General features: G+C 61.9%; 2 protein-coding genes across 9 annotated transcripts; one reads left to right on the top strand and one right to left on the bottom strand.

Annotated features, from left to right (window-relative positions):
* The first annotated feature begins 25,003 nt into the window (after nt 1-25,003).
* Nucleotides 25,004-43,866, top strand: NKD2 (NKD inhibitor of WNT signaling pathway 2). 6 transcript variants are annotated; one of them, XM_079144553.1, is made up of 10 exons: nt 25,004-25,175; nt 25,265-25,300; nt 25,531-25,634; nt 39,029-39,089; nt 40,022-40,146; nt 40,771-40,869; nt 41,470-41,620; nt 42,044-42,128; nt 42,458-42,609; nt 43,250-43,866. In XM_079144553.1, the coding sequence occupies exons 1-10, from the start codon at nt 25,151-25,153 to the stop codon at nt 43,816-43,818; spliced, it is 1,407 nt and encodes a 468-aa protein (XP_079000679.1). In that variant the 5' UTR covers nt 25,004-25,150; the 3' UTR covers nt 43,819-43,866. The 6 variants fall into 6 exon arrangements, with proteins under 6 accessions (XP_079000679.1, XP_079000682.1, XP_079000680.1 ...); XM_079144556.1 differs by having other exon boundaries at nt 40,019-40,146; nt 40,774-40,869; nt 42,482-42,609; XM_079144554.1 differs by having other exon boundaries at nt 40,019-40,146; nt 40,774-40,869.
* Nucleotides 43,867-46,454: 2,588 nt separating this feature from the next.
* SLC12A7 (solute carrier family 12 member 7) lies at nt 46,455-114,420 on the bottom strand. 3 transcript variants are annotated; one of them, XM_079144522.1, is made up of 24 exons: nt 114,233-114,420; nt 72,312-72,406; nt 71,840-71,962; nt 69,225-69,371; nt 68,118-68,172; nt 66,499-66,629; nt 64,367-64,608; nt 63,499-63,710; nt 62,508-62,675; nt 61,714-61,812; nt 61,055-61,112; nt 60,253-60,427; nt 59,287-59,405; nt 58,739-58,837; nt 58,354-58,473; nt 57,706-57,810; nt 57,099-57,267; nt 54,377-54,572; nt 53,868-54,037; nt 53,663-53,794; nt 52,057-52,164; nt 51,222-51,400; nt 48,051-48,184; nt 46,455-46,881 (listed from the first exon to the last, which is right to left on the bottom strand). In XM_079144522.1, exons 1-24 carry the CDS (start codon nt 114,405-114,407, stop codon nt 46,790-46,792), a joined length of 3,303 nt encoding a protein of 1,100 aa, XP_079000648.1. In that variant the 5' UTR covers nt 114,408-114,420; the 3' UTR covers nt 46,455-46,789. The 3 variants fall into 3 exon arrangements, with proteins under 3 accessions (XP_079000648.1, XP_079000650.1, XP_079000649.1); XM_079144524.1 differs by lacking the exon at nt 114,233-114,420 and adding an exon at nt 96,009-96,053; XM_079144523.1 differs by lacking the exon at nt 114,233-114,420 and adding an exon at nt 89,652-89,832.
* Between the last annotated feature and the right edge of the window lie 3,356 nt (nt 114,421-117,776).

Here is a 117,776-nt window from a genome sequence, read left to right as displayed (position 1 = left end):
GGAGATGGTTATGGGGATGGGGATGGGGAGGGGGATGGGGATGGAGATGGTCATGGGGATGGGGATGGGGATGGGGATGGGGATGGAGATGGGGATGGAGATGGGGATGGGGATGGGGATGGGGATGGAGATGGAGATGAGGATGGGGATGGGGATGGGGATGGAGATGGGGGTGGAGATGGGGATGGAGATGGGGATGCGGATGGAGTTGGGGATATGTATGGGGATGGGGATGGGGATGGAGATGGGGATTGAGATGGGGATGGGGATGGAGATGGGGATGGGGATGCAGATGGGGATGGGGATGGAGATGGGGATGGGATGGGTTTGGAGATGGGGATGGGTATGGGGATTGGGATGGGATGGGGATGGAGATGCTGATGGGGATGGGGATGGGGTTGGTGATGGGTATGGTGATAGGAATTGTCATGGGGATGGAGATCAGGATGGGGATGGAGATGGGGATGGGGATGGAGATGTGGATGGGGATGGGGATGGGGATGGAGATGGTTATGGGGATGGGGATGGCGATGGGGATGGGGATGGGGATGGAGATGGTTATGGGGATGGGGATGGCGATGGGGATGGGGATGGAGATGGTCATGGGGATGGGGATGGGATGGAGATGGGGATGGGGATGGGGTTGGGGATGGGCATGGGGATAGTGATGGAGATGGAGATGGGGATGGGGATGGGATGGGGATGGGGATGGGGATGCGTTGGTAATGGGGATGGGGATGGGGATGGGGATGTGATGAGATGGGGATGGGGAAGGGGATGGGGATTAGGATGGGAATGGGGATGAGAAGGAGATGGGGATGGGGATGGGGATGGGGATGGAGATGGAGATGAGGATGGAGATGGGATGGGGATGGAGTTGGGGATATGTATGGGGATGGGATGGGGATGGAGATGGGGATCGAGATGGGGATGGGGATGGAGATGGGGATGGGGATGGAGATGGGGATGAGATGGGGATGGGGATGGAGATGGGGATGGGGATGGGTTTGGAGATGGGGATGGGTATGGGGAATACGATGGGGATGGGGATGGAGATGCTGATGGGGATGGGGATGTGGTTGGTGATGGGTATGGTGATAGGAATTGTCATGGGGATGGAGATCGGGATGGGGATGGAGATGGGGATGGGGATGGAGGTGGGGATGGGGATCTCGATGGGTATGGGGATGGGGATGGGGTTGGGCGGTAATGGAGATGGGCATGAGAATGGGGATGGGAATGTAGATGTGGATGTGGATGGGGATGGGGATTGGGATGGTGATGGGGATGGGGATGAGGATGGGGATGGGGATGGGTTTGGAGATGGGGATGGGGAAGGGGATGGGAATGGGGATGTGGAGGAGGATGGGGATGCAGTTGGGGATGGGGATGGGCATGGGGATTGAGATGGGGATGGAGATGGGGATGTGGATGAGGATGAGGATGGGGATGGAGATGGGGATGGAGATGGTTATGTGGATGGTGATGGGGATGGGGATGGCGATGGGGTGTGGATGGAGATTGTTATGGGGATGGGGATGGGGATGGGGATGGCGATGGGGATGGGGATGGGAATGGAGTTGGGGATGTAGATCGGGATGGGGTTGGTGATGGGGATGAGGATGGGGATGGGGATGGGAATGGAGATGGGGATGGAGATGGGGATGAGTATGGGGATGGGGATGGGGATGGACATGGGGATGGGGATGGGGATGGACATGGGGATGGGGATGGGGATGGGGATGGAGTTTGGGATGGGGATGGGGATGGAGATGGGGATGGGGATAGGGATGGAGTTGGGGATGGGGAAGGGGAATGAGATGGGGATGTGGATGGAGATGGGGATGAGGATGGGGATGGGGATGGGGATGGAGATGGGGATGGGAATGGGGATGGGGATGAGATGGGGATGGGGATGGGGATGGTCATGGGGATGGGATGAGATGGGGATGGGGATGGGGATGGGAATGAGAATGGGGATGGGGATGGGGATCATTAGGGATGGGGATGGGGATGGGGATGGAAATGGGGATGTGGATGGAGATGGGGATGAGGATGGGGATGGGGATGGGGATGGAGATGCGGATGGGGATGGGGATGGGAATGAGATGGGATGGGGATGGGATGGGTACGGGATGAGATGGGAATGGTGATGGGAATGGGAATGAGAATGGGGATGGGGATGTGGATCATTAGTGATGAGAATGGGGATGGGGATGGAGATGGGTATGGGGATCATTAGGGATGGGGATGGGAATGGGGATGGGGATGGGAATGGGGATGGAGATGGGGATTGGGATGGGGTGGGAATGAGAATGGGGATGGGGATGGGGATGGGATTGGGGATGGTAATGTGGATGGGGATGGGGATGGGAATAGAGATGGGGATGGGAATGGGAATGAGATGGGGCTCGGGATGAGAATGTCGATGGGATGGGGATCGTTGGGGATGTGGGGATGGGGATGGGGATGGGGTTGGGGATGGGGATTGGAATGGCGATGGGGATGGGGATTGGAATGGGAATGTGGGGATGGGGATGGGGATGGGGATGGGTATTGGAATGGGGATGTGAATGTGGATGGGGATGGGGATTGGAATGGGGATCATTAGGGATGGGAATGGGGATGGGGATGAGAATGAGAATTGGGATGGGATGGGGATGGGGTTCATTAGGGATGGGAATGGGGATGAGGATGGGGATGGGAATGAGAATGGTGATGTCGATGGGGATGGGAATGGGAATGGGGATCATTAGGGATGGGAATGGGAATGGCGGTGGTGATGGGAATGAGAATGGGGATGTCGATGGGGATCTTTAGGGATGGGGATGGGATGGAAATGGTGATGGGGATGGGGATGGGAATGAGAATGGGAATTGGGATGGGGATGGGGATGAGAATGGGGATGGGGATGGGGATGGGAATGAGAATGGCAATCATTAGGGATGGGGATGGGAATGGGAATGGGGATCATTAGGGATGGGAATGGGGATGGGGATGGGAATGAGTATTGGGATGGGGATGGGAATCATTAGGAATCTGAATGGGGATGGGGATGGGGATATAAATAAGAATGGGGATATCGATGGGGATCTTTATGGATGGGATTGGGGATGGAAATGGGGATGGGGATGGGAATGGGAATGAGAATGGGGATGGGGGTGGGGATGGGAATGGGGATGGGAATGGGAATGGGAATGAGAATGAGGATTTCGATGGGGATGGGAATGGGGATGGGGATGGGAATGAGAATTGTGATGGGGATGGGGATGGGGATCATTAGGGATGGGGATGGGGATGGGAATGAGAATGGGGATATGGATGGGGATGGGGATGAGAATGGGGATGGGAATTGGGATCATTAGGGTTGGGGATGGGAATGGGAATGTGGATCATTAGGGATGGGAATGGGGATGGGGATGGGGATGGGGATGGGAATGAGAATGGGGATCATTAGGAATGGGGATGGGAATGGGAATGGGGATCATTAGGGATGGGAATGGGAATGGGGATGGGGATGGGAATGAGAATGGGGATCATTAGGGATGAGAATGGGGATGGGGATGGGAATGGGGATAATTAGGGATGGGAATGGGGTTGGGAATGGGGATGGTTTGGTGATGGGGGTGGGAATGTGGATGAGAATGCAGATGGGGATGGGTTCGAATGGTAATGTGGATGGGGATGGGGATGGGGATGAGAATGGGAATGGGGATGGGGATGGTTTGGGGATGGGGATGGGGATGGGGATGGGGATGAGAATGGGGATGGGGATGGGTTCGAATGGCAATGTGGATGTGGATGGGGATGGGGATAGTGATGGGAATGGGAATGTGGATCATTAGGGATGGGAATGGGGATGGGGATGGGAATGGGGATCTTTAGGGATGGGAATGGGAATGGGTTGGCGATGGGGATGGGGATGGGGATGGCGATGGGGATGGGGATGGCGATGGGGATGGGGATGGGGATGAGAATGGGGATCATTAGGGATGGGGATGGGTATTGGGAAATGTTTTCGGAGGAGACATGTGGATGGGGATGGGTAGAGTCATCCAAGCCATTGGTGACCCAGTGTAGGGACGGGAATTTTTCTCTCTCCACACAGATGACTTGAGGTGTTCCTGCAGGAGTCCAGTGAATGAGGGGAAACCAAACTTCTCAGAGCCCTGGGTACCCCTGGCCTCCCCTCTCCTCCCTGTATCAATGCTCTCTGGGGTGTGGCTGGGAGGGACAATGTCTCCGGGCACCACTCATCCAGGGTTCCTGCTCTGGCCCTGACCGGCCATTGCCCCGGCGTGGAGAGGTCCGAGGGGATGGTCTGGCATTCCCAGCGACATCTCAAGGCACAAGCCTGGAAACCTCACTTCTCAAGAGTTTGCTCCTGCGTCTCTGACCCTCTGGCCCAGTGCTAAGGTGGGGACCTCACATGCAAACTCCCAAGGATCTTCCAGGCTAGGGTCAGCCCTGGCTTCCTCTCAGGTGGCCCTGAGATGTGCAGGATGCCCTCCACACTCTGTGATTGGTCCCTGCTTGGCCACCAGCTGCTGGAGAAAGCAGCTCTGAATGCCCCCCCCAGGCCAGCACCTGCACCCCTGCTGTCCTGCGTCCCCAGCACCCATGGGTACCCTGGAGCAAGCCCTCTCTCTGCAGCTCAGCCTGACAAGGCCAGCGGCCTCCAGTGCCAGGGCTCCTCAGACCAGCTGCAGGCCATCTGCCAGTCACCTTGGGGCTCCCAGGCAGACTCTGCAAAGTCTTTCCAGACCCCATCACCCTTGTCCTCCAGGGGTCAAAACCAGGATGTGAGTTTCCTCCAGGAGTGAGAGGGAGCAATGTGCACCCTGTGTCCACCTCTTGACCACCCCTCTGGCGAAGTGTTCTGTCATCAGAACACTCGTCAGCTTAAGGGGAGACCCCCGCCATGAGGCACCTAGCTCTTCAGGAAACAGCCAGCCAGGGTAGCAGCTTGAGAGGGAGGGGGACCCCCTGGAGGAAAATTCTGCCAGCCACTCGGGCCACAGCATCATGGGGTGCAGAGGTCTGCAGAGGGACTGACTGGAGGGCAGGCGTCCTGGCGGCTGCCCCGTGTCCCCTCTGAGGGGCTGGAGGAGGGGCTGTTAGGCAGGGCCTGGCTGTGAGTGAGGGTGGGTGGGGCAGGAAGTCCTCTCATTCTTCAAAATCGGAGACTGTTGGAGGCAGAGGGAAAGTCCACGCTGTCCTCCGGTGATGGAATGGTGGCGATGGTCCTCCTGGTGTCCAGACAGCAGCCCATCCAGGGACAGCGCTTGGGCTATCATGGTCTTCAACAGAGCCCTCAGGTGACTCCCAGCCAGCTGACCTGCCTCACCTCCGAGTAGGGGGTCCTTGTTCTCCTCAGAGCTCAGAGTGACCCCCAGGCAGGGAAGCTGACCAGAGACTCAGAGGAGTCCAGTCCCAGATTCCAGTGGTGAGGCTGGAAAGTTCCTGAGACCTGGAGCCAAAGTCCCCCTCACTCTTCCGAGGGAAGGACCAGCTGGCCCAGGAAGCTCACCCCTTGTGGGGAGAAGACCAGGCCTGGGGCGGGGTGGATGGGAGCCCAATGGGGAGCAGAGGCCTCTGCCCTTCCTTCTCGTTCCTCTCCCCACGTGCAGGCCTGTCCAGGGGGCGCAGAGCTCTGCTTGCGCTGTGCCTCCCAGGCGGCTGTGCGAGAGCCACGCTCCTGCGTCTGGAGCAGGGACATCCCTGGAAGGCCGCGGCGCGCTTCCCTGCCCTTCACTCTCAGGGTCCAGGGACATTTTCTGCTGCCAGGGTCTCCCGCCCTTCCTTGGCCCCTCCCGGCAGCAAGATTTGCTCCTTGCATTCTCTCAAGGATGGCAGGTTGAGTTTGGTGACCACAAGCCAGGAGGGTGAGGTGAGGATGGACAGAAGTCCACACTTTGTGAGGTTGGGAAACCTCAGTGCCCAAGAAGGGAAACCACCGGGGAAAACCACAGCTCCCTCTCTCATGAACCTGTGTGCAAGAACCCTGATCCAGATCCAGAGTCACAGGAGACAGCAGATAGTGTCCACAGCGTATGTTCCAGAGATGTGCTGCCCATCCAGTATGTTACTAGAATAAAAGAGAAAACCCCTACAATTGTTCCAATCTTTTCAAAGTTCACACGGAATGTCTGTTAGGAACGAGTTGCCTGGGTCTGACAGGGTGACTGTGAAGACCACAGCAAGCAGCACCCTTCCTGGGAGTGTGGACGGGGCGGCTCCCGTGCAGCCGTGGGTGGGGCCCTAGGCCACCCTGAGCATCGTACCAACAAGAAGTGAAATAAGTGAAGCTGCCACTCACACAGCCGTCAGCAGGAAATCCAAGCGAATCTGCGGGTCATCAGAACTAAAGCTGAGTTCAGCAAGGTTCGAGTATCGTTTCCAGGTGTAGCGGATATAACATGTGCTTTTATACACGCAGGAGTCCTGACTTGGTGTGAGCTCCAGGGACCAAATGAGGGAGCTGTCCAGGAGCCAGCTCCATGCAAAGGGCCTGGGGACAGGGCCTCCTTGGTTGGTGCATGTTGAACCCAGGTCCGCCCACCCCACTCTGGCCTAACGGAAGTGACCGCCACGGGGTGTGTGCACCTGCAGCAGACGCCCCAACTGCAGGGCACACTGAGGGAGCTGAGCTGTGGAACTCGACTGTCGGCCGCCAGCCCTGGAGGGCTCGCCCTGGGATCATGGGGAATCCATGGCTGTGGGTGCTTCTCTGCAGCGGCAGGAAGGGCAGCTGCCCCGGGGGTGGAGCGTGTGCCTGGCTGGAGCATGGCCGCCTCTGCTAGGACTGCACCAAGGTGTCAGCCGAGCATGGGGGGCTGCAGGACAAGGCCAGGGCAGGGAGAGACCCACCCTTCCCACGTGTCTGTCCTCCCCCGGCTTCCAGACCCTTTGAAGCAGGATTGACAGACTTGTCCTCGAGCCCACCAGGGCCTAGTGCAGGAGAGGCGCGTGCTGGTGGGGTGAGGGGCAGGGGAGCGAGGCACGGGTCGGCCGGCTGCGCCCCAGGCTGGGAGCCGAGGTGACCGTGAGAACCAGTCCTGCGGGGCACCCCCTCTCCTCAGAGGGCGTGAGAAGCTGGCCCTGGCCCGTTGTCACCTCCTGCACTCCAGCAAGGACAGAAAAGATGGGCTGGGCTGGTTCTGTCACAGAAAGCCCCGTGGGCACGACGTCTGGGACAACGCCATGCCCAGCCGCAGCCCAGGCGGCAGCTGGCAGGCCAGACTCAGCCGAGCTCCAGCTTCGCGGGCGCAGTCCAGAAGATGACTTCTCAGAAGTCCTGCACAGCTGACTTCCAGGAAAAAAGCCCATTGTTCTCTCCCAGACTCCAGGAGGCGGTCTGGTCAAGAGCAGGCCGTCCCGCCTGTGGCCGGAAAGGAAGCTGGGAAGGCAACCCCAGGGCCTGAGGAGACACCAGAGGAAGCCGGTTGGAGCCCTGGTTTCTCCGTGCACAAAGTCCCTTGTGCCTCCACACAGCCCAGCTGCAGGGCAAGGTGCCCAGTCCCCGGGCGAGCACCGCCAGCACCTGCGGAGTCTGTCCTTCCTGCATTTTAACAGTGCCTCAGGAAGTAAGGCTCCTCCGCACGCCAGCTCCCCTGTCTTCGGTTTCTGGAGGTGTGCAGGTGAGGCGTGTCTGCCCAGTAAAGCCTTGGGCCGAAGTGGACTAGAAGGTTCTGGAGGTCGAGCTGATTTCTTTTAAAAGCCCCTAAAACGGAGTAGAAACACCAGCCAGGGGTTGGGGTGTCTCTGCGCAGACTGCTCAGCTGCCCACCTTCTCTTCAGACAACCAGAGCCGTGTGCTTGCTGGGACGCTGCAGGTGCCACGCCCTGCTGTGGAGGGGAGAGAGCCCCTGCCCTCCTCTGAAGTCACTCTCAACCCTCCCCGGGATGCCCAGCCCAGGAGGGCCCCCCGCCCCCGCTGGAAACACTCGCCAGCTCTGCCTGGACGAAGCCTCGCTGTCTCTGCGGGCGCTGACGTTCCCTCCTGTCACTGGATCACATTTATTTCTGAAGCCTATGCTTTCCAAAGGGCGTGCCATCCGCCTGAATTCCAGCAGTGCCGGAAACGGATCCAAGAGTCGCTGTTAATTGGCAGCAGAACTCGGCTGCGATTTATTACACCCTCGCACGCCACAGTCTAGGGCTGAGTTCAACTTCCCTTGAAGTTGGAATTCAAAACCTCGCCTTGGCTCAAAGTGGCGCTACCCGAGAATGTTTGTCCACAACCTGGGAGGGAAGCTGGTCTCCAGGAGGTCCAGGATTGTTTCCAGATGAGGGAGTGCAATGCAGGGAGCCACTCGGACCCCAGATCTTTTGTCCTCATCCAGCAGGGGCCAGCAGGGCCTTGCAGCACGGCCTTTCTCCTGCAGTGGAGAGAGCCTGAGCAGTAAAGCCCCTCCAGGGTGGCGTCCACTGGCCAGCAAGTCCCCGCCCAGGAGCGCTGTATGTGCTGCAGTCAGAGGAGCTGCGCCCACAACCCGAGTCCACCCTGAGCACCGGAGTCTCCTCCTTTCTTTCTCTTTTGCTTCTTCCCCTCTCAACATCTTCCAGCCTCCTGCTTCGGGAGCGTCCAGCCTGAGCAAGCCAAGGTCCCTGCCCAGAGAGCTCGAGGGGAGAGGCGGCTGGGAGCCGCCACACTGCAGGGACACCTGATGTGGGGCCAGGGGCTGTCCCCAGGACAAGGACTCAGATGCAGGAATGGACTTGGACGAGGCCCTGGAGCAGAAGGGAAGGGCAGGGACCGAGGTGGGGAGGGGGAGACACCCTCAGAATCAGCTCAGCTGAGGGAGGTGGGTGATTTTGTAGCCCCTCTGGCACTGGGAGGCTGCCTGCTGGGTGGACACCCTCACATGGCACCAGTGAGATGAAAGCAGAGCTCTGAGGGTAAGGGCCGGTCAGAAACTCTGCAGAGGGGACCCCTGAGCACTCTCTGAGCCGGGACCCAGCTGAGGCCCCTAGGCGGAGGCAAGGACCTCTCAGGGGGCCCTGCACCTTCACAGCAGCATCCTACAGGGCCTGGGCCTGTGACCAAGGTTGTTCGCAGCTGCGTCCTCTTCTGGATGGCAGCCTTGCTCAGCCTGGTGGCAAAGCCTCCCCTGGCCAAGTGAGGCCGGCTGCCTCCCTCCACCCAGCCTCCTCTGAGTCTTGCTTCCGTCTAGGCCTGTGTGTCTCCTCTGGGCGTGGTTTTCTAAAGTCAACAGCAGGGTATAGGTATCATTTGATCTTTCTTCTCTGTCTCTTGCCGCTTTTCCTGGATTTGTTTCTCTTCTCATTTTGAGGTTTGCCTTGTGGGTTCAGCTGGCAGATCTTCTAACGCTTTGCGTGGTTGTTTTCTTTTCTCCTGGTCCTGGGATTGAACCCAGGGCGCTCTACCATGGAACTATGCCCCAGCCCTTTTTAATTTTATTTTGAGACAAGGCCTTGCTACATTGCAGAGGCTGGCCTGGGACTTGTAGCCTCCTGCCTCAGCCTCTAGATTGCTGGGATAACGGACATGGCCACGGCTCCCAGCAGGGGTATTTTCGTTAAGCCCTGAGACAGTCCTTTCTTTCAGCTGTTGGACTTTTCACTCCTGCGTTCTCTTTTTTGGTGTTTTTCTTGCTCATGCTGCTGATTGCTCCCTCTGTCTCCAGGGAGATGTGTCAGGTACCTTGGGTGGCACCAGCATCCCCAGTTATCACCAGTCCTTTTCCTTTGTGATTTTTGAACTTCCTGGGTTTGGTTCCCTGACGGCAGAGCTCACCTTGCACTACACGCGGTCTGATGGCCTGTTTTCCTGCACAGCATCCAAAATGCAGACTCCCCTGCTTCCCAGATGGCCAAACCCTGAGGACAGCAAGACGCCACAGCAGAGCTGAGATGAACAGACATGGCACCACAGTAGAGTCTCAATGAACTGTGGTCAATTTGTGCACAAGAGCATAGGATAAGATTTTACAGAAGAACTCAGATTGTTTTTTGTTTGCTTTGGTTTTAAGAATTGGCTCTTTTTTTTTTTAAGTTGTTGGTGAACCTTTATTTTATTTGTTTATATGCAACCCTGAGGATCGAACCCAGGGTCTTACATGTGCCAGGCGGAGCCACAGCCCAGCTGCTTTTTTGTTTTTTAATTAAAGAGCAGGTGAAAATACCAGAACTACATTCACTGCAATCGACTACCTGGAAAGGGCTCAGCAGAGTCTTCACAACCGAATGAAGGTCCGTGGAGGAGGACCCGTTGGCAGAAGAAATCACGCAGAAGGCAGTGAAACCAAAGGGTGAAGTAGGAAAGGGGGCACAGACACACGAGGCCGGTGCCAGGCTGGGGCAGGCAGGGATGGAGGAGGAGGGAGAAGCAGAAGACGCCCGTGAAGAGACCCTGCCAACGAAGTGCCTCGTAGCTCCCAGAGCCAGCCGGTCACAGGCTGTGGCGCCCCTGAGCACCAGGCTGGAGAGATGAGGAGGAGCCAAGAGGCAGCACCGGGCACCCCGCAGATCCGGCAGTGCTATGGCCATCCCTGGCCTTCCACCCAGCTCAGAAGGACAGTCCCCATACTGAGAAACCAAGCCAGCGGCTAAGTGGTGGAGCGCCTGCCTAGACCTGTGAAGCTCTGGGCTTGAGGAGCACCTGCCTAGCACCTGCGAGGTCTGGGCTTGAGGAGCACCTGCCTAGCACCTGCGAGGTCTGGGCTTGAGGAGCACCTGCCTAGCACCTGCGAGGTCTGGGCTTGAGGAGCACCTGTCTAGCACCTGGGAGGTCTGGGCTCGAGGAGCACCTGCCTAGCACCTGTGAGGCCTGGGCTTGAGGAGCACCTGCCTAGCACCTGCGAGGTCTGGGCTGGAGGAGCTCCTGTCTTGCACCTGCAAGGTCTGGGCTTGAGGAGCACCTGCCTAGCACCTGTGAGGTCTGGGCTTGAGGAGCACATGCCTAGCACCTGTGAGGCTCTGGCTTGAGGAGCACCTGCCTAGCACCTGCGAGGTCCGGCTTGAGGAGCATCTGCCTAGCACCTGCGAGGCTCTGGCTGGAGGAGCACCTGCCTAGCACCTGCGAGGCTCTGGCTTGAGGAGGACCTGCCTAGCACCTGCGAGGCTCTGGCTTGAGGAGCACCTGTCTAGCACCTGGGAGGTCTGGGCTCGAGGAGCACCTGTCTAGCACCTGTGAGGTCTGGGCTTGAGGAGCATCTGCCTAGCACCTGCGAGGCTCTGAATGAGGAGCGCCTGCCTAGTACTGCGAGGTCTGGGCTTGAGGAGCCCCTGTCTAGCACCGGCAAGGTCTGGCTTGAGGAGAACCTGCCTAGCACCTGCGAGGCTCTGGCTGGAGGAGCACCTGCCTAGCTCCTGCGAGGTCTGGCTTGAGGAGCACCTGCCTAGCACCTGCGAGGCTCTGGCTGGAGGAGCACCTGCCTAGCACCTGCGAGGTCTGGGCTTGACAAACACCTGCCTAGCACCTGCGAGGTCTGGGCTTGAGGAGCACCTGCCTAGCACCTGCGAGGTCTGGGCTTGAGGAGCACCTGCCTAGCACCTGCGAGGCTCTGAATGAGGAGCGCCTGCCTAGTACCTGCGAGGTCTGGGCTTGAGGAGCCCCTGTCTAGCACCGGCAAGGTCTGGCTTGAGGAGAACCTGCCTAGCACCTGCGAGGCTCTGGCTAGAGGAGCACCTACGTAGCACCTGCCAGGTCTGGGCTTGAGGAGCACCTGCCTAGCACCTGAGAGGCTCTGGATGAGGAACACCTGCCTAGCACCTGCGAGGTCTGGCTTGAGGAGCACCTGCCTAGCCCCTCGAGGTCTGGGCTTGATGCTCAGCGCCACACGTAACTGAATAAATAAAAGGAACATCCATCCGAGGCCCAGAGGTCCTGCTGGCTCCCCGGGGCTGTGGGTGACAGCACTGGCCTTACTAAGGCCCCCGGGAGGAGAAAGACCGGAATGACCTGGCTGTCCTCAGCACGCCATGGCTACTGGCGAGCCCAGCCCGGCGTGCTCACGCTGGCCAGGACAACCCCCCAACTGTCAGGGGGCAGCACAGACGTGCAGATGACGCGTTCAGAGTCAGAGAAGGAGATGCGCATCTCAACGGTGCAAGGGAACTCTAGTCAGCTCCCATGTGGCATGAGAACAGCCGGCCGTGAAAGTGCAGCTCGCGAGCCCCGTCATGGGGAGTCCCAGGGAGGGAGCCTGAGCGTCTGCCCCATGGTGGGACCATGGGGACAGCTCCCCTCAGCGAGCTTCCCCCACAGCCGGCAGGGGAGGGATCGTCTCGTCCAACGACGTAGAACACGAAGGATCTTCTGAAGGAAAGAGTGGCCTAAAGATGGCTTCGGCAAGGTCCCTGCACACAGCGGGACCGCGAAGGCATCACTGCTTTCGGCAGAAGGTGGGAAATGAGCCTGTAACTGATGGAAGGACAGTGGTCGGGGAAGCAACACCTGGGAAAACTCTTCTTAAGAGATGCACGGGATCCGAACACTGAGAGCCTCACATCTTACTGAGAGAAGTTACCTGCGGCCAGAGAATCCAAGAGACCCTGCCCGCTGACTCTCAGGAGGTCCAGTGGAGAGGGGTCCGCGCCCCACCAGCAGCCCCATCAGAATCCCACGGACTTTCCGTTTGATTAGCTTCCCTGCTGAAGGAATGGCTACTGGTGGTGCAGTTGCTTCCTCTATGTGACACTGAGCAGAGGACAGGGATGCGAAGGGACACGGGGACAGGGTGTCACCAGCTGAGAACCGGGCCCCGCTGCGTGTGGGGAAGTTCGGGTGGCCTCCCTGGGAAGCAGAGGAGCGAGGTGCGTTCAGGACACGGTGGTGGGGACAGGCCACAGTGTCACGACCAAGCCAAATGCCAGCGTCTCTCTGCCACTCAAGGACGAGGCCACCAGCACTAGCAAGGCCTGGGTGCTGGGCCCCGAAGGGCTCCAGGGGGTCCACCCCGGGCCGCCCACCTGCCATCAAGCTGGACGTGTGCGTGGACTCATGGCCCACCAGCCAGTGCAGGGCTCCCACGGGGCAGCCAGACCTCTGCCCACGGAGGCCCTCCCCACCGCTGGCCAGGAGCCCCAGGGGGGCGGGAACCGGCGCCTTCCCTGGGCGTGCTGCAGGGCACCAGCGAGACCCACGTTGGCAGCAGAGGACTCCAGGGGAGCCGCACTGTCCCCCAGAGCCCGGACTGCGCCCGAGGGCTCTCGGGAGCCGCCTGCCGTCTGTTTTGTGTTCCGTACTTAGAATCCTCTGGAGACAGAGATGAGCAGCCAAGCTACAGCAAAACCCCTGTTCACTTTCCAAACAGGAGCAGACAGGCAGGAGAGGAGGGCCCTCCCCAGGAGCCTGTGGTGCTGGGGCAGGAAGCCAGCCCCTCGCAGCCTGCACGCAGGTGAACGCCGCCTCGCACCGGTGCGGGAGGGAAGTGGGAGAGGACCCCACGTGGGGCGTGGCCCTCAGAGCCCCTGGGGGAGCGAGGCTGGCCCACAACCTGGGACTCAGAGGAGGTGGCAGCCACTGTGAGACCCGGGGACCTCAGCTAGATGCTTCAGCAAAGGCAAAGAGCCCCTGAAAACCAGCGAGAGAGAGTGGGCATGTGCCACTGGGTAGAGGGTCTGAATGGATGATGCCAGGTCCGACCAGTGAGGCCCAGCACACCTGGGCGGACAAGCAGTCCGCATGCCTCGCCGCACCTCCTGAGAACTCCAGGAGCCTTCAGAGGCCACCTGGGTGGAGCTCCCTGCCTGCTCTGCCAGGGAGGGTCTCCAGCAAGGCCTGCCTCCTGGCCCACACCTCTGAGGAGGAGCATCAGGGAGCCACCCAGCCCCAGCAAACTGTGGCCCTCCTCCCGGCGTCCAGGGACCTGACTTTGTGCTGGAGACTCCGGCCAAGGGTAGGGGGCCTGGGTGCTCCTGTGTCACTGTGCCAGCTCAACTGCTGCAGTGAGAACCAAATGCAGAAAAGAGGAGCCTGCAGCCACCTCGGGATACAGCCCTCGGGGACATGAGGTCCCAGCTGCGGAGAGTAGTGGGGACAGATGGAGACACAGGGGGCCACCAGGACAGAGGCTCCTTCATGTGCATGTGGTCTCTCAGTCCAATGTGCATCTGCCACCTGTCACTCCTGGCCATTCTGGTGGACCTGGGTCAGCAAGATGCAGGGTCCAGGCAGCCGTGGCCCTGCCAGGCCTTGGTGGGGTGGTCGGGCTATGGGGAGGTGACCCTTGCCATGTCCCAAGGCTACTCCTGGGACCCAACTTCCTTAGGCATTAGCTTGTGTTTTCTTACTTCCCTGAACTTATGACATATGTAACAAACCAGCCCCCAGAGCCACCCCTGGGCACATTGGGCACGCCAGGCCCTGCTCCACTGCTGCAGAGCTGATGTGGAACAGGAAGTCAAGGTGTCGCAGTACTTGGTACCTCCTGGGTCTGGGCGGGAACCGCGTCACGTTCTGTATTTGACGCGTACATAAAAGACACTGCAGCCAAAGGGAACGCTGCCTGGCCGAGTGGGAGCCTGGCCTGCGACAGTCTGGGTCGGCACTCGGATCTGGCTGGGCGGTGCTGCCCTGCCCAGTGCATCTCATCGCTCTCCCGGAAACAACGTGTTCCTCTTTAGACCCAGGGCTGGAGTCCCGTGGGTCCTAAGGGCTTGGGTGCCCTGGGTGGGCAGCCGGAGGCCAGGGAGGGGCCCGCTACAGCTCTGGGGGCTCTCCTCTGGGCTCCACCTGGACCCAGGGAAGGATCGAGGTGCGCCGCGGGACCCTCCCTGAGCCTGCGGTGGTCCCCAGGCGGAACCTGGAGGTCCTTGGGAGGCCTGGCGCCTGGGCCCAAGTTGAGGACCTGCTCCTCCTGGGTGCTCCTCTCGGAGGGGCCAGGATCACAGAACCCCCTCTGGAAGGCGTGACCACCCATGTGCAGGCTTCGGCGTGAGCCAGTGCCCGCCTCTCCTGGCACCAGGGCCTCTCCCTGGACTGACGTGACCCTGTTGCTGAGGGCCACCTCCTGATGGCGCCACTCTGCTGTCCAGACAGCCGGGTGGGTCCCCTTCCCCACTTGGGTCCCCTGAGGCCAGGCCACTGGCCAGCGACTCGCCCATGTGTGCGTCCCCTGGTCTTCTGCTCTCACTGCTGCCCCAGGGTCCTCCACAGACCCTAGAGTGTGGGCCTAAAACCAAGTCTCAGGGCAGTGACCCTCCCCTGTCCCCCTGAGACTCTGCACATGGCCCTTTGGCCCCAAAACCTGCGGACCCCAGACCCCTTGGTGCAAGGAGGAAGTCGGGCGTAGGGGGCCACAGGCAGCTCTGTGAGCACGAGGGGAAACTGAGCGAAGGGCAGGAGGGGCCTGGGGAGGGCTGGAAGGGAGCCAGGGAAGGGGTCTGAGGAGGGACATAGGAGGGTCAGAGAGAGGTAGGGAGGAGCCAGGGAGGAGTGGGACGGGGCCTGGGAGGAGTGGGGCAGGGCCTGGGAGGGACAGGGAGAGGCCTGGGAGGAGTGGGGCAGGGCCTGGGAGGGACAGGGAGGGGCAGGGAGAGGCCAGGGAGGAGTGGGGCGGGACCTGGGAGGAGGGGGGCGGGGCCTGGGAGGAGTGGGGCAGGGCCTGGGAGGGGCAGGGAGAGGCCTGGGAGGAGTGGGCGGGACCAGGGAGGAGGGGCAGGGCCTGGGGGCTCCGAGGGGCAGGGAGGTGTGGGCAGGGAGCTGAGCTTCCTGAGGGCTGCAGCTGTGGGTCTTGCTTTGGGAGAGGCTGCATGGACTGAGAGCTTCTGCGGGAGGTTCACAGGTTGGAGGCAGAGCCCCCTGTGGTGTTTGTGGTGGGGCCTTTGGGAGGTGGTAGGTCATGAGAGGGAGCCTCCTGTGGGGGGTCCAGCCTTATAAAGCAGCTCATGGACCCACACGTTTGCACCGAGTGTAACCTACAAAGTCTGCAGTCACAAGCCATGCCGGCTGCAGCAGGTGTGCCGGCCAGAAAGATGGAGGCGGTGAGCCTGCTGCCCTTGGAGGCGGCAGACATGTCTGGGTGTGGCTGTGCACACGGAGAGCTGGAGGGCTCCACAGCCCTGGCTCAGGTTTATGCCCATAAGTCCAAAGAGACTGGGAAATGAAAACAGAAAGTGAACTTTCTCAGGGGACACACAGGCAACTGACAGTTCCCAAATATGGCGGCAGGCCATGCCTGGGCCTCCAAGGCCCCTGGAGGCTGTGACGGACCCACCATTCTGAGGCCTCCATGCACAGCGTCTGGGTTGGGGGATGCCTGTGGGAGAGAGTGTCGCCAGGTGAGGGTGGCCCACCCTTGAGGCTGGTGCTCGGCCACTGCCGGTCTCTGCACCTCTTTGGTCTCTGTCTCTCTGTCTCTGTCTCTGCCCAGACCCTCTGGTCCACAGTCTGAGCAGGTGTCTACATTTCCCTTTCTGGAGAGTCCGGGAGCTGCCGAGGTAGGAGAGGGAGCGGGGAAGTGGTGGAGTGTGGCTGGAAGGGACCTGAACCCAGGAGGAGGCCCTCAGGGCTTCTGGCTGCTTTGTTCCTCCGGAAATAAAGTGGACGTCTGATGGGGTATGTAGTGAAACCAGGGTTTCTCTGCTCCCGTTGGCAGGTGGGCTGCAGGCCGGTGCAGCTGAGAAGGCCCTTAGCGAGGCAGGGGATGCCCGCCAGGGTCAGCTCAGGGTTGAGCCAGCAAAGCCAGGTTCTTCTGCACCACAGCAGAGCCCAGCAGCACCCACCAGGTCCTGGACAGGGTCTTGTTTTGTGAACTCAAAGGATGAAATACACAGACAAGAAAATTGGGTATAAAAGAGTAGAATTTATTCAAGTAGGAAAGAGACAGCACTCTCACAGGGTGAGAAGGGACCCCATAGCAGGTTGCCACTTGAGTGAACTAGGCTAGGGGTTTATGTAGCTCTTGGGCAATGTTATTGGTCATTTACGCTAAATAGGCTTTGAAACAGTGTCAATGCCACGGTCCAGACCCTGCGACCGGGCCTCGGGAGCGTTGGTGCTGGCCGCAGCCCTGGTCGCTCCTGCAGCGTCCACTCAGTTAGCTCCACTTAGGCTTTCTCTTTGCTCCTCAGGCCCCTGCCAGCACGGCAGACGCCCCGTGGCCTCGGCTCCTGCCCCCGTGCACACTCCGGCCTGCCTGGGCTGGTGCTCTCAGACAAAGGCTTGGATTCAGCAGGATGATGGTTCCCAAAGACCTCTATGTCCTGCAGGACCCCAGTTGCTGCCTGACTGACCTCAGGTGGGGTGACCCTGGGTTGAGGGTGGGCCTGGCGCAGTGCCAGGGTCCTTCTGGGTGGGAAGGTGGTAGGAAGGTCAGCACTCCACTGGCCACGTCAGGCTCTGGAGAGGGAGGAGTGGACAATGATGAGCCAGGAGTGTGGTGCTCTGGAGGCTGCAGGGGGGGATGGTGCTCCTGGCACCTCCAGAGGGATGAGCCCCACCAGGCCCCCGTCCTGGCCCACAGGGGGAACGCATGTGGTGTTCCGAGACTGCAGTCTGAGGCCACTTGTGCTGGAGACCTGTCTGTGGAGGGCGCTAAGGGACCACAGGAGCCCTTACAGGACAGAAGGCTTGCAGCAGCCGGGCAGAGGTCATGGGGACAGATCTGGTGCTCCTGTGCCCTTGGGACCAGGGATGCAGGCAGTGGGACTGGCCCCTTGTCCTGAAGGCCTTGTTCTGAAGGGGCCAGTGGCTTAGCAGGGCCCTGGGGAAGGCCCAGTTCTGTCTGCAGAGCGGCCTGCTCCCCTGACAGACTCGCCTGCCCCATGGGTACTAGCCAGACCCCACTGTGGTGCTGTCTCCCTGGGGCCTGCTGGGTCTGCCTGTGGGCTGCGGTGACCGGGGCCCAGCAGTGCACCTGGGAGTGGCCAGAATTCCAAGGCTGGCTGGGGGTAGTGGAAGGGGCCCCTGGGGCAGCAGGGAGGGTCCTCGCTGGGGCAGGGCCGTCAAGGCCTGGAATACTGCACTGTTGCGGCAGCACTATCCATGGTAGTAGACAGACGGAAACGACCCACACATCTGTTAACAGAGGGGCCAGGCCAGGCACACTACACAACTGGACATCCAGCACGTGGCCTGCCCACAGAGCGGTCCACAGCAGGAAACCCCCAGACGGGAAGTGGGCCTTGCTGCCAGGCCGGGAGGCTGGGACAGGTGCTGGGGGGGTCTTCTCTGGACGATGCTGGTTCTGGACCGAGACCATGAGCACGGTGGTGCATGGCGAAGGCCCTGCGCCTCTGACCCGATACTTCACTTGTAACAGCTGTGCATCGGACTCAGGAGGCTGCTGGATCAAAAATCAGGTATTTCTTTTAAAAAATGCCAAAATAACATTTATGAATAAATTTAAAAATCACTGCAGCTCATTGTGGAAACTTAGAAAACACAGGGAACACAAAAGAGGAAATGCATCGTCTCACCAGCGACGGCGGCCAGTCTAACACTGCGCGCGTTTCTTCTGCTCTTGACTCCTTGCTCCTGCCGCACCTGCTCCCTCGCTGTGGAAGTCCCTGGGTGTTGCCCTGGTCCCTGCTTGTCCCAGCACAGTGAGCCAGGCCCCACGGCCCCAGGCCCCGGACCTTCCGCTGTCCATATACCACAAGGGGCAGCTGGCTGCATGCCTCTGTGGATGTCTGCCCTGCACCTGCTCCCACCTGGGCTCTCTGCTGGGACATCTGGCTCAGCCAGCATCACCCAGTAACGGTAGCTGTTCTATGACCCAGCGCGCCACGGGGCTGGCTCTTTTCTGGGGGTGACCTTACTAGGTTTTCAGGGGTATCAGTTTGCTTTCCTCTGGAGGAGGGAAAGTCCACGTTTTGTGGGCTGTTTTTAAGCTTCTGTAAAAGGCATTTCTGTGGAGTCACAGCTGGTTCTCAGCCACAGGGGGCCCCAGTGCAGACCCAGAGCTGGCTCTCCCATGTCCCACTACTGGGTCCCAATAGTGGCCTTGCCCCCATGTCCTCTGCTGCATGGGTGCTGTGACCTCCAGGGGCCCCGCATCCACACCTGTGGGTGAGACCGTAGTGACCCGTGCCCAGGGCTCCCTTCAGTCAATCCTGGCTGCTTTGCTGCTGGGACCTCTGACAGCTTCCAGGTGACCCTGGGGGTTGAGTCAGGGCTTTGTGAGTACCAGGGATGCCCCAGGCCCACATCCCAGTGCAGGGTCTGAGGCCAGGCCTCCCTCCCAGCTCTGCCTCCAGCCCAACTGCAAGACTCAGTCCCTCCTGGGCTGGTGGGAGAAGTCAGAGCCGGGCCAGGACAAGCCCCCTGTCCCTGTGAGTACCCTCTCAAAGGCCAGGCTGAAGGGAACGTTCCAGAAACTGGTGCCTGTGGAGGGGCAGGCTCTCCACCATAGCCCACCGCCGCCCCGGGGCCTCTGCCACACAGGCTGTGGCAGTGGGTTCTGGCCAAGGGTGCTGCTGCCTCCTCCTTCCTGCATCAGCCCAGCTGCCCAGAAACATCCACAGGGCTCTGGGCCCGAGGCTGGCCCAGCTTCACCACCAGGGGAGGGTGAGAAATGGCATGCTCCGATCCAAGATGACAGACTAGAGGGAGGCTGCATTCCTTGTCGCTCCGTAACTCCGGTTTCAAGCAGAGGATATCTATTTCTTGGATCCCTCAGCCCCACCAATTACTCCCTGCCTCTGGAGCCCTCACATCAACTGACTGCTCCCTGCTGCCAGGACCCCCAGACCAACCGACTGCACCCTATCACCGGAACCCCAGACCGACTGATTGCAACCAGCCTCCAGGATCCCACAACCACACCAAACACACCCGACCTCCAGGACCTCCTGCTGACCATGGCCACACCCCGAGCTGCAGCTCCCCATTTGCCAACACATTTCGAAGCCAGAGCGGCCATCTTGGATAATCCTGGAAGCTGTAGCTCCGATCTTTAGGTGGGGCAAATCCCATCCTGAGACGCCTGCTGGAGGCTTTAAGCTCATTGTCAGGTACCTCTCATGCACCAGGATACTGAACTCTGGGAGGTTCCATTACTATATGACTGTTATACTGTAGATTTTCTTTTTTCTCCTTAGTGAAAAACATTAAGTTTTTATTTCTTTACTTTTCTTGCTCTCTTTTCCTTTTGTTTACCTCTTCCCTCAGAGTCTCTTTCTCCCTTTTTGGCATGCTAACGTCCAATTTCTTTTGATTACACTCTCACCCTTTCTATTATCTAGAACTTCTGTATATTCTTTTCTTATCCCATTAACAGCCACATTCTACATCCCTCTGCATCCTCTTTGTCCTCCATTTGAAACTCCAGACCTTACTGCAAATCTGTTTGTTTAACTGAAGATAATATTTGAACTCATTCTGTTTATTATGACAATTTTGTTATTGTCCTCATAGGGGCTATTTGGTCTAGGATTGCATAGTGTCTGAATTGGGCACTGCTAATATTGATCTCCCCTTAAAGAAAGGGTTTTGGAAACCATTAGGGCCACTATAAGCCTATAGGGGGAAATCTGCAATACCCCAGATCTGCACTGCTAGAGGGGAAGATCCATGAACAACATGAAAAAACAAGGGAAGAAAATGATCCTCACAGAACAGAGCACTTGTTGCTGGGGGCCCCGCCGCCTGTCTCAGGTCTCAGCACAGGGGAAACAGGCACAAGTGGCAGGGTGGCTGCAGCCAGGATGCAGAGGTGGACACAGAGCACCTCCTCATCTTAGAGATGAGGGCAACACCCAGAGCACTGTGGACAGATGGACAGATGGACAGGAACGTGCCCGTGCTGTGATGAGCTGCTGGAAGACACGGCCCACAGCCCTCCCTGAGCACTGAGTGCCCATCTATCTGGGGACAGAGCTCTCTGCTGCATCCCAGGGCTAGCAGCACACAGCTCACGTGCAGGACGCAGGCCCCACCTGCCCCGGCCAGCTGCACTTGGCCTTCCACACCTGCAGCCTGAGGCATGAGGACACTCACCCCACGAGACTGCTGCTCTGGCCTGGGAGCTGAACTCAGGCCTTCTGAGTGACCATGGTGAGAGGGGTTGGTAGGAATGGGCCTGAGAAGAACCTGAGTCCAGAGCAGGGGCCCCGACAGGCCCGCAGACGGGCAGAGGCTATGCTGCGAGCAGGCTGTGGTAGGACACGCCAGGTGGCATCATGTGCAGAGGGCGCCAGGGCTCAGGGCGAGGAGTCCACTGACACTCCTGCCTGTGTGCCTGGGAAGCACAGCCTGTGGCCCTGCCCACTGGCTACCTCCAGGTCTGTGACGAGGCTTCTCCAAGAAGCTTCTGGAGTCCCAGGACCAGGCTCAATATGGCCCCATGCCACTGGCATGGCACTCTCTTGTCTCCTTGGGTCAACAATCTGTCTGGCTGGCTGAGGGTGGCCTGGGAGTGGAGGGGGCAGTGGTCACCCTGGAAACGTCCATCTGTCCCTGGCTTCACCAGGCTGGAAGCCCCTGGCCACCTGGCTCTGCATGGCAGGTGCCTCACATGCACCAGTTGGCTCTGTCTGGTTGGCCTGAGGTGAGCCAGGAGGGCAGGAGGCAGGTGGGCTCAGGGGTGCCTGTGCCGCCAGAGCCCTTCCTCCTGTGGGTTCTGCCAACACCCGGGGTGCAGCCAGGCCCTGACGGGTGACCAGGGCTTCCCCTCCCCACTCTGCCATGGGCTTCCCTGGAGCCCTTCCCCGACCCCTGTAGCTTCTTCCCCTGTTGCCGGGTGCAGAGGCAGCTGCCAGGAGCTGCCTATGGCCCGCCTGGCCACAGGAGGATGAGGCCAGGTAGGTTGGGGGCTGCAGGGTCCAGGTGGGTGAGACCCCAGCCCCGCAGGCCCATCCTGCCCCCCACGCCTCTGTGGCTGTTCATTGCCCTGTTCGGGCAGGTCAGTTCAAGTTTCTCACAGTTGAGAACCCTCAGGACCAACAACCCAAGGGGCTTCCCTGCATGACCTCTGTGCCCATCGGCCAGGTGGTGGAGGAGAAAGTCAGACCCGAAGACTCCAGAGGCGAGCCCCCGAGCACACACAGCCAAGCAGAAAGGAGAGGCAGGGGCTCGGATGCTCCATAAGACCCCATGGAGGCTGGGTGTGCATGCAAGGTGAGCAGAGTGAGCAGCCCAGAGGTGTGGCCTTGCACCAGAGCAGATGAGGGATTCCTGCAGCCCAACAAGGGGACGGACACCGGAGCTGAACACACGTCTCCAAGAAGACAGGGAGGGACACCACATGGCCTGGCAGCAGGGACCAGGGACACATGGAGCAGAGTTGCTAGGTATACCTCACACCCAGGAGGTGCTAGAGTCTCACGCTGTGGACATGCGTGAAATAGTGCAGGGCCCCGGAAAGCTGCCCGGTTCTGAGTGGAAGCAGCTAAGTACGCAGCAATTCCGTGTGCACCAGAGACACGAGGGCAAGTCCACAGCATGCTGGGCACAGGCATGCACGGCACCTCGGCCACTCCAGTCAAGGCACAGAAACAACCCTGCGCCCATCAGTGGGCATGTAAGCAAGCCCCACACAGAGGAAGCACTGCCAGCAGGCCCTGTCCGGGGCATCCCTGAATACATGCTGCACGAGAGGAGCCAGACACGACGGACTGCTCTGCACGGGTGCCCTGAGGGGCGGGCCTGGAACAGGGAAGCCCACAGAGACAGAAAGCGGTTGGTGGCTGCCTGGGGCTGGGTGGCGTGGGGGTGCTGGCCCAGGGCAGGAGTTACTCTCTGGGGCAATTACGACTTCTAGGACTGACCAGGGGGATGGCCACACACACTGGGACTGAGCTGAAGCCATGGGATCACACAGCTGGCATGGGTGAGGGGTGGATATGTGAATTATCTCAACAAAGCTGTGAAAGAAACCGTGAATGGCACCCTGCTAACACAGGTCAACCGGACACGGGGAGGGTCTGCTCCAGGGTCTGCTCCAGGGTCTGCTCCAGGGTCTGCATTTGCCCAGCTCAGCACCACAGGAGGGACAAGCCAGACCATAACACCTGCCTCCAGGACACTTGCCCAGTGCCCCAGGTCCTGGACAACTGCACTTAAAGACCAGAGCCTCAGTCCCAAGAAGGAATAAGGCAATGGCCCCTACCCCAGTACACCTGGCCAGGTGTCTCAGCTGCACCCCGCAGGACCACTCCCCACCATGCCAGCGCCCAGGGAGGCAAGTGTGTGTGTATGCATGCACTGTGAGCACGCAGCAGCACACAGAGGCTCCAGATCATGTAGGAGGGCAGACGGCCTTCGGGCATGTCTTTATGGGGTCCCTCATCTGTTTCCTGGGGGCACTGGGCAGTGGATAAGACACAGCACACCTGGGACTGGGTCTCTCCACTCCTACTCCACATAACACACAATATTATTATTGTCACAGCAAGTTAGCAGGACACCTGGAACCACAGATGACCGGCTACCACCTTCTTGCTTGGGAGTCAAGTCCACGTGGGTTGGTTGGATGGGAAGGAGGGGGCAGGAGGAGCCTGGAGTCCTGACCCTGGCCTTGGGACTGGGTCTGTGTGGAGGGTGCTCTGGGCCGGAGCAGGGGTAGGATCAGCAGGGTTGTGACTGGGTACAGCCTTCTGCCCTGAGGTGTGGGGCACTGGGGTGCAAGGGGCTGGGTCTTCCAGGATGCCACACCCCTGGGGTCTTGGAGCGGGTGGTGGGAACAGTTTGTAGTCTGGGCTGGGCAAGGTGTAGTCCACAAACCACCTGGCATGCAGCTCAGGTCCCAGCAGATCCCTGGCCAGTGCCAGTGTTTGCTGGGATTGGGGACAGGTCTCTGTCCCAACTTCTGCCTGTGTTGTGCACCAGCTGTGCGTCCAGGGGATTCCGAGGTGTTCCAGGACTCTATAATAGGGAAATGGCAGCACCTGTCCCAAGCTGGCCTAACTGGGCAAGATGGTGGAGCTGAAACATCCTGTGGACATTAGCTCCTTCCGTGCAAGTTGTCCCAGGCAGGAGGCAGGGAGAAGCTGTGGAGGCTCTGTTGAAAGTCAGGGGACAGGGGGCTGCTCAGCCGGGAACCAGGTAGACCAGAGGAGGCCTGGCAGGACCAGAGCTGAGCAGGGGCGTGGCCTCAGTCACCAGCCACAGCAGCCGCACCTCCAAGGTTAGAAGCCAGCTGTGGTGGGTGGTGCCCTCAGCAGCAGAGGCTGGATGGGGGGGGGGGGGGGGGGCGCAGGAACCGTTTGTGGGGAAATGCTGCTTTTGCTTTTATTCTGGAAATCCCTGTGAGAGACAGGGTGTACGCCAAACAGAGCGCCAGGGGTGGCGGGGCGGGTCTGGAGCCCTCCAGGGGAGGAGTGCTGGAAGAAGCAAGTGGGTCCCAGGGCAGTGCGAGGCGGTTTCTCTGAAGGTGGCACCCGGCAAATGAGGGTGGCAGGGAAGGAGGCAGAGAGGGGCAGTAGGACTGGCCACTGGGGACAGGGCCACCAGGGGCAGCACCAGGGACACACTAATTGTCCCTATGGCATGAGGTCTAAGAGAGGGGTGCAGGGCTTATCCACGCTGGAGACCAGGCTGGTCTCTCATCAAGGTGGGGCAGAAAGAGGCTAGAGCCAGACCCTGGGAAGGAAGGGAGACACATTCACACCAGCCAGTCCAGGGTGGACTTTGGCCTCCTCACCCTCTCCCCCTCAGATGCCCTACCAGCCATGGGCGCCAAGTAGGGTCCCCAGGATCCTCCCTCCCTTCCAACGGAGGGGGTCAGGCTCCCCTAGAACTGGCGGCACCAGACCGGAGATGGCCTGGTGGAGGGCGGAGGACATCCCCCAGAGTCCTCTGGCAGCCAGAACCGCGGGGTCCGCAGCAGCCCCTGAGCGCACTCACAATCTGCCCGGACAGGTCCTTGTCGCTCGGGCGCAGGGTCCCGCTTCCGGCGTTGGCGGCGCCGCAGCGGGGCAGCCCCCGGGCTGGTGCACTGGGGTTGCAGGATCCGGGGGTCGTGGGGCTGGGGCGGGCCGGGGGTCGTGGGCCGGTGCGCTGCAGGCCGCGGCCGCGGGGGGCGCTGCGGGGGCCGCAGTTAAAGCTCCGGCGCGGCGGGCGCGCGCGCTCAGAGGAAGCCGGGCCGCCGCTGGCGCCGCTGTCGTCTGTCGCCGCGCCGCCCTGGCTACCGGAGCCCAGCACGCAGCCCGGCCCTGCGGCCCCGCGGACGCCCGCCCCGACTCGGGCCGGACCTGCACCTGAGCGCGCCCGGCGGGCGGGGTCCGGGAGCGCGGCTGCGGCATGGGGAAATTTCAGTCCAAGCACGGTGAGGTGCGGGCCGGAGGGTGGGCGAGGCGCGGACGGGCGGCGCCACTCACTGTCCTTCCCTCTCCCTGCGCCCGGGCCGCGCCGCAGCCGCCACAGCCTGCAAGCGGAGAGAGAGCCCCGAAGGTGAGCGCGGGGACCGCCCGGGCCGGATCCCCGGACCCCGAGCCTGGCGCGCGCCTGCCTCGCGCTCTCGTCGGGGGAGGTGGCCCGCCGTCCCGCCCTGCGCGGCCCTCGGGGCTTGGGGTGGGCGCGCTGGCGGCTGGCGGCGCGAAAGCGCATCCCGCGGGGCTCACGGCCTCTCCTTCCTCCTCGGCGGGTGCTGCGTTTCCCGCGCGTTCGTTTGCCGCCCGCAGGGGACAGCTTCGTGGTGTCCGCGTCCGCGAGCGTCCGCAAAGGCGCGGAGGAGGTGGAGCGGCGCGCTGGCGGCGTCGTGGAGCGCCGCGCACGGGACAAGCAGGTAGGCTGTGGCTGGCGAGCTGGGCCAGCGCCACTCACCCACTTCGCAGGGCCAGAGGAAGTGGTGCCAGAGTTGTGCCCTCTCGCCCAGACCCAGACTCAGAGGCGACTCGGACGGCTGGCCAGAGTAATGTCCACAGGCCCAAAAGAACCAGTTGCTCCCAACCTCCAGGCTGGGGTCCTGGGGGACTGCACCATTGGTATCCGCGGGGGGGCGGGGGGGGGGCCTGAGCTGGGGTTGGACTGGGTCCCACCCCTCAGGCTGGAGAGCTGGGAAGGGCTGTGGGAAGGACCCAGGTCTGGATGGCCCTCGCTGGTGTTCTGAGAAGTTGGGTGTCCTGGGGCATCCACTGGTTATGGGGTCAGCTGGCATAGAAAAGAGGGTCCCACTTAGAGGGCAGCTTTGCCTCCCATATTCCAGACGGGTGACCACAGGCCAGGCAGAGAGGGTCACCAAGAGAATGGACAGCTGGTGAGCTATGGCCACCTAGACCACATGTGCAACTAAGGGGCTCAGGGGTCTTGCTCAGGATCCAGGTGCTCCTGAGGGCAGATAGTGAAGTGTTATGTCCGGGAGCAGAGGGCCCCGGAGGGGTCTTGGAAAATCAGACGTGTGTATTTGCAGAGCTGCAGGGAGCGGGCATGACTATCATCATCGTTAAGGGGAGCTGGGCCCTGCCAAGTGGCTGAGGACACCCTGGCCCACTGCTGGATGCCCGGCACACAGGGAGAGTCAAAATACCCTTTTAGGAAGGGTGTTTTTCTGCTGGTTGATCAAAGAAAAGCTCTGGGTATTAATTTGTGAACACTTCTGCTCAGAAACTAACACACAGTCGAGCTTGAGTTCCTAGGAGGGTCTTGTGCCATGTCTGTGAGGGTAGGAAGTACATCCTGAGGTATTTGCTGGGTCTGGCAGAGGAACGTAGATGTTCTGAGCCTCTCCGTCCTGGGCGGGGACCTGGGCAAGGCTCTCTGGGCTGCTCAGCCCTGATCTTGTCCTCACAGCCAGTTGGGTTTTCCTGAGGGGAATACTCGTGGCCAGATGGTGCCTGTTGACATCCTGGTTCTCAGCTGTGTTATTGGTTAGAGATGCAAAACTGGGGCTGGCTGGAACCTGGGACTGGCATTTGCCCGTGGCTGAGAGCTTGGTCTGGCCCCCGTCCCTTGGCTGTCCAGCCTGGGGACCTTCTCCCTGGCAGGCACTGTGGGCTCAGCCCTTCGGGTCTTGAAGCGAGAGAATGATGTGTCCAGGATAAGACTGGGGTAGGATCTCCACCACAGAAACGTGCCTCCAGGGAGTGGGCCCAGAGGCATGTGCTCTGGAAGATGGCAGTTCGTGTGGCCATGGAATTGCCTGGGCAAGGACTGTGCTGGTCTTCAGGACCAGGGTCCTCACTTTGGGACATTTTAAAGAGCAGCGTGGGGTCTGGCTTACACTGTTGCTGCGTGCCCGCATTTCCTGAGCAAAGGGTCTGCCTGTGGCAGGAAGACAGCCTCTCAGAGTCCAGCACTGTCAAGCTAGGTAGGCCGTGGCCGCCCGCCAGCAGCACCGCTTACCCATGTCTGCAAGCCCCTGGCGGGCTCCAGCCTGCAGTCAAGACCCCTGCCAGGTGCAGCCCCTTGCAGCTACCTGCAGTGGGCGGCTCTTGGCCCAGGTCCAACGGGGCTGGTCCTCTGTTGGCCTCTGCTGCCTGGCCCGAGCTCAGCTGGGAGTGGCAGGCGTTGAATCCACGTCCTTCTGCCTCCCACCTCTGCCCTGCCTTTCCCATGGCACACCACGCTCCATCCATCACCAGGGGCCTCCCGGGTAGTGTCCCCGAGGAAGGCCAGTCCTGGTTCTCACTGTACCCTGTGACGTCTGGCAGGGACCAGCATGGGGGACCAGCATGGGGACCATGCTTCCCGGTCTCTCTGTTGCCTTGTGAGCACTGTTCTGCCCTAGGAGTTGTGATAAATAATCTCGTGGGCAGTAAGTGGGCATTCGCAACCCCACTCTCACCTGCCCTGTCCCACCTCAGGGTAGGGACAACTAACCAGGAGGAGTTGCTTCCACCAGGACCGTCCACAGGCCTGCAGTGTCCAGCATCCATGCGTCCAAGACGCTTGTGAGTGTTAGCACACCCCCGGTGGGTGGCCCACCCCTCCAGTGGTTCCCCGCCCCGTTCCGGGAAGCCATTGCAGGCTGGTCCTGGCAGGGCCAGCAGGACTTTCTGAGTGTCTCTGAAGGGCCAGGCTGTAGGTTTGCTGGTGATGGTCACTGAGGCATCTAGAGTGGTGTATGACATCAGGAGCAACTGAGGTGGTGGTGCCTTAAGGTTCCCAGCAGTGACGAGGAGGGTGGTGGCTTTGCCAAGGCAAGCTGGTGTGGAGCAGTGGCCCCAGGTTCTGTGCAGGAGTGTCCCCTCACAGGGGTCCCCAGTTTGTCCAGTGCTACCTGAGGCTGGTGGGAAACAGCTTGGAAGACAAAAATCACTGTCAACAACTGGATTTTTCTTATGAATTATTTAACACAGATTCCCATTAAGTGCTCAACCTGAGAAAGGAGTGTGTGCTAACTCCAGGGGAGGCAGCTCGCCCCGGGCTTCATGTGTGTGTTGAGGAGGCTGTGGGGCCTGCGGCCTGGGGGACTCTGGAGCCAACCCCATCTGCAGGAGGGCAAGATGCAGCTGCTGGGCCTGTTGTGGGCAGCCCGGCTCCAGGGCCCTCAGCCTGTTGTGTGCAACAGGCTGGTGTGCTGCCGGGAGTGTGTCTCCTGTGGAGGTGGCCCTGTGGGACGCAGGCCAGCGTGAGTGTGCGTGAACACCTCCAAGGCTGAGCTCTGCGTTGGGCCCAGGATCCACCTGCTCTGGCTCTGGCTTCCACAGATGCCCACAGGTAGCTTCTGGAATCTGAGGCTCAGCCCCTGTGGCTTGGCATCTTAGAGCAGTGAGAGTTCCCTGGAGCTGTCCTGGGGCCTCAGTGCCCATCTCCACAGCACTGAGGCCCTGTCCTGCTGTGCTGAGGGCCAGGCTGCGCTCCCCTATACCCGTTCTGTTCAGCAGGAGCCCCGCGCCTGTGGGATTCATAAGCCTTAGCCTTCTGCTCACCTGCAGACCAGGGTGCGGCCTTGGGCCTCAGCACACAGGGAAGCAGCCCAGCCACAGGTGCCCAGCAGGTTCCAGTGTGCCCCTTCCCCCCTTGTCCACTTTTGCAGCTGTGACTGGAGGCCTGGTCTCCCCTGGAGGACTTGCCTTTCTGCACATGGGGAGGGGTCCTGCACCAACACCCACCCTAAGCAGTTCTGGGGGTCAGGAGTTTTCTGTCCCTGCTACAGTGTATGGTGGTCAGCTTCCAGACTTGCTGAGTCCTGGAGTGACCAGTGTGGGGAGCTCACCTGCCCCTGGGTCTGACCTGTGTGGGGTGAGAAGCTAAAATCCCCCAGAGTGAGAGGAAGGAACACATGCCCCGCACAGCAGCCAGGCGAGACCCCTGCCGTGTCCGGGTCCCTGTCCTCTCCTCGATGTGTGTTTGATGCCCTTGAACTCTGCTGGATTCCTCCCTGGGCTGCTGCGGCCATGGGCAGCAATGTAAGCCCTGACCTGCATGGAGGCTTCTAGAGCATTCCGAGTGGCTGCTGGGAGAGAGGCCCTGATTCTCCTGGCCACTGCCCCCAGCCTTCCTCGCAGGGCAGGGGTACTGCTGCCCAGAGCCTGCTCGGCCCCTCCCCGGGCCCTGTTCACCCTGTGGGCAACTGCGTGGGCAGCCCAGGTGGACGGAGCCGGTGCCAGCAGGAACCTGCCCGCCTTCACACCGAGTCAGGGCTCCCCAGCAGGGTTTGACTGTGACCTCAGTGTCGGAAGGGGGTGGGTTCATCCCTCACTGCCGACGGGCGGCTGTCAGACCCCGGAGGCTCTCTCGGTCAAGGAGGAAGTTCACAAAAGCTCAGCGTGCTTCCTGCACTCCGTGGCCCGTGGCTGTCAGTCTGCATGCTGGTAGAAAACAGCTGGAAAGTTCGGGTGGCCTGCTGCGCTGACCTAGGGACAGGCTGAGAGCAGGAGAAGCAACCCAGCCCAAACAGCAGAGCACCATCCAGAATTCCCAGCACAGACCAGAAGGGCAGCCGGGGGAATGGACCAGCAGGCCCAGGGAGGGGTCTGCAAGCGAGGCTGCTGAAGGAGGGACTGACCGTGCCCAGTCAGCAGGTCCAGGAGACTCGACGTGGTGAGGCGCGAGGTAGAACGAGACCCCAGAGGCCCCAGTGGGCTGACAGACAGTCACAGTGCCGAGACCAGCAACGGGATGGGCTTGACTGCAGCTCAGGCAGCAGAGCTCACCCAAGGTCGTGCCTGAGACAAAAGGCTGGGAAATAACAGGAGCAGGGTACACCACAACGGGGCTGTGCCCAGGGCCCAGCCCACGTGACAGGATCCAGGGAGTGTGGCAGGCCTTCCAGGTCAGACCACACCTGAGCCGCAGGCCCCAGTGCTCCGTGCAGCCCGAGCAGAGTGCAGAAGCCCTGGAGCAGAGTCCAGGGCTGTCCTGGTTGGCCCGCTGGGAACCTGTGGAGCAAAACCTCAGCCAGGGAGGAAAAGCTCATTCACACCAGGGTGGGTGGTAGGAGGGAGGCCAGCAGGAAGAGAGGCCAGGCACCTCACACAGCGATGCCCTAGGAGGTGCTCGGGGCCCCCCAGGTCCTGTGGGAGATGCTGTCCTTTTCCCATTTTGAAAGGAGACTAAGGTGTGATGGGTTAGGAGACTCTCCGAGTCACCCTGGGACAAGTGCTGGAGCCAGGTCCCCATGCAGGGCCAAGCCATCAGAGCCTGTGTCCTGGCCCACGACTGCTGCCTTCTCCATGAACTCCTGAGCCTATGCCACAGGTCCCCATGGGGCGAGGCGGTGTGGGAGAGGATGGGAGGGCAACTGCATTGAAGTGGCCAACAGATGGTGTTGGAGGTAGTGCTGATGAGTGCCTCCAGCTGGGGGCTATGGGTGCAAAGGCCCTGAGGCTGGAGCGAGCAACACATGGCAGAGTCGGGGAGCAGCAAAGGATTGGCCACCAACGCATGCACATTCCTCCTCCAGGAGCCACTCCAGGGTGCCTCCTCCTCCACCCCGGGAGGCCCTTTTCTGACAGGCATCTCAGCTGGACTGGGGGAGGGGCAGCAAGGGAGCCTTTGGCCTACATGTGGGATGGAGGACTCACCCCATGGCATTCTGGGGGTGCTGAGTGGGGAGGGGTGCCCTTTCTTTCCTCCCACTGACTTGTTTAAAATGTGGTTTCCTAGGAACCCAGGAGACTGGCTCTGTCCTTGGGGATGGGGTGTCTGTCAGCTTCTCCTGAGATCCCTGTGAGGCGGAGCCGTGTTGATGGTCAGGACTTGTCAGGAGTGGCTAGACCTGGCCGAGGAGACAGCCACGTGTGGGCATCCTCAGGGCTGGTGGTGCCCAGCGGCCTCATAGGCTGTGCTGGACAGCGGGGCCCATCCCTGCAGTGGACAGGTGAGGTGGCAGGGGGCTGACCACTGCCCTTCCATGGACTGAGCCCTGTCTGGCAGAAAGGCCCAAGGCCAGTGTGGCCAGGGGACCCTGTGCTGGCCCTGCTCAGCGTACCCACGTCATGTCATCATGGACACTGCCCTCCTGGCAGTAGGGTGGTGCCCCCTGGGGCTCTTTGGGCCTGACCTGGGGCTCCCTTCACGAAAGAGCGTGGCACAACTGTGGGCCAGAGCGGGGGGCAGGCTGGGTGCCATGCTTGCTCCAGGGTTTCTTGGGGAGCAGCAGGTGGGCACTGAGCAGCTCAGGGTCCTGGAAGGCAAGCTCTGGATGGAAGGGCAAAGTGGCCAGGCTGGAGTGCCTGCCTCCTGGGCCACTGTTCTCCGGCTGTCCCCAGCCCAGTAGCAGGAACAGTGGGTGCTCAGCCATCCAGCCATGGCCCGGGATCCCAGCCTGGTCTCTGCTGCTCTTCTGCGGTTGGAACCACCTGTGGGGGCAGCTCAGGCTCCGCCTCAGCCACACGGCCGACCCAGCCATGCTGCGGCTGGGGCTGCTGTGTTCCCAGACGGGCTGGTTCGTTTGTGCCAGGCTCCAGGGACACTTCTTGTCTTCACATGTGGGCCTTGGCTGCGTTCCTTCGTGGGTGGGTTTTGGCTTTCATTTGGCGAAGGAGGTTGGGTTTGGTCTCTGCTCCTTTAAGGCCCCTCTGGATGCGGCCAGATGTCAGGGCCCTGGCACGGCCTCCCCTTTGATCTCCCACGGCCACTGCCAAGAACAGCAGGGTGCAGGGAGCGACTCTTGTGTACAGGGTATGTTTCCACACCGCTACGGAGCGGCACGGAAGAAAAGTGGATGCTCGCTGCCCTTCTCAGCAGCACTGTCCCCAAGGCTGGTGCTGTGACCAAGAGCGGGCCTGTTGGGTTCAGGCTACACCTGGCGGGGACGCTGGTGTGCTGGCAAGCTGCACCTTCTGAATCCAGAAGACAAAACGGAAGAGAGTGGCCTCCGGGCAGCTCCGCTGGAACAGGAAGCAGAAGGCTCTCCAAAACGAGACCATCTGTCCAGTGAGCTTCCCCTGCAAGTCCCACAGAGAGACCCTCCAGTCTGCACTTGAGGTGCAGTGCAGCCTGGCGGGACCGCATTTGGTGGTTCTGCGGCTCTGTGTGGGTGAGCTCAGTGATTGGCCACCAGAGAGGGGCTGCCCACCCGTGGTCCCCTTTCCCCGTGGAATCATGCGTCGGTGCACCGGGCAGAGGGGAGAAGGCAGGCCCACGTCTGGCTAGGCTGGCACCCAGCAGCAGACTGAGGACAAACCGCAGTGCTGGGGTCACAACCCGGCAGGCACATCACAGCCTTGACCTGGACAGCAGTCGCACATGCCTGTGTGTGCCTGCCGTGCGCGCAGTGTCCGACGTGTGCGGCTGCATGCGGGCACGTGCACAGCATGTGTGCCGAGCACACTGCGTCCCAAGCCAGGACCCTGCTCGTGACACCGGCAGCCCCAGCCACACCTGGCAGAGGACGGCCTGGGCTCCTTCCTGCTCATGCTGGCAGCCGGGCATGTCACCTGAGCCCCTCCAAGCCCAGACTCAGCACCTGGTCCTTGCCCAGCTCTCGCTGATGCTTGTTGCCCCCTGCGTCCTTCCCGTCTCACAGGTGGTCACTGGGCAGCCCCTCGCTCACTCAGCAGCTCACTGCACTGGGGCCTGCCTGCTGGTGGGCGTGGCCTGAGGGCACTGGGTACCTTGGGATAGTGCGTGGCTGGTTACCCCTACACCTGGGGGACTCCCATCTTCCTCACGGAAGCCTCCGCATGCTGAGACGTGGTGGGGACGGCAGAGGAAGGGAGGACCCATGCCTCTGCCTGGCGCGGGAGCTGCTTTCCGCACGTGCCGCTCTGGGCTGAGACCTCAGTGTCACAAAAGTCTGTGATTCGGACGACCCAGAAGTACAGCAGCAAGACCAGGAAGAGCCCTCTGACCTCTGCGCCTGGTGCGTCCTGGAAAAAGGCAGGACGCGCCCTCCCAGGCTCGGGTTTCACAGCCTCAGCAGGCCTCCAGGCTGGACCTGGGACCACATGCGCAGCGCCAGAGGGGCCCTCTCGCGGCCCCTGCTGCACACGTGTTGGAGTCATTTAGCCCGTAAAACGATGGGGTTCATCGGAAACTGTTCAGCTCTGGACGGAGACGGCGACTTCAAAGCCAGCTGTGGCATTTCCATACAGACGCAGAGGAGCACCTGGAAGTCGGATCCAGCCCGCGCGCAGGCCTCGCCTCCATGCCTGGGAAGCTCGCTGCGCCTCGACCCGCGGACATGCGCCCGCCCACCAGAGGCGCCATCTGGGTACAAGCTGAGGACGCATCTTGTGTCTGGAGTCCCTGCAGAGAGCAGCGAGGGCTCCTTTGCCTTTGAGGGCCTGGGAAGCAGAGGCCCAGGCCCGCGCATCCCCTGCCTCCAGGGCCCCCTCCCGCCCCCTCCCGTGTCCCTCCTACATTCCTGCCAGCTAAGGCTGTCACCCTCGACCGGTTGACCCACCCCTGAGAGCACCAGGGGTGCTGGCCTGGCTCCTGCCCTTCCCCTGAGTGCACCCCAGTCCTCGGGTTCCTCAGCAATCCCTCTGCCTTTCCCCAAGTGTCCCCTTCTGTCCCTTGGGTGATGCCTCAAATCTGAGCTGGCCACGCGCCCACAACAATCCCACCTCCTGGCTCCCCGCACAGGACCAGAGTCACTGCTGGCCTGTAATGACATTGTCCCTGACCCTTGCCAGCTACGGTGCCTCCCAACTGCCCTCAAGTGGCCCTGGCCAGCTGCAGCACACACCTGATGGGTACCACCTAGTTCGGTCTGGGGGGCTCCTCCTTCTGTGGGCCTCAGGCGGGGGACTGCGTCTGGTGAGGACAGAAAGCTCCTGGGCCTGGTGCACCTGATGTGACATGGGCCATCCGTGTGTCCAGGTGCCCTTGGTGCAGTTTGATAAGTCGGCACGTGTAAGTTAGTGCTCCTGATGTAGTTTGATAAGTTGGCGTGACATGGGACATCCACGAGTTCGGGTGCTCCTGATCTAGTTTAATAAGTTGGCACGTGTAAGTTATTTACCTCTCTGCATAATGGTGGTGCTGGGCAGGTGGTGGGTGTCCACTTGTACAGACAAGGAGTGGAGTCATCTACCTTGGCACCTGTACTCAAATCGGAGCTGCTCGTGGCAAGCTACTGCTCTACAAGACGCAGTGATCCAGGGTCAGGCACAGCCTGAGAACCGCTCTTCTGTATGCCATGGAGTGACTCGGCAGCCTGCTCTCGACATCTGCTGTGCCCAGCCTCATCTGAGGGTCAGGGATTTGGCTGCTCAGGAAGTAGCTCAAGAAGGGGACCTACATCTGGCCAGTGGCCCTGGACAGGTTTTATATCGATTGAAGCTTTTGACCCTTCTATTTAACCAAAGTGGCACAGATTGAAGGGCATTTTCATGTAAGCAGGACAGATTTAACTTAAATCACTAGTCATGGAGAGCACAGCGACTGTGCCCACAGGGCACGTCTTCCCTTTGATCCCCTCTGCTGTTCTGAGGCTGTCTGCATCCAGCTCTAGAATGTTGGGTGTTTTGAACTGGGTGTGGTACTGTCAGGGTGGGGCGCTGGCTGCTGTGCCCAGATTGCTTCTTGTAGCCTTTTTGGTAATTGTAGCTTTGGTCGTTCATGGTAGCCTGGGTTGTTCCTGGTAGCCTGGGTTGTTCCTGGTAGCCTGGGTTGTTCCTGGTAGCCTGTATTGTTCATAGTAGCCTGGGTTGTTCATGGCAGCCTGGGTTGTTCCTGGTAGCCTGGGTTGTTCCTGGTAGCCTGGGTTGTTCATGGCAGCCTGGGTTGTTCATGGTAGCCTGGGGTGTTCATGGCAGCCTTGGTTGTTCCTGGTAGCCTGGGTTGTTCCTGGTAGCCTTGGTTTTTCCTGGTAGCCTGGGTTGTTCCTGGTAGCCTGGGTTGTTCCTGGTAGCCTGAGTTTTTCATGGCAGCCTGGGTTGTTCATGGTAGCCTGGGGTGTTCATGGCAGCCTTGGTTGTTCCTGGTAGCCTGGGTTGTTCCTGGTAGCCTGGGTTGTTCCTGGTAGCCTGTATTGTTCATAGTAGCCTGGGTTGTTCATGGCAGCCTGGGTTGTTCCTGGTAGCCTGGGTTGTTCCTGGTAGCCTGGGTTGTTCCTGGTAGCCTGGGTTGTTCCTGGTAGCCTGGGTTGTTCCTGGTAGCCTTGGTTTTTCCTGGTAGCCTGGGTTGTTCCTGGTAGCCTGGGTTGTTCCTGGTAGCCTGAGTTTTTCATGGCAGCCTGGGTTGTTCATGGTAGCCTGGGTTGTTCATGGCAGCCTTGGTTGTTCCTGGTAGCCTGGGTTGTTCTGGTAGCCTGGGTTGTTCTGGTAGCCTGGGTTGTTCATGGCAGCCTTGGTTGTTCCTGGTAGCCTGGGTTGTTCCTGGTAGCCTGGGTTGTTCATGGCAGCCTGGGGTGGTCATGGAAGCCTGGGGTGGTCGTGGTATCCTGGGTTGGTTGTAGTGGGGAATGTCTCTGGAAGACCAACCCAGAGCCTGTGTAGACTGTTCTTGGTATGTGGTCTGTGTACACTTGTGTGTGGAGCTGGGGACAGGGCCTCGGGTTTGCTCTGCTTGTCCTTTCCCACTGAGCTCCATCCAGCCCTTCTGTCTTTCATGTCCACGTTGCCCATCCCCCCTGGGTTTATATTCTGGTCCATGATGCAAAAGCAGATGCTCAGATTGTTTGTAAGACAGAGTGGAACGTACCCCTGAACGTCAGCTATTTTAACTTCACGCTCGACACCCACGCCGGGGGCTCAGTGCCAGCCCGTCCCCTCACCCCTCGTTCTTACACCCTCCAGCTTCCTTGGCTTCCCACCCTTTCCTGGGAGCTGCTGTGTCCAGCTGGCGGTAGAGTCACAGGGCGATGGAGAGCTAGCTTTCAGTGAGGGCTGCTGGTGCGTGGTGGTTCTCAGGCCCACGCATCATCTCTCTGGTCCCTGTCCTTCTGTTCGAAGCCGTGGTACATCTGGAGACCTGCAGGATGCCAGCCCTCCAGCCACTCTGGGAGGGGCTGAGACCAGAGGCGGTGGGGAGGGGTTTACAGGTCCCTGAGGGCGGGTGCCAGCACCAGGCCTGCCCAGCACCTGCCCTCCCAGCACACCAATCTTGGAGGTGGCAACTGTGGGTGCTGCAGTCAGCGTGTTAGTACCAAGAAGCAGCTTAAAAAGACACCAGGGTCATTTGGGCTCAGCTCTGGAGGTTTTGACCCATGATCCAGGGGCGCTGTTGCTCTGGGCCTGTGGCAGCAGGTCATGATGGGGACACAGCAGAACTGCTCACCTCGCCGGGAAGCAGAAGAGGGAAGGGAGAGGCCAGGGGTCCTCTGCCCTCCAAGGACATGTTCCTAGCGTCCTCAGACCCCCACTGGGCCCCGCCTCTTAAAGGTGTACCACCTCTCCAGGGCTCTGAGCTGGGGCCCCAGCCTTCACAGGTGGCCTTGGGGACATCCCAGGTTGGACCTTAGCATTTGGCCTGGTATCAGCCAGCCTTGTTTCCTTGGTAACTGTGCTTCGACAGCAGGGGACCCACAGTGCCCACCATATGCCCGGGGGGGGGGGGGGTGCGTGTCCTGCACCTGGTCCTCCAGGAAGAAGCTGAGCCCACAGAGGCCACACCTGGAGGTCCAGGCAGCACCCACAGCCTGTGGCTGCATCTCCACAGGCTGTTTTGTTTTGCAGAAAAAATTAACCAAAACTCAGATTTTTAGAAGTTTCTGGGTTTCATCTTAACATCCACCTGGGACAGAGCCAGTCCCTGTCCCTTGGGTCGGAACTCAGCTCAAGTGGACGCCATGTGGTTAGTGTGTAGATGTGAGCAGGCTTTGCGGGGCTGGAGCCAGCTCAGCACCAAGCAGGAGCAGGTCCGGGCATGTCAGGCTGCTCAGGCTGCTGACTAGTGCGGAAGGTGTACCTCTGACCATCAGGTGTGCTTTCTACTGACACGAGCTCTTGCATGGTACCCGAACACACCCTCCATAGTAGCCTATTCCTGACAGCCTGAGGTGTGGGGAGATGGGGAGATAGGGAGGTGCTAGGCACTCGGGGCTCGGCAGGTGATGGGTGTTATGGGGCGCAACTTAAGAACAGACCGATCAGCACTGAGGAGTCCAAATTTGAGAGTCTTTATTAAGCCGGCCGGCTGACTGTCTCACACAATGCCCCAAAAATGGCTATTGGGAGAACAGCCCCGACCACAGGGTAGGGGTTCTTATACCAAAAATCACATTAATCATAAGTGTCTGTTGCTATGATTCAGAATTACACATTAACATCGTGAGATCATCGACAGAGGGGGAAGTGGGTCAGAATGACCCTCACCTAAGTACAAACTAAAGAATGGTACTAACACCCACAAAATCACCGCTCACATGGTACATTGTTTAGGAGCAATAGGGATCAAAAGAGAGCAATGTTTCTTTACATAGGAGTTATCATTCTGTATTGTTAAACATGTCACACCAAGTAGCTTATGATGGGCACAGAGGCGGGTGTTCCCATGGGAGAAGCTTATCTCCTACATAACATGGAGTCTCAGAGCAACATGGAGTCTGTTCAGTCATTTCCCCCAGAGCCTGGCCTAGAACATTCTCATGGAGCCAGCTCTGTCAGCCCATCACAATGGGCAGCTCGCCCTCTCCCCTGGAGGGCTCTTCCTGCCTGGGCCCTGCAGCCTCAGCCACTTCAGCCTCCACGAAGCCTTTTCTGCGGCAGGGGCCACGTGCCTGGTGCTTTCCCAGGACGGTGCTCAGGGCCTCCCTGAGCGTCCAGCAGGACAGGCCGTCTGTGCACTGGGTAGAACCGTCAGGGCTTCTCTCAGCTGTCCTTGCTCTCTCCTGCTGAGCCTCAGAAGGACAGGCAAGAGCCAGGTGTCCTCCCTGGCCGTCCCCCTGTGTGGGGCTTTAACTGCACCCTGTGCTCTGGGACGGAGGGAGGCCCACCACCACACAGAGGAGCATGGGCCCCGGAGGTGGTGCTGGGTGGCCTGGCAGGAGGGTGGCAGGTCGGGCTGGTGTCCCCGCGTCCTTTGAGATGAGGAGGGCCTGGCTCCCGTGGTCACTGTGGGCAGGGTGAAAGTGCTCCAGGACATACCCGTGGGCCTCAAAGGCTTTGGATGGACAACACCATGGTGCCCTTCTCTCTGTCTCCAGGGACAGGCTCCAGCTGACCAGGTGCCTGGGCCCTTGCTTAGCACCGTGTCTGCTCAGGGCCCCCCAAGGCTTTGCAGCCGCCTAGAATAAGAAGCAGAAATGTCCAGAAGCCCCCGGGACTTCTGGGTGCCCAGGGCTGGGGGCCGCGGCGGGGGACTGAGCTTGCGGCCCACGACTCTGCCCATTTCTTTCCCTCCTGCGCCTCGTCTGCAGTTCCTGCTGAGCCAGCTCCATGTCTGAAGCGGCCCCTTTTCCCGAGAGGGTTGGAGAGGTCTGAGTGGCTCTCCTGCCTGGGCCCTGCCCTGTGCCTTGCTGGTCTCAGCCCTGCAGAAACACTGCCCCTCTGTGCTTCCGCAGGCTGTCAGGCACCTCGGGGACAGCTCTGGCAGGGGAGTGCTCTTGTACCTCTGGCCTCTTGCATTCAGGGGTCAGCATGGTGGGCTGGGCTCCAGGGCCATCTGGAGTCTTGCTTTGCGCAGCAGCTGAGTCCTGGTCCTAGAAATGTCAAGGCAGAACTCCAGGCAGCAGGGGTGGAGCTTTGTGCGGGGAGCGTAGAGGGCTGGTGCTTCCAGACAAGACCGAGACACCCAGGAAGCCTGAAGCCAGTGTCCATTCTGGTCCTGGCTGTGCAGAGCTTGTGCCCACGTTCTTCTGTCCGTCCAGCTGAGCCTCATGGTCACTGGCTCCTCTGCTTCCTGCAGGAGCTGCCCAGTGGGGGCCCCAGGGATGGACCTTTCCGGGAGGACCAGGGTCTCCTAGAAGGTGAGGACAGCCCTGTGACGTCCCCTCCCTGGAACTCACAGCACGGAAGGCCAGCAAAAGCTGTGGCAGCAGCCATGTGGCCACACGGCCACCAGGATCCTTGCTGGACAGAAATCAGAGTGGGGCTGTGTGTCCCCAGTGCTGTTGCTTTGAGCCTGGGGCTCCCGGGCCTGTGTGCGGGGACCAGGCTCCGTGGACCGTGACCGGACTGAGCCCCAGGCAGCGTGCAGGGCCTGTGGGGTAGGCACGCAGCAGCAGGGTCGCCGCCAGCGTGCGTCTGTCAGGGGCAGTTCTGCAGAGAGTCCACCTGCCCATCAGGTGTGGGGTGCAGGTCTCGGGGCTCCAGGACCCCCTGGTTGGGAGCTCAGGTTCTGAGCACATTTGCAACTTCCCAGCTCGAAGCTGGGTGAGCACTGCCCGACAGGCCCAGGGCCCTGTCCTGGGGACAGGGCTTGTGAGAGCCAGAAAGTAAAGGCACTGTAGCCGCAGGGCCCGTCTGTCCACTCCCAGAGGCTAGAGGGTCTGCTCGGGCAGCCTTGTCTGCAGGTTCTGGGATCGAGGGCTGTCAGGAAGCCTGACACGACAGAACTGTGCTGGAGGCCCCACGAGAAGGACCCTTGTGGGCAGAAAGGCCCAGAGCCTCTACAATGTCAGTGGACCCTGAGCCAAGAGCACGTTTGCTCCCTGGGAGCCACCGTGGGTGGCGGGGCAGGGGCAGGACACACCTGGCTGTGGCTGACCCTGAGAGGTCCTCCCTGCCTTCCCTGCTCATCTCTTGGTGTCCTTGTTCCAAGGGTGGGCTCTCAGCACAGACCCACCTGGGAGGGGTCAGTGGCTCTCCCTGGCCAGTCCCCGTCCTCCTGTCCCCTCTGTCTCCGAGTCACCTACCTGGGCTGGGCCCCTTCCTCATGCCTTCTTGTTCCCCCCAGTAGTGCTCCCCTCCGAGAAGGCCGAGGGCCGTGGGTGCCCAGGACAGCTCTTCAGCGTGGACGTAGGGGAGAGAGTGGCGGATCGCGAGGGCTTTCGAGGACTGGGCAGGAAGCACCTGAATATTGATGTAGGCCTTTGCTCCACTCCGCAGGGAGCACCTCTGGGGCCTGGGTGGGCAGCGGAGGCCCCGGTGGGTGGCCGTGGGCCTTCCAGCCTGGCTCTCCTGTAGTCCAGCCAGCACAGGCCCCTAGGCCGGCTCCTGTGTGCTGGCTCTGGGCCCCTCAGCGAGGCCATCCCCGTGAACTCGGCCGGGCCTGGCTGAGGAGGCAGGAAGTAGAGAAGCCTCCCCAGGCTGGTGCCCAGCCTGCAGGGAAGGTCAGTGGGGGCTGGGGATGTGGCCCCATCGTCTCCTTGTGGCTCTCTGGAGGGGACCTGGCCACCCTGGTTTCAGGTCAATTTCTGGCACTGGCAGACTTGGCCATGGGCGTGGCCTCCTCATCTTAGGGGACGCTGGGCTCATGAGCAGGCACAGGCCACAAGGGGACCGAGCGTGGCACCAGGTCCACCTGAGGGCTGGAGCAGGCAAGGACGAGCTCCTGGCTGCCCACCAGGAACAGAAGACCCCTGGAAATGTCCCCGGGAGTCACGAGCCCCCTGCTGTGATGTGCCTGCAGAAGGCCCAGGCTGTGGGGCGTGACGCAGGTCCCCAGTCCCAGCAGTATTTCCTGTCCCCGTCCCTGCATGCCACCAGCAGGTCCTTCAGTGTGATGTCTCAGTGGAGGAGGACAACCGCCAGGAGTGGACATTCACGCTCTATGACTTTGACAACAGCGGGAAGGTCACCAGGGAGGTAACGTGCCTGTGCCTGTCGGCCGGCCACCAGAGGGCGCTCAGGCGTAGCCTGTGGGATCTGGAATCAGGCTGGTCCAGTAGGCAGATGGACAGATGGACACGCCAGTCCCAGAGATGGAGAGGCAGCTCCAATGGAAGCGGAGAGGAGAGGCTGGGACTTTCCCTCTGGGGGGTGGAGGCAGACCCGAGGGGACCCGCTGCCCGTCCTCAGCTGGCTAGAGTGGGCGCCTTGGAACCCAGAGCTCTCAACTGATCCTTCCTGGCCGAGCCTGGCACAATCTGGGTGCAGCTGTGATGCCCTCGCAGAGCCTGGGCCTGCAGCCTCTCAGGGCGGCTAGCTGCCAGGAGTGGCCCCACCTGCTGCGCTGTGAGTCGGGTCCAGAGGCCTCCTGCAGTGGTGCAGGGGACAGGGACGTGAGCTTGCTGAGATGAGCGTGCCTGAGAGAAGGTGGCGCTGACTCCAGGGCGGCAGGGTGAACTCCGCCTCTGAGGCCCCTGGGCTGGCGGAGACCCGGCCTGGGATCCGGATTGCATGGGGCTTGGGTGCCCGGGCAGCGGGGTGGCAGTGCCCCTCTGAGGTCGGCCTCGCCCATCCCAGGACATGTCCAGTCTGATGCACACCATCTACGAGGCCGTCGATGCCTCCGTCAACCACTCTTCAGGCAGTAGCAAAAAGGCCCTCCGTGTGCAGCTGACCGTCAGCCCTGAGCCTGCTAGCAAGAGGAAGGAGGGTCCTCCCGCCAGCCAGGGTGAGGCCCTGGGCCAAGGGGTGCCCACAGCACTGGCCTAGGCCAGCCTCGGGGACAGGCCACCAGGCCCCACTGTGCCCACCGGGCCCCACACCCACGCCCTGCCCACTCCCCAGTGGCCCTTGCCCCCTCGTCCTGCCCGGCACAGTGCGTGACCCTGGCCCCCGTGCACGCCCACTACCCAGCCCCCGAGCAGCATCTGTCCCCAGCTTCCTCAGGGTCCTGAGCAGGGCCTGGCCCCCCAGACTCAAGACTGTTAGGTCAGTGAGCAGAGGATGGCCAGCGGGGGGATGTGTGGAGTGAGGGGCACCTTAGTGGACGGTGAGTGCGTGGGGCAGGGTGCACAGTGGAGAGAATGGGCAGGTGCAGGGGCAGGCAGCCTGCGGTGCTGGGCCAAGTGGGAGAGCTCCCACCCCCTTTCAGACTGGGAGCCCAGCCGCAGCCGGACAGAGATCGAGCTTGCTGAGGACGCCCGGGTGGCGGACAAGCGGCTGTCTGCCCACCTCAGGTGAGGGGCCGCTTCCTGCTGGCCTCCCCGGGGAAGGCCCTGGGTGGAGGCTGGGCTGAGCACCCCAGCCTGAGGGCAGGCGAGGCTCTGGCAGTGGGCGCTGGGGTGCCATGCCCCCGCCTGGTCACTGCACACCTCACTGGTTCCACTGGCCAATCCTGGAGGTGGCAGTGGCCACAGGGGAGCGGAAATGCCCAGCATGCCTGCCTGAGGCTGTGGCAGGTGACATCCTGGACACTGGCAGGGCCACGGGTGAGGGGCTGTGGGCCTGGCTCCTCGGGATGGTGCCCAGACTGCTCGTGCTGCCCCTGGCCGTGGGCGCTGGTCAGGCCCCTCCTCTCTGCCCCACGCAGGAGGCCCGGCACGGAGCCCCAGCCCTGCCCCGTGCGGGGGCCCTACTGCGTGGACGAGAACACCGAGCGCAGAAACCACTACCTGGACCTCGCTGGGATCGAGAACTACACATCCAAGTCGGGACCAGGTCGGTACTGGAGGACCCCGCCCGCCGGACCCCTGGATGTGGTGCCTCTGTGAAGGGCAGGCCTAGAAGAGGGCTCTGGAGCCCCCCGTGGCTGGGTCAAGGGTGTCCCACCACCCAGAGGACCTGGGCTCACTCTTCCCACCAGCCAGAGCCTGCAGAGCAAGGCAGTACATGTCCAGGTGTTCATGGTGTGCATAGGGCCAGGGGAAAGGCCAGCCTCTGGGGTGGATCCAGGAAGCCCTGTCCAATGCGGGAGGGGTGTTCATGGCAGAATCAGAGCTCCCTCAGAAGCTGGTGCAGCACAGAGTGGACAGCAGCAGGCCTGCCCACTGCTGGTTCCTTCTGCCAGTAGCACCTCCTGTGGCCTTCATCAGGTTAGCGTGGTGCCTGGGCCCTGTCCTAGAGGTGCCCTGGGTCCCCTGACTCCCCGGAGTCCTGGAGCTGACTCCCCAAGGAGTCCAGGGCTGGGCTTCAGGACCTGCGCCAGTCTGACCACCGGTCTGGCCACCAAGCCAGCCTTGGGTGGGAGCTGACACAGAGCTCCCACTGTGGACCTCGGGCACACGCCACTTTTAGGAAGAGGAGACGGGACCGACCGCTGTCCTGGGCCTCTCGTGGGCCCACCCTGTCCCTGCTGCAGGGCTGCCGGAGCAGGCGAGGCAGGCGCAGCAGGGCAGGGCCGCACACCTCCAGAGCAGCTCCCGCTCCCAGGAGCCGGACACCCACGCCGCGCATCACCGCAGGTCCCAGGTGCTGACCGACCACGCCGTGCCAGTGGCCGAGCCTATGGTACGGGTTCTGGACATGCAGCCCCGGCTGAAGGGGCAGGAGAAGCAGTTCCTCACGTCCCCCAAGGGTCCAGGGAAGCCGCTGGGGCTGGCGGTCAGCAGCAAGCCGGGGAAGGTCCTCAGCTACTACCTGCCGGCCCCTCAGGCCACGCAGGACGGCCCCCACCTCCCACAGTCCCCTCCACAGCCCCCACCACAGCCCTTCGGCCACAAGCGGCACCGACAGAAGGGCAGGGAAGGCCCCTCGCCGCTCAAGGCCCCGCACAGCCAGCCTCTGGTGGAGCAGGAGGCTGCACGGGACCTGCCGCCTGTGCCGGGGGCCACGGCCTGCGTGGCTCCCATGGTCCAGCGGCATGAGCACCACCACCACCACCACCACCAGCACCACCACCACCACCACCACCACTTCCTGCCATCCTAGCGCCCACCCCGCCCTGGGCCCTGCTGCTCAAGGCCCCACCACCCCTGGGCCTCCGTGGGTGCGGCCCGGGTGCCAGCAGCTGCCCCACGTCTCGACCCTGCACCCGGCTCCGGATGTCAGGTGGATGCTACGGGGGTGGCACCAGGACGGGCCCTGGCTCAGTGCCGCGTGGACGGGGTGTTCGATGCACTGTGTCCTGCCATGCGCTGTTCTGTGACCATAAAGCCACACTGCATGCAGGGAACTCCCTCGCTTGCTCTCCTCCCTGCGTCCGAGGTGGGGCCTGGACAGCGCGGGATCTGCTCAGTGGCTCCTGGTAGGCCCTCCGCTGGGCTTTGCCTGGGCACATCAGGCTGTCCCTGGCATGAGGCCAGGTGGAGGGGTGTGACAAAGCCCCCCGGGACACTTGTTCTCTGTGAAGTCGGGCACTGGACCCTGGGCATGCCAAGTGACCTCCCTGCACACAGGTCGCAGGGAGAAGGGTGGCTGCCAGCCTCAGCCAGACGCCAGTGCTGTGGCCAGGGAGGCGCTGTGGCAGTGCAGCCCGGGGTCCCCAGCACCCTGGGTGGGCCCGGGCAGGGAGTCGCAGGGTCAGGAGGTGTAGCACCCTAGCAAGCAGGAATGGACGCAGGGGTCAGCTGCATGGTACTCCCAGGTGCCTGCCCACCAGAGCAGGTGCAGGAGGATGGGAGCCCGCTGCAGGGGAGCTGGAGTCTGCAGGGTCCGGGGCTTCCTCTCCTTGGGTTGTTTTTAAGAGCAAGCCCGTTGATGCTCAGCTGGCCACTGGGCATTTCCTCCAGGCATGAGAAGCATGTGCTTTGTAATGCCTCATGCCCCATACCAGCAGCTTTCCAGAGCACTGCGGTCAGTGCATCTGCACTGAGTGGCCACAGGTGCACCCAGCGGACAGGGCGTCCACCTGGGCTTGTGCAAGGATGGGGACTTGCTGCTCAGGCAGGCGCACGCGCCACGTCAAGGTTGGGCTCTCCCACCATACTGCTGGGAAAACCCTAACCAAATGAATGCAAACCCATATTCAACTCAGGGTACAGGGAACACGGAGGCCAGGGGCTGCTGCATGGACCTTGGCTTGTGCAGGGAGCTGGGCTCCTGGCCAGCAGGGCCTGTTGGAGTGTTGGAGGGGCTGTGTCCTCCTCAGATGTTGGGATTTCAAGAAACCCCTGGGGATTTCTGGGGCTGGGGTCCCCCCGAGCTGCACCACAGGCACCTGCCTCTGGTTCCTTGTGTGGGGAACCCATGGCTGCGGTTGGCCACATCCTGAGGTTCTCTGCAGTAGCTGTTCCAGAACATCCCACTTTTCACAACCAAGCAGGTCTATTGCATGGACATCTGGGCTGTGGACGGTGCTGCTGTGAATGCTAGGGACTGTGTCTTCCGGGAGAGAGCTGGTGACCCACAGGGTAATCTGACAGTGTCAGAGGGCAACACCCAGGAAGTCCATGCCAGGGTCTCCACTCCTCCGCACCCCACACCTTGCCATAAGCCCATCTGCTGCCCTCTGGCCGGGGCTTTCTCTGGTGCTCCAACCCACATGCAAACCATGGACCGAGTGTGGGCTCCTGGCAGTGCTGCCTGTGTAGCTGGACGCTAGCTGCCTCCTCCTGCCCAGGCAGGAGACCCGAGCTCCCAAGGCTGGCCTGGCTGACCAGTCCTGCAACAGCCCCTCCAAGAGACGGGAGGACGAGCACATTCTCCAGCTGCTTGATTTTATGCTCAATGAGACATGTGAAATTCTCCAACTCAGATTTCATAGGACTTTATTCTACAAACAGAATCATACGAAGACAAGGAATCTACAAAAGGAAATTGTGAGATCGACTTTGATGGCTGCAGTGACAAGGCAGAGTTCACGAAGGAAAAGCAGGTGGGGCGCAGCTCCAGCCCCGGGCTCCCCAGCGCTTCCTGTGAAGGGTGCCGCAGCCTTGGCCTTCCCACGCAGGCCAGCCCCTGCGGCTCTGCTCCAGGCTGCCCTGGGAGGCCGGTGAGCTGACCCTCCCTGCCCTACAGTGCCTCTGTCCTGACCTGGACTCGGTGGAGGGGCTTTGTTCACTAGGGAGCCCTGGAAACCAGTGATGGCCCAGGGCCTGGGTGTGGGACCTCAGAGGAAGCAAGGTCTTACCGACAGTGGGGTCACCCCAAGGCCCCAGGGTGTTTAAATAAATAAATAACCCATGCAGCGGCCAGCGAGGCGGAGTGCTGGACAACCGCAGCCTGCAAACACGACTGACCTAGGAAGCAGAAAGCTCCAAGGTGAAGTGCAAACACCCGTAGGGTTCGTGAGGGCGCCAGGCCCGCTGCTGCCTCACCTGCAAGAGGCACATGCCCCGGCCAAGGGCGAGAGTGGGGACAGCACTCCACAGGCAGGGCCAGCCACCGCGGCCACGCCCTCACACCCCGCTGCTGGACACGACCTGCAGCAGACTCCCATGGCACAGCACCCGTGGCGGCTGGTTCCAGGCACAGCCCTGCTCAGCAAGGCGCCCCTGGTGCGGCCCCCACGCCCCACCAGCACCACGTGGCCCCAGCGTGGCGCCTGCCGCACTGCTCGGTGCTCAACAGGGGCTGGGAGGAGCGGGAGTCCCGCAGCCGTGTGCCGTTCTGCCCTCGGCCCAGGGGCGTGTCCTGGGTGGGGTGTCAGCGACATGTGAAGCCACAGCCCCTGAGCAGTCCAGCTGAGGGAAGGCAGTCCTGGAGGCGGAGGCTGGGCAGCGGGCAGTGGCCCGCCCAGGATGCGGGGCACACAGCACTCTCCACCCTGGATGGACATGGGGGTCTTTCCAGTCACCTGCTCTGCCTCTCAGGACTTCCTAGAACGTTCTCTGCTTGGAGGAAGCCCAGGTGGTAGCTCTAGAGACTTCTGTAGGAAGCCAGCTGCAGCAGGGCAGGCGGCCTGAGTGACATCCTGGTCAGTCAGTCCTCGCCCCACCCGGCATGCCCACGCTCCTGGGTGTTAGGAGTAGATGGTGATGACCTCCCGACCGCCGCCCCTGACCAGGAGCACCCTGTTCAGCCCCTCGGTCAAGACCTCGAGAAACTCCATGTCTGGGCGCAGAGTTAAGGCCAGGTGGGTCTCACTGGGCTGCTTGTGGGGGACCCACTTTATTACAGCACATCATACCCAGGAAGGGGCCAGGACCAGTCAGAGAAAGACCAGGTGCAAGGGCTGGGGTTGAGGGCCCCAGGGAGCAGGAAGGACAGGGAGGGGCTGCTGCTCAGCAAAGGGAAGGAAGCAGAAGTAGCCAGAAATCCCACAGACCTCAAACCTCCACCAGTGCCCAGATCAGGGCCAGCACCCAGAACCCAGGGTCTCCACACACAGCAGCCAGGCAATCCCTGGCCCAGAAACCTCGATGTCCACCCCACAGAGCTGGCTGCAATCTCGAGGAGTCCAGCAGGACCCCTGCACCAGGACCTGCATTACCAGTAGCTGAACCAGAGTCGTGGTCAATGGACTTGAGCCTCCAGCCTCGGGAGCAGGCCTCTCATTGTCTACCCTCCTGACCAGGAGCAAGCTGGACCTCAGAGGGTGGTCCGGGTGCCCGCAAGCAAGATGCCCCACCCCAGTTAGGGGATGCAGGGCTGGCGCCACAGGCAGTGAGCACATACTGGGGCCAAGGGCCTGCTCAGGGTGGGTCGTCCTACAAGCACAAGGCCAGGCTAGGCAGCCCCTTCACTGACTGGCAGGATGGAACAGGCCTCACTGCTGTGTGGGCAGGCGGGGGGGACGCCATCCCTGCTGGGCCTCAGGGCATAGTCTCTGCTCCTGCTCACTCCTCACCCTAACTCCTTCAAGGGCCAGAGTACTGCGAGGATCTGCCCCTGGCCCAGGCCCAGTGTCTACACTGCCTCCTGCAGCCCAGCACTGACCCTAATGTGAATCAAGAGCACACCACCAGGCAGCACTGGCCTGCCCTGCTGGCTCGAGGGCAGTGCTTCCTCCAAACTCGAGGGAACCACCCCACCTACCAAGCCTGTTCTCAGGTCCCTGCCAACTGCAGAGACCAGCCCACTCCCCATGTCCATCCCAGGCTTCCGCCAACCCCAGGGACAGTGCACAGTGTGTGCAGTGGGACTGCGGTCTGGCATGGCCCTGCCCACTTGCTTCGAGGCCTCTGTTTGGACAAGAGGTGGACAAGGCCCAGCCAGTCCCTCACCCAGAAACCACCCCACTGTGCCCACCTCCCTGCAGGCAGCACCTCAGGAAAGGATACAGTTCTCATCCCCCTGCCGGTTTTTGGGGGGCCCCGGCATGTTCAGCAGGACCAGCTGGGCATCCTGGGACTTGCTGAGGACCACGCCATTCAGCTTCACAGCTGTGTGCATCCTCCTGACATTGGACTGGTCCCTGCAAGGTGTGGGGGCAACAGTGGGCAGCCAGCCTTCAGCCCGGCTGGCCCACCCCCTGGCTCTGGTGCTGGGCAGGGCCGGGAGGATTCTGGCCCCTCAGGAGCCCAGGGGCCAGCCCCACAGGAGAAGCACGTGGTGGTGGGCCAGGGTGGGCTGCAGCGTCCCAGAGCGGGCATCCCTGCTGCCCCAGGTCTCCAGGAGCCATGCACGAGGCTGGGGCTACAGATGCACCCACATGGCGTCTGCAAAGCAGAGCTTGCAGGAGGAAGCTGGGAAGGGGGCAAGGGCAGCGGCCATCCGGGAGGGCATGGAGCGGGCCACGGGCCCACGCCTCCTACGGCTTTGACACCACCCTGTGAAATCCCGGCATCCCTCCCAACACGGCGCAGGTGCTGCTGGGGGCGGCTCCACCAGACTGAGTAGAGGCCCTGGGTCTCAGGGAGGGCCAGCGCTCAGGATGGAGGCCGCCTCCGCCCTGCAGCCCCCACAGGACTGCCGCTTGCAGGCTCCCCACAGTGCGTCTGGGACTCGGCAGAGAATTTGCAGCCACCACCTGGACCCCTCCAGCCCCAGGCGATGCTGTGCAGAGGGCTTGGGGGGAGGTTTCCGGAGCTGGCAGAGCTGGCTTGTGCCTACTGCACAGTCCTCTGCCACTGAGGGCCAACGCTTCCGGGGCCATGCTGCATCCCTCAGTGTCTCTGATGGCCAGGCCCAGGGTGCCACGTAAGTCTGGGACACGGCGGACTGTTGCACACTGGCACATGCAGGAGCCCACATAACAGAGGCCTCAACTGCTTACCCACAAGCCTCTAACCAGGGGCAACAGTCCCTTCTCCAGGTCGCCGGGGTCAGCCACAGGCAGAACTGGCACTCCCAGAAGCCACCCGGGGAAACCCTGCTGCAGAGCTTCCTGCCTTGGAGTCTGTGTTCCTGACTTCTGTCTGGCTGGCCACCTGCTGACACTGTCACGGGGTGAATCTGTGGCCAGCCCCAGTTAGCTGCAAGCAGTGTCCTGCCCTCTGTAGCCTTGTGCGGAGATCATTTGTGCCCCAGACACAGAGGGACAGGCAGGCAGAGGCCACACGCAGGGTCAGGGAAAGGCCCACGATGTCATGTGCTGGCACCTCTGATCAGCTCCACCCTCAAGCCTAACAGACCCGCGTATGACCAACTGCCAGGAGGACACAGGGCTGCAGTCCTCCCTTCTCCCTCCTATTAACTTGACAGGATCATAGATGGTCTTCCTGAGGCTCTGTGGAGAGCCTCCAGGATGAGAACCCGAGTCTAAGGCCCCAGGAGGGCAAGGTGTGCCAAGGGGCCTGTGGGGTGAGGACCTGGAGTCACACGACCTCAGCCTCAGCGGCCAGGCTGGGTTCTTGGGGACGTGTCCCATGAAGGTCGGAGGGCTGGAGTGGCCCTGTTGCCCTGGTATTGGAGGACACCTGCCTCTGCGCCCAGCCTGACTGCGAGCCCACAGCAGAGAACCCTGCAGGGACGCTGCATCTGACGGGAAGAGCTCTCCAGACCGGGGCCCACAGCTGGCACCCAGAGGGGCCAGACAGGGCACCCGGGGGCAGAGGAGGCGGAGGCAAGGGCCACGCTGGCACTGTGAGCACCACCAGGACCCACACAGGACACGGACGTGCACACACACGCACACCAACACGTGAGCACACACACACCGGATGCGCACACAAAGGTGCTGGTGGACACAGCGAATGTCTGACCACCTCATACCCAGGCTGACCCAAAGGGACCTGACCGTGACCTTCCAGAGCATCGTGACCCTGCCCAGCAGAGGCGAGCCAGGACTGGAAGGAGTCCTCCTGCGTGTGTGCGTATGCATGCAGAGGGCGGGCCCATGTGTTCCACACCTGCTCTGATCACACCGCCTGCGCGCCTTCTGCACAGAGGGCAGGAGACACGGCGCTCCCGCACATCTGCAGGCCTGGGTTCCCCACCACTCGGCCCCTAACCTGTCCGGGCGCCCCGTCCAGAGCTCAGCTTTGACACTGCCCTGGGCACCACCTGCCTTAAATACAACAGCCCAGGAGGCCACTGCAGAGGGGGACGGGCATGGACAGATGGGCAGAGGGATAGGCAGCAGCAGCCCCAGGCAGGTCCTGCCAGGATGGCCCTCCCAGGCTGGCAGCCTAGACCCCAGCTGGGGGGGCTCTCCACCTAAGTCGCCCTGGCCCCAACCCCGGCCCCGCTCCAGCTCTGGACCTGGCCCTGGTGCTCCTTGAGGGCCCGACCTCAAGGGCACTCCATCCACACCCTCCTCCCTGAAGGTGAAGGACGCTCCCTGCTGGGCCACCTGGCCTGGAGGGCGTGGGTGGGTTCACCCTGTGGGCAAGCACACGCCCGCCCTGTGCTCAGCGCAGTCCACCCTCGGGCTGCCCATGGCAGCCCTCAGGGAATGGTATTCGGTGTGCCTGGGGCCACTGTGAGGAGTGGGCTGCGCAGGACACGTGGGGGCTGAGCATAGACATGCAAGCGACAGGACCTCGGCGGTCCAGCAAAGCGGGTGGACTTACAGGTTTCCCCATTCTCTAGAGGAGGAGAAAACACGAAGAGCACGTTAGTGCACAGAACCCACGCTGGCCGCGCCCAGGCCGCACCCCCTCTGGCAGACGCTGACCCTGCCCTTCTCTGGGGCATCCCCACAGGGCCTGGAAAACCCCTCTGCCTCCCCCAGGGACCCAGGCCTGAGGGTCAGCTCCACCATGCAGACAGCCAGGCCACGGCTGGACGTGGGACTGAGCCACTCCTGCACCCCGGGACCCACTGCAGCCGTAAGGACGATGGCCGTCCCCCAGGGGGAGGGGGCGCCCAGAGACCAGCCAGAGCACGTGAGGTGCCACAGTGGTGCAAGGCCGTCACCAGCAGAACAGGGTGGCCCAGGCCCAGACCTGCCTCATGCCCAGCTCGCTGGCGCTGAGAGGAGAGGGCAGCTGGAGGATTCTATGGGCGGTGGGTCCGGAGGGCAAGCCGCAAGCGCAGGGCCTGTCCCGCCCGAGCCTCAAGACACTCACGGCTTCAGGCTGAAGAGGTCTTTGAACCCAGGGCCGCTGGCCTCCTTGTTCCTGTGCTTCTCCGCGACCAGCTTCTCCTTCGTCCAGGTCATCTGCACCTTGTCGGGCGTGGACGGGGCCTGGGGCCTGGTGGCCGCCGCAGCGTGGGATGCAGTGTTCCTGTCGTGGATCAGCTGGGCCTGGCGGGGAATTGCAGGGGTTGGCACAGTCAGTGGCTTGCCAAAGCCACCAGCAGACAGTGGCCAGTGAGCCAGGCCGGCCACAGAACAAAGAGGACCTCAGCCTGGGACACCGCTGGCCACCACGCAGGGGCTCCGGCCACCCCAGTCCTGGAAAGCCGTCTCCCGGGCCTTCGGATGGGTCTGCTCCCTTCTGAGCCCCTCTGGCATCACCGTCCTGTCCTGCCCCAAAGGCCACATGGAGCCACGTGCCAACCCACAGGGCCAGTGCTCACAAGGTCCCAGGGTGGGGCAGGATGTGGCTGTGACCACGGGGAGGTGACCGACCCCCAGAGCATCATGCCACTGAGGCAGGGCTGTGTGTGTGAGGCCTGGCGGGTGACCAGAGGCCCAGCGAGGTCACCTCAGGCATAAGTCTCGCTGTCAGCCAGTCCAAGTACGAATGGCCAAAAAATGCCAGTGCTCAGGTCACGCCAGCCCGCAGGGCACAGGAGGCCACACGGCACCTCGCCAGCTCCCAAGTGCCATGCTGTGTGCCACACGCAGTCACCCGTGGGGCAGCGCACCTCCCGGCCGCTGCCTTCCTCCCTTGCCTCCCTTGTGCGCGCTCTGGGGCAGGCGCCACGTGGGGAGGCTCTGGGTGAGCCCACACGCACCTCTCTCTCCCGCTCATTCCTGGACAGCTGCATCTGCTTCAGCATCTGTGACCGCTGCTCCATCATCAAGGTCTTCTCGTAGGTGAATGCGGAAATGTCGTTCTCGACCTGCGTTGCACAGCCCTGACTGAACAGGGCGCCCAGCAGCCCAGGCCCAGAGCAGCAGCTGCCCTGCGCCCTCCCGGACCCTCCGACACCACCCGTGGGGGTGAGAGGAGAGGCGGCTCCCACACGCTGACTGAGCCTGCAGGCCCTGGGGGGTCCAGCAGCTGCTGTGGCTTTCTGCGTGCAGGCTTCGCCACACGGAGGTGAGGCCACAGCACACACCGCAGGACCCACAGGGGACAGCGTTCAGTGCCCCTGTCCAGGGACCCTGGCCTCCGCCCGCCACACCCAGAGCAGGCTTGCCCATCACACTCAGACACGGGAGATTGCCAGTCAGTCCCAACCATGGCTGACAATGTCACCCTGGGCGGTGGGGGATGGCCCTCAGCGGCCCTCTGAGTGGGCCAGCATTGTGGGCTGAGGGGCTGGGAGGTTACACCCACAGAAGCTGCAAGGTCCGGGACACGGCAGCTCTGCCTGCCTCCCTGTACAGCCTCTGCGTCCCAAGGCCTCATCTGCATGGCAGCTCTCGGACACAGGTGTGCCACCATGCAGAGCAGCCGGACCCCGAGAGCAAGCCCACAGCAAGGGCTGCGCGGGCTAAGGCCACTGGGCAGGTCACCAGCTCACAGTGGCCAAGGCTCGTTCAGATGCAGATACACAGTGCAGGACAGCGAGCCCCTCAGGAAAACTGGGGGACACTCAAGCTGCTCCTGACCCTGCGCGGCACCTACAGAGCAGGAGGAAGCCCACCATGGACAGCACGGCTCCACAGACAGACAGCAGACCAAGGGTCCGTGAGGCCTGGAGAGGGCCTCACTCCAGATCAGAGGGGCATGGATCCAGGAAGGACGCTGGGCTGTCAGCCAGCCCTGGGACGCTGCGTCCCCGAGCCGGGTCCCACCTCACTGCGGGGCAGCTCCCCCCGTCCCCCCAGCAGCTCTACTCCGGGGACAGGGCTGCAGATGTGCCTGAGCTGGACAGGGTCCATGCTCACTGGGGGTCATCCAGAACCAGGAGTCGCCTGTGTGGACTGGAAAGCCGTGACACGGCCAGGAGCAAGCCAGAGGCTCGGGCGCAGGGCGCCATGCAGCTGGTGCGCAGACACCCAGTAGCACGAGCACCTGGGGCCCGGGGGCCATGGTGGGGTGGGCGCCTGTCCTGCCCAGGCCTCCTTCACACCAGCCTCACTCTGGAGGTGCCTGGCACTCCGCGGACACTGTCCACAAAGTGCCCCGTCAGCAGCCTCGTCCTACGCCTTGTCCCAGGCTGACCCCGCTGACTGACTACCCTGTCCAGCCAAAGGCGGCTGGTCATGCCCAGCTGTGGGACTTGAGTCCAGCTCCTGTGGGCAACCACACCCAGGGGGCCTGAGCGGGCTGGTGAGGCAGGAAGCACCACGGGCGGCCTGCGGTGGCAGCTATCGAGGCCACACGGACCTCAGCCGGGGCACTGGGACATGGCACGCCCGCGACCCAGCCCCGCAGGGCTGCACACGCACCATCTCCACCACCTCCACCTCGGCGCTGATCCTCAGGTGGTACAGGAACACCTGCAGGTCCTTCTTCATCTGGATGCTGTTGTCGTCCACCTGGGCCACCGTGAAGATGCGCGTCCGGCACCTGCGCCACACCTGGGGACAGAGGGCGTCCCAGGCTGAGTGAGCTGCCCGTGCCACCGCCCGCGGGCTCCGGAGCCCGGCCCACCTTGTGCTGGCGCAGCAGGAAGGGCAGCAGCATGAGCATGCCCCCGTCGTGCACCACCCACCACACGTCGATGCTGCCTTCCCCGAGGCGCTCCTGGTTCTGCGGGAAGGAGTCGACGTTCTTGGCGACCAGCAGGGCCTGCTGGGCCGCCGTGGTGTCACGGACGGTGTCTGCGGAAAGAGGGGGCCGCAGCAGGTCACCGAGGACAGGCTGGCCGTGACCTCACAGGGCGGCCACAGGGAGTCAGGGTCCCCATGAGCCCCCCGCCCAGGCCGGGCATTGAGGGGCCCTAACATCACCAGGTCCGCAGGGCCCAGCCACAGGGCCTGAGTCACAGCTCAGGGACCCCCAGTGGGGGGACAGGGCTCTGGGAAGGGGTGGAGCTCAAGACTGCCCAGTGGCTGTTTGCTTGTCCAGTGACCGTGTGGCTCAGCCCTTCCACGGCCCCAAAGAACATGCGTGGCCTGGTGACCTCGAGACCAAAAAGGGCCGCTAGTGGCTACACCCACCGACGAAGTTCTTCCAGGAGAAAGGGTTGTCCTCCTGCTTCCAGGACTCAGGCCAGGCCATGAGCACCGTGTTGTGCTTCATGCCCCCAAGGCCCGCCGACTGGATCAGGTGCGACGTGCCGTCCCGCAGGTTGGAGGACACTACCAGCTGGCAGAAGCCTTTGGTCTTCTCCAGGCCCATCAGGAGCCGGATGTTCTGCAGGAGAGGGCAAGGAGCATTCACGCAGGGGCCCCACAGGAACCCGGCCCACAGCGGCCAGCCGTGCGGGCACACGTGAGGACAGACAGCACGCGGTGTGCTGGACGCGGTGAGACCCGCGGCACCCCACCAGGAGGGCCTTCAGAGCTGTCGTCCCCAGATCACCACTGCTAGTGGACCCCAGGTCACACGCCACCTGCCCAGCATGCTGGACATCATCTGAATGGGTCAGTGGACTTAATGGCTTCTGCAGAAGAATATGGGGGGGGGGTCCAGGAACAAGTCAGACACTGCTACTGTCACTGCCGTTCTGCCAGGGCCACGGCTGCCTGGCAGTGACCCCAGCAGCCAGATGTCAAGGGGGCTGGACATGCACGATCCGTGATGTGCTGCCACTGAGCTGTGGCTTCTGCCCTAGCAGCTGGGCTCCGGGGTCCCCACGGGGCATTGGGGTCTCAGCCACTGGGAGCGTGCTGGGCTCTGGCACCAGGAGGCACTGCCATGCAGCTTCAGACTCCTGCCTCCCCAGCCTCACCCTTTTGGAAAATGAATGCCTGCAGTGTGGACAGCCTGCTGCCCCGTCTCCAAGCGTGGAGACCCTGCCCGAGCCTCGTGACCACCAAGGTGGCACATTGTGCGGCACTGGACGAGGTCTGCAACTGAGCCGATGCGCGATGTTGCGATGCCACGAACATTTCACACTCAGGGGAAGTGAACTTGGGGGCCAGAAAGTAGACTGCAGAGGGTCCAGGGAAGTTCACGTCCCCATCCCAGAACCCGGGACATGACCAGATTTGGAAGGTGTCCTTGTGGAGGCAGCTGAGGCTCTCAGGGCAAGAGCGCTCTCCACCTGCCTGGACCCTGAATCCGCAACAAGTGTCCAGTCAGGCAGAGGCTGGACGAAGAGCAGAAGAGGAGGCGGGGAAGAGGGAGGCCGAGAGGGCCCAGCCCGGAGCCTCCAGAGCCAGACGTGGCAGGAAGGCGCCTTGGGAGCACAGCCTGCCCCGCTCACCTCAGATGCATCTGCAGACCCTCGACAAGTGGCTGCTGCCAACCTCAGGCCAGCAAGGCTCCGGCCCCACACGAGGCTCACGGCCACCCCCTGCCCCCCTCTGCAAATTCAGCTGCCGCCTGCATCAGCCCTGCAGTGACATCGGCTCACCACAGCTGCCCCGGGGCCCACCAGCCACTGACCCGGCAAAACCCTCCGCCTCCCTCCTGGCCTCACTCCCTGGACGCCTCCCACACGGACCCCCCAGGTGGGGCCGAGGCGAGGGGAGGGTTCCACGTTTAGAATCAGCTCGAGCCAGGAACTGCCTGATGGTGCTGCCCAAAGGGGAAGCCACCTGTGAGCACCCCAGAAGAGGGAGCATCCCGGCACAGGCCCAGGCCTTCCCACGACAGGGCCACTGCTGGGCCAGACGCAGGGGACCACCAGGCTAAGCCACCAAGGAGCCCCCTGCACCTCAGCAGGACGCCAATCTCTGGGACAACAGCCTCGGGTTAACTCTGGGTTCACATCAAGGGCAACCATGTCCAGACCCACGGTGTGCCATGAGCTGAGAGCCACCAGCCTCTCCTGCCCTCCCGCGGGCTCTGAGCTGTGCTCAGCTGCTTTCCAGGGACGACCACCACTGCCTTCAGCAGGCCTCAGCCCTCCCCAGCAACCTTCCCTGACAGGCCACCAGCCTGGACTGAGTGAGCAGCGGGTGAGGTGCGGGCACCCTGCAGGACACACCAGCACGACCAGGCACTCCTGGCCCGCAGTGGGGGGGACACTTGCAGACCCACCAACCCAAGAGGAAAGCGCAGGGTCTGAGCCGATCTGGCACTGACGCTGCCAGGGAGCAGACTGGGTTCCAATCGCAAAATGTCATAGGGAGGAGCAGGCAGTGCCAGGCCCCGGGCAGCAGCGGCCCTCACACCGCCAAGCCGACAACCGGCGCTCCAAACACTGGAGGGGCTGGGCCCTGGCGAGGGGCTCAGGTGCGAGGGTCAAGGCTGGACACCGGCCCCCGCTGCTGCAGTCACAGCCTCCCGCGGGGCAGCACGGGAGCAGGTTCCTCAGGTTCCACTCCTGCTGGTGTCAGACCCCAGCCTCTCTTCCTGACAGGGACAGCTGTGCGGCACACAGGACTGCTTCCACCCATGGAGGCTGACTGTGCGCTGGGAGACCCTCCGTGTGCTGCTGGGCAGGAAGCAGCCTGCCCACCCACCCTCTGCCCACCACCTCCTAGCCTGCTGCCCTCCCTCCACCTGCTGGTCCAGGACGTGCCCTCCAGCACCCCCTCTGTGCCCACCACCTCCTAGCCCGCTGCCCTCCCTCCACCTGCTGGTCCAGGACGTGCCCTCCAGCACCCCCTCTGTGCCCACCACCTTCTAGCCTGCTGCCCTCCCTCCACCTGCTGGCCCAGGACGTGCCCTCCAGCACCCCCTCTGTGCCCACCACCTCCTAGCCTGCTGCCCTCCCTCCACCTGCTAGTCCAGGAGGTGCCCTCCAGCACCCCCTTTGTGCCCACCCACCTCCTCGGCCTGCTGGGCCTCCATGTGCTGGTCCAGGTAGGTGCCCTCCAGCACCGAGCCCACGATGGTGAGGCCCTTGCCCGCCTTCAGCTGCGAGGCAAAGGACAGCAGGCGGGGGTGCTTCACACACTGCTGCGCATCCAGGTTCAGCATCACCAGCACCTGGGGCCTAGGGTACAGCAGGCACCATGGCGACACACAGTCAGGGCTGCCTCCAACGGGAAGGGCAGGGGCGGGAGGGACAGAAGGCAGGTAAGGCAGGCAGGAGGGGAGGTGCCAGGCTGCGTCTGAGGTCCCTGGAGCATGAGAATGGGCCTCCCCTGCTGGGCACACAGGCCAGGGCCTTCGGGGCAGGTGGAAGCCCTGGCACTGGAGGTGGCCTCTGCCCAACTCAGAAGTGTGAGCACAGCCAGCGGCCACACTCGCCGCAGGGACGCTCACCCCTTCTCCAGCCACTCTGCCTAGTGGCCTGTTGGGGCCCAGGACCCACCCTGGTGACCCATCATCTGTGGTGGCCCCACCAAGACCCCACGCAACAGGCTGAACAGTGCTCCCCAGGCGGGCACCCTGGCTCCCTTCGCCACCTGGGGCCGCGGGGCACACTCACCTCCAGTTCTTGGTGTGGGGGGGCCCATGCTCCAGGCGTAGCAGGGCGTAGCGGGCGGCGTTCAGAGACAGACCCCTAATGCCGTCCCCCCACTCCTTCTCGGCCCTGTGGGGACAGAGAGGTGCTGGTCCCAGCAGCACCCCTGGCCGGGCACCTGAGGATATCTGCAGCTTTATGGCAGGAGCACCCTCCAAAGGCAGGAGGGGCGCAGGGGGACTGTGGCACCAGGAGGTGAAGGTGGCAGGGACCACTCCCTGCACGGGACTGAGCAGAGCCACTGGGGCAGAAAGCAATTCAGGTACAAGACCCGGAGCTTGGGAGAGCCTCTGGCAGAGCTGGCCAGGGACCAGAGTTCCCTGTCCAGCTACCAGAAAAGGGAGGACACTTCTGCCCTGGGAGCCACCTCCATCAGGCCAGGTGGGTCTCCTGGGAAAGCCCAGAGGGCATGGAGCCCATGACAGAGAGGACTTGGACCAGACCACGAGGGCAGAGTTCAAGAGGAAGAAGGACATCACAGGCCGGAGGGATGAGCTGAGGGTGGTGGTCACTTCCCGCTTTCCCACGCTGCCCACTCTGGGCCAGGCTGGTCTCAGAGCCCTGGGGCAGGGGAGCCACGAAGCCAGGGTAGAGCGGGAGGGGCGCCCTCACCCGCGGTACTCGATGTACTTGTAGATGCAGCCAGCGATGAGCATGGCGAACAGGGCGTAGTACCAGGAGCAGATGAACATCAGGGCCAGGCACAGGCTCATGCCCAGGAAGGACAGGGTCCTGGGAGGCGCGCAGCTCAGGCACTGCCCGCCCACCCCCAGGTCCAGCACCCACTCGGCCACCCCCAGACACCGCCTTTCCCTTTCCCAGAGCCCTTCCCAAACGCCAGGGAAACATCCTGGCCCCCCGCTGACTGCAGGGCAGGGGCCCACGAGGCCCACGTGAGTCCTGGGGTGGACAAAGGGCACGAAGGCAGACAGACCGCAGGCTCCAGGCCTGAGGGCGAGTTCTGCAGGGCGGCAGCCAGCCTTGAGGACGTCCTCACCAGTGGTAGTACTTGAAGCGGGGACGCCAGTTGGGTGTGCGCAGCAGGGTCTGCACCGCGCAGGCCAGGTTCACAAACATGTAGCACATGAGGAAGAACCTGCAGCGGGGCACCAGGGACACCACTCAGCCAGGTGGTGGCCGCCTCTGCCCTCCATGGGGTTCCCAGTCTGCACCACGGTCCCCACCATGGGTCCCCAGTCTATACCACTGTCACCACCATGGCCCACCATGGGTCCCCAGTGTACACAACAGTCCCCCCATCATGGCCCCTGTCCATACCACAGTCCCCACCAGACAGTCCCTGCACGCCCTAGCCCAGGTGCAGTAGCAGATGGGTCTCATGGACCACCTGCCCTGCCATCTATGGCCACAACCAACAGGCAGCCCCACCACAGCAGCCTCAGCCAGCCACACAGGCCTTGATTCACTGCCAGCCCACAGCCACGTGACCCTGGGCCTGCTGCTCTGGCTTCTACTGCACCCTCCTGAATGCACAGCGGCCATGTCCCCATGCCCTCAACCCTGTGCCCTCACACGGCCACTCACATGGACAGGATGGGGGCCACGCTGTCCAGGGAGGCAATGAGGATGCCCGTCTCACAGATGAAGGTGGTGAGCAGCAGGGCCCAGGTGGGCTCCCCGTTGGCCTTCCCATGGCCAAACACCTACAGAGAGGGGGCAGGTGGGCTAGGGCAGGACAAGGGCTACCCGGTGCCACCAGATGACACAGAACAAGAGGAGCTGACCTCATAACCCAGGGCCAGGCCGGAGTCAGCTGGCCAGGAAGAAACCCTACCAGGGAGAGGCCCTGGGCCACCCTGCGCACCTGGAGCTCAGACCTGCCCCCAGGGTCAGAGGGAACTCGCCCCTCCTATGTGCTGGGGCTGGGGGCCTGAGGGTGGACCCAGGGCCTCCCTCGTGCTGAACAAGAGCTCCACTGCTGAGCTGTGCCGCCAGCCTCTTTATTTTGAGGCAGGTCTGCCAAGCTGCCCGGCCCCAGGTGTGGTGCGGCCCTGTGGCCTGTCATTGGTCTGCATGAACAACTTCCCATTCACCCCGCAGCTGCCCAGCCGCACCCAATCCCTTGCTGACACGGCAGTGGGCAACAGGGTGTCCTCCTCAGGCCGGGAGGACTGACAGAGGGCCACACACCTACTCCCAGGGCAGATCCCAGAGGCACCTGCAGGCCTGGATGCAAGGGCTGCTCTGCCCACCACAGTACATGCTTGCCCAGCATCCAGAGGGACAGTGACCCCAACAGAGTCAGGGCGGAACACGTGTCCACTCTCTATACCCAAAGGTCACAGCATAGGGAGCAGCCCCCCAGGGACCCTCGTGCACACGACCCCGGCCCCCCAGGGACCCTCGTGCACACGACCCCGGCCCCCCAGGGACCCTCGTGCACACGACCCTGGCCCTTCAGGGACCCTCGTGCACACGACCCCGGCCTTCCAGAGGTCTCTCAGCAGGGTAGCCAGAGATCACCTGCTCCGGCCTGGGCCGAGGGCTCACCTGCAGGAAGGGGACAATGCCATCGCGGGCGATGGCCTGCAGCAGACGGGGCGCTCCGGTCAGGCTCTGCAGGCCAGCACCACAGGTGGAGAAGAAGGAGCCAATGACAATGACCCAGGGGGACGGCCAGGCCAGCATGCCGATGACCAGGTTCCCTTGGAGGGCCTCTCCGAACCTGCAGGCAGAAGGTGGTCAGCACAGCTTCCCAAAGGTGAACTGAAGGCAGCACGCCCCTGACCCCACAAGACGGGTTCCTGGCCGAGGGGCAAGGGGGGTCCACAGAGGACAGCGAGCAGCCTGGACCTGAGACCCCCACCCGGCTGGACCGTGGGGCCCGCACCGCGTGGCTGGCACCCTGGGTGTTCTGGGGCCAAGGTCGCTGCTCCCTGCCAGGTCTCGCCTGGCAGCAGGGAAGCCCTGGCGAGCGGGAGCCAGGGCCCCTCCGCAGAGGCAGCCGTGCAGGGGCCTGTAGCACCACGCAGCCGGCAGCGAGCCTGTGAGCCTGAGGTCTGCAGTTCACTGCTCCACCCGCAGCTGGCCTCGCCCATCCTGGACCTGCGCCCCCGCACCTGCCTGCCGGGCATGGTGTTGCACCCAGTGGCCCCCCCAGGCTCAGGGCCCATGCTGGTGACTTATTAATGCTTGGTCAGGCAAGGGACAGTCGCCCCCAGCACGAGGGCTCCCAGCTCAGATGTGCAGCTGTGAGGCTCTAGGGTGGTTTCAATTTCAAAGCTGAAGCTGCCCTCAGGAAACAGGGTGCTGACCACACAGCTTGCCCAAGCCGCTGTGAAAACCAACGCACTTATCTCGTAAGACCACGCCTTCAATGCAGGCCCCAAAAAGCACTATGCAGGAGAGATCTGCAGCCAGGTCAAGGTCGTCAGTCCAGACACAGTACAGCGGGCCACAGGGGCAGGGTGACGCATCGGTCAGCAGGGTCTGACCAGGCTCCAGGTGGGCCTCCCAGGCCAGGGCCCCTGGAGTCCCCATCCCCACACCCTGACCTGCGGCCATGCCTGGTCCCATGGTCCTCAGGTCCTCCCCACTCTCTGCCTGGGGCTCCAGGTGGTCAGGATGTGCCTGGCCTGCAGCGTGTGCACTGGGGACCACAGGAGATGCTGACCGTGAGGACAGACCTTGGCTGGAAGGAAAGAGCCCTGAGTCCTGAGCCCATGGCCCTGCTTCTCAGAGCCCACCCTGGTCAGTGTGCACACCGAATGCTCAGCTGTGCCACACGCATCCAGCCAGACGCGAAGTGCGGACGCTGCCAGACTGCAGGTCAACGCCATGTCACGGGGCCAAACATGAGGGAGTCCAGCTGTCACGTCTGGCTTGGGCCATCGCGCCATGGCAGCCCCAGCTCCAGGGAGGGGGCAGACACAGCCAGACCCATGCAGACCCAGGAAGCCCACCGCAGGCTGCTGCCATGCGAGGGGGAGGCCAGGACCCTCCCAAGGATACAGATAAAAGATGTGGTCACGATGGCCAAGATGGTCCCCGTGGGGATGGACTTCTGGGCGTCCTTGAGGTCCCCAGAGCGGTTGGATCCTGCCATGATGCCTGTGGAAGCAGAGACGGGAGGAGCTGACGTGACAGACAGCCCTGGAGAGACTCGCTAGAGGCCGCGTAAGGACAGGCCACTGTACCACAGGCAGCTGCAGGCACTGTCCCTGTGGACGAGCTGGCCCAGGGATCACGGCCCAGGCCTCGCTTCTCCACTCGGCAGGACGCCTGCTGCAGGGGCCCAGGGCAAGGACCCCAAATGCCCAAGTCGTGCGTGAGACGGAGGTCCCAGTAACCAAGCTCAAAGCAAGGCCAGCGGGGGGTCCCCAACATGCCCAGGACCCCGCGATCTTGGTTCGCCCTCTGGGTCCCAGGTCAGAGGCTCCAGGAGGACAGAGCCCAGTGCTGACCAAATTGCAGCCTGATGGTCCCCAAGGGTGGCAGGAACAAGCCCTGAGACAGCTCTGGCCCTGCCAGGTCAGCCCTGGGTCAGCCTCTCCCTCCAGACCCACAGGACCAGCCACCACAGCGCCCAGCACTGCTCGGGCAGCACCAGCTGCTCCCTGTCTGTGAAGCCCAGCTGCAGCGGATCCACCCCGGGGCTGACTAGAAGGCGGATGGACGGCCGCGGGACCTGAGCGGGGCGCCACCAGCAGCCACGCTGGGCCACTCCACACGTGCCCAGGGGATCTGCGCTGGCGGGGGAGGGGAGTGGGGCACAGGGAGGGCCAGAGGGAGCACAGGAGCCTCACCCGTCACGGAGGGGAAGTAGATGCCCAAGAGCATGGTGAAGTGGGTCATGATGTCCGTGAGGACGTAGGGCAGCCCGCCAGCCCGGCTCTCCTCGGACACCGGCACAGACGGCACGCCCTCCTTCTCCACAAAGGCCCCCTTGTCCGAGTACGTGCTCCACAGGTTGTCTGCAGGAGGGCAGGCGGGCAAGGAGACATCCTCCTGAGGCTGCGGAACTTTCTGTCGGAGCTCCCTGGGGGCCCCCAGGCCACTGTGGAGGCCTGCGACCGCTCACTGACCCGAGGCTCCACCCGCGATGGAGGACGCCCACTGGGAACCACGTCGGGGAACCCCCTTCCCAAACCTGAGCAGAGACTCCAGCACTGGGAACCTCGCGCCCGTGCTCTGAATGGCATCTGCGTCCTGGGGCACTAAGTGCAAGCCCCTCGCCAACCGGGAGGGCCCAGAGACTGCGGGCACTTGACCAGGTGCATCAGGTACCCCACCATCCACAGACCCACCAGGCAGACCCCTGTTGGGCCCGCACAGCCTGATGCTGCCGACACACCACGGGCCCTCCCCACAGGCCACCTCCTGGCCACTCGCCCCTCCATGCCCCACGAAGCTGCCGCCATGGCCCACTCAGAGGGCCCCCTCCTTGGGCCTCAGCACAGCCTCCAGCACAGACACACACACTCTCAGCCAAACAAGAGAAGCAGCCGCAGCCCAGCCGGCTTGTGCCCTCCTAGAACTGCCCCGTCCCCGAACACCAAGCCCGTCTCCCAGGGCCAGGGTGCAGCCAGCAGCTCTTCATCATGTGGCACCATAAAGACATCAGTCAGCCTAGAGGTGGACTTGCTGGCCTACACACATTTGGCTTCTTTAGCCCGGGGAGGGCCAGGGCCACATGGGGGCCCACAGCTGGTCGGCAGCAGCTGGGGAGTGCTGGCCTCGGACAGACGTGCCCACAAGACAGCACCCGGCGCCCTGCTGAGACGTGCCCCGGCTTACCCAGGAGGACGCCGCTGGCCACACCAGGGATGCCCTGGATCTCGGTGACATTGTTCTGCACAAAGTACTCGTCACAGGAGGCGCCGGGGCTGGAGCTGTTGCAGAAGAGGCTCCAGAGCGCGGTGGTCACGGTGCCGTTGCTGGCGACGTGCGTCTTGGCACAGGCAGCGAAGCTGCGCTTGGCGAGGGTCCGGTTCCCGAGGAGGCAGACCCTGCATGGGACAGCAGACCCCTGCCATCACCACGCTCCGGGCTGGTCCTGCGGGTGACGTGCCACACCTGCCATGACTGCAAGGGCCACACACCAGGGACCAGCACCTCCTCCAGGTCGCGGCAGCTCAGGACTGTTCAGGGCTGCCTGGCAGCCTGCCCCCCCTGGGTGCCCTCCATGCAGCGAGAGGGTGCAGCCCAGGCCCCAGGCCCCGCCCACACATCACAAGGGCCAGGCCCCTCCTGTCCTGCTCTGGGCTGGCGGCCCTCCCTGAAGGCCCACTTACTAGGTGATGCCGGCCACCCCAACAACCTTCTCATCCCAAAGGGAGACGAGGAACAAACCCACAGGAGGGCCTTCCGTGAGGTGCGGGGGGCAGGGCACTGCAGGGGCAGGAGGGCACACCGGGCAGCCCCACTGCCCAATGTCCCCAGGCTGCCGGCCACCAGGGCTGAGCAGGGCCTGCACCAGCCTCCGGTCCCTACGGTGCACGCAGACCCACAACCCACGACCCACAGGACCACCTGGCACTGGCTTCTCCTCCAGGGAGGGCGGGACCACCCCAGGACGCAGGCCCGTGCCGGGAGAGGAGCCAGGGCAATGGAGGCAGGACCTGAGGCCCCCCAGCGAGGGCCACCAGGGGACGCCCACACTCACGGGATGTCCGGCGGGTCGAAGGCAGTCTTGATGACACCGGCGTAGATGGCCAGGATGGAGAGCACCACGCAGGCCAAGAAGACCAGGGCCAGTTTGTTGACGTACTTCACGCCCACGAAGACCACCACGGCCATGAGCGCCAGGGTGCAGCTGCCGTAGACACGCATGTTGTGCAGCAGCGCGGCAGCCTCGCCACCCGCCTCCGTGGCCTGGAAGATGGCCGCGCTGGGGGAGATGTAAGTCTGTGGGGAGCGAGGCAGCTGAGCACGGCCTCCCGCCCGGGGCCCTCCTCTGTCCTGGGACCCCAGAGACCGGGGCTTCCCCAGGCCCCTCCGAGCCTCAGGATATACACTAGAAGCCCTGGTGCAGACCCTCTGCACAAACCTCAGGCAGCGGGTACAGCTTGCGACCGGCAGTGCTTCCGGACCAGGAGGGAAGGCCGTCCCTCACCTTCAGAGTGGCTGTCCTGGCCCAGACACCCCTTGGCAGAGAGGCCACGTGGGAAGGGCAGGGTTCCAGCCACAGCCCTAGGAAGGCAGGCAGCACCACCGCCCTCCACCAGTGGCAGCCCAGCTGGCTGCAGCCAGAGAGCACCGGTGACCAGCCTGCCATCGGCAGCCCTGCCTGGGTGCCGCCCTGCAACCAGCAGACACTGGCCGGGCAGAGGGCAATAATCCAGAGTCTAGCTGCTTGGGTGCGGCCAGCACCCACAGGTGCATGAGGAACTTGCTAGAAATGTAACTGGGGTCCACCTGATGCTTCGGATGCAGCCCTGGCTGCTCTGCCCCTGCAACTGATTCGTAAAATGGACGCGTTGCCTTCTCTGCCTCTCTCCCAGCTCCTCCTAACCTCTCCCTGCTCCTCCTAACCTCTCCCTGCTCCTCCTAACCTCTCCCTGCTCCTCCTAACCTCTCCCTGCTCCTCCTAACCTCTCCCTGCTCCTCCTAACCTCTCCCTGCTCCTCCTAATCTCTCCCTGCTCCTCCCTAATCTCAGGGGAAGCAGGAGTCCTTTCTTCCCCATCCTAGGCAGTTATCTGTCCCTGAGCACACACCCACCACAGGAGCCAAGCCATCCAGACTTGGAGATGACACCAGATCTCAGCAATGACGTCTCCCTGATCAACACATGAATCACGGCTCCAAAGAGAACACGTGGAGTGTAGCCTTGGAGCCTCCTCTTCAACAGCCCCCATTCCTGCTGGGGGAACACAGCCTCGCAGCCTCTGGGACAGGGGTCCCCTGTGCTTCTCCTTGGCAGGCAAAGCATTAAACCTTCTTTTTCCTTTCTCTCAAAAGTGTGTCCTCATTTGGGATTGGCATCAGGGACAAGGACCAAGCTTTTGGTAACAGAAAGTCTCAGGCCTTGGTCCAGACCCTGACTCAGAACTTGCGTGGTCCAAGCTAGGTGTTCCACGTGTGAGGGAGCAGGGAGGCCTCCTCCACAGGTGGGCGCCATGGGAGCAGTGGCCAACCCCATAGCTGAGCTCCCTCTGCCTCCCCAGGCTGGGCCCAGGACCAGCCACTGCCCCAGCTCCAGCTTGGGGTCCCTGTCTTCTGGAAGCATCTTCTCTGGGATCAAGCAAGGGTGGGGAAGGGCAAGGTCCCCTGGACTCAAGGCCAACAGGCCGTCTCTGGCCTCTGAGAGCCAGCAGGACACTCCTGCTCCAGAGTCCACTAAACACCCAGTGTGAGCACTTCAGCTTTTGGGGGAAAGCCTTCTGCTAACCATGCAGAACGTCTGCCAGCAGCAACAGCAGCCGAGCAGAAACACGTCACCCAACAGGCTGCATCGAAAAGCAGGGACCTCGGGAGAGGCCGGGACCCTGTCACGGGGCCACACTGACACCAAGGCTCAGACGGCCCTGATGGGTTCTCTCGGCAAGCATGGGGCTCCTAGCGGAGAGGTAGTAAGCGTGTTCCAAGGGACGCCTGCCACAGCTGACAGCCGGCACCCGGAGCTCCATCTGCAGCCTAAGCCAAGGAGGCAGGGGTTCGGCTCTGGAGCCCAACAGGCAGCAGGGTGCAGGGCAGGGTGCAGAGGGGCACGTACGCCAAGGGGGGGCGTGGGTGGGGCCCTTCCAGCACCATGCAAACAGGCCTCAGCGAGGGACCCCAACCACAGCACACTCACCAAAAAGATCTCGATGGTGCCCAGGATGTACATGGCGCCTGCAAACGTGGTGCCCAGGTAGAAGCAGAGGCCCACGGCCCCTCCAAACTCGGGCCCCAGCGACCGGGATATCATGTAGTATGAACCTCCAGCTACAAGCAGCAGAACGAGAGAAGCCCATGAGGGGCGTCTCCCAGTGGACTGGGACAGCAGAGCAGCATGCTCATGGGCAAAGCAGGGGCCCCGAGAAGGGACATGGCCCAGCCCACCCTCAAGGCTGCAGGCAGTGCTGGAGAGGCCCTCGCCCTGTGAGCCCAAGCGTTGCTTCCTGTGGAAAGAGGCTGGCGCAGGCAGCAGTCGGGGCCATTGCACCCCAGAGCCCAGTGGCTCCCACCGAGAGGGCCACGTGACTCTAGTTTAAAAAAAAGAGCAGAAGCAAGGTCCTTGAGGAGCTGCTTGGTGTGTTCCATGTCACCTTAAAGAGTCCCCAGTGCACAGGGTGGCCACGGCCTGACATCCCTCCCTGGTCCATCCACTGGCGACATGGCCTGAACTCATACCATCCAGCCTCAGCAGGACACCAGGAAGGTCCAGAGCACTCCTGGGGTGCACCCTTCCCCTACCCGTCCCCCTGCCTGGACAGCCTCGCCAGACCAGCACCATGTCCTCCAGCTGGCTGAGCTGAGGAGGGGGCTGGGGCGGGGAGGCCAGCAGCCCAAGAGTACCAGGAGGAGCGGGTGCAAAGCAAGCTTGGCCGCTCATACGAGGCTCCCCAAGGGCAGGGCGGCCGCGTGCTCAGTTCACCACCCAGCCGTGAACCAACGGGCTTGCTAACTACCACATGTTGACTAGCATGGCACTGCTCCTCGTTCACCCCAACGGGAGACTGCTGCTCTCCCGGAGGACCCCATGGCAGGGCCAGCGGGTTGCGGCCCCACACAACCCCGTTCTGCTCACTCCCCGCAGGGGACAGACACACAGGCGGGATCCCAGGCTCAAGCGGCAGAGAAGCAAGAGGAACAGGACCGAGGCCAGCCCAGCACACAGCTGCACCCACGCCCTGCACCTGGCCACCCACCTTCTCAGTATCACTGCACACTGGGCACTTGGGCCTAGTCTTAAAAATGGCTCAATTTAAAAGAGCCAATGGTCTACGGCAAATCAAAACTCAGAATCCAAAGGAGGCCTTGAGCTCACCATAAACACCAGCCCCTCTGTCCCAGGAACAAAGGCCACTCACCAGGTGGCCTCCCCAGCAAGTGTCCCAGGGTGACAGCCAGCGCAGACATGGGACACACCTGCCCTGCACTGAGCCAAGCACACAGAGGCTGGCCACTGCCCACACACAGCGCACCGACACCCAGAAAGGCCCAGACCCTGTTGAGAAGCAGGTCCGCCTCCTGGACAGGGAAGTCCATCCTCAGTCACAGGGGATAGCAGGCAGGTGAGGATGTGTCTGCACCAGGGCCTGAGAATGGCCCATGTTTTGCAAGCCCTGGGCAGCACATGCCCATGCCGCCCTCGAAGGGTCAAGGTCCACATCACGGTCACCATGACGGCGGAGAGCACTCAGCACCACATGCACGTAGCTCAGGTACCGCAATGGGCAAGGCTCACCCAGACCCACGGCAGGACCTCACCTGGAACCACACCGTTGGTGGCGATGGCGCTCATGGAGATGGCAGTCAGCATTGTCTGCAGAGAAAGGCTGCCTTTCAGAACAGGTGCTCTCTGAGCTACTCTGACAAGCACGGGACCTGAGCTGCCTGGGGCCCAGCCACGCACTCCAGGGCTCCTGATCTCAAAGGAACCACTGAGTGACTAGGATCAAGAGCTCAGGCCCCCAGGACATCAAAGTGCAGGTCCCCTGGACACCTGGCTCAGACTCCCTGGCTCTGCCCCTCCCTGCCCACCACAAAGCCTCACCTTGCACCCACAGGGAAACCCTGGATTGGGATACTGCCCAGCCCTAAAGGTGGGCTCCATCTAAGTGCCCATCTACCCTAGGGACCCAAACTAGGAGTCCATCTATGCCTACCCATGGGGCACAGGAGAACCCTGTCTAGTACCCACAGGATACAGGCAGCCCCATCTAGTGCCCACCTCCCCCGGGGGCACCATGGTGTTCAGGTGAGCCACGGAGGGCCCACCTCCAGCTACCTGCCCCTGCTCAGGAGAGCCCATCTGTGGGCACCAGGAGTGACCACACAGCCAGGGACAGGCAGCGAGGCCCGGGGTGGTGCTGAAGAGAACTCCTGCTCAGCTGTGTGGCCCTGTTATCCCAGAGCGGGCACGTCCGGCCACTCCAGGACCGAACAGCTGCTCCTAAGCAGAGGCGGCTCTGGCACTGCAGAGGACAAACAGCCGAGGCAGCCGGGGAGGCAGAGACTCGCAGGCCACCGGGGAGGCCCTGGCGCGCCCAGTCTGGGCCTGAAGGAGTGGCTGGCTGGGCCCGTTCTCTACGACAGGGACCTGGGGTTCCGGGGGCCCTGCTGGCAGCGTCACATCCCCTGGCGGCCCAGCGGCACTGGCATGTGACACCCGGGGACTGTAAAGGCCCCACGGTGCGCCGGGCAAGGCCCCGGGGGACAGAAACAGCAGCTTCTCCAGGCGCGGGAGGCCCCCGCCTGCTCCCCAGACAGGCCATGCTGAGGACGGAGCCCCAGCCAGTTGCCCAGAGACTCGGGCCCACTGCAGCTCCCCACGGGAAGGACCCGCCCTCGGGCCCCCGGGAGGTGGCCACTCACGCAGGTGCAGCACAGCGAGACGATGAGGAAGGACTCCAGCACGCCGGCCGCCCCCACAATCCAGGTCAGGCGCAGGAAGAGGATGACCCCCAGGATGTTCTGCAGGCAGGGCAGGTAGACGCCGATGAAGGTGCCCATGCCCGGGGCCTGCAAGAGAGCACCACTGTTCAGGCAGCCGCGCCCGCGGCGGCCAGGCGGGAAGGTGGACGCTCCCGCCGAGCCCCAGGCGCCCCACTCCCGGGCCCTGGGGGTCCTGGGAGCACAGGACACTCTGGGCCTGAAAGTCTGGAACCTAGTTCTGAGCCCCAGGAGACCCGGCAGCGAGGTCCACGCTGGGCCTGGGCAGCCACACACAGGAAGCTGACCCAGGGCAGCACCCTCCCAGGGCCTGGGCACCAGCACTTGCGGTGCAGATGAGAGGAGGGTATGCTCTGACCCCTGCAAGCCAAGTGGGCACAGGAAGGTCTGACCTACGGTATGAAATGGCCCATAGACAGCAGGATACCAGCTCGATACCTCCAGGCAGAGAAAAGGCTAGGCAGCCTCCAGGGCGGGTGGCGGCCTGCTCGTGGGGCTCAGCCTCTGACCCCGGCGGCCTGAGGCAGCAAGTCCTGCAGCTGGTCCTCTGGCCGGAGCCTGGGGACCCCATGTCCTTCTGAAGAGCACTTCACTCCTGAAAGGCCGCTTGTAGGGATCGACAGACCCACTCACAGCTCAGGAGGCTGGAGATGCCGAGAAGTTGCCCAGACCAATGGTCCTGGCTGGAAACTAGTGCCCGCCTTGGGACACACTGTGTGTTCAGCAGGAGGACGTGGGGCAGCCCTGGCCTCTTCCACCCCCAGGACCTGACTGGTCCCCAGTGGGGTGGCTGATTCACCCTCACTGAAACCTGCCCACCTCCGGACACAGAGGCCCTCGTCCTGCCATCGACTGAAACCCAGCCCAGGGACCAGCACCACAAGCCCAAGGGACCACAGAGAACTGGGTGCCTGGGGTAGGGTGGAACGTCCTAGTACTTGACCTGGGCCTTCTGTACACAAGTCCACCAACTGGACACTGGCTGAAGAGCTCGGTGGGAGGAGCTGGGCCCTTTCCACAGTGCCTGGAGGAAGGCTAAGCAGGCCAGACAGCCCTGGGGGCATCAGGCACAGCACTGGGGTTGAGGGCTGCAGGCAGAAGCATTTGGACCAGGCCCCCTCCCCCAGCAAGGGTCAAGGTCCAGACCCCACACCCTGGCACGGGACAAGGTCTCCCCAACACAGGCTCCAGCAGATGGGGGGCACATACCTGGGCTGCCTGCACCTGAGCTCCTGGGGCCTGGGGCCGCTTGCAGGACAGCCATAACCCCAGGACAAGCCCAGGCACCAAATACCACTACAATTCATTCCCCCACGCAGGGTCCATGCACGGCTGTGGGGCAGGCCCTGGTGGGGGACCCCAGAAGGTGTGGTCCAGTAGGCTTCCGAGGACACCGTCCTGTGCCTGGAAGGGGCCCTCCTCAGCAGGCCCTGCCCGGGTGGCCCCTGTGGCCCTGGCACCCCATGGTCTTTGACTCAAGTCTCTCAGAAGTGCAGTGTTGGTTCTGCTGTGTCTACGTAAGAGGAAGGAAAGGGGGAGACATCTGGCACTTTGTCAGGCCTGACTTCCCAGGGCTGTGGAGGGCCAGGTCAGGCTGGATACTGGCACACGGGAGGCGCTCCGGATGTGAATGGGGAGGGCAGCCAGCTGCTGCCAACCCTGGGACTTGGCTGTCACCCCCACCAGCAGGACCACCTGGGACAGAAGCCACCCAGCTCCTTCCCACTCAGACCTCTCCCGGTACCACAAACCCCACCCTTCAGAGGAAACAAGGCCTCTGGTGGTTTTTTCAAAAGAACAACAGAGTTAGGGAAAGTACCACAGGGACAGACACGGCAGGTCTCCTCACCTGGCCCCACCGAGGGAGCCTGGGAAGACTTGGACGCTGACTTTCTGGAAATGGGGCTCGTAACGCCACCAACCCCTCGTGCCCTGGGGAGGCGGGCCTGCACCAAAGGTTCCCCATGTTGGCTCTTTGCAAGAAGGCAAGAAGCCAAGCGAAGGAGGAGGGAGGACTCCTGTGTGAATCTGGGGCCCCGTGGCCTCCGGGGCTCTTCCCAAAGCTGGCCTGTTGCTCCCCACGTTGCTGCTGAGGTTGGCAGGTTTCCCTCTCACTCTGGCATCCCACAGTCCTGTCCTGGAGCCCCAGGGACACTTCTTCCCGTGGTCCCCACAATCTGAAGCGAAACCCTCCTGGAGCCCTCTTCCCACCAGAACGGCCCCTGCGGACCCCCTTTCGTAGGAAGGACTCCTGGGGAAAAAATCCCCAAGCAAAGCAACTCCCAGGAAACCATCACCAGGCTGGCCGTGAGGGCGCAGGCAGCCCTGCAGCACCCGCGGCCCAGGGAGGGGCCGCACTTCCAGACAGCCGCAGGGCACAGTCCCCGCCCTGACCAACCCGAGGCCTGGGCCACACTCGAGGTGCCCGCAAGGCGCCGGGGCAGTGAAGGCGCAGGCGCCTCGGGAGGGCAAGGCTGGCTGGCCCTGACAGCTGAGCCAGAGGTGACCACGGTGGGCAGGTGGGGACGCGGCAGTACCTTGGCCTCCCTGCGCCGGCTGTCCTCGTCCTCCTCGTGCTCCACCACGCCCTGGCTCAGGTTGGTGTAGTTCGCCAGCTTGTTCAGCAGCGAGGACACCATGGGGTTGCTGTCCATTTCCTCCTGTGAGGTGGGAAGCCCCAGTCACATCCACCTACACCCCGGGGCCAGCGGGTCATGCCCAGTGGGCCCCTCTGTGCCCACTGCTGATGCTGAGCCTTGGGCTGCAAGGAGCCAGAGAGGCCCTGCACTCAGAGGCCACGGTACAAGGACCCCACCCAGGGAGGGGCTGGGCCCTCCAGGTGGTCCGGTTCAGGGATCCCAAGGGCTCCCAGGGCCCCCGAGGGCAGCGGTGGAGGGCTGCGCCCTGCGGCTGCTCTGGCGTCTGGACATGTGAAGGGCCCAAGTGATCCAGGCGGGGCTGCCCTGGCTCCTGCCCACCAGTGGGCAGCCTGTGAAAGCCACTGCTCACCTCAAACAGTGCCATGTTCTTCCCTTCAAAGCAACTCTCTCTCTCCAGCTCCACGCTGCTGATGAACGGGCTGTTCTCTCTGGGGTTGCCATCGCCTGCAGGGAAGGACAGGGTCGTCTCAGACCAAGGGAGCAGGAAGGACCCTCTGGAGGCCAGGGAAGCCAGCCCTGGGCCGCAGCTGGCCCTGGTCCCCTGCAGGGCAGCCAACGTGGCCATGCCGAGGGCAACGCCAGTCTGTGGCCGACGGCCCTCCCACCACACGTCCACATCCCGAGGCTCCCCAGGGGCTCCCCTGGCACCGCGGCTTTCGGAATCAGGCCTTGGGCCCCCATAAAGTGTGGCTGTGATGGCCAATTCCCAGCCTCGAGGTCTCCCACTGGACCGAGGTCAGGCTGAGCTTCCTCCTCCACATGTCAGAGCTACCCTCCTGGCCTCACTGCTGGGCCAGCTTTCCCGGGGACTGGGGTCTCCTGGTCAGTTCCACGCCTGTTTGGCCTCCGTCCCAAGGGCTGAGAGTGGCCAAGGGGCACCACATCCTACAGACACAGGACCGGTCAGGACCCTGGTCAAGGGGCACCACATCCTACAGACACAGGACTGGTCAGGACCCTGGTCAAGGGGCACCACATCCTACAGACACAGAGGTGCCAGGAGCCTGGCTGGGGGTCATAGGCACGCTTAGGGTCGGGACACGGCCCCTCTCTGCCCCTGGCCTCTGACCCCAGAGCAGCGTCCACGCTGCCCACCCCCCGGGGCCTGCCTGAACAGCACACCCGTGCCTCAGGAGGGGACACAGCCTGGATGGCAACACTCCAGCCCAACACACCAGCACAGCTGCCCATGTGGGCTGCTGCACAGCTAGGACAAACCCTGCAGCCCCGTTGTGAGGGACCTGGGTGCCAACTCCCTCCGTGGCAGGGTCCAGAGACACGGAGCTCCAGATCCCCATCCCGGGAAGCACGTGTGCCAGGCTCAGTCCAGCGGAGGACTGCCTCGGTTCCCACGAGGGAGACGGACTCACGCCACAGTGACCTCAGCGACCCCCTGCCAGGCACTCCACGACCACTCGGGCACTGTGGCCAGGCTGGCCCATGGGGGAGGCGGGGCAGCACCCCCTCCAGAGTCCCTGGGCCTGAGAGGAAGTGCAGGAGCCCCACCGTCACTGCGACCCTGGCGGGAACGGCAGGGACGCAGGGGCCCTGGGAGCTGGGGGTGGGATGGACGAGACCAGGACCGGGCTCAGCAGCAGGAAGGGGCCAGGAAGGGCCACGCCAGAGCTCGGGGCCCCTGGAGCGTCCACAGGGCAACCCAGAGGGCAAGTGGGAGAGCCCTGCGACTCACCCTGGCAGGCAGGTCCCTCCACCTGCCCAACTCAGCAGGTGGCTGTCTCCTTCCCTACTGAGCCCAGAGCTGATGCCTGCAGGGACCCAGACCCAAAGTGAGACCCTCCAGGGACAGTCCAGCAGCAGCCCATGACAGCGGCCCAGCCTCAGGAGACTGGGTCCTGGAGGAGAGGGGCCACACATTGGGGCCCAGCTCCAGCGGCTACAGCAACCCACACAAAGGCCCTGGGCACTGCAGGAGGCCTCCACGTCCCCCATTTGGGGACAGGGGCACGCAGCTGGGCACGTGGAACACACGGTCTCCAGGGGTGTCCTGCTGCAAGATGAGTACCAGGCATGGCGGTCAGAGGGAGCAGAGGCAGCAGGTCTCAAAGGAGAGATGGACCAGAGCTGGCTCCTCCCTGAGCCCACATCACCCCTCAGTCCTGCGAACACTCAGCCTCAGATAACAAGACAAAGGGCCCAGGAGGACACTTGGTAGACGGACCACAATGTGGAGGCCGGGTCAGCACCTTGTGCCCGTGCACGGGGCCACCCAGCTCCTGCAGCACGAGCACAAGGCCAGGCTGGACAAGGTAGTGACCCTGCCAGGCTGCTTGTGGGGCATCAGGTGACAAGGGCCCCAGCACAGTCTTCAGCTGGGGAACTCGAGCTGTGATGTGCCTCCATGCCTTCCTGACACTCTGGGGACAGACATTTTAAAAACCAGTGACCCAATCTGCAGGTCAGTGACCAGCACTCACAGCCCAAGGGCACACTCAGTTTGTTTTGCTGTTTTGACAGCAGCTTTGAGTTTCAGATCCCCTGGATCCTGGTGGATTACGATGAGCAGCTTTGACCTTCAGATCTCCTGGATCCTGGTGGATTACACTGGCTTTACAGTAATCCCGTTTGTACAGAGCACAGCTTGCTACCAGGAACCCCACGGGACCAACCCCGAGGCACTGACACGTCCTGATGCGTCCAGGCCCACCTCGGCCCTGGTGGCTCAGAAGAGGCCTGACCCAGGCCCTGGATCACAGACTGGAATGGTCAAGGCCAGCAAGCCATTAAAGAAGACAAAGCACCCAGCCCTAAATTCAACACCAGGCCACTCCTAGGCCCAGAAATGTGGTGCCTGGTCACATGTTCCAACACAGGTGGCCCAGGGCAAAGCCTTGGCAGGGCCAGCTTGCCTCTGACCAGAGGCCCACCTGGGACCCACCTGGCATCCCACTGCACAGGCTCCCTGGGCTCCCCTCAGCCCTGCCCAGGAGCCACAGGACGGCAGACGCAGGAAGGACAGGTCCTCCGTCCAGAGCTCTGGGGCGGGGGTAGGGGGCGCGGCCATGCTGTGCCTGCCCTGCAGTCTGACTGGGCATGGCTCTGAGGACCCCGAGGGGCCTGTGGAGGTGCCTTCCCACTGAGTTCAGCCCACATCCCCCAGGAACATGCTGCCCGCTCTCCCTAGACACAAGCGCCAGCACCTCAGGCCACGAGTAGAACTGAAAATGCAGCTGGTCCTTCAGGGTCTGGGAAGCGGGGAGAGCGGGGTCTGCAGACCCACACGTGCACAGATGCTCACACGCACACACGTGCACAAAGATGCACACACACGTGCACACACGTGCCACCCATGCATGCAAGAGCCACGTCCAGTGTCCAGGGCTCTGCAGCGCTCCCCTGGAGGTGCTTCTCTACAGGGACTGTCACAGAATGGACACCAAGTCCGGCCTTGTCTACGTGGCCAAAGGTCGGAAACGGGACACATAAGGTGGGCACGCTTGAGCTGGGACACACAGCAGCAGGGCCTGGCCCAAGGGGAGCTGGGCCAAGGGGAGCCAGGCTGGTGGAGCCAGGGTCAGGGGGACTGGAGGGGAGGACAGGGCAGACTGACCATGCTCTGGAGGGACACTGGCCTGCCTGCCAGGCCACCTGCTCCCCCTGTGTGCCCCACCTCCACAGAGGCCCACAGCGCCAGCAGAGGTACCCACTGCAGGGTCCCTGACCACAACAGCTCTTGGGAAGTCCCCAGCTGCGGCTGCCATGTGCACGATCCCCATGTGGGACCAGGACATCCACGGAGGACAGTGACCGCGCCAGGGAAACACGCACACACACACACGCTCTGAAACAGAGACACTCTGGAGAAAGATGTGGGGCGCACAGGCCTGGGTGGCAGCATCCTCGCTGCAGAGGTGGCCCTCCACCTGAATCACCCCGAAGGTCCCCTGGGGCCAGCTGCAAGGATGAGGCCTGCAATCCTGCAGAGCTGCTGGACCCTGCCTTCCTCTGCGGGAGCTTGAGAGCCCACCCAGCCCGCTCACCGGTGCTCAGCCAGGCCACCCGTGCCGTGCACCCACAGGGAGCTGCAGAACCAGGGCCTCAGCGGCCTGCACAGCAACCCGGCCCTTGCTCGTTCACAGGGAGGGGCTCTGGGAACTGCACTTACGTCTCATATGCTCAAAAGAAGGAAAAGCGGGAGGAGGAGAAGCCAAGAGGCCAAGACCCAGAGCTGGGATGGGAGGCTGTGCTGGACGTGGGCAAACCCAGGCTGGCAACCAAACAAAGCCTCAAGCAGCCCAAGTTCCTCTGCACGGAGCAGTGGGTGAGCAGCACCAAGATGCCCTTCGTGTGCCAGCAAGGGCAGCACAGGTCTGAGCAAGTCCCCAGCACACTGGGTCCTGGGCCACTTCCCTTCCAGGGAGCGCGGAACAGAGTAAGCTGAGCCACCATGCCCCACTCCGTCACAGGGAGGGAGGCCTTCCACCTCCCCTCATGTGCACGGTGCATGTGACCACACGTGTGTGTGCAGCTTCCCAGCCCATCCGCTGGAGCTGGCATGAGGAGCTACTCGGCCTAGCTCCCAGCCCCTGCTCAGGCCAGGGCTCCACGGAGGAGAGGCGATTCCAGGGCGGGCGCAGGGACACGTGCCCCAAGCCTGAGGGTGTACATGGAGCAGGGCAGGGATGGTCCAAAGGCTGGAGCAGCCCACCAGTCTCCCACCTCCACCTCTGAGCCAGCCAAGCTCAACCCATCAGGGCCAAGAGACACACTGACGGACATTCCCCACAGAGCACAAGGGGTCCACCTCCTGCAGAGCACCAGCCATTCCAGGAGGCAGGGCAGAAGCAGAACCCACCAGTGACCACCAGGGGTCTGCTCAGAACCTTCCACAGCCCGATGACAGATGGGAGGCAGGGCATGGACGGGCCACTGCACCTCCTGACAGGCACCTAGGACGATGGTAGGGGACACGACTGACGTCCCCATCACAGTCAGGTGGGCCCCAGAGGCTCCTGATCTGCCACCAGGGAAGAGGAGGCATGCTCAGGGGGGTTCCTGCCAGGGACACCATCTGAGTCTGACCACAAGCAAGAATCAAGGAGATCCAAACCAAGGGACGTCAGCAAGACTCAAGCCAGCCATTCGCACAGCTAGAGAGACAGGCAGACGGAGCAAAGTCCAGAGTGCAGGCAGCCATTCGCACAGCTGGAGAGACAGGCACTGAGGAAAGTCCAGAGTGCTACACTCTCATCCGTTTGGGAAGAAGTGTGTGCTTGATAGAGACAGGCAGAGGAGGGGAGGAGGGGTGGGAGGAACAGACAATGGACACAGGACAGTGTCAACGGGAAGCTGAGGCATAGGGAGATGGAATTCTCTCTACTTCTGCAACTTTTCCCAAGACTGAAGTTAAATCAGAATCAAGCCTAAAGGAGAACACATTCAAACAAGAACGTCTGCCGCCTGTGTAGGCTGAGGGTCTTGGTAAAACGCAGCTGCTGGGGCCTATCCATGGCCTCCTGTCTCAGGATGCCAGCTTGGGGACCTCAGGCTGTGATCCACTGGACCCGGGCAGCACTTGGGAGGCCTCAGGGATGAGCGCTGAGCTCTCAACCAGAAGCTCTGTCTAGAAGACAGGCATGGCCCTCTGGCCCACTGCCCCTGGGAGGGATGAACACAGGGCTTCGGATTCTCCCGCCGTGGAGCCAAACTCCACTCCCAACCTTGGACAAAGTCACCAGCTGGCTGGGCTCAGGTTCCTGCCTCCCAGAAGGATGTGGAAGGGCAAGTGCAGGTCTGAAGCCCGTCCCTGCACCGTCCTCCACCCCAGCTCCGGTCAGGGCCACTGCTGGCCCTCTCTGAAAGCAAAAGGCAGCCCAGCCAGGGTTGGGTTCTTAGCTTCCAGCTGTGGTGCATGAGAGGCTGCCAATCTGAGCCACCAGCCACCTGGGCGCACAGCTGCTATGTTCCAAGGAGTTCAAGGACACCACCCTTCCTGACCGGCGCTCCTGGGCAGCGAGACACAGGCACCCTGGGTGCACAGTGCTCCTCTTGCAGTGCTTGGACACAACCCCACCTGCCACTGGACTCCACAGGAGCCCCCACAGCTGCCTAGGAGGAGGGAAAAGCAGAAAACAAGAGGAGCTTGTTCAAGCTGGGTGAAGACTTGGCCATTTATTTACCTTAAGGGACGAAACCTAGCTTGCTGAGAAACCTGGAAAAATGTAACAGGAAACACCTACAACCAAGGGACTCGCCCTCAGTCCACGCCACAAGAGCCACGGGCAGCGCTGGACGCACCCATCTGCTGCCCACCCGAGCACTCTCTGGCCCAAGTCCTGAACCATGACCCATAGCATTCAGCCTGAAAAGGCGGCAAGCCAGCCAGGTGCAGCGTCACCTGTCCCCCAGCTGTGGAGGCTGGTGGGAGGACAGCTGGTCCCAGGCCAGCCCTGGCGACTCAGCAAGACCCACCTCCAGAGAAGCTAAGAGGGTGCAGGGCAGCAGGAGAGCTCTTGACTGGCAGGCGCCAGGCCCTGGGCTTGGCCCTTGGCACCAAAGAAAGAAAACAGCAACGCCGATGCTTTTCCTATTATTTTTGACGAATGTCCATTCAGTCACCACATTCTCGGGTCCCGGGCAGAAGGGAGATACCCATTCCAGACGTGTCTGGGAGACCCGAACCAGCAGGCGGAACCCAAGCCAAGGAGGAAGACGAGCCCACCTCACTCCACCAGAGCCAAGGAAAAAAATCAGATGTGTCTACCTGGGGTTTGCCTGCATTTCCCCAGATGGACGCGCGTGCCCCGGCCTGGTTGGTGTCACTGGGCGCCACACTGCCAGGCAGCGTGAAGGGTCATGCTTCGGCCGAGCCACTGGGCTGGGGTCAAGCTGCCCACCTGCTGTGGTGTCAGCAGCCCTGTCGCCATCAGTTACCATGACGAAAGGAGGAACCAAGCAGAAGCCTGAGCGGAGAGCCGGGCACAGCTGCCAGGAGGGAGGGCTCGCTCTGCCCACTGAACGAAGCAGAGGGCTGGCGTGCCAAGGGACAGCGGCAACTGAGGCACCCTCGGCCACGCACTTCAACAGACACCACTGCCAGCCAGGGAGCAGGGCGGAACCTGCAGCCTGCAGGCAGGTGCAGGCGGGGCAGCACTCCCCGACCAGGTCCCTCTGCAGGGACAGGCCAGGATTCTCACCAGGCCAGATGTTCCAGCATGGTGCCATCAGGCCACGGGATCGAGTACCACATCCCCAGACTCCTCCCATGTCCTCCCCAGATGACAAACCTGTCCCTGGCACCTCCCCTCTTGTACAGGAATAGCTCCTAGCAATGCCCGGTTTCCCATCAGAGGCAACGGCCAGCCACCCACCCGCCATTGAGGCTGAGCCCGGGACCCCACCTGAGAGGCATCGAGAGAAGGTCACAGCCACAGGACCCCACCAAGCACAGATGGAGGGCCCTGGACTCCCAAGGCTGTGTGCTGGGAGGAGGTCACGGGGTCACCCCGTCCCGCCTACCTCGCACTGTGACGGTGCAGCTGCTCTGTCACCCAGAAACGTGACAAGCAGGGTTTTAGGACAGGATGAAGAAAGGAAGCCTGGAACATTGCAGAAGAGGAGGCCACTGGACAGGGCGGGCCCTGCCCAAGTTCCCAGGGCCACCAGGCTGCGACCAGTGGCGCCGACGAGGGGCCTCCCTCCAGGGGCCAGCACCTGTGAAGCCCCAGGGCGGACTCTGCAGGAAGAGCCCACTGGACCTGGCTGGAGGGGCAGGAAGGAGCCCGCAGTGCTGAGCACTGGGCCCCGGCCCCTGTGCCCCTGCTCTCCTCACCAGCACCTGCTTCTGAGCCTCTGGCAGCCGCTTCCTGTGATCAGTCCTCTTGTGTGTGTGTGCGAGGGACTGAACCCAGGGGTGCTTGACCACCGAGCCACATCACCAGCCCTTTTTACGTTTGAGACAAGATCTCACTAAGTCACTTAGGGCCTCGCGAACTTGCTGATACTGGCCTTAGACCTGAAATCTTCCTGCCCCAGCCTCCTAAGCACTGGGATCACTGGGCAATTCGCCTCTGTGGAGCCTTTAAAATGCACACTGAGTGGTCTCAACAGCTCCTGCAGAAAGTGGCCCCAAGTTCCCTCAACCACCTCACGGCACGACCTGAGTGCTCGGCAGCTGAAGTGCCCCTGCATGACCCCCACCACTTTCTACCTAACGCCCAACTGCAAAGGACCCAGAGATGGGTCCATGGGCAGAAGAACAGTGGGATCAGCACCCTGAGGCCCCAGTGCTGCTGGCTGAAAGCAAGGATGGCAGAGGCTGAGTGGGCAACTGCACAGAGTGGGGAGCAGGGGCCACGCCACGTGGGCATACCCAGCAGACCCCTCTGCAGGTGAGCAGGTCAGCAGCACAGGGTGCAGGGACAGCACACCCACCTGACGCCAAGGACACATGTATGCTCTTCCTCCCCAAAGCACAAGCCTGGCTGGCTGTGGAGGATCAGAGGACCTGCCAACAGGCCTGCCACAAACCACCTGATCAAGACCCTCACCCGTGACCACTGGAAGCCAGGCAAGTGCCAAGGCTGGCCAAGGTGCCTGGACACCAGATGTTCTAGGGGACCCTGAAGCACCCTGGGGCCAACCACCTCTGGGCAGCAGGTCCAGCAGAGGCCACAGAGCTGCACAGACCCACCTAACACTGCTGCCTGAGAGACCCTCAGCCTGCCCCTCTGCCTTGAGGCTGCTGTGTGCTGGAGCCTCACCTGGCCCTCTGCCCTTCCCCTGTATCAAGGAAACCATCCCACACTAGAAAGTGGACAGCCTTCCTGCGCCCACCTGCCCTGGCATGTCCAGCCAGGTGGATGCCTTTCAAAGCATGGCAGCTACGACCACCCTTGGGACTACGACAGGCACGTCCCCAGCAGAGCCTAGTGTTCAGGGCGATCACACGGCCCCTGTGGAAACACTTGCAGAGACTCAACACCCATGCCAGCAGAAAGCTGCCCACCCGAGGCAGCCCTGGTCTGATCCCCATGCGTCCCACAGAGGCCTCTGGGACTTTGTGCACCGCAGGCAGCAACCCCTCCAGAGGGAGACCCCAAGGAACAGGGGCTGGAGGGTTGCTGCTGTCCCCAGAGGGGGGCTCTCAATAGACAGAGGTGGCAGGGCCCTCCGGCAGGGGAGGGATGGCCACTCTGTCCAGACAAGCACTGGGTGTGAGAGGCCCTCTGTGGTTCACAGGCACCCCTGAGCAGGCAGACGCCAGATTCGCGGTCCGCCCACCACCTCACAGCCCTGGGGGGCTGCTGTGACACCTGGTCAGATCCTTAATTCCCAGCCATCTGGGCTGGGGAAGTATTCCCTGTCCAGAGGGAGAGCTGGGCCCAGCCTGCAGCCAGACCCTCCTCAAGTGGCTGAGCTGCGGCCTGTCCAGCTCCTCCGGCTGGGATGCATATGCTCCTCCCACCCTCTCTGGGTCCAGGCTTCAGCCCAGTTCTCTCAGGAGTGCTAAAGGGAGGGGCAGAGAGCTCTCCGAGATGCAGCCAGAAACATTCCCCGCAGTCAGTCGTGCAGGCTGGCTAAGGACGCCGGCCCCAACGTCCAGCAGCCCCCGCCTCTTCCTGCCACCAAGCATGGGCAGGAAGTCCGCCTGGTTCCGCAGTGATGCAGGCCCCGTGGGGTCATGCAGGGGCCTGTCTGGGCATGGAGGCTTAAGGCCTAGCGGGGAGCAGCCCAGTTAGTAGGACCCTGAAGCTCTGCACCCACAGCAGAAGAGTCCCAGCTGGTGACCTCCAGGGACCACACTCAGTCTCCCAGGGACAACCCACCATTGCCAGACACAGAAGTCCAACCCCACCCCACCCCACCCCACCCCCAGCTCCGGAAGACACTTCCTGGTGACGGGTGCTCTCCGGAAGGGTAAGTGTGGGAACAGTGTCTATGGGATCAGGGTAAGTGTGGGGACAGTGTCTACAGGATCCAGGACCCTCAGGGCAATGAACAACCTGTCCTTTGCCCTCCAGACGTGGCCCTTTCTGCACCCTAAAATCCAGCAACCTGGCCAATCCAGACGGGCAGAGCACCCCAAGGGCAGAGCGCCAGGGCGTAAGGTCTGCCTTCAAGCCAGGAAGAGCTACGCAGCTCCAGGCCCAGAGAGCGGGCGTCCGACAACAAGCTTCTGGCTGAAACAGCAACACATTCTGAGAAACAGAGGAGACATTGAGAACAAGAACCACCCACAGCCCGACCGCCCGGAGGGCCACCCTGCCTCTCACGCACTCAGACCCACATTCTTCCCTCCCGCGAGGACACGGGGAGGGTGGCCCCAGCTCCCCACCTTGAGCCTCCAGGAGAGGGGCCGTCCTCAGAACAGGCCTCTCTGCAGGGGATCCCACCCTTCTCCACGTCCTGGGCCCTCCCGACTCCCCGGCTCAGACGTGGAGCCCCGAGGCCCTGGCGCCCAAGGCCCCACACGGTGTGAGCGCTCAGCTAGCCCATCAACGCTGGTCCCCTCCACCTCCACCTCCACCCTCCCTGCAGCCCCAGCCTGACTCCAAACGCATTTCATGTCCAGGCTGGCACGGCCCCGAGGGCCCCGGGTGGCCAGCCAGGGCTGACGGGCTCCCATGCAGATGGCAGTGGTGGCGGCAAACACCCCAAAGTGAGCACAGCCCACAGCGCAGGGACAGCGCAGGCCAGCAGACGCAGCAGCCAGGCCCGGGGCAAGGCCGAGGCCCAGGAGATGCTTGGCTGTCCAAGACCAAGTGTCCACTCTGCCTACAGAGATGGAGGGCAGTAGAGCCCCAGCACACTGCAGGCAGATGCTGACGCGTGTGCAGGCATGGACGCCACACAACTCACACATGCGTGTGTACACACGCTCACGTCAGACACACATGCAACACACGGCGGCCCTGTGTGCCCACGTGTACACACAGCCACGCACACTCATCCACACACACAGCAACACAGAGAGCCACAGACTGCCCAGGGCAGGCCCTGTGAGTGTCTGGGACTTTCCATCTAAAGGACATGACCCCGAGGGGAAGACGGCCTCCGGTGACTTCAGTCCCTGACACCCCCGCGTCACGCGGCCGGGGCTGGTCCTGGTCCAGCCTCTCTTCCCCAGAGACAGAGCTGTGACAGAGCCACGCAGGGGCAGAGGAAAAGGGCCACGTATCGGTCCCCAAAGCCCCCCAGCCCCGCCCTGCACCAGCAGAGCCCTCCCTGGGGCCGGCTCCCATTACAGGCCGTCTGGCTGCGGTCAGGACCCTTCACTTACGAAAGGAAACCCAAGAGAGCCGGGCGCTGCCCGGCTCTGCTCTCCACTGCACCGGGTCCTCCCTGTGACCGCGCTGCCTGCCTCCATGAGAGGCTGCCGACACGCCGGCGCCAGGGACCTGCAGACAGAGCCGAGGCGCCGGAGGTCATGGCCACTCTCCTGGTGGCCAACTTCTGCTGAGGAAAGTGGAGGCAGTCCTCAAGGACACATCGCTCAGGTGGACATCCCCAGGGATGGTGACCCCCTCCAGGGTCCCCACCGTGAGGCCAGCCCCAGGACACACAGGGACACTGACCAAGCACACAAGCCAGCATGCATGTGACACCCACGAAGCAGCCTCAGGCCACAGCGAATCTGGCCACGTGTAAACAGATGGGGCAGCTAACCCCTGCAGACCCTCCCCGGAGGGCCGTGAGTGGACGCGGCCCAGTGGGGCTCCCCAGGACAGACTCAGGACATGGCCGTGCCTGCTCAAGTAACACACCAGCGCAGAACACAGTCCTTCACCCAACGGCCTCCTCAAAAAGAAACCACCCCAGGAGAGAACCCAGGTGTGCCAGGACCAAGCGAGGGGCCCACAGACTGCTCGTGCCCCGAGCCCCTGCGTGGCAGCACAGCCCTGCGGCCCCTCCTGAGTGGGGCTCCTAGACCAGGCTCAGCACTCCTGCTGGCTCCCCTGCAGTCGACTGCTCGGCAGCCTCCCTCCTGACCTCTGTGGCTCGCTCCTAGGGCCAGAGCTCTCGAGGGCCCAGGAACCCCAGGCCCACCCACTGCCTGGACACCACCTGTCCTTTCCTCAAGCCATGCACACCAGGCCCACTGGGCCCTTGGCTGCTGAGTTCCCTCACCCCAGAGGAGGGGCTCCCTCACAAGGCCCCAGCCATCAAGGCTCCTGCCCCAGTGCAGCTGTCCCTGCAAAGGGACCCGAGGGCACCACCCACCCAGCTAAGCACGGCCCCAGGAGAGCGGTTAATACTTAACCTGAACTTCAAACTTCGCTCTCAGGGCTCAGGCCGCGGGGCCTGAGATCACAGCCACAGGGGGCCCACCACTCCAGGCCCACCCAGCTGTACAGACAGGAGAATCCTGTCATTGACGGCACCCAAGGACAGAGGCCCCAGGAAGGCCATGCTGGCCCAAGGTCACCAGCCGAGCACAGGGCCCAGGCCTGCCTGCGAGTCCCTAGGGCAGGTCCAGCAGGATTCACTGTGTTCAATGGGCAGAGGTCCTGATGAGAGCATCTTCTGTCCTTGTCCCTGCGGGCTGGGGACAAGGCCTACGACATTCACTGGCCACAGCAAAGACCTCCCACGATGGCTGCTGCCCACAGCCCTGGACGCACCCTCGCCTTCTCGGCACCCCTCTCTCCCCTCTCTCCAAACACTCCTACCGATCACAGCAGGGGACACCTGGGGTCGGCTACCTGAAGAAAACCACTGAAATGCAGCAGTGCTACCCGCACGGGGGGCAGCCACAGGCCTCCCAGCACCCTCGCAGGCGGGGGGCAAGGGGCTCCCCCCAGGCGCAGGAAACACAGTGTTTGCACACGTGCACACTGCTGGCTGCCCAACCACAGAGTCCTCAATGGACGTGGGCAACCCCGGTGTCACACACGCAAGGCTCCTGGCAGGCTCCGCCTCCTTCCCTGGAATCTCCCTGGCCAGCCCAGCGCCAGGGCTGCACACCCTGCACACTTCTGAGAGGCCAAGCGCTCGTCCCTGTCACTAACGGAGAGCGTGACTCACGCAGATCTGTGCTCAGGCCCATGCTGGGCACCTCGCCACCCCACCACCTCTCCAGCACCTGGCACCACCGTCCCAGCATTCTGCACCTGCACCCTTCTCAGCGGCCACCCGACGCCCGGCTGCTCCAGCCCCACGCTCTCCCCTGGCACCCCCGGCTGTGTGCGAATCTCGTTCTCCCCAAGATGGAAGGGAGACCATTCACACTGTACTGCAGGCCGTGAGGGACAGGCCATGAAGGAGGACTTCCCAGAACCAACAGTGGCCAGTAACCTGAGCCTGTCCTGCCAGAGGGGCACAGCCATCCACGCAGGACCCTCGGAGGACCCTCCATCTCTGGAGCCACCCCAAACTCCTCCTTTGGGCAGCAAACTCTCCTACCAGAGAGGTCAGGAGCCGGCTCCAGCACAGAGACCAGGAGGCCAGGAGAAAGTCCCAAAGAGGACACCATGGATCCCGGACCAGGAGGCCCCTCACACGAATGAAAGGCCCGTGGCCAGGACAGGTTCAGATCTGAGGCGGAGGCGCTCACCCCCTGCAATCCCCCTACCAGGGCAGCTCACTGGACAGCCTGACCACAGGGGAAGGAGGGGGACTGGCACCCAGCACCACGCCCCTCTCTCCTTGGTGTGCACGGTGTCCTGCCCCTGCCACGCCCACAGGATGCAGACTCACTCTGCCACCGCCTCCCAAGGGCAGGTCTGTCACCTGGAGACTGGGGCACAGGGAGTGCCTCCGGGCCACCTGCTTCCGGGGCCTCTTTGTTCCCTTGGTGTGGTTTGGTTTTCAGTGCTGGAACCCGCCTTGGCTGCTAGGCAAGTGTTTGCCACTGAGTACACCCCAGTCCCTCCTTTGGCTGTGACAGAAACGCGTACAGAGCACATTAGGACACCTGTCTGGCCCCACACACGGACAGCAGCGAGTCCCCAGATGCCACCCATGACCCTCAACGCCAGCTCCGACCCTTGCTGGCTTCCCTGCTCAGCTCATCAGAGCAACTCTGGGGTCCCTGTGTGCAATCCTGACATCAGGGCTCAGCAGAACAGCCCTGGGACCCCGTGCTAGTCCATTTGTATGGTTTAGGTTCCGCAAGCCCTACTTCCCCAGCTGACCAGGCAGCAGCCTGCAGACGCATCCTCTCACCAAGGTGGCAGCAGGCCCTCCAGGGTACCATGGAGCATCACCTGCTGCCAGCCTGCCCCCAAAACCGACAGGACAAGGGTGAGCCAGGGCTGTGTCGGGGGGCAGGGTTCACCTTACAGAGAGAGGAAAGCGCTCCCAAGGAGACCCACAAGAGTTCAACAACAGAGCACAAAACCATGAAAAGGGATCCAGAAAGAGGAACAGGAACCAGAGGAGAGGAAGCCTGAGTGAGAGGCCAGCACTGACCAGAGGAGGCCGGGGCTGGAGACAGGGTGGACCACCGCGGAGCCTCACCAAGGGCCAGCGTGGTCGCTCCTTCCCAGGGCAGGGCCTGTGGGCCACCTCACCAGGGCCCTGCATCTTCCCGCAGTCCTCCACCATCCCCCACCCCCTCGTGTCCTGAGGCCCTGGAGGCTGCGCCTGCCTGGGGAGGCCCGGTCAGTGCAGGCGGTAGGCCAGGGCCCTTCTCTAAAGTCAGAAAGGAAGTACCTCACCCGCAAGCGCGTCTCTCCCCTCCAACACACTCCCTCCAGAAACGGAGGCTACTGTGCCTTCTCACTTTCAAGAGACATCTCACATCGAAATTAAACTCGGGAAGTTCTGTCCTGAAGAAGTACTGAGGGGCGTGGCCCCTTCCTGGGTGGGACCCCAGGCCATTCCAGAGCACAGGGAGGGGCGAGGCCTCAGAAGGGCCTACTCCCGGTGTGACCCAGGAGCTAAGGATGTGGGAACTAAAGCCAGGCGAGGACGTCCCTTGCCTGTCCCTCCCCCTCCCCAATCAATGTTCACTGATTTTGTGGGGAGCAGGTTCCTGGGGTGGGGGGAGCTGAGGGCTTCATTACTGACACACACCACTCAGGCAAAAAGGACACCATTTTCTTGGCTCTGAGATGCCAGTCAGGCCCGGGCCAGGGTCCAAGCTGTAGGGAGGCAAGGGCCGGGCTCCCACGGTGGTGAGCTCTGAGAAACCGGCCAGAGTAGTCCTCCAGAGGAACAGCAGCTGCAGAGGCCCTGGAGGGCTGTCAGCTCCCTCCAACCCTGCACATCACAGCCCAGGAGGCCCTGGAGGGCTGTCTGGCTCCCTCCAACCCTGCACATCACAGCCCAGGAGGCTCTGGAGGGCTGTCTGGCTCCCTCCAACCCTGCACATCACAGCCCAGGAGGCTCTGGAGGGCTGTCGGCTCCCTCCAACCCTGCACATCACAGCCCAGGAGGCCCTGGAGGGCTGTCTGGCTCCCTCCAACCCTGCACATCACAGCCCAGGAGGCCCTGGAGGGCTGTCGGCTCCCTCCAACCCTGCACATCACAGCCCAGGAGGCCCTGGAGGGCTGTCTGGCTCCCTCCAACCCTGCACATCACAGCCCAGGAGGCCCTGGAGGGCTGTCGGCTCCCTCCAACCCTGCACATCACAGCCCAGGAGGCCCTGGCTTGCTCAGGTCTGGACTTCACTCAGGACCCCAAGTCCCAAGTCCCGACAGCATGGCACCTTCAAGGTCGCCCTTCCCCATCCCTGACCCAGGGGGCTTCCCAGAGGAGGGAAAGACCTGCGCTGCACACAGATGACTCCTGCCACCAGGCAGACTTGACCCTGTCCTGCACGGACCCCATGCTACAGGCCTCTGGGAGGCCTGGCTGTTCCCAGCTTCTGCAGGACTTTCCCACCGGAAAGAAAAGCATGTGGTCCCTTGCCCTGCTGGCCATGGGGCATACCTGAGCACCAACTCTGAGCTGGAAGCCCCCATCAGAAATCAGGACACAACCAAGCAAACTCAAAGACAAGAGCATGTCACTTCCAGGGCACAGTCAGCAGAGTCCCAAAAGCCTCTATGGAAACGTAGTGCGTCCCAATGGCCCAGGTGCAAGTCCTACAGGAGCGCAGCCAAATTTCCCAAGTCCAGCTCAGACCATAAAAGGGGCACTAAGAAGCACAGAGAAGGCCCACACGTGCCCACCCATCCATCTGCCAGCACCCAGAGAGGGTCCTCAAGCCCTCCGCAGGAACTGAGCACAGGCAGAAGGCAGCGAGTGCCAAGAGGGTAAAACGTGAGCAAGTGGGAGATGCCCTGACTGCCAGAGATCACACCCCCGTTCTGAAAGAAGTGGACGTGGCCTTCCATAGACTTCTGGATACCCAGGAGCACCACTGAGGCGCCTTCTGGGAACCCAGAGTGGCTTCTGAGGGCTGAAATGAGGTAGCCTACCCTAAACACAGAACCACGGACCGTGGAAAAAGTGGACTCAGGTTCTGCCTTGAGTCTCGCCTAGTTGTACACCCCAGCCAGGCAGCAGCCCTGACCAATTCCAGCAGGATGCACCAAAGGCTGTCTGCATGCAAGAGCCTGGAAAGCTTCTCACCCCAGGTAAAGGTCACCGAAGGAAGTGGCAGCACTGACCCTGTGTACTGGGCCACCTCGTTGCGTGTCCCTAGCCCATGTCTGAAGGCTCCTGAAGTATGTCCAGAGGAAGCACCCGACTTTTCTGCCCAGGCAGGGGCAACAAAGCTTCTGAGACCAACTAGACGCAGAACCTGTCCCTGACGGGCCTGCACCCTCTTTCCGTCTGCTGCCCCTGGAGCAGGGAGCCTGAGTCTACATGTGAGTCCCCAGCATGATGTCCACACACTGTGGACTGCGATCCCTCACCTTCTCAACAGCCCCAGAAGGAAGGCCCATGAGCCCCAATTTGCAGGGAGGAGCTAAGACCCACAGATGAAGTGGCTAGCTCAAGGTGACCCACCCTCTGCAGCAGGAAAGCCAGATTTGGAACTAGGATGGAGAGACCCGGATGGGGAGACTTCCAGGCCTGTCCCCACCCAGAGAAAGCGAAAGTGCCAGAGAGCTCGGGATTCCAGAACAAAGGGCCGCAGGGAGGACGCTGGCGCCGGCGGCCCCCTCCCCAGTCCCCCAAGGACTTCTGTCCTTTCTCGGGTGACCCCAGGGGAGAACTGGCTTGTCCAAGGTCCCAAGGTCGGGTGGAGGTAGAACTGGGATCCCAGCCCGGACTTATCTGCCGTCCTGGGTCGGCCAGGAGTGAAGAAAAGCAAGACAAGGGGTAAGAGGCACAATGACAAGCCACCACCCCGGGTCCGCACCCCTTTCCCCCCACCACCAGGTGCCACCGGGGGGCCCGGACCCGCCCCCCGCGTTCCCATGGCTACACCCAGCCGTTCTGCACCTCCACCCCCGTCCCAGCCAGAGTTGAGAAAGAAAAGTGGTTTCCGGTGCCCCTGCCCCGGGTGCCCGGGACAGACATGCAGCGGGGTGGGGAGCCCGGGTCCCGGGGCTGGCAGGCGCTGCGCCGGCGGCCGGCCTGGGGGCGAGGGGCTCTGCAAGCAGGGGACACCGGGAGTGGAGCCAGGGAGGGCAGAGGTCAGAACCGCAGCCCACGCCCCAGCTCGGCGGCTCGAGGCCCGGGTCCCCCTCCTGCTGGGCCGACCCCGCCCGCCCTCCCGGCCGCCTCCCACCGGCCGCCCGCCCCGGGCCGCCCCAGGCCGCGCAGCGCGGCAGACAGGCGGCGGGAGGCCCGGCCTCCGTCTTTGTCCGGCGGCAGGTGCGGTCGCGCTCACCCGGGCTGGGGCAGTCCGGCTCCGCGCCCCCGGGGACCGCGGGCGCCTCCGCCAGCCCGGCCGCCTCGTCCCCGCCGCCGTCGGCGCGCGCCTCCACGGGCACCACGGTGAAGTTGGTGGGCATGGCGCCTCGCTGCCCTGCGCGCTCCGGCCGGGCGCAGCCGCCGCTCAGCCGCCGCGGGACTCGGGCGCAGGGGCGGGGTCCGTCCGGCCCGCCCCGCCCCGCCCCGTCCGCCACGTGACCTCACCTGCCCGCCCCCGCGGCCGGCGGAAAAGTTTGCCGGCGGCGGGGCTGCCTGTCGCGGAACCGCGCGCCCGGGACCCCGCCTGCAGCTCCTACAGGTGCCCCTGCCCTGACCACAGTCCCTCAGAGCACCCCGCTTCCCCTCTCGGGCCGAGACCGCGCGGGCGAGGCCGACTTCTCCGGCCCCTGGCCTGGCGGGGTCCCACCGGTCTGCCAGAGCGAGGGATCCTGGGTTAGTCTGGGGGGAGGGGGGATGGGGCCCTCTGGAGCTTGCTGCGCACCCCCAACCCCGTTAAGATGGTACTACCGAGAGGAGTGACCGGGGTTCTGTGACCCAGACCGCACCTCCGGTGCCCCAGACTCATTTTATCTGTGGGGGCATGCCCTGCGAGGGACCCTGAGGGACCCTTCCTGCCACTCCTGGGGATACAGGATACATCCCTTCAGACTGTGATCTGGCCCAGATCACATGGGAAAGGGAACCCCGGGGTAAGGTGAGGTTCCAGACCCAGCCAGGTCACACTGGCAGCCTTCTGGTCCAGCACCTGGTCCATTTTTCAGTGTCTGGTGGAGAACTGGAAACAACCAAATGCCCAACCACAGAGGATGGGTGTAGAGTCACAGAGCTTGGGTGCAAGGAAGCACCCCAAAGACTTTTACTGTGTGAAGCCGAAGTGCAGCAGCTGTGGCCGAGGGTGCACTGTGGAACCCGCCCCTCTACAGGCCTCCTGTTTGGTGGGGAGCTGTTTGGTGCCCCAGAGGCAGCTGCCCAGCTAGCACCTGTCTGGGGCGTGGGAGTTACAGGGCTCTGCATTGTGTTCTCTTTGACGACCACACAGTAGAAACCAAACTCAGAAAAGCCATCTCCAGGGAAAGACCAAGAGCACCAGGGTGACAGCCCGGCTGCGCCCAGCATGTCCCCTGTCCATCACCAGCCTTTTGCAGTTGCAGTGCAGCAGCCTGGCCACATGCCCATCCCCATCTTCTGTCAGGGGCCCACTGGAGTCCTGTGGGAGTCAGACTGTCACCTGCCTCTCTGGGTTGGCTGAACAGAAGGTGGGAAGGGCCGTAAAACGCCTTCAGAGGCTGGCTTTGCCGGAAGATGGGGTGCTGAAAGGCCTGCAACAGAAGTGCCCCTGGTCTGTGGTCAGATCTGCCCTGGGGGTGGGGCAGGTCCCCTCCCCAAGGGCAGCACTGACCATACCCCAGTTTCCCAAAGCTATTTTTTTATTTTTTAAAAAACAAAAAAGAATTTCGTGACTTATTATGTATTCTACAAAGAACTGAGGGTGCAGAGAGGTGAGAAGTGTTTCAGGATGAAGGCTAATCACCCTAATTTATCATCGATGGTGTGAGGAACTATCCTGTGTTCAGCCGTGCACGTCAGTTTACAATAAGAAAGGAAAGCAAAGAAGGGTGGACAGGCCCTCCCAGCAGGAGGGCTGCAGGGACAGGGATAGGAGCCTTTGGCTGCCCCAGGACCTGGACTCTGACCCAGGAGAATCCAGCCTGAGGCCAGATGGTTTCCTCCGGCCTTCTGGCAGCAACATCTGCAGCAGCTCAGGGACCAAGCAGACAGGTACAGCAGAGGCCCCACGCCTGCCCCAGGCTCCCAGCAGGCAGGAGCACAGCACTTGCTCTCTGAAGTCCCTGAGACTCTGGGCTCTTTAAAATCCTGGCCTGGGCTCTGCATAGCTGTGGTCACTAGGGAAACCAGCAGATGAGGACTGGGCCTCACCAAAGGGCCTAAGCAGACAGTCCCGTCCCCAGGTGCCCCAGTTGGGTTGGAGTGGCTATGAAGGGTACATTGCGATGAGCAGTGGAATGTGGGCGTGCACGGTACTGTTAGTGCACGTTGTGGCAAGGTGAGATTTTCCTAAGTAGAACAATTGCATAACTCCAGGTGAAGGGCCCTTATTTCAGAGCAGCCAGTGGCCGTGTCCTAAAAACACTGGTCTCCAGGATATTGCTCGAACACCTGCTGCAGGTGCAACCTGCTCTACACCCCCAGCCCCAGGGTGGGTCCTCTGTGCCTGCGTGACCCTCACTGGGGCAGATACTTAACCTGCTGCAATGGCAGTCCAGGTGATCTCACCAGGTGGCCTCCAGGTGGGACCTTAAGCAGGGATCAAATCCCTACGCAGGAGGCAGAAAGCAGCAGGAAATGGAATCTGGACACAGAGGGCAGATCTCTGCATGCTCTCCCACAAGGAAGAACTTCTCAGTGCTCGGCTTTGCTGCCACCCTCCTCAGTCGGCCCTTGTCCAGAGTCGAGATTCCTCCATGCCACAGGCCACTTGCCTTCTCTCCAGTCCTTGTTCATGTTAAGTGACTTAAATTTTTGCACAGATGTTCAAATCACACGAGGACATTTGTAAATCGTGGGACAAATTGGAGCATCTCATTCTTTAAGTATCAGCATCCAAACACTGTTACCCTGGTGCTTGTTCTTGTCCACATGTCTCTTCTTTCTTTTTCTGTCTTAGGGTGCTAAGGATGGAACCAGGGCCTCGTGCAAGCTAGGCAAGTGTTCTACCACTGAGCTACATCCAGTCACTTCTCTTTTTTTATCTTTTTTTCCTAAGGTACTACTTTTTGAATAAGTCTTAGACAAAGGTCTGCTTGCTGTCAGCTGGGAAGGCCATGCCAGATGGAGCCCAAAGGAACTCAGCCAGGTGCAGGGCCAGGTATAGGGCCCCTCAGAAAGAGAGGAATGCCTAGGCCTGAGGCAGGAATTGTGGGACACAGAAAAAAGATAGAAGGAGCCTCAAAAGGGAAGTTCCCAGGAGCCCTTGTATTGCAGGAAATCTCCATGAACCTTTGAAATGCAAAGCAGTCATCAGTGAGCCCCGCCTTCCGCCCTTAGCCTGTGCCCTCTGCGGCCTGTGCCCCTGCCTGCCAGAGGTAGCAGGAGGGTTGTGCGTGCCGGGCCAGCCTTAGCCACTTAGCAAGACAGTGTTTCAAAGTGAAGGGCTGGGCGTATGGTTCACAGTCCCCAGCACTCCAACTACACAGGACGGAGAGGGTCATGTGCAAGTGTTGGAGAAACCATGCATGGCCTGTGGACCCTGCCCTGGCTCCACCTTGGCCGGCCCCTAGCCATGGTCCCTGCAGATTGAGCATACACACGGAGGGTTGCCCTCTTCTCTGTGGGAGACGGCATTCTCCCCTGACTGTGCATGTCTTACTTTACTCCAAAAAACGTTTTCCTGAGATAGCCCCCATTCTCCCTCCAGTGCGCCTCTCATTGGTGTGTGCGGAAACTCACATACATCACGTATCCCACTTGTCCTGAGTCAACGCACCCCTTCTCCAGGAATTCCTCAGACCGCTGGTGACAGGCCAGGTCCCGCGACTGACACTTGCCCTCTGAGGCACCGTGGCCAAGCATTGCTAACCTCTTGAAAGCCAGGGAGAGCTGAGTCTGGGGGATGTGGGGAGCCAGAGTGGACACCATCCCCAGCCCTGGCAAGGTCATGATGAAGGGGATCAACTGGGTCAGAGCAGTGTCCAGGGATGAGTAAAGTCTGGATGTAGGTGGCCCCGGGAGAGGAAGGACTGTAACCGGGTCCACCTGATGCTTCGGATGCAGCCCTGGCTGCTCTGCCCTGCAACTGATTCATAAAATGCCTTCTCTGCCTCTCTCCCTGCTCCTCCTAACCTCTCCCTGCTCCTCCCTAATCTCAGGGGAAGCAGGAGTCCTTTCTTCCCCATCCTAGGCAGTTATCTATCTGTCCCTGAGCACACACCCACCACAGGAGCCAAGCCATCCAGACTTGGAGATGACACCAGATCTCAGCAATGACGTCTCCCAGATCAACACGTGAATCACGGCTCCAAAGAGAACACGTGGAGTGCAGCCTTGGAGCCTCCTCTTCAACAGCCCCCGTTCCTGCTGGGGGAACACAGCCTCGCAGCCTCTGGGACAGGGGTCCCCTGTGCTTCTCCTTGGCTGGCAAAGCAATAAACCTTGTTTTTCCTTTTTCTCAAAAGTGTGTCCTCATTTTTGGATTGGCATCAGGGACAAGGACCGAGCATTGGCAACATAAATACCGTGGGAAGCTCTAAGCATGTGTGATCTAATCAGTCCTACATTTAAAACGTCACCAGCAGCCATGAGAAGCACTGCATGTCCTCTGCAGTGCTCTCAAAGCATGCGGCCAGCTGCATGGGACACAATGGCCAGCCCTGTTCTGCTGCCTCCTTCCCTACCCATCTCTGGGAAGGTGTTTCTGCCCCTGCTCACTGGGGCCAGCAGGGCCACTCTGGAGCTGCTGGTGGGGACTGTGCAGTCTCCCCATGTTGTGCCACATACCTACCCCAGGTCAGCTCCAAGGAGACACTTGGCATGGGTGTGCACATGTGTCGAGCCCTCGAGAAGAGTCACAGCTGCCCAGGCTGCAATGTGACCTGATCACCCACTCCTGTCCATGTGTGGCCACCACGCTGCCGGTCCCACTGGGGGTCAAGGGCGGGGCATGCACCGCCTCGGTCAGCCAGGCCTGAGTTGTGTTCCCATGACCTCACCCCACCCACCCTTGCACCCCAGGCAGGGACCTAGCCTGGCCCACCCTTTTCTGGAAGTCTGCATTCAGACTGCAGGCAGGCAGCACACCCTGTGCCTGCCAGGAGCCCTGTGCCTTCTAGGAGTTCCCCAGGGAGAGTTCCTGGGATGGGCATGATGGACCGGCCAGCACAGCCCTATGGAGGGAGGGCCAGGTCAGGAGCAACCAGCCTTGGCCTGTGGGCCACTGACCTCCCTTAGGTCACCTGCTCCCTGTTGCTGCTCTCCCTCCACAATCCAGCTGGTCCTGGCAACAGCTCACCCAGACCATCACCCAGCAGGTCTTCAGTCTGCCTCTTAGGTTCCACCTCCTGTCGCTAGTGTCCACCTAGGGTATTGCTGCCCACTGGACAGAGGCTGACAGTTCTGTTTCACTGCTCAGATTACAGTGGATGCTCCTGGGCAGTGGGAGGCCAGCCCACCCCATGAGCTCCACAGGAGGCCCCCTGGAGCAGCCCCCAGAGGCCCATGGGGAAGGCCCAGGCTTGCTGCACTTCTGGGGTCAGCGGCTGCCAAGGAGACTCTCTCGGGAGCAGGGCCGCAGGACCCTCCACGGCCTCCTGACGAGCTCTTCACAGCAATCACTGGCAAGGGGGCTTCACTAAAAGGCACCCTTCTGTTCCGGAAGGTGGTCGAGGGTGGAGAAGCAGATCCAGGTGCACAGGGCAGCTCCGTGCGTGTGACCAGCCAGGCCTGAGCTGGATTCTTGCAGTCACAAGGAAAAGCCTGGACTGGGGGGAGGGCAAGGTCCTGCAGGACCCTCTATGGAGGACGCCATGCAGGCAGCCACTGCCTCGAGGTCCCACAGGCTGGTCAGGGGAATGCCACCTTCAGGGTAGTACCCCCTGCAACAAACCTGGACCAGCTGGGTGCTGGGAGGGTGCTGAGCCAGTGGACGCTCCTGCACCCTTAGGGCCTGACCCTGTGCAGCCGCCCTGGGACGCTGTGTGGCAGGGACCCCCAGCACTAAAGGTGCATCTCAGTCACAGCCCAGAACTCTCACCCCCACAGACCCAGGACACACAGGACACTCAACAGCCCAAGCTGAACCTGCCCACATGTCCACCAACAGGACAGTGGCGAAGAGAACACGGGAGCCTCCAGCAGAGGGCCCCACAGTGGTGCCGGCAGGACCACGGTGGCACGTGGTGGGGACCCCCGCACAGCCCTGCTGAGGGGCAACACTGTCCACCCATAGCCCAGAGCAAGGAGCCCAGACAGCCTGAGGGCACTAGCTCCCCAGTGGGGTCAGGGCAGGCCAGGGTGAGGGTGTGCTGGACCTGGGCATGAAGCTCACAGGGGCAGACTTGGAACAGGCCTCAAGGGCACGGTGCCTCGTGGGAGGAGGAGGCCCGCACAGCCTGGCAGTGCTGGTGCTTGGCCATGCCCTCCTCGGGCGCTCCTGCCTGCTGCCCTCGCCTGTGTCCTGCGCCGTCTCCCATGGGCACCGCCACCCCGCTTTCCTGGTGGTGGAGACCTGGGTCGTTTGTGACACATACCACTGTTGACAGGAAGGGCAAGCCAGCCAGCTAAGGACAAAAGAACGCACCAGACCAAGTTGTCCCCAACAAAGGTGCCTGCGGCAGGGGCCTGGAGTTCCACACGCAGCACTCCCAGGAAGCCGTCCCTCTGGTCCTGTAAGTATCTGCCCGAGGCCAGCACTGAGCCCGCAGGGCCCCATCGCTCCCTGCACAGCTTGAAGCCTTGCTGGCCAGGATGGAGGCCAGCGTCCACACCCGAGTGTCCTGCTTCCCCGTTCCAGCTCCATGCCCTCTGGCTTACCAACACACCAGCACACACCTGCAGCAGAGGGCGCTCTGAGCCCTTGTGAGCACACTCAACTAAGTATGGAGGAGGAAATGGCCAGCACCTGAAGGCACAAAAGCTGCTTCACGACAGCCCCGGCTCAGCACTGCACACAGCACAGCTCCGTGCTGGGCACACGAGTGGGCCCCAGGTCCAGGGCTCCATCTGGACCTCAGACCTGTGGGGCGGCCCTGGCTCCCCCGCTCTTGAGCCTCATCCCCAGGCCTGTGGTCAAGCAGGCAGCCAGATCTGGGGTGGCATTCCCACCTCCCTCTGGACATCCTCCAGACTCCGCTTCTTGGATAGTCAAATCTGTGTCAAACCACATATTCTCTCCCAAGCTGGCCTGGCCCTGGACAAGCTGGCCCTCTGACCCCCAGAGAAGCCAGAACCTCCTGCTTGCAGGGCTGTGGAAGGGAGGAGCCAGGCTTGGGGAGGCTTCCAAATCCACTGAGGGTCAGAATGCTGTCAATATCCACCCTGTGGATGTAGAATTTCCTGCGCTGTGCTGGCCATGGTCACTGCTCCCAGCTGGCCATGGCCACTGCTCCCAGCACAGCTACGGGCAATTGCTGAGAAATGTCTACACATTTGGACTCTGTTTACCTTTTTTCAGTTTCATTGTTTCTTTTTAAAGACCAGTGCACTGTAAGCATAGGCAGTAGTAGGATTTGTTGGCAGGTGTTTCTGCATAAACACCACACAACCACTTAACCGGTCAGTTTCATCACCCAGTACCTTCATTTCCCTGCTGTCTTTCCTGATGTCCGAGGACACTACACCAAGAGGAGCCCCTGCCCTCACAAGGCCACACATGCAGGTGGAGAGGAATCCACCTCAATAGCTGCATAAAACCCAGTCCGAAATCCAAGAAAACATGGAAAAACAAGGTGATGTGACTCCTCCTAAGGCTCACGATTGCCAGTAACTGACTTCAAAGGTACAGAAGCTGACGAACTACCAGATAAGGCATGGATATTAAAATGATCAATGAATTCCAAGAGAACACAGAAAAGCAACTGAATGAATTAAGGAAATCAGCATAGGATATAAGTGAGAAATTCAATGAAGAGGAGAGATATTGAAAAAGAACCTATCAGAAATCTTAGAAATAAAAGACACAATAAATCAGATTAAATGTTCAGTTGACAGTCTCTCCAACAAGCAGACCATGCAGGAGACAGAATCTCAGACTGGAAGACAAAGTGCCAGATTTGAACATTCAGACAGCATGGAAGAAAACAAGTAACCATGACCAGAACGTGCAGGAACTCTGGGGCGAGGCCACTCTTGGATTTAAGAATCCAAGAATCCATTCCAGATTTAAGAATCACTGGAATCAAAGAGGATTCTGAGAGGCAGGCTGAGGCTCTTCCGTTTTAAAAAGATTTATCTGTTTAATTGCAGTAAATAAAAATGACACAAAGTTTGCAAGAAATCATCACCATTCTAGAGCGTACAGTTCTGTGGCAAGGCTCTGTGGCAAGGCCCCGTGACAGTCACTACTGCCCATATGCAGAAAGTGCTTCTTCCCGGACTGGAGCTCTGCACCCTTACTCCCAACCCCCCACCTCCAAGTCCTGGAGACCTCCACCCTGCCTTCATTCCTGTGGGTGTGACAGCTCTGGGGCCTTGCAGGAGCAGACTTGGACAGCTCTGTCCCTTCCTGACTGATCTGGCTCTCCAGCACATGTTCTCAAGGCCATCATGCTGCATGACATCAGAGTGTCCTTCCCCTTCCATCCATACTGTTCCGCCATGGACACACACTGCGCTGTGCTCGTCTGCTGCCCACTGATGGACAGGCGGTGCCTCCACACCACAGCTGTGTGAATGGTTTGGGCTTAATGAATGATTTCCCCCATCTGGAGTGGTGAGGGGCGATTCCCAAGGGAAAAGTGAAGTGTCTAAAGCGCGTGACTGCCTTTGTAGAGAGCCCCTGGGAGGGACAGGGACAAGCAGTGGCTCTACCTGCTGGCGAAAGCTGGCCTCCCAGGGCTGACCTCCCCCACGCCCCACATCCTGTGGCGTGTGCCAGCATTGTCCGACAAAAGCACTTCACAGTCATCCAAGTTAACCAGCTGCCCCTGCCCAGAGATGGTCAGGCCCACTCAGTGCCTCCGGCATGATCTCTGTCCTATTATTACCCTGGCACAGATAAAGTGACACACAGCTGAGGTCACTCCACACACTGTGGGGAGGCAGGGGTGGGGGCTTTCAGAGTCCCTCAAGGGAGGGGTCCTGGGACCCACCCAGAGAGAGGCACCTCCAGAGTGCAGAACAGAGGTCCTGCAGGGGCCCCCCAGCTCAGAGGAGGGGACATAGGAGCCACACTGGGTCCTGGCACCTGCAGAGTAGCCCTCTAAGTCCAGAGGTGCCAAGGCCCAGGATCCCAGCCAGAAGGACCCCAGATAAGCAAGGACAGCCAGCCCTGCACCTTGAGGGACAGCAGCTCAGCCAGGCAACAGGCCGGCTAAGGACGTAGGTATCAGGAACTGATGTTCCCTGTGGGCTGGTGGCAGCTACTCTCAGCTTCCAAGTGTCCCCTCCTGAGCCTGGGGACAAGTATGCACGCTTGGCCAAGGACACCAACAACCCAGCTGCAGTGTATCGACCAGGTGCCTTCCAAGCTGACTTCCCATCTCCTTGAATTCCAAACTTAAAATTTTGCTTGAAAAACTACAGAAAATCAGTCTTTTTTTCACTTTCTCCTATCGTTCTGTTCTGAGCAGAGGGGTGGGGACAGGTTGCCTCGCTGTGGCCAAGCTGGGGACTCTGGAGGGTCAGTCACCTTGTCCCAACCCTGAGCATTTGGCTTGGATCCCACGAAAGCAGTCAGATGAACACAGTCAAATCCACTGCGATCGACAGAGAAGCATGTCAGTGCAAACGCCACGAGTCATTGATTTCCATTTCCTCGGGGCAGTGAGTTCAAAGCACAGTCGAAAATGGCTCTGGTCTCCCTGCAGCACCCGACAGCACACGCTGCTCACAACTCAGGCCCACACTGACACCCGCTGGCCCGCCTGCCATGCCAAGCCAGCGCCTCCTTAGAGACGAAATCACAAGCCACGAAGGCCCGAGACCAAGGTGCTGAGTGTCCAAAGGAAAGACCTCTTTTCAAAGCCGGGCCGGAGCTGGGGGTGTGGCTCAGAGGCAGAGCACTCGCCCAGCAGGCCACAGGGCCTGGTTCCAGCCCCAGCACCACCGTGAAAAATAAAAATTAAAAATCAAGGCCAACTGAGGCTGCCTGCCTGCCACATGCTGTCCTGGACGAGAAAAGATCTGCCTGTCAAGAAGGCAGAAACCCTGGGAGGCCGATCAACGAGCCCTGAGCTAGGGAGATAGGAGCAGGAAGCTGCTGCGCACTGGCCAGCCTCCCAGGACTCCCGGGAGGGCCACTGCAGACGAGGATGATGCACCGCTACTGCTACAGGCTAGAGGAAGCCTGGACGCTCCCGCCTGGGAGGCCACAGGTGTTTGCTCTGCCAGGTGTCCTGAGCCTTGAACATCACACAAGGCTCCCGGTTAACCTGCGCCACGTCTGTGTTCCTGCACGTCGATTAAATGGACATAACCAAAAACAAACAAACAAAATCAGGTCCATGACGCCAGCTCTGGCCACCCAGAGCTCCTGCCTGAGACAGTCCAAGAAAGGGCAGAGTCCAGGCAGCACTGGAAGGATACCGGCCACGCACACAAAGGAATCAGCCGCCAACCGAGATTCCCACCCAGCAAACACACTCATTCAAAACAAAGGCAAAATCAGGACATTGCCAGGCAAACAGGTGGGGAGGGGCAGAGGTGCATCCCAAGCGATGAATCTGCCCAACTCCAGCTGCGAACGGCACCAAGGAGGGCACCCTGGAGTCTAAACACAGATGCAGACAGGACCAAAGCTACCTACAGCCCAGGAGCACGGAGGAGCAGACCCACCTGCCTCTCAAGTGACAGAAGTCCTACTTACAGTCCACCTGAACAAGTCAGGCCTCTGTTCACACAAGCGCTGGGGCCACAACTCCGAGAATATAGACTGTATGTTGCTAAAGAATACAGCCTTAGCCCAAGGAAGCAAGCGAGAAGATGGCCGGGGCAGGCGCAGCCCCGACACGGCAAACCCACGCTAAGAGGAAGGCACTTCCCCAGGAGCACAGGACCTCGTGGTGCTGTGCACAGGTGCAAAGAGTCACTCGGTGAGGACAGAGGGACTGGGACATGTGACGCAGTGGAGCAGGAGGGACACAGCCACGTGGGCGCCTGGCACCACTGCTCCCACCTCCAGCAGCCCAGAGCCAAGAGGCCATGCCAGCCAGCTTCCAAGACACGGGTAACAGATCGCCATCTCGAGCACAGAGGAATGGAGCAGAAAATCAGTCAGCCTCCGGAGACGAAGCAACACCTTCCCAGAACCCAGGCTGGAGAGGCCACGACGGGCCCCGCGCTGTCCGGAGCCACACCGTGGTGGAACACAACCTGACCAGGCACACACAGCAGTCCAGCTCCAGGAGCCAGCGAACTGGGCCTGGGAGGAGGTGGAGGCTGGGTGGTGCAGCCACAGGCCCAGGACACCTGGAGGCCCAAGGGGCCAGAGGCAGGAAGGAGCCACACACTCCGTGAAAGCCCAGACTGTGCACGCAGACCCACCCCTTCCTCCTCGAGTGTAGGGTGTCCCAGAACCTCAGCACCTGCTCAAGGCAGTGGGGACAGGCGGCTCCATTCTGAGGCCCCAGTCTCCAGGGGACCTGAGAAACTTCAGGACTTGTCCTGGTGAAGGGGCAGAGGAAGTTCTGGTCCCCTCTGCCCTCTTTGCGATGTGCACGATTCAACTAGGAGGTCGCTGGGGTGTCTGGGTTAGGGGGACGTGGCCCCAGGTGCCCAGCTGGCATCTGCCACTTCCGCCCACAGTGTGGCTGGCACCTCCAGGCGTCCTGAGCCACCCACGGCTGCAGGAGGAGCTGCAGCCTGGGCTCTGCTGGAGGGTGACCTCTGGACATGACTGGAGAGGAAGGAAACGAAGGACACAGGCTGAGACCACATTCAGAATCACGGAGCCCTGTCCCGGGCTCTGCACCACTCCTCTGCCCGAGACCTGGCCATGCGACCCCTGCTGCCGCCCTGCTCGGCAGAGGCAGGCTGCGTGTGGCCTCTCTCCAACACCGTAGCCACGACCTGGGCGCAAGGTGCCCGAGTCTGGGGTGGGCTGTCCGGGTCAGCGCCAGCAGCGTCAGCAGGCTCTGCACCTGTGTTTCCCTTCGAGTGAGTCTGGGGGTCCAGCAGCCCTCCCAGCCGCCTCTGCAGGATCATTTCAGGGTGAGGTTCACAAACCACCGTGGAATTGCCTAAAACTGAACTTGGTTGAAAAGCAAGTCCTCCTGTGGGTGACTTTCTGCAGCCCCAGAGCCTTCCAGAATCTTCTAGAACCCACGGCACTTGCATTGTCTCCCTAGGGCACCTAGCTGCTTCTTCCTCCCAGTGAAGGTCAGGGCTCAGGGTTGCTGCCCCCAGGCCACCGGGACAGCAGCCAGCTGGGTCGTCAGTGCCCGTGGTCTGGGAAGCAGGGCCTGGGGCAGGCCGTGGGTCTGCATGAAGATGGACAGGTGACAGCCGAGGGAGGGGCACTGGTAGCCTCCGGGGCCACCCACCAGGTCATGGATGGAGGGTAGGGCGGGGGAAGGCCAGCCAGGCAAGGAGGCTCAGAGGACAATCCTGGATGCTGTGGACATGGCTCCAGTCCCTGAGGACAGAGAGCCATGGTTCCACACGGGCCTTGAGGAAGCCAGACGGCCCAGGTGACCCGCAGGCGCAGGCGGCCAGGCCGCGAAGCCTCGGGAGCCTTCCTGGTTTCTGCTCCACCCACTCGCGTAAGCAGCTGACCTCTGCACTCTGAGACTTGCTCTTCCAATCAGGGCTTGCGACCGCAGCACCCCAGGGCCCCTGCTCGGGCAGCACTGGGCGCCCAGTTCTGGAGGCCACGGGTGGCCGCAGGCCCCTGCGACGATGCAGTGGGTCCTGCAGAAGCCCCTCCCTCTGCGCCACACCTCCCCGCGCGTCACCCACACAGCTGCAGGAACCTGTGGAACAGAGGCCCTGGGGAAAGTCTGGGAACACCTGTGGTGGCCCAGGGGCCCACGACTGCCCAGCCACTCTCAGCCCTGGCATGGTGGCGGTGTCCTCCTGCTGCCCTTGTCTAGTGTCCTCTGTTCTCCTGTCCCTGACCAGCTTCCTCAGACCACCTGTCGCCCCACCCTGGGCCTCCCTCCTCAGTGGCCTCCCCGCCCAGAGCAAAGAGCCACGGCTGGAAGGCAGCGGTCCACCTCCCTCCCGCTCCTTCCAGGAAACAACCATGCCAACCAGCGAGCCCACTCCCAGGCCGGTGGAACGCTGCCACCATGCCGGTCATCCTGGGGCACGGTAAGGGGCTCTTCCACACGGGGGTCCAGCCAGTGAGAAAGGCCGCACGCAGCCCCTCCATTCCCAGGACTCAGCTTCGGAGAAGGCCTGTGCTGCCCATGGAAGTGCCTGCCCACCCTCAGACCTGGAGAAGGACAGCCCCTCAGGCCATGTGGGCCACGTGGAAGCCACGGACGCCCAGGCGTCAGGGGAGGTCCACTCCTGCCTCACGAGCACGGCTCTGGTCCTTGTCCTTGTGCAGAAGGGCCAGGGCGCAGCTTTCTCAGGACAAGGCCCCGCCTCCTACACTGTTAAGAATGGACATGGAATAGGCGACTCGCCCTGGCCCTGGGCAGAGGCCAGCATGTTGCCCATAGTGGGACACCTGCACCTCCGCTGCCCACTGGGCCACACTCCCTCTTGCTTGCATAAGTCCAGTTTCTGTGGCCCACATCCCCCACACATCTCCCTCAGGAGAACTGGGCGCTTCTGAAGTGACCCTTCAGTGAACATTGACCAGAGCTGGGCAGAGAGCCTCAGCCCAGCTCCCGAGTTACGCCCATCACTAGGTGTGGGCAGAGTCCACTGGCGCCACTGAACGCAGGCAAGGCTGCCAGGGCACCTTGCCCACCAGCCCTGCCTCCTTAACCCAGCCCGAGGGTGAGGCTCACGGTCACCATCTCCTGGGGAGGGTCATCGGCTGCCACCCCAGGATGAAAGCTAGAGGGAGGGGCTTTGGCAGACTGGGGGGTGAGGGGCTGTGTTGTGGGCTGGTTCCTAGGCTGTGGACTCTGCAGAGTGAACCTGGAGCCGCGGCCGAGGCAGGGCCTGCCCTCTACCAGGCCTGCACTGGGGCATCTGGGCCTCGCTCTGGTCACAGGGTCTGTGTCAGGCCCCCCTTCCAGAGCTCCTGACCCACCCTCGGCCCACGCTGCCACCCTGTGGTGGCACCTTGCAACAGCAGGGGCTTGCCCCCACCTCCAGGCAGCCCCCCAGCCCCAGAGGACGTGTGCACCACACTGACGGGCCAGGGTCAGGCCCCTCTGACCCCACAGAGGAGACAGATGCTGCCCAGCCCTCCTTCCCACCAGTGGCCACATGGCTATGCTACCCTGTGGGCAGCTGTCTCCCCCTTTACTCCGTGTCCTCTCTCAGCACAGGTCTGGTGGCCAGGGGAGGGAGAAGCAAGGTAGGCCAGGTCCAGGGACTGGGCTTCCAGTCCCCCAGCCCTGGCATCCTGGCTGTAGCAGACCCTGCAGGGGACAGGGCACCAGGTGGAGGGCCTGCTGGTTAGCGCCCTTCCTGTGGGCCACGCCCAGCCCTAGGAGTGGTCTGTCTCCAGATGAGTGTGTCTGGGCTGTGGGCTCACACCACAGGTCCCAAGGCCTCTGAGGTCACAGGTGCCAGCACATGCCAGCACATGCCAGCACATGCCAGGTGCTGCTGCTGCAGAGTACCCCAGTCCCAACCGCCCAGCCCTGGAGGCCTGAGAGCTGCCGTGCCCAGGGCCCCACCATGCCTGCTCCTGCGGGTGTCCCCCAGGAGCTGTGCTGTCCTTGGAAGGCCCTCAGGAGACAGCTCTCAGCGGTGGGCTGGCTGGGGGCCCAGTCCCGCATCTGGATCAGGCAGGGCAGGAGCGGGTGCACAGGCACCCACTTCCTGCAGGCCGGCCTGAGAAGGCCTTGTCCACAGAAGGCAGAGGCCTCACCCTGTTCAGCTAATGGAGGAGACCCAGGCCCACAGGGCCCTCTGCCCCAGCCGCCCACCCCACTGCACATGCACAGGTCCTTCTCTGAGGAAGACAGCCCCAGGCCAGTCAGCCCAGCCAAGGGACAGCGTGGCCCCCCTGGGCCCAGTCCATCCTGGCTGCTTGCCTGAGCACCCCTCAGTTCTGTGACTAGTGCAGGCCTGGTGTACACCAATGAATGGGGGGTGGGCAGAGCCACCACCCAGGGCTGTTGCACCACCTGTTCACGCTCCTCCCTTCCCAGGAGCCCCTCGGGAGACGGCTCTGTAAACAGGGAGCGGGGCCCAGCAACCTCACCACCACGCCCAGGACCGTCCCTTGCCTCCGTTTGCCCAGGAACGTGGTGCTGCCCCTGTGGTGCACCATCTAGTCCAGGGGGAGGAGAAAGCTCTGGTTGCTAAGCAATGAGATGGTGGCATGGAGGCGTCCAGGGCCCCAGGGAGGACTCAGGTGGCTGGCGGAGGGGGTGCAGCAGAGACTGGCAGAGGTGGCTGCTGGGAGGGAGACAGCCAGGTGAGCAGTTAACAAGCACTTGCCTGGAGAAGCAGAGTCCAGCACTGGCCACGGAGCTCAGAGACCTCACTGTGGACCCTGGAGAAACTGTTGGGGGACCAAGTAGGGGGCTCTGGGTGGAGCAGAGGCTTGGGGCCGAGCGGAGACAAGCAGGACCTGCTGCCCCGCACCTCCTCTGGGACCTCTCCTGGCTCCCGCAGTGAGCCCCCTGGTGCCCTCTCTCTTCTCATGAGGCCACACCCTGTGGGACGGGCACCACCTCATGACCCTGCTTGGCTCTGATTTCTCTCTACAGGACTCGTGCTGGGAGTGAGGGCTTTGCCCATGAGTCTGGGGACACAGTTCAGTCCACAGCAGCTGCAGCAAGTGGGAACTTCTGTGGGTTTTCCAAGGTCCCCTCACAGTCCAGCCCTGTTTCTCCACCTGGTGCCCTTGGTTGGCTTCCATGCTCTAGGTGTGTGGCAGATGCCATTGGCATCTGTACCCTGCTTGGTCTCCACCCAGTCGGGCACCTTCCCAGCGCTGCCCCAGGGCCTTGGTGCCTGCAGAATGTGCTCAGAACCACAGGGAGCCCCCTGGACAGAGTCCCGGGCCTCTGCATGCAGCCCCCCTGCCCTTGGCACCCTGGAGGGGCCTGTCACAGAAGGGGGCTTCTGTAAGGGCATCCAGAAGAGCGTGACTCTTCTAACCTCAAGATGGCGAGACGACCACACCTCTCCCTGCCGGTTACTCCCATCGTTTGGCCACAGTGGGCAGCGGGAATCTAGCCACAGGAGAGGGGCCTGCAGCGCAGATTGGGGCAGACACACAGAGAAGACCACACAAAGGGATCTGTCTGAGAGCAGACACCTGCTGGACGCAGTGGGCAGGCTGTAGGCCAGCGACTCGGGAGCCAGGCAGGAGGATGGCCACTCCCAGGCCAGACCCTGTCTCAAAAGAAAATGTGAAAAGGCCCGTGTGGCTCAGGGGTGGAGCACCCGGCTCCATCTCCAGGGCCAAACCAAAAGAAGGCAGACCCCAGGGCTTCGCACATTCGGGAGTGTGGGCACCTGTCATTCGACACCTGTCTGCTTCCAGAGTCAGATCCCAGCCTGGGCACTCTGAAAGCCAAAGGTGAGGACGTGAGGAGGTGTGTGAAGCCTTTCTGCAACAGCTTCTAGCAGGAAGCCAGAGTCACTTCAAATGCCCTGCCCGGGCTTCCTGTCTCATGCACCATGATGACCTGCAGGTCCACTCCAGCTCTGAGTCCTGCAAAGTCTCTGTGTCTGGTGACCACCAACACTGACCACAGCACTCGGCCACACACGAGTCCAATAGTTGGGATTCAATCCCCACTGCTGCCTCCCTGGCAGCCACCAGGTCACACTGGGACACCCGGTGGCACTGCCTGACTGTAGGGCCAGTGGCATGAAAAGCTGGCATGCACTTGCCTCAGTGCTGGTGGGACCTGCACCCACAGGGGGAGTCCTGGTGCACGGCCTGCAGAGGAAATCTGGACACCCCTGGAGGACTGGAAAGAAGCCAAGGCTCACTGGGGTCACCCAGAGGACCGCTGGACAGGTGCTCGCAGGGCCCTGCTGCCTCTTCTCAATGTCTGTGTTTGGCTGGTGTTGCAGTGACTTGCTTTTGGGTGTGTGTGCACATGGGTGTATGTGGGTGGATGTGCACGTGTGTGAACACCTGTGTATGGATATGTGCACACATGTTCATCTGTGCATGTGGGTGTGTGAGGGGGGGAGTACACACGTGTGCAAGTGGTGTGCATGTTGTATATAGGTTATGTGCACATGTGTGTACGTATGTGCACGTCGGTGTGAGGTGTGCACATGTGTGTGCATGTGGGGGGCAGGTGGGTGCACGTGTGTGGTTGTGTGTGTGGTGTGCGGGAAGTGCATAGACAATGCACGTCTTTAAATGAGGCATTTGCTGATCCACTGAGTGCTTCCTCACTGCTGGGCCAGGTGCTGGGTGGCGCTCAGACACTGTCCTGGATGGCCATGCGTCCTAGGAGAGGCTGGCACACGGCTGCAGCACCTGGCCAGCCCTCTTCACAGAAGCCTGAGCAGAGCCCTCACCCTGGGCTGGCAGGTGGCAGTGGCAGCGTGGCGAGAGGATAGGAGAGCAAGCATAGGTGGGGCTGGCACTGCAGGCCCATCATCCTGGGATCCCGGTCAGGACCCACCTTCTCCGTGTAGCCTGTGTGGCCAAGGACAGTCTGTCCACGGACTCTCCCTGTAGTCTCCAGGGAGAGGCGGCCACGGGGTCACCCCTCCCCTGAGTCCTGACTGGGGTGCCCCTGCTGGAGCCCCATGTGTCCAGCTAGGGTAACTGGGGCAAAGCAGAGGCTTCTGGCCCCAGGAGAGCTAGATGCAGGACGCAAATACATGTGCAATCCCCTCCTGCCTCTGGCCCTCCGACAAAGGATGTTATTTGAGACAGGAAGGTCCCTGGGCAAGCTGCCTGTAAATGCACCTTGCAGAGAGTAATTCAGATTAAAAAGGACCCTTCCTGGAAGGGCTGCCTTGGTGTGAATTGATTCAATCAAGTTGGTATCCTCCGGAAAGGAGCTGGGGCCAGGCCTCCGCCCTCTGGTCTGTCTCCAGGCCCAACCTCCTGACTGCACTTCTTTTTTCTTCTTCTAGGTGTTTCTGTATTGTGGTAGAATATAATAACATGAAATTAACCTTTTTTTTCTGTCTCTCTTTAAGGTACTAGGGATTGAGGCCAGGGACACTGTACTACTAAGCTTCACACCCAGTCCTTTTTATTTTGAGAAAGAGTCCTACTAAGTTGCCCAGGCTAAATAGAACCTGCCACCCTCTTGCCTCAGCCTCTCCTATAGCTGGGATCACAGTTGTGGCCACCACGCCTGATTTTCTTTTCTTTTTAAAAGACTGAATCTCCTTGTCATGCAGACTGGCCTTGAACTTGCAATTCTCTTGCCTCAGTCTCCTGGATAGCTGGGACCATAGGTGCATGCCTCATCTTAGCCATTCCTAAATGACAGGTCCAAGGTCGCACCTGCAAAGCCTGTCCCACAGGCTAAGACTGGAACTCTGCACCCATCGACACACCAGTCCCTGGCCACCTCCATGCCACCCCCTGCCTCTATGCACGTGACAACTCCAGGGACTGAGATGTCAGAATTTCCCTCCTTTAAGGCTGAACATGCTCCACTGTATGAACTGTCAAAAGACACAATCGCCACACACTCAGCGACAGCACTCAGCTTTGACTCCTGACTCAGAACCAGAGCCGACACTGTGAGAACAGAATCCCTCGGCAGCACAGAGCAGTGGGCACTGCAAGGTGGGACGATGACAGAACAGAAAGCCTGGCCAGTCCCCCTCGGATCATGCTCTTTGACAGCAGAAGCATCAGGGACCTCCTGCCTGGTCAGCTGGCGGGAGACTGGAGCCTCCTGCTTTCAGGGAACCCTGTCTGTTGGGACCTGCCTGCTTCCTTCCAGCCCCAGTCTGAAGGTGTGGTGCTCAGTAGGGGTGACCCAGGTGCAAGGGGTCCTCAGCCCGTGACCCTGTTCACTGGCCCACACACTGGCCCACCAAGCAGGGCTGCCTCCTCTTTGCCAGTGTGGCCTCTGCTGTGCACTGGGCATCCTGCTGCCCACCATGTGGCATCCTGGGTGTGTAACTGTGAGGTGGACAGTGCTCCTCTGGGCACGTGTGATGACCGCCAGGCTGCTGGACAGGGCAGCTGCACGGTGAGCAAAGCCCTACTCTGGACACATCCTTGACAGCATCGTCTTCCCCCTTTGCCCACAGCCATTGAGTGCTAGCGAGGGGCTCGCTGTGGAGCCCAGGCTGCGCTGCCCTGACCACTGGTGACACAGGCATCTTCTTGGGCTCATCAGCCATCTGTGACTCTTGGAGAAATGGCTACTCAAGTCCTTTGCCTGCTGTCGGTGCATCTGGGTTCTGGTTACATGTGGAAGCCCTGGAGAGTCTGGATAGCAACCTCATCAGATTGTGATTTCCAGGTATTTCACCCCATTTTGTGGGTCCCTTGCATGAATCAGAAGCCTGTGTGTGCATGTGTGGACATGCGCATGTGCCTTGGGACCCAGGGACGCTCTTCTCATGTTTCGTTTTGAGAGGGTCTTGCTCAGTTGCTTGGGGCCTTGCTAAGTCAACCCAGACTGGCTCTGAGTTCCGGTCTTCCGGTCGAGCGTCCTGAGTGTCTGGGATCACAGGCGTGCAGCACCTTGCCCGTCTCTGTTTGTGCTGTTACCTGTGCCGGCATTTACGTACCCTGGCTGACACCTTCACATAGCAGCTGATCACACACATCCAGAGCCCCCAGCTCCATGCCCTTGTTGGCAGGGCTCAGAGCTCGCCAGGTAGCCTGCTCTGGGGCTGTGGTCTGCCCGACCTCACAGTGGGTTTGAGAGGGAAGCATGCCCACTGAACACAGGTGTTCTCAGGTGATCTCAGGTGTTCATTTTCTGTGTGGACCCAGACCAAGAAGACGCTGAGAGTTGGGATCACCCAGCAGAGCCCCCGATCCTGCCATAGACAAGACCCCTAACTCACTCCAGGTGACTGTGCTCTTCTCTCTCTTGGACATTAATGCCTTTAAAGAAAGTTCCAATGCATAAGGGAAGTAGACGTCTCTGAACCCGGGCCCAGAGCAGTGGAAACAGGAGACAAAGCAGGCAGCAGGCCCGGGGGAGAGGTAGTGCAGTCCAGCCTGATCTCGGTAAGCCGAGCAGAGCCACAACGGCAAGGGCCCTTTAAGGGGTGACAGATAGGGGCCTGCCCAACTCCGCCAAGATCTGGAGGCAATTTACAGGTTACCAGGAGGGCCAAGCACCATGAAATATTTAAGCAGAAAGAAAACGGAGTCTGCCCAATGGCAGCCGGGTTCCAGACACAGAGCCAGCACCCTCAGCTCCCAGCATCCAGCAGGACAGAGGCAGCCACCAGCCCCTGCTCCTGCAGGAGGGAGGCCTGGTGCAGAGACCCAGGACCTGGGAGGACATCAACTGACACTGGACCACCTGGCCTGGGAGGTGGTCGCCCAGGGACCAGGACAGAAACTGAGGGTCAGGGTCTTATTCTGTGTCTGGCAGGGGCAGGTGCCTGAGGACAGTCCTAGCCCCACCCTGCTCAGCCTCCAGGTCCCCAAATCCCAGACCATGGCGCAGGAGCCCCTGTACATGTCTCTGACTTGGAATTGTCCTCCACGGGAGCCACTTCCAGGGCTCAGACAATGTGAGCACAGAAAGTCAGAGCACTCCACAGAGACACACACAGACCACACGAGACACAAGCAGAGACACACAGACAAATTAAATGGACCTACGCAGATGGCAGGGAGACTCAGGCAGACACTCGGGCAGAGAGAGAGACACACCCAAACCACATACCCAATACATGCACGCAGGACACACAGAGACCACACAGGCATGCACAGACACACAGGGATGCATGTATGCAGCACACAAGAACACAACGCCAAGAAACCCCAGCCTGGCCTCTGGAATCCGGCACAGGCGGGGCGTGTCCTCCGGGAGCTGGGTTTCCGCTGAGTGGTACCTGTCTCAGCCCCCACACTCAGGTGGCTGTCTGGCGTCCAGAGTGCTGAGCTCCAGGCTGACCCTCCAGGTGCAATTACCAGAGTCTGCAGGATATGTGCCCGCAGCAGCCATAACATCAACGGAATCGAAGGCCAACTGCCAATCAGGGCTCTACCCTGGTCCGTCCCAGTGGGTGAAGCCGCATGGAAGCCAGCAACCCTAATGCCAGGGTAGGGAACCCGCCTGCCCCCAGAGCACAGCCCGAGGCAGTCTGAGACTGGAAGGTAAGGCCTGCTCAGTCCTGCCTGCCATCGCCCCTTGTCCCTATCCTGGAGGACTGTCCTGCACATGGTTCTCCTTGCTCTGGGGGCCTCTCCTGTCCTCTTCCCTTCTGACCTGCCATGCTCCAGGTGGCTGTGTGTCCCATGCCCTGTAGCTGGATCTGGGATGCTGAGGACTCAGGAGCAGTCCTGGACACAGGGAGGAGAGGTCCCCCCCAGGCACGTGCGGCATTCCGAGCCCTGGTATTCCTGGGCCCCCTGTGCCCAGTTCTGTCCTGCTCAACCTGGCACTCTGGTCACCTCCCCTTGCCCTATCACCCTGGCCTCTGCCCCCATGCTCCCAGAAAGCACAGGCACTTCCAGGAGCAGGGAGTCACACCTGGCTGCAGGTGTGTGGCAGGCTCACTGCCATGCCTCTGGTGGGTGCCAGACACACTCAGCAAAGCAAAGAGAAGGATGCTGGTGGCACACGGTGGAGACCTGTGTCACCGTGGGCCTGATCTGCCAATCCAGGACCCACGTCCATATACCTCTGCAGAGCGCAGGGAGATCTGCCACCACGCACCAGTCAGCCATCACAAATAGGCCAGGTTCCCACCAGTGGGGGAGGGCCATGGAGCAGCAAGAGGCCGGGCACTGACTCCACAGTAGGAGCCTGTGAGCCAGGAGGCCTGGCGACCTCAGAGGATCAGAGGACTCACCTCAGTCGCCTGCCCCACATCTGCAGTCAAAAGGTCAGCTCAGGGCAAATGCCCCACCCAGTGCCCAGCTTCTGGCATGGCACCCAGGGTGGACCAATAAAATCTTTGTTTGTTTTCAAAACTTAGTTCACATTGTCTTAATGATAGCATCAAATAACAGGTCTTCTGTCCCCACGACCTGGGCACAACACAGGATTCTCTGACTGAGCACTGGCTGGGGCCATCACGCAGCTCCACACACAGCTGGAGCCAGGTGTCCACAGACAGGCCTCCGTTCCCTAGCCATGCACAGCCCAGCTGGGACCCCACAACCCCAGGGCTGGTCCTCTGCCCACCAGTGAGCAGCTGGCAGAGCCCTGGGCCCTCCAGCCAAGGTCAGAGCACCTGCCCTCAGGGAGGGATGGTGGGGGGGAGTGAAGAGGCATGGGGCTTCCTGGTCCCAAATAGCCTGTTTCCACCTGCTGTGTCCAGGTGGGGCATGGCCCCTCACCAGCAGGAGGACACAGACATCACAGCCCCAGCGGGGAGGGAGGACGAGTCATTGCCTGCCACTGTCCCAAGCCACACGTGCCAGCATGAGGGGCGCTGAGGGCAAGGGCAGAGGAGCCAAGAGACGGGGGACCTGCAGTGTTAGACTGGTCCCTATCCCTGCCCAGGGTGGGTGGACAGTAGCCCTGGGCATCAGTTCCAGCCAGGAGGCAATATTGAGCCCTGGGGAGGAGCGTGGGGGAGCAAGCGATTCCTGATCAGGGTCAGTGTGGAACATGGGGAGTGGGGCACACCCCCTCCATGGAACTCAGGGGGCCAGACACTGCCCTGGAGGGTGGGCTGCCGCCCAGGGAGCAGTGTGGAGGGCCACCGCTGCACCTGGAGGCCCTCCCTGAGCTGCTCCACTTGGACTCACCCTCGCCCTCTCAGGAGGCCCTGCAGACCTCCGTTGTTCAAGCAGGACCTACAGGGCCTAGAGCCCGAGGTCCACACCAGTGCCTCTGACCCGGGCCAGTGGGTGGCCTGGCCGATCGTGGACGTGCTTCTTGGGTTCCACAGAGAAAATCCAAAGAAGTGTGTCCCTGGGTGAGTAGGCAGATGCTACTAGGTGTCCTTGCTGCCGTTTCAGGATTAGGGGGTGGTCCCAGCGCAGCAGCTGTGGGAGGGCTGGGGAGAGGGCCCTGTCCTAGGCGGGAACCTCAGGATCCAACAGGCGCCACGGCTCAGGGCTGAGGGTGACAGGAGGGCCCGAGAGCCAGCCTCACCAGCAGGACATCCACCCTGTGTCCACTGCGCCCCTGATACAGAGGTCAGAGTCGGGGCAGACTGAGACACCATCCACTCCGCAGCCATCAGGACCCCAGGGCGGTCCTGGGGGCAGGGCCTGCACACACCTAGACCCAGACACAGAGACACACAGACACACAGGCACACACACACCTAGACCCAGACACACAGGCACACACACACCTAGACCCAGGCACAGAGACACACAGACACCTCGACACAGACACAGAGACACACAGACACCTTGACACAGACACACAGGCACACACACACCTAGACCCAGACACACAGGCACACAGAGATACATTGAGACACAGATACAGGCACACACAACACACAGACACACACAAAGAGACTCATACACACTACACACCCAGAGACACATATACCACCACAGACATACACACAGGGACGCACACAGAGACACACACAAAGAGACATACATCACACACACACACCAGACCCCGGAGTGCCCAAGCGCACACCAGGAGGCGGCTGCTCAGATTTCATGGTGAAGGATGCTCCCCCAGCAGAGGCCTAGCTGAAGAGGAGTCTCAACTCCCTGCGCTGGCGGCCCGGGGCAGAGCTGCCCTCACTGAGGCCCCCACATGGGTGCACACGGGACCACGGCGTGACACAAGTGCACACGGGACCACGGCGTGACAGGTGCACACGGGACCGCGGCATGCCTCCCAATGGAGGCTTTGAGATGGACAGCCTACACCTCCCCCGACCGGGGCAGGGCGAGTTGTCCTGGGAGGACCTGCCACTTGTCACACGATGTCAGCCTGGCTCTGGAGCTGCCTGTCCTGTCCAGGAAGGGCAGGCGGGTAGCACCTCCCATGGGACCTGGTGTGCCCCCGTGTGGGCAGTGAGTGGTCAAGAGCCACCATCCTGGGCCCCCACATCAGGGATGGCCAGGGAGGAACACATCTCAGTTCCTCCACATCAGAGTGCCTGAGCTCTGGAGCCACACAAAGTCAGAGTGCTGAGCTGGGCAGCGGTCACTTCAAGAAAGGGCAGCCAGCCAAGTGTCTCTCAGAGGACGGTGATGTCCCACTCACTACTCCCACCGAGGCCTCCCTGACCCAGGGGTGGTCACATCAAAGGTCCCCTGGCCAGGACAGGAGCCCCCTTCCTTGGTGTCCTGGAGGTGACTTGGTCTGGAGGGCGGGAGGTTGAGTAGTGAGATCGGAGGGCACCTGCAGGAGCGGTCACCACCACTCTCGGCGACAATGTCCCCACTACTGCTTCTACAGACTGCAGGGCAGGGTCAGGGCAGGCAGCCGTCAGGAATCGGCCGGGCTCATGGTGGGGGGGGGGGGGGGACCAGGGACATTACTGCGACGCCGTAACCCCCTCCCCCCGCGACACACAGCCGTCCCCAAGGCCGGGGACAATGGTCACCTCCTGATGCGATGCGCGGGCAGACGCAGTGAGCCCCTGGCGCGGCTGCGCTGCAGACGGCGGGCTGCAGCAGGTGCGACCCTCGAGGGTATGCCCCGCCGGCCCGCACCTACCTACCGTAGCGGCTGGGCTCGCGGCAGTAGCGCAGGATGGGCAGCGCGTCCACGCCGGCGCAGGGGTCGGGGTCGGGGTCGGGGTCCGGGCGGGGACGCTGGCTGCTGCCGTCCCGGGCCGCGAGGCCAACGTCCCCCGCCCCGCCCGCCGCGGGGGTCACCACGAAGCGCAGGGACATGCTGGCGTCCGAGGGTGGGCGCAGAGATGGCTGCGGGATGCGCGCTGGGGCTGGGCGGCCGGGTCTGCGGCCGGGGCGGGGCGGGGCGATCGCGGGGCGGGGCGATCGCGGGGCGGGGCGATCGCGGGGCGGGGCGGGGCGGGGCGGGGCGGGGCGGGCGGGGCGGCGGGTGGGGACTGCGAGTCCTGCCCACGGAGACTGAAGCTTTGGTCTTGAGGCCAGTGGCGTCCCCTCAGTGCCACGTCGGGGTCGCACTTCGTGGCTTGGAGATGCCTCCATTGCCAGGGACCCCGGGTCAGGGAGCCGCTCAGAACCTGGTGGGAGGGACCAGCCCCCGCATGGGCGCGCTGAGGCCAGGAGCTCTGATCCCGGACAGGGTGAGCCGGCTGGGACCAGCGATGTTGCCCACGAGGGCCAGCACCTGAGATTCTGGCAGTGAACCAAGGGGAAGCCTGGCTGACCACTGGGACTGGGAAACGGCGCCCTCTGTGCCAACATCCCCGACTCAGACCTGGGGGTACCTGAACTTAGCCCCTGGGCCCAGGTGGCCCCCTCTGGACCCGATCCTGGGTAGGAAGGCCCCTGGAGAACAAGGGTAGAGGCAGAGGTGAGACTTCAGGACACTGGAAATGGGGCACCAGCTGCTCAGATCTACTTTGGTGCAGACCTTACCTTATTTACACAGCTCGGTGATACCTTACATCCATGCCCCAGGGCCTCCCTGTGCTGGCCCTGTGATGACAGCAGGCAGAAACCCCAGCCTTCCTAGCATACCTTTTAGAGGGGAGGCAGAGATAAAAACCCTTAGGCAAACAAAGAAGGAGCAACAACTGAAATTAGGTGTTAGGGAGACCCTCCAGGTGAGATCCAAACAATGGCAACTACAAGTAAGCAGTCAGCTGTGTGTAGCTTCCATCCACATGCTGGCCTCATGGTGCAAGATAACTGCTCTTGGTCCAGCCACCGCCGCTGTATTCTAGCAGTAGAGAGAAAATAAGGGAAGAGCCAACAGCTGCTCCCTCCAGGGCACGCAGCACCTCTGCTTGTGACATTAGCTATGTGGCCATGCCTCGTGAAGAAACCTGGAAGATGTGCCCAGATAGTGTTTGGGCACTAGGGAGGAGGCATCAGAGGTTGGATCTGGAGGGCATGTCTAGCCCAGGAGGAAAGGCCAGGGGTTTTGTTTTGGAGACCCAGGCTCCTTTTTCTGGAAAACCCTCTCACCATTGACCCACCTGCATTCACTTAGCATCTAGAAGAGGGGAATCAGGACACAAGTTCTCACAGTGAAGGACACCTGTCCACATCTGCTCATACCCACTGACACCTGCCTGCACCTGCCCACACCTGTCTGCTCCTGCCTATACCTGCCTATGCCTGCCCAGACCTGCCCACACTCACACAGGCCCATACTCATCCACACCTGCTCATACCCACTGACACCTGCCCACACATGCCCACACCTGCCAACACCTGTCTATACCCACCCAGACCTGCCTAGACCCGCCCAGACCTGCCCACCTGCCTTTACCTGCCCACAGCTGCTCACCCCTGCTCACCCCTGTTCACACTTGTCCACACCTGCCCAATCTGTTCACACCCACCCAACTACCCACACCTGCCCACACACACACACAGGCCCATACCCACCCATACCTGCCCACACGTGTGCACACCTGTCCACATCTTCTTGGGCTCTTCTGGGGACTGTGTGGAATCTCTCTCCCTCCCTGGCTTCTTAGTTCCTTTCTAGGCCATCCCTACCTGTTTCCGCCCAGAAGAACGTGTGGACCGTGGCTTCGAGTCCCCCCAGTGCACTGGTGCTCTGCTGGAAGGGCCTGGAAGCACTCACAGATGATGGAGGGCCTCGGTCAGCCGGTGACTCTCCTGGTTTGCAGGCTCCCCGTTGAGGTCACTGGCGTTGGCTCACTTTTCCTGCCACCAGCTGGATTCTGCAGCCGTCCTGATTCAGAACAAAGCAAGGCTGGCTCTTCTGTTTCCTTGTGACCTGGCCGTGTGGAATCCCAGGTTTCTCCCAGGCTTTCCTGGCGGCATGGGTGGGGAGAGCACTGCCTTCCAGGTGGGTCTCCATTCCCACCTCCTGCAGTTTGCAAGGGATTTTTTTTAGCCTATAGACAATGACAGCTGTGTCCTTTTCAACCCTTTGTTCTTATCCTGGAGTTTCCTAGAGATTCCAAGGCAGTATTTAACCCTGCTGGCCAGCAGTGCTGCCGCCTGCTCTGGGCTGGCGGGAGGAGGTCCTGGTGTCTGTTGCCAGGGGCGCTGGTCAGGACGTGCGTGCCGCGTGCTCTGCTCTGCGGGGCAGGCCCTGGGCCCTCCCGTTAGCCTCGGAGGGAGCTCACAGCACAGTTCCTCCTCTGCCTCGACCTTCTCTCTCTGGATTCAGGGTGCCTCAGGACACCAGCCTGAATTTCCAGCTTTCATTCCAAAATGTCGAAACCTGTCCTGTCCAGCCACACTGTCTGCTGCCCTGGCCCTCATTCAGTGGTGTCCTAGGAATTTGGGAAGTTCGTACAAACCACCAGCCACACTGACAGCCCAGAAGACTTGCTCCCTGCATCCCAACTTTGGAGGTCCCTGCAAGGGCCGCCCTGGGCCTCAGACCCCTCTGGGGCTGGGCATGGGTGGGGCCCAAGGCCTGGGAAGCCCAGTTTGCCCTGGCCATTGCTGTATTGGTATGAGAGAAAATATATTAAATATTCTGTTCTTTAAACTAATAACACAGGAAAACCGTCCACACTGACCCCTGATTTGGAGCAGTGTGTGGGGTGAGGATGGAGATCCTGGAAGGCAGCGACCTCAGGGAGCAGGAGGCGAGGGCGCGAGGCAGGCAGGGGACATAGGAGCCACAGGGTGGGGACAGGACCAAGCAGTGCCGTCCCACCCTTTCCCCGCGGGCAGCCATTGCTCCCTCTCACTTACTCCTCCTGCCATCACTGTCTGACTCTCTCTGAGTGAAGAAAACTTTGAAGAGTAGATATTTTCCTCTGAAAACAGCCTTGGCTCTCAGTGCCGGCCACCTCTGCCCCCTCTAATTACTCAGTCTCGCTGACCCAGGGGCCAGCACCCGCCTGGTATTTCACCAGTGGTGGTCGGACGGTGCCTCTGCGAGGTGGCCCTCCCCCTGCGCAGCTCAGCTGGGAGACTCAGGCCGATGGTTAAGACGCCCATCCCGGCTCCACAGACGCCCAGGACAGGCCCCGCGGAGCTCTCCAAGCCAGACTCCCATGTGCTCCCCGGGTGGCCCTGGGGGCCACTCAGGCGGTGGGACCTGGGTGTGGGCACAGGTCAGAACAAGCCGCAGGACCAGAACACCCCCTCCTGGCCAGGCGTGGGCAGGAGGCCTCT

Source organism: Sciurus vulgaris, assembly GCF_902686455.1.
Source record: "Sciurus vulgaris genome assembly, chromosome: 6".
Lineage (NCBI taxonomy): Eukaryota > Metazoa > Chordata > Mammalia > Rodentia > Sciuridae > Sciurus > Sciurus vulgaris.
Note: the sequence above shows the minus strand (reverse complement) of the source record. Positions and strands in the feature narration are given on the sequence as shown.

Excerpts from the sequence above, each read along its gene's own strand:
- NKD2 (XM_079144552.1), top strand. The coding sequence starts at position 25,151 with ATGGGGAAATTTCAGTCCAAGCACG. Across the intron at positions 25,635-39,028 it reads GCCGCGCACGGGACAAGCAG|GAGCTGCCCAGTGGGGGCCC; the intron begins GTAGGCTGTGGC and ends TGCTTCCTGCAG. Across the intron at positions 39,090-40,018 it reads GGACCAGGGTCTCCTAGAAG|TAGTGCTCCCCTCCGAGAAG; the intron begins GTGAGGACAGCC and ends TGTTCCCCCCAG.
- SLC12A7 (XM_079144522.1), bottom strand. The coding sequence starts at position 114,407 with ATGTCCCTGCGCTTCGTGGTGACCCCCGCGGCGGGCGGGGCGGGGGAC. Across the intron at positions 64,609-66,498 it reads GCACCATCGAGATCTTTTTG|ACTTACATCTCCCCCAGCGC; the intron begins GTGAGTGTGCTG and ends CGCTCCCCACAG. Across the intron at positions 54,573-57,098 it reads AGGCCCAGCAGGCCGAGGAG|AACATCCGGCTCCTGATGGG; the intron begins GTGGGTGGGCAC and ends CCTCTCCTGCAG.